At 59.6% G+C, this 136,016-nt stretch overlaps 4 protein-coding genes across 13 annotated transcripts in view; all 4 read left to right on the forward strand.

Annotated features, from left to right (window-relative positions):
* Positions 1 to 6,407: 6,407 nt before the first annotated feature.
* On the forward strand, positions 6,408 to 61,562 carry OSBPL5 (oxysterol binding protein like 5). 3 transcript variants are annotated; one of them, XM_048217416.2, is made up of 22 exons: positions 6,408 to 6,604; positions 37,508 to 37,661; positions 39,821 to 39,903; positions 44,942 to 45,022; positions 45,301 to 45,402; positions 46,390 to 46,593; positions 47,273 to 47,357; positions 49,075 to 49,246; positions 49,448 to 49,643; positions 50,683 to 50,867; positions 51,519 to 51,600; positions 52,926 to 53,024; positions 53,384 to 53,480; positions 54,201 to 54,299; positions 56,010 to 56,107; positions 56,578 to 56,667; positions 56,761 to 56,897; positions 57,300 to 57,485; positions 57,692 to 57,818; positions 58,828 to 58,987; positions 59,537 to 59,648; positions 60,572 to 61,562. In XM_048217416.2, the coding sequence occupies exons 1-22, from the start codon at positions 6,575 to 6,577 to the stop codon at positions 60,708 to 60,710; spliced, it is 2,718 nt and encodes a 905-aa protein (XP_048073373.1). In that variant the 5' UTR covers positions 6,408 to 6,574; the 3' UTR covers positions 60,711 to 61,562. The 3 variants fall into 3 exon arrangements, with proteins under 3 accessions (XP_048073373.1, XP_026338724.1, XP_057173195.1); XM_026482939.4 differs by lacking the exon at positions 6,408 to 6,604 and adding an exon at positions 10,030 to 10,152; XM_057317212.1 differs by lacking the exon at positions 6,408 to 6,604 and having other exon boundaries at positions 37,615 to 37,714.
* Positions 61,563 to 62,990: 1,428 nt separating this feature from the next.
* LOC113249837 (tumor necrosis factor receptor superfamily member 10A-like) lies at positions 62,991 to 85,545 on the forward strand. Of its 2 annotated transcripts, none has more exons than XM_048217413.2 (11): positions 62,991 to 63,999; positions 71,015 to 71,102; positions 72,327 to 72,455; positions 74,563 to 74,677; positions 75,881 to 75,960; positions 78,095 to 78,202; positions 78,589 to 78,627; positions 78,731 to 78,756; positions 80,131 to 80,334; positions 82,176 to 82,218; positions 83,128 to 85,545. In XM_048217413.2, the coding sequence occupies exons 1-11, from the start codon at positions 63,931 to 63,933 to the stop codon at positions 83,724 to 83,726; spliced, it is 1,500 nt and encodes a 499-aa protein (XP_048073370.1). In that variant the 5' UTR covers positions 62,991 to 63,930; the 3' UTR covers positions 83,727 to 85,545. The 2 variants fall into 2 exon arrangements, with proteins under 2 accessions (XP_048073370.1, XP_048073358.1); XM_048217401.2 differs by having other exon boundaries at positions 62,995 to 63,999; positions 80,038 to 80,334.
* A 2,818-nt stretch (positions 85,546 to 88,363) lies between these two features.
* LOC113249838 (tumor necrosis factor receptor superfamily member 10A-like) lies at positions 88,364 to 108,889 on the forward strand. Of its 4 annotated transcripts, none has more exons than XM_048217373.2 (11): positions 88,364 to 88,461; positions 95,305 to 95,392; positions 96,618 to 96,746; positions 98,852 to 98,966; positions 100,172 to 100,251; positions 102,537 to 102,644; positions 103,031 to 103,069; positions 103,173 to 103,198; positions 104,480 to 104,776; positions 106,618 to 106,660; positions 107,570 to 108,889. In XM_048217373.2, exons 1-11 carry the CDS (start codon positions 88,381 to 88,383, stop codon positions 107,866 to 107,868), a joined length of 1,305 nt encoding a protein of 434 aa, XP_048073330.1. In that variant the 5' UTR covers positions 88,364 to 88,380; the 3' UTR covers positions 107,869 to 108,889. The 4 variants fall into 4 exon arrangements, with proteins under 4 accessions (XP_048073330.1, XP_048073341.1, XP_048073336.1 ...); XM_048217384.2 differs by having other exon boundaries at positions 104,573 to 104,776; XM_048217379.2 differs by having other exon boundaries at positions 88,364 to 88,443.
* A 1,257-nt stretch (positions 108,890 to 110,146) lies between these two features.
* CARS1 (cysteinyl-tRNA synthetase 1) overlaps positions 110,147 to 136,016 on the forward strand; it is a 47,774-nt gene continuing 21,904 nt past the window's right edge. For 2 of the 4 annotated variants that reach the window (XM_057317213.1, XM_044378374.3), the window contains exons 1-8: positions 110,169 to 110,262; positions 119,422 to 119,670; positions 123,630 to 123,721; positions 124,408 to 124,496; positions 124,938 to 125,034; positions 125,410 to 125,508; positions 126,372 to 126,521; positions 135,643 to 135,783. In XM_057317213.1, the coding sequence (XP_057173196.1) occupies positions 110,238 to 110,262; positions 119,422 to 119,670; positions 123,630 to 123,721; positions 124,408 to 124,496; positions 124,938 to 125,034; positions 125,410 to 125,508; positions 126,372 to 126,521; positions 135,643 to 135,783 (942 nt within the window). In that variant the 5' untranslated portion in view covers positions 110,169 to 110,237. Of the gene's footprint in view, positions 110,263 to 119,421; positions 119,671 to 123,629; positions 123,722 to 124,407; positions 124,497 to 124,937; positions 125,035 to 125,409; positions 125,509 to 126,371; positions 126,522 to 135,642; positions 135,784 to 136,016 lie in introns of all 4 variants that reach the window. The other 2 variants (XM_026482937.4, XM_026482938.4) reach the window with 2 other exon arrangements.

The following is a 136,016-nucleotide window of genomic DNA, read 5'->3' on the forward strand; positions in this document are numbered from 1 at the left end:
AGGGCCAGATGGAGAACCCCTCAGGCCTGCGGTGACAGACGCCACTTCTCTCCCAGCCCAGACAAGGCTGTGGTCATTCCCGGGCTGGGCGCTCCCCCACTTCTAGGTTCACTTTCAGAGACTTCGAAGGCACCGACGTTCACGCTCGTGCCGCCCCTGCCCTGCTCTCTGTGGTCCCATGGGCAGCCATCTGCAGCCTGAGCACCCGCGGCACCCTTGTCCTGCTCTGGCCACACGGGGCTGTCACGGCAGCCTCGGCAGAGGACCTACGTCCAGAGGCACCCCTGTGTTCCGGGAGCCGTACGTTTGAGGGCTTGGGTCCCCTGGTCTGGGCCTGGTGATAAGACCCCAGAAAACTGGGAATGGAAGCCTCTGGCAAGGGCTGGGCTGATCCTGTGCACGCCGGGCGTCTCCAGAGCATTTGGAGGCTGGGCGCGTGTGTCTGTGCAGGCCAAGCCTGTCCGGTCCCCACTCACTTCTTCCTGATGTGCAGATGGTACTAACTTACTTTCAAATTGTTACTTATCACTTACGTATATACATTTTTTCATTGTTCCACTGACATGCTTTTTGAAGTGTAATCACATTCCGTAGAGTCCATCCTTCTCAGGGGGTAGCTTAAGAGCTTTGACAAACGTATGGACTTGTGTAACCACCACCACAACCGAGGTGAAGAGCCGTGCCGACAACCCCCAGGATCCCCTGGTATCTCCCCTTGTGCTCCGTCCATCCCCACCCCGAGCCCCTGGCGAAACCAATGTGTTTATTGTCCCCACGCTCGGCCTTTTCCAGAGCGTTGCAAGAATCACACCATACGTAGGTGTTCACGTCGGGCTTCGTCCACGGGGAGTGCATCTGAGATTCATCGTGTTGCTGAGCGTGTCTGTGGTTTGCTCCGTTGACGGTTGGCTGGTTTTCCACTGAAGGGACTTACGGCATTTTCTTGACCCCCCTCATGTTGAAGGACAGTCGGATGATTACGAATCAAGCTGCCGTAAGCATTTTCATGCAGGCTTTGTGTGGGCGTGGGTCTTTGTTTCACTTGGGTAAATATCCGGGAGTGGAACAGGTGGGTCCCATGGTCAGGGTATGTTTTCTTGTATATGGAACCACCAAACTGTCATCCCGGCCGCTGCACCACTTTGCCCTGCCCCCGGCAGCATGGGAGGGCTCCGCTGCTGCCCACCCCGGCCAGCTCTGGGGGTTCATCGCCTGCCCTGGCGGCCGTTCCAGCCATTCCAACGGGTGTGCGGTGCTCTCTCGTCGTGGTTTTTATCTGCAATTCCCTAGTGACCAAAGAAAGCTGCTCCATGGGCTTACTTGCCACAGGTAAACCTTCCTGGGTAAGACGGTCGCTCAGACGCTTTGCCCATTTTTTATTGGGTTGTTTGCTTTTCTTACCGAGTTTTGAGAATTCTTCGTATATTCTGAATACCAGTCTTTTATCAGATACGGGTTTTGCACACATGTCCTCTTAGCCTGTGGCTTGTCTTCTTGTTCTCGTAACAGTGTCTTTGAAAGAGGGGATGTTTTTAATTTTGGTGAAGTGCCAAGGTCTGATTTACCATTTTATTCTGCTACCGATTGTGCTTTTGGTATTAGAGCTAAGAAACCATGGCCCAACACAAAGTCGCAGAGATTTTCTCCTATGTTTTTCCTAGAAGTTTTATAGTTTTACATATCACATTTAGGTCTATGATCCATTAGGAGTTAATCTTTGGTTAAGGTGCAAGGTATGGACCAAGGCTTATGTATTTGTCCAAATATACGTATGTTTACTTTTGCATGTGGATAGCCAAGCGTTTCAACACCATTTGCTGGGAAGATTCTCTTTCCCCATTGAATTGCTTTGGTATCTTTGTCAGAAGTTGATTGACCATATATGTGCCCGTCTGTTCCTGTCCTATTGATCCCTGTGTCTGTTCTGCCAATACTGCACAAGACTGACTTCTTTAACTTTACAGTAAGTCTTAAAATCAGGCAGTGTGAGTTTTCCAATTTTATTTTATTTTTTCAAAACAGTTTTGGCTATTCTAGTTACTTTGATTTTCTATGCAAATTTTAGAATCAGCTTGTCACTTTCTTTTTTAAAGATTTTATTTATTTATTTGACAGAGAGAGAGACAGCCAGCAAGAAAGGGAACACAAGCAGGGGGAGTGGGAGAGGAAGAAGCAGGCTCCCAGCGGAAGAGCCCGATGTGGGGCTCGATCCCGGAACTCCGGGATCACGCCCTGAGCCGAAGGCAGACGCTCAATGACTGAGCCACCCAGGCGCCCCAGCTTGTCACTTTCTATACCAAAAAGTCCTGCGAGAACAAATTTGGATTGAGATTGCATTGCATCTATTGATCAGTTTGAGGAAAATTAACATCTTAACAGTATTGAGTTGTTCTAGTTCATGAACATGGTATGTCTCTCCATTTGTTTATGTCTTTTTAAAAAAGATTTATTTATTTATTTGAAAGAGACAGTGTGTGTGGGCACCCACATGTAGTGGGGGAGGGGCAGAGGGAGAGAATCTCAAGCAGACTTCCCGCTCAGTGCTGAGGCTGAAGGGGGGGGGGCTCAATCTCACGACCCTGAGATCACGACCTGAGCCAAAATCAAGGGTCAGAGGTTTAACTGACTGAGCCACTCAGGCACTCCCATTTGTCTTATTTGGTGTATTTTAATCAGTGTTTTGTATTTTCAGAAAATAGACTTTTTCATGTTTTGTTAGACTACATTTAAATGTTTCATGTACTTTGGTATACCAAGGGTTGATGGTGATTATGACAATCATGGTGGTAGTGGGGACGATGGTGGTGATGATGGTGGTGATGGTGATGATAGGTGATGGTGATGATAGTGATGATGATGGTGATGGTGATGATGGTGTGATGGTGATTATGGGGATGATGATGGTGTGATGGTGATGATGGTGGTGATGATGGTGATGGTGATGATGGTGGTGATGATGGTGTGATGGTGGTGATGGGGATGATGATGGTGTGATGGGGATGATGATGGTGTGATGGTGATGATGATGGTGTGATGGTGATGATGATGGTGTGATGGTGATTATAGTGATGATGATGGTGATGATGATGGTGTGATGGTGATTATAGTGATGATGATGGTGATGATGGTGATGGTGGTGATGGTGATGATGATGGTGATGGTGATGGTGTGATGGTGATGATGGGGATGATGATGGTGTGATGGTGATGATGGGGATGATGATGGTGTGATGGTGATGATGGGGATGATGATGGTGTGATGGTGATGATGGGGATGATGATGGTGTGATGGTGATGATGGGGATGATGATTGTGTGATGGGGATGATGGTGATGGTGATGGTGATGAAGTTGATGATAGTAGGAGAGGAGTGGGTAAGGGTGGCAAAGCCTGGATTCACAGCCTGTTCTGACTCCAAAGCCCAAGCTCGTTCCAGCATACCATACTGAAATCTTTATAATCCACCTTCCAGCATCCTCTATATCAGTGGTTTTCAACCTTTTAACCTTAGGATCCTCTGCATTAAAAAAAAAATTTATTGGGACCATAAGGAGCATTTGCTTCTGTAGATTAGTCTCTCAATGTTTACTCTAATTTTTAAAAAATATATTTATTCATTTAAGAATAACAATGACAAACCCATTCTGTTAACACAAATAATTCATTCTTTATGAAAACTATATTTTCCAAAATAAAAGTATTTAGTGGAAAGAGTGGCATTGTTTAACATTTTTTGAGAGTCTTTTTAATGTCTGGCTTAATGAAAGCCAGCTAGATTCTCACATCTGCTTCCATATTCCCTCTGTTGTAATATCACATGGTTGTAGCCTCCGGAAAACTGCCCTGTAAGTTGTAAGAGAATAAACGTGAGAAAGGAAAATAGCATCCTGGAAGTATAATAATCGCTTTCATGGGGCACCTGGGTGGCTCAGTCGGTGAAGCATCTGCCTTCAGCTCAGGTCATGATCCTGGGGTCCTGGGATCAAGCCCCATGTCGGGCTCCCTGCTCTTCGGGGAGCCTGCTTCTCCCTCTCCCTCTCCCTGCCGCTCCCTCTGCTTGTGCTCTCTTATTCTCTCTGTCAAATAAATAAATTAAATCTTTTTAAAAAATCATCACTTTCCTGTTTGGGGCCCCAGAAGGTCTCAGAGACCCCCAGGAGTGTTCCAAGTGCACACCTGGAGAACTTGCAGCTCTAGATCCTCCAAAGTGAGTGTAGACGATCCCAGTGGCGGGGGGTCCTGGTGTTTCTGCAGGGGCAGTAGAAGCGCCCCAGAGCTATGCATGCTCCAAAGGGACTGGCCATGTGACCTGTGTGATCTTCCCTCCTCACGTTCTCGGTTACCTTCCCGGAATGTAGCCGGGCTTCTCGCCTGCCTCTCAGTGGACGAGTTATGCCTATGAACCAAAACCCGGCCCTACAAGAGTCAGCTCGTGAGCCGGGTCCCGCTGAGGGGAGTGGCGAGTGAACCACCACCAGATCCAGACTGCGACGCTGCAAAGCCCCGCTGCCCGGGACAGGTTTCCACCTCCCAAGAAGAAAGGGCAGCACCTCTCAGGCACATACACCCAGCAGCCACTCTGCCCGCGGAGTCCCAAAGGCAGATCCCGCCTTGGACACTCTTCTTTTAGCGTTCATTGTCTGTGTATCAGCAGGCAGCAACCCAGGCCCTCCCTGGAGACGGAAGAGAGGATGTGCCAGATTCGCCGTGGTTCTCCCAAAGGCAGGCTGTAGACAGCCAGCGCTCGGCCCCAGGGTGGGCTTGCCGAAACCCGTGCCTTGGGACATTGGGTCACCCCCGGCGGAACAGTGCCCACCAGACAGAAAGGGCAGCCCCCAGAGAAGGCTCAGGTCTTCAGGGCTCCGGGGAAGGCCCTCCCTGCTCATTCTGTCTTCTCTATCACTGGGCAGGGAGGGCAGGGGACTGGCGTCCTGTCTGGATCGACTCTCGTCAATGGCTTCCAGGACCCTGAATCTGTGTCCTTACGTGAAGACTCAGAACAAAAGCATTGAGAACAGGAAAGAAGCCCAACGTGCCAAGGACCAGCCCAGCAACATGAGCGCAGCAGGCATTCGATGGTTTCCTGCTATAGTGGGGGGGGGGTGACATGTGTCCCCCAGAAAGACACGTCCGTGTCTGAGCCCCCAGGACCTGTGACTGTGACCTTCCTTGGACACAAGGTATAATTGCAGGTGTAGTTAAAGATTTCCGGATGAGATCATCTTGGCTGATCTTGGGGAGCCCTAACCCAACAACCGTTCTTGTAAGAGACGGAGAGGGAGATTTGAGATGCTGACACGGGAGCCGGGGGGAAGAAGGTTGTGGGCCGACGGAGGCAGCGGTCAGAGTGATGCGTCCACAGGAACTCCGAAGATTGCCGGCACCTGCTCCAGCTGCATCCCAGGCAGCAGGTGTCCCAGCTCAGCTGCAGGTGGGCCCGGCCGGAGCCCGCGGCGGCAGGTGAGCGAGCTGGCCCTGCCCCTCCAGGCATTGAGCCCCCTCAGCATTTCCCCAGGCACGCCACCCCACCTCGCAGCTGTGCCCGCCGTGGTCCTGCTCCCTTCTCCACGCTGAGCACTCCAGAGGATGCTGCAGGCACTGACCCCACGCGGGGGGCAGAGGACGCGTCTGCTGGCCCGGATTTCCACCTGCAAGAACTGACTCAGACGCACGAGGGGGTCCAGGCTCGGGCACATCAGCACATCTGCTGGCACTCGGCACCACGTGCCCCTGAAGAGCCCCTAACGTCATGCCAGCCTCCCCAGAGTCTGGCCCCGGGGGTGTGCCCTATAAACAGCACCTTCTCATCCACCCAGGTAGATCAGCAAGAGAGTGGGAAATTAGCATCAGGTGTTTGCCTGAATCCAGGCTCGGATGTGTCTCCCTGGAGGATGGGTCCGGGTGTAAGAGAGACAGAGACAGAGGAGAGAGGGGGAGGGCCCGTGTGAGTGCTACCCAGGCAGCAGGCCTGCGAGCCTGGGCGCAGTGGCAGGGCTCCCCCATCCAGCCTGCCAGAGGGAGGGAGGGAGATTCTGCCGTTTGACTTCCCAGGTTTCCCCGAGGAAACAGAACACAGCCCTTGCTCGGCCCGCACACCTGCTTGGTGACCCAGCTGGTGAAGACATCAGCGTACAGTGTCTCCGTGGGGAGAGGGAGGGCTGAGTCAGGGACACGGAGCCTCCCGGCTCCTCCCCAGGGCCCCACCTCCGGCTCTACCCTCCACAGGGGAGCTGAGGCTGCAGACACCAGTCCCACCCAGTCCCGCCCAGTCTGGAGGCGTGGAGAGGGAGAGCCTGCCTCCTGCCCCAGCCAGTGGGCGGGGCCTGACCTCTAGCCCTGCCTCCGCCCCGTTCCCAGCTGCCTGGCCGGAGCTGGTGGCCTTCCCTCCCTGCTTCGGGGAGAATGTGACCCCCACCTACCATCTACGGGGAGCAGGGGATGCAGTGGGGTCACATGTGGGAGATGGGACGTGGTGCCGGGCACAAGGTCATAGACGGATAAATGGCATGGTGGTTTTATGATTCACTGCTGTGTTCTGGAGACCACGCGGGCTCCAGACTCAACAGAGACGCCGCATGTGGGGCTACCTCAGCCCCAGGGCCCAGGTAAGGAAACAGACTAGGGAGTGAAGGGTCTCGCAGCGGAGACGCTTCCAGAGCTGTCCCTGACTGGCCAGCAAGTCCTGGAGGCCATGCCCCCAGTGGGACTAGCCCTTCGGGCAGCAGGGAGGGCCACTGGGCCCAGGCTCACCTCCCCGGGCCAAAACTCCAGCTTGCCCCAAGGCTGCCCAGAGTCATAGGATCAGGCCCCAGCCAGGAGTAGGGGATTCCACCCACACCCTTGCTACTTGGGCCTCAGTCTCCTCACCCGAGAAATGGGGAGAAATCATGCTGCAGATTCTGCTGGCTCTCCTCCCCTGTGGACCCCGGCCCACCAGCACCTGGCCCTGCAGAGGCCGAGCCCGGCGGCCTCTCCCTGCAGGCGCCGTCCCTGAAAGGGCCCAGGAGTGTTCCGTGGGGTCTGGCTGTCCCAGCCCTCACCAGGGGGTCAGCCAGGTGTAGCGGGAGGGGTGGGGGCTTGTGAGGGTTGCTCCCTGAACCTGACTGACTAGGCAACAGGGGGTAGAGGGTGGGAGTGAATCCTCACTCATTGTGAGAGCTTGGTGACTTAGGTCCCTGCCTTGTGCCTCAGTTTCCCCCATTTGGCAAACAGAGCCGATCACGACAGTGCCTGCCTCATAAGGTGGGTGGGTGGGTGGGTGGTTTAACTGAGTCAATGCGTCTAAAGCCCCTCAGCATGAGAAAGGGTGGGGGTCTGTCAAAGGAAGTCTTGGGGGGCTGAGCAATCCCCAAGGACCGGCCAACCACCCAGAACGAAGGCCTGACCGCTACAGGTAAACGTTTCTTCACTCCAGAGCAGGGATTCTGGGACCAGACTGCTCCCGTTCCGGGACACGGTGCTGTGTGGCGATGGGCGTCTAGCGGCGTCCCTGGCCTCCACCCACTAGCCGCCAGCAGTACCCCCCACCGGGTTGTGACAACCCAGGAGGTGCCCAGACATCACCAACGCTGCCCCAGGAGGGGAGGCTGGCATTGCATCAGGCTTAACCTTCAGTTCTACCCTCCTTGCCCAGGAGCGAAGTCCACATTCGCAAAGGCGCGTTTACAGATCTTGCTTCTCATGGGCAGGTCTCTCTGATCCTAAACTCAGAACAGAGTAGAAAGCCAGCTGCTGTTGTTCACAGACAGCGCCAGCCATTCCTTCCCCGGGGTTCAGCTCAGAAGTCTCTTCCCGCCCTGGGGATGCGTGCTGCTCGGGCAGGGGGAGAAGGGAAGCTACTGTCCCCATTTCTAGGTGAGGAAACCAAGGCAGAGCGTCTCAGGGCCTTGCCCACACCCCCCGCGGCTCCTGGGCAGCTAGCCCGCCCCGCTCTGCTCATCCCTGAGGGCCTCCGCGGTCTTGTTTTCTGCACTGACCACCTCCATTTGACAGGTGGGTAAGCTGAGCCCCAGAGGAACGGGTCACCTGCCCAGGGACTAGTTGCTTTCTAGACCATGCTGCATCCACAACCAGGCAAGAAACTGGAAGGGGGACTTTCTGGAAGAGTCCAGTGCTGTGTCCAGCGGGGTGGCACCCTCCTAGCTTGCTATATGGCCACCTGCTGATCCATCCCCGTGAGCCCGACTCTGCCCACTGACCCACCCTCCCTTTGTCATCTTGCGGGGGGGGGGCATCACACCCCCACCCCTGTATTTGGCCAGGTGTCCCTTTGACGTCTGCCCTCAGCAGTCTCATGTCGTGAAATCAAGCTGGCTTCATCGGTGACTGGAAACTTTCCCTGCGTTGGCCCCTGAGACCTCGGCCCCAGGGAGACCAACTTTGTTTTCTTCCTCAGTCCCCTGTGCACTGGCCCGGCAACCAGCAATTTGCTGGGCTCCCAGCCACTATACCTCAGCTTTGTGCAGAGGCTTCGGAGAGTGAAGTGTCCTCTCGGCAGGTATCCGTCAGCCCGAGCAGACCAGCAGACCGTCTCCAGAAGGGGGTGCCGCTTGCCGCAGGCTGCACAGCAGGGGGGCCACTATGGCCCTGAGCGTCTTGTTTGAGCAGTTCTGTATCGGAAGGCCTTGCAAGGTGACTGGGGTGGGAGCCGGCTTGTTCTGGCCACGAGCTCAGAGCAGGCCAAGGTGCCCCCTCAGCCCACGGCCCCTCTGATAACCCCCGGGGCTGGTGTTTCTGGGCCCCCCCCAGGGAGCCACCACCGGCTCTAGTGGCTGGGCATGGTGCTGGGGCTGGGGGAAGGGATTCGGGCCGGGCCTCCCACCTGGCTTGCTGGCCACAGAGCCAAGGTAGGCAGTGGTCTCCCCCAGTGCCCTCTCCGGTCCCAGAGCCTGAAGGGGGCCCCACAGGGCAGCCGTCCTGCCTGGTGGTCCTGCTGCATCCCCCTGACCCACGGGCGAAGCGGCTGCCCTTAGGGCACTCTTGGCCCAACACAGAATGAAAAGGCCCAGATGCACCTGGGGGCCAGAGCTTCAGGCGTGGGAAAGGAGGCTGGGGCTCGGCTGACAGTCCCATCCCTTGGAGGGAACAGACTGAGGGAAGGTTTCCATGTGGAAAAGGCTCTGTGCCCTTGCATGTCCTGCCTGGTCTGGGGACGCCTGGAAGGGGCCCAGTTCACCTCGTCTTGGCCTCCAGGGGACAGATGCTATCGGAAGGCCCTGGGCATCCTGAAGACCAAGGTCCAAGAGCACCTCAGCCTGGGGGGCCAGGGCTGGGGAGACCCTGGGGCCAGCGAGGAGCTCACAGCACTTTGGGGCCTACAGGTGAGGGGCTGGGGAAGACCCTCACCTCCTCAACTTCCACCTGCAGAATGAGTGTCTTTTCTATACAAGAGGGCTCCGGGGTCTAAAAAGGTCTCTGGGAGCAGAAGGGATGGGGGGACACAGAAGGAAGTCTGCAGGAGGTGGGTTCCCAGCAAGAGTCCCGAGAAGGAGGTGCTGTTACAAACATGGGCGTGGCCTAGGGTCCTGTTTAGCATACCCCACACCCTCCGGCAAAGGCAAAGGGCTCGGGTTTCTGGGGTTCCTCATGTTGTGGAGGTTTCTGTGCCTGGAAGAAAACTGATGACAGTTTCTGGGGCCCAGGAAGAGAGATGGGGCAGCCTGGACTCTGGCTAGGTGGGCTGGAGGCCTGGAGGCATCTGTGACCAGGCACTCTCTTGCACCCTGTAAATGGGAGGACCCTTCCAGGCGGCCCCCACCCTATCCCGCTCAGCACCCTCAGCCCTGCCCAGCGGCCTGACCTGTGGCAGCACACCAGACCAAGCCAGGGAGAAGGGGTGCAGAGGAAGCCTGGGGTCCCTGTGCCCAGCTCCAGCCCCGCGGATCCCGCCCGGGTTTTGTGGCCGCCGCCAAACCCTCCCCCTTCCCCCCTCCCCCCTACGGCCCCCTCCTTCCTCCTCCCTGCTCCTCCCTCGCGCCTTCCTCCTGCGCCCTCCCTCCTCCCCGCCCCCTCCTCTCCCGGATCCCTCCTCCCTCTGCCGCCGCTCCCTCCCAGGGCTCCGCGGTTGGATCAGTCCTCTGGCATTTCCTGCAGCCGGGCCGCGCCGCCAGCTGAGCCCCGCGCGCCCGGCCCGCCGGCACCGAGTCGCGGCACGGTAGGCGCAGGGGCGCGGCGAGCGGGGAGGGCCGGGAACCGCAGGGGAGGCGGCCTGGAGGGCCCGGGCAGGGGCCCGGCGGGGCCGCGGCCGAGAGGGCCTGGAGCGTCCGGCGGGCGGCCGGAGGCCGGAGGCCGGTTGCGAGGGTCGGGGAGCCCTGAACCGCGGCCCGCGGGGGGCCCGGGGACTGGGGCGCAGCCCGGCGCGCCCCGACAGCGGCCTGGCGGGGAGCCTCAGAGGCGCGGGGCCGGTCCCAGGCGCGGGCGGGCCGGGGCGCGGGTGGGGCCCGGGCGTGGGGAACGGCGCGCACAGCCCGCTTCCCGCTTGGTGGGGCCTCGAGGAGCGGGGCGTGGGGGCTTGGCCGTGCGCGCCCCCAGCCCGGCCGACCCTGGGTCAGGTCTGCATCCCGCGTCTGGCAGTCGCTGCCGTGGGCTCGTTCGGAGGGCGGTGGTGTCTGGGCCCAGAGAGTGGGAGGCTGCCTGGGCTGAGGGAGGACCCCAGCCTCACCCACCACCCACAGCCACATCTCTAGGCTCTGACACCCTAAAGATAGAGTCGTAGCAAGTGTTGGGGGGGCGGCAGATGTGAGTCTACGGGAGGGTCCTGTGCACCTGAGAATCCTCAGGAGGTAGGATGTTGGGGGGGGGCGCTGTCAGCCCCTGGGGGCCACTCACCAACCTGGTCTCCCCAGGGGCAGCCACTGCCCCTCCCCCCTTGTGGGCTGTCTGCTGTCAGAAGCCAGCTGGAGTTGGGGCTTGGAGTGTCTGGGGATGTGGACAGGTCCTCTGGGCCGTTGAGGTCAGCTTCTCTGCCCCCACACATCCTTGAGCTGAGCCAGACCAGGCCTTGCTGGATGGAGCAGCTGGTTTGGATTTCTGCCTTTTTGCCATCTTGGGATTTCATGAACTTGCTACTCTGTCTACACCAGAATTTAGGTATGTGTCTGCCGGTCTGCCTGAGCCCCTTCAAAATGCCTTTGACAGGCAGGCCTCTGTGATTGTCCCCAGGGACAGCCCCCAGGCCAGGGAAGGCTCCGGGTGTCACAGCAGGGACGTGGGCACAGCCTCTGGGTTAGATGTGTATGTCCTTGGATTGAGGTTCGCTGTGGGTCCAGGTCCCAGCGCGCAAACACCTGCCCTCAGCAAGAGCAGGCTGAGTCGTCTTTTGGCCGCGTTTTTACCCCAATTCCTTGGTTTTGCAGGGGCCTTGTGGCTCCTTGAACTTGACTGGCTGTGCGAGCAGCATGCAACTCAGGGGCATCTGACGCCCATCCTTCCGGCTCCAAGCCCCCGATGTGCAGATCCCATTGTCTACCGCACGTGTGCGGAGCAGGGCCACGGGTGCCAGGGAGCCAGGCATCTGGTGGGTCTGTCTGCTGTGTCTTACCAGGCTGTGTCTTACCAGGCTGTGTTTAGAAAAGGTGACGAAGCAGATGGGCCGGACGAGGGCCCTCTGACCCGCCTTGTCTTGGGTTGGGGGGGGGCTATACAGAGGCCTGGGCAGGGCGTCCTGGAAGCCAACGGAAAGCTCCTCCTTCCTGGGCCCCAGGGTGCGGAGTCGCGAGGAATCTGTTGTCTCCAAAGCTCTGCTTTTGGCTCTTGACAGAAGGCTGACTGCAGCCCTTCCCCCTTAGCATGGTGTTTACTATGCTGAGAATGTCCAGGATCGATGTCTGTCCTGCAATCTCTCTTCCCGGAAGCTTCCTGAGCCGGGAGAGTGACCTGACATGCTGCACTCGCTCGGGGAGGGCAGAAGCCCTCCGTGAGGAGCCGCTGGTTTGAAGACTGTTGTGTGTCTCCGGCGGCTGTGTTCTGGGGACTCGCGCTTTCTGCCGATTCTGTGGTTGAACCAGTGTGAGTGCGTGAGCACGCACACGCAGGTGGAGGGGTCTCACCCAAGGTGACAGAAGCACGCCCCGCCCCTTTCCCATTTGTTGTCCCAGCGACAGGTGTGCTGGCCACAGCTGAGAAACTGCAGACCCAGCTCCCAGTTGTAGGGATGAGGCCTGAACCCCAGGACGGGGGCTGCAGAGGGCCGAGCACAGGGTTGCACAGTGCGCAACAGGAGGACCCAGACATCCTGACATGAAAGGAACTGTCAGATGTGGTTCCCCCCGTGGGGTCCCTGGGTCGGGTGCCTGGCTGTTGGGAGTGGCAGGGTTGGGGTGGTACAGAAGGACAGTGCTGCGACTTCCCAGCGGTGGCCCTGCGCGCTGCCCCGGGAGGTCCTCGTGCTGCTCACGGCCGTCCTGAAGGAACAGGGTACTGCTCTGGAGGCCGGATTTGCCCGGTGACCGACCAAGCCTACAGGTCTGGGAAACAACTTACAGCCGCAGGATGAGCCCTCCGAGAGGTCGCACCGGCCTGGGCTGGATCAGAGACCCTCACGAGCTGGCGGCTCATCTGGGGCGATGTCTAAGCAGGCAGTGGATCTTCTGTAGGGCAGGGCAGTGGTGGTTGAATACAAGGAACTTGGACTTGGGAGCAAGTGGTTCCGAGCCAGGGCCCCAGGAGCGTGTGCGGGTGGCTGTGAATTTGGCTTCCGCTGGCCTGGCGTCTCTGCCTAGGGGAGTGGGCACTAGCCGTGTGGTCAGGACCCACCCGACGGAAAAGCAGGGCTCGGTCAGGGACTGGGGCTGGGGGCAGAACAATGGGTCCAGCCTTGAGTTCTTTGTCTGGCGAGGTAGCTGGGGAGTAAGCCGTCCAGCGCAAGGAATGTTGAGGGCCCAAGATGTGGGGCACCCCGCAAGAGCTTCAGGGATCCGTAGGGAGGGAATCCCTGCAGCCAGGAGCACAGATCCAGGAGATGCGGGGGCAGGGGGTGCACGATGATCCCTGGGAAGGGCCTTGGAGCCGTCCGGCCTGGCCCTGGGGAGGCCCAGGGCCACCAAAGAACTGGCAACGTTATCTAGGCCATCAGGCCAGGGAGAGACGGTCCCCACTGCTCAGGACAGGAGCTGGTTGGCTGGCTCTAGGGGCTCCAGGACCCTCAGGGGCCCTTTGTCTCACATCTCCAAGCCAGTGGTTCCCTTAGTCTCCGGAGGCCACCTGACGGCCTCTCTTCTGTCCTGGGCTCTCCTCCAGCAGCTCAGACCACACCAGCCACCCAGCAGGCTCCAGTCTCGCCCCTCCGGTCCCCCTCCAGCTGTCAGCCAGCATGATTTTTAAAATATAGATCACGTCACATAGCCTACCCACTTGGAGTCTTCCGTGATTCTCACTGATCTCCAAATAATTCCAGACTCCTTTCCGGGCCCCACGAGGCCCTGGACAGCCCGATCCCTGCCTGTCAGCTCCCCCCACCTCCGAGCTCCTGCACAGACATCCAGCCCCAGGCCCAGCATTTGTTAGTCTGGGGACTTTGCGTTCCCTGTACCCTCTGCCCTGGGTGCTAATGCAGCCCTCAACTCAAGTGTCACCGAGCCCCTCTGTCCCTGATGCGGTGCCCTTTGTTTTCTTAGCAACACTGACCCATGTCCGAATTGCCTCCGTCTGTGTTTGTTTCGTCGAATGACGAGACACGGAGAAGGCAGTCGGCCCAGAGCCAGGACCACGGAGAGTGCTGTTAGCACGTGTGGTCATCACGTACTTGTTGCCTGACTGTGTGCTCAGGGCCTAGCATGTAGTAGGTGCTTTGTGCTCCCGTGAAGCCGTAGGATTGCCCTTGTCTAGGGAAGCCACTGTCTTGAGCACGATGCCGGTCCCGCATCTCTGTCCCGTCCCGTTTTCCCCAGATGCGCTCACGTTCAAAAGGCCCTGCTTGCTGCCCTGCCCCAGGCGCCTGTCATTCCTGAATAATAAACGGGGAGCACACAGTGCTTACCTGGGAGGAGTACCTACTCCGGAGGTGGACTGACCTGCCCAGGCCCCCTCGGATCCTGACGGGGACGCAGGACTCGGGGAAGGTGCCCCACACCTGAACAGTGTCCACCCCGTGATGGGGAGTTCTTTGAGGCTTAATGAGACCGTGAGGGGGCATCTGGGAATACCCCATCCCACAGGTTACTTCCCTAAGGCCAGGCGAGTCTGGAAACCAGGCACAGGCCACGCTCTGCTGTGGAGACAGGCAGGTCCCCAGGAAGGCAGAGGGAGAAGAGGGAGCGGGGCCTCCGCAGGCCTGCGGGCAGGCAGGGTGGCGCCTTTGTCCCTCAGCCTCAGCCACCCTGGGAACAGTGGCTTGCGCACAGGACTCCTGCCGTGGCATCCTCCTGCTGCTTCCTGGGGTGAGTGGGCACCGGGAGGTCACTTAAAGGGCCAGCTGACGCTGAGGAGGAGGGACGGGACGTGGAGGGGCGCCCATGGGATTTCCCTGCCCTCCTAGAGGGCTGAATCTGTCAGAGGGCCGCACATCAGGTTTCCTGGGCCACGGCAGCCCGAGGGGACCAGGGAGCAGCAGGGCAGCTAAACGGGAAAGCCAGATCTACCTTATGGGACGGACCCCACCTCACTTGTCAGGAGGGCCCCCAGATCCAGAGCCCTTGGCCAGGGAACAGGCCGGGCTGCACTCAGACCTGAAGTCCCCGCGCTGTGGGATGAGAACTACCGCCAGGGGCCCGCGCTGCCCGGCAGAGCCCAGGGAAGAGCCCTTCTGCCGTTACTTACGGTGTCAGTGGAATGTGGGTTTCTGTGCCTCGGCTGTTTCGAGAGACCGCTCCTTCGCCGGGGAGTGGGGGTGGGTTTCAGTCTCTTCTCATTTGTACCCTGGAGGTGGGGAAGTCTTCGGGGATGCCCAGGGGTCTGGGGCTCTTGCCAGCATGGCCTCCCCAGGGCCTTGGGGTTGTGGGCTCCTCACCCCAACCCTGGGAGATGGGAGGGGCGCTGCCCCACACCTCCTGCTTGGACCCTAAAGAACAGAGTGGCTCTCTGAGGGTTGGGGGACTCTGTTTCCCCCTCTCTGCAATGGCCCCTGAACAAAGCCCTCTCGGGGGTCTCTGGGTTAGCAGCATAACCCTGTCCCGGGGAACCCTGGAGAGGGGGCATGGGGGACGGGAGCCCTGGATCCCTGTCCCCCCAACCTCGGAGCTGCTGCGTTGGGCTGAGCAGGGCGGTGAGATGGCTCAACAGCCTGGATTTGGAGCCACAGAGATGCTTGACCCAGGTCCCCAGTGCCCTGCATGGACCTGGGGTGTCAGGGTAGGGGTGAGGCTGAGCGGGGGTCTGAGTGGTGGATGATGTCAGGGCCCATGGTGGATTTGGAGGCCTGGCCAAGGAAGATATGGCTCAGGGATTCTTAACCCCAGGTGCTGGGGGAGGCAGTCTCTTTACCTCCTGGAACTGCCTTTGCCCGTCTGTAAATGTGGGCCACAGCAGCCCCGTGAGAAAGCAGGAGATGGTCTCCTACGTCTGTGTTGGGTAAGCGTCAGCCACACCTTGGTGGCTCTGGCCCAGCTGCTCATGGGCTAGGAACCAGTGTTGGTCAGTGTTGACACAAGGCCAGCTGCATGGTAGGACTGTGGGGGTGCTGGGGAGGGGAGGGGGAGCTGGGACTTCGCATTAAAGCCGAAAGCTGAAAGCTGAACCGTAGGTGTGGAGAGGTGGGAGGAGGTGGGACCTGTCACCTGCACCTCTCCACCTTGGCATATGCTGTTCCCCTGCCCAGAAAGCTCTTCCAGCCCTACAATGGACCAGATGTTTGGGAAAGCTCAGGCCTGGTCTGCCTCCTTCTCTGTGGAGCCCGTGGTCTTCGGGGTAACCTTGCAGGAGTCCACCTCACCCCCTCTGTCCTTTCCCTTCTTATGTGTCAGGCCTCCTGCTCCTGGCCTGACCCCCTCCGATCTGAGCCCCCGGCTCCCCCTTCCCACTCGCTAGGAAGATGTCATTTGTTTTTCCCTGGCCGGTCAGTGAGCTCCTGCTTCTGTTTGCTTGGTTTGGGTGTTTTGTTTTATGCAGAGACAGGGAGAGAGCTGGAGCCCGTTAAGCCGGACACCCCGGTCTGTAGACACCGTCTCTGCAGAATGTGCTCCGACTTGCCGCGGGGGCTCCGTGGGTGCCCACGCCTGCCGGTTAGGACATGGGCTCCGCGGTCCACACTGGCCGGGCGTCCCTGCCCCTCCTCTCATACGTCACCCGCCGAGGGGCCCTGGGCAAGCCCCAGGAGCTCCAGGCCTTGGTTTTCTCATCTGTGAAACAGGCATCACGGTGGTGAGAACCGTGTGGGAAGGGCAGCGCCGGCCCACCCTCCGCGGGTTCCGGCGTTGCCGAGCCGCTGGGCTCTTGGCACAGGGAGGGACCGACTCCTTATCGTCAATTAAAACTTTGATTAATGGCTAATGCTTGTGAAATGTTTAAACACAGGAACCACACAAAGGAATACAACCAACCCCCACTCGACCAGGTTGTCCTGTCTGTCTCTGTTTGCTCCGGGCTTCAGGCCTGGGAAGTGGAGCAGAGCGCGGGGCCCTGACAGCGCGCGGGGGCCCGCACCGGCCCTGCTCCCCGGAGGCTGTCCCGGCTGGCTGACCTGCCAGCGAGTTTTTCTGTTGTGACCATATATGGATGGGTCCACAAACAACTGCAGGCTTCTCTGGCTGGTGTCCCCTTCGCATCCGCTCCGAGTCCTCATCGTTCTGGCGTCGCAGAGAACTTGCAAAAACAGCCTCGTTTGCGCGGTCACGAGTGATGAGCCCCTGCGCGTCTTCCCTGCTTTGTACAAGGAAGGCACGGTTTAGTTCCATCCTCCCGTCGAGGGGCGTTCGGCCCGTTTCCGGTTTATCCACTTTATCCCAGGAGTGTGTTTTGTGTTTGGGTCTCACTGGGCGCGTAGGCGGGCGCTGCTCTGGGGCTCTGGCCCAAAGTGGGGTCTCGGGGTCTGAGGGTGCGCACCCGAGCAGCCCAGCTGGGTGTGGCCAGCGATGAGGGGCACGGGACGGCCACACCCCAGACCACGGTGTTCCCCTCTCTCCACAGTTGCCCTTCTGAAACCAAACGTGGCATTTCCTCCAGGCTGGATGTGGACAATGCCCCAGTGGGCCTTTCTCTGCGGCAGCTGGGGGCGGAGTCCTGTGGGGGGGGGCACCAGGGTCAGCCCTCCTGCCCTGCACTCTAGAACTCTGGGCCGGGGCGGGGGGGCGGGGGTGGGCTTCCAGGTTCCCTCCCCCTCTCTGTTATCCCACCAGATGGGGGCTGCCATCCGAGGAGGGGGAGGAGCTCAGCTGCCCACGGAGCTGGTGTTGTTAAAACAGCCCGGAGCACATGGGAGGAGGAGCGGGCAGTGTCCGGGGTGCCTGCGTGGGGCTGACTACGTGAGTTTCGTGAGTGGGGCCTCTACTCTGCAGAGCCCTGCCCAGAACCCCAAGTGCAGCAAAAAAGGGGGAAAGACATCTTTCAGGCAAAGGGGACGTGGGTCCATCACTCTGGTGCCGCCGGGCGGGTCCATCGGGCGCATTCCCCACGCAGGGCCACCACTGACAGATGCCGCGGGGCCCTGCCGGCCTGTCCTCCCCCCGCCTGCCAGAGGGCAGCCTGGGCCACGTGGGGGGGTGGTTTACGCTGCGATGGAACGAATGGCAGGAGGAAGACACGCAGGCAAATGACTGTCCTCCCAACCCGATCATTATTTTGAACTGTGTCTGCTTCTCAGTTTATTTTTAAATCTCGAAGGCGCGAGGAACACGCTGTTTATCTCCAGTGCGCTGCTCTCCCCAGCGTGGCCATCCGTCACTTCCCGGGCTGAGCGGAAGTGTCTCGCCTCGGCTGCCCCCGGCCGCCCGCCCGCAGGAGAAAGAGTAACCCGGCAGAGGGCACGGCTGCCCTCGGGGACCCACTCCTTCCCCGGAGGGGGCTTGCCCCGCTAGACAGCAGACCTTTGGACACATTCAGTGGAAATCTTTCCAAAATAGTTGCACCCACAGGATGCTTGGAAGCCTTTAGGTGTGAGAAATCATTTAACCCTTTCCCGCAACCATTCATTTTTACTAGGGATTAACATTTTTTGAAGGGTTTGAGATGAGCTCTCTCAAACCCTTTGGACACACCGATGCCATAAGCCCTACCAGCATCCCTGTTGGATAGACGGGCACGCCAGGACTCGGAGAGGCAAGAAAACCTGCCCGAGACCACCGGGCTGGGATGGGAACCGCCTCGCCACATGCCCCCCGCCCCTGACAACGCGGCCGGGACTGTCTGCCCCTCTGCTAAATGGCCCCAGATTCCTTTTCTTAACGCTTCTCGTTGGAGAGTTGTTGGTTATGTTATTTTCTTCTCTAAAAAGCTTGGTTCTGGGGCGCCTGGGTGGCACAGCGGTTAAGCGCCTGCCTTCGGCTCAGGGCGTGATCCCAGCGTTATGGGATCGAGCCCCACAACAGGCTCCTCTGCTGGGAGCCTGCTCTTCCTCTCCCACTCCCCCTGCTTGTGTTCCCTCTCTCGCTGGCTGTCTTTATCTCTGTCAAATAAATAAATAAAATCTTTAATAAAAAAAAAAAAAAAGCTTGGTTCTGCTTCTAGCCCGCTCTTGGCGAGGCAGCCAGATAAATAAGATTGTCAGAAACGCGTGCAGACCGCGAGTGAGTGCATGCTGCAAGACACCTGCGATTCGCCCGAGCGTCGTGAGCGAGCGCGAGACTGCAAACGGAGGTCCTGACTTTGAGAGGCTCTGTCCTTGTGCGTCCTTCGTTTTCGCCGGGGTCTAGCGGGGACCCTCACGGTCTCTAGCAGCAGCGAGCAGGTGTCCAGTGCTCACCCGGACACAGACCTTTGGTGTGGTGCACAGCCGTGTGCTCCGTTCAAGCTCGGGAGAGGCCCCGGGGCGGCCGTTCTCCAGTGTGAGGCCAGGGCTCAGGCCGTCCACGCCTTGCCCACCCCGCCAGCCAGGGAGCCCCAGAGCCCCGGGTCGCGCAGGAGCTTTGCGGCCAGATGCCGGCAGCTTCATGTGAATTGTGAGCGGGCAAGGGGACTGCAGAACAGAGTGTAGAAGGCGAACCTTTCCAGGCGGGCAGGACGTGAGCTTGGGCCCTACAGGTGCAGCGTGCCTGCTGGGTCTGGTTGGTCCAGGCGGGGCCCACCTGGGACTGGCATCCCGGCCGCCCCAGGTTCTGACCCGTGACAAGTATGGTGCTTGTCTGGGGAAGCTCACAGAGCCGATCGCCTGTGTGGTTTTCTGTATCTACGTTCTATTTTATGGCAGAAGAGGCCGCTCTGGCTGAGACCCCGGGAAACCGAGGCGGGGCCTGCTCGGGTGGAGGGAGCACGGGCGCCCGGCCAGCCTGGGACCCCACACTCTGAGCGGCTTCTGGGGGTTTTCAGTGGCTTAATCTGTCCGCCGCCGCCTGTGCTGTTACTTTAAAGCGTGGCCCTGTGATCCACTCACTTCTTTTTACATAAGCCAATTTGTATCTAAAAAGAACCTTCCAGTTGCTGCTGTGGTAGGAAGTCATCATTGCTTGTGATACAGAGCAGGGCTGCCCGGAGCCCGGAGCGGGGTGTCTGCGGCGGCAGCTCAGCGCCCCGGCCGCCCGGCCTCCCTGACTCAGAGGTCGGCAGGACAAAGACCAGACGCTCCTCCCTTGTCATGGTCAGGAGGCTGGAAAGGGAATGTAAAGAGAGGAACACCGTGCCCAGGACCAGCAAGGAGCAGGGCGGCCGCGGTCCCCGGCTTCCTCTGCTGTCTTCCCACGTTTCGGGGAGCGTAGGTGATGGGCATATTTGGAGTCTGGCTCTGGAGGCAGAGGGGGCCCTCGGTGGCCCCATTCCAGGGGCTTCCAGCAGCTGGTGGAGTGGGACAGACAGGCTGCCGCTTGGACCGCGGGAGGTGACCCCAGCCACGGGGCCGCGACGTTGCTGCGTTGCCTGGAGACCCCTTCCCCAGGAGACGGGCTGGCATCACGGGGTCGTGGGCCAGTTTTCTGCCGGGCGTATGCTGGGCCGGTGTCTCTGCAGCACAGGGCTGGGAGGCACTGCTCGCGGGGGGCAGGGCAAGAGGCTGATTTGTTCAGGTGCCAGACAGGGAGCAGGGAAGGTGGTTGTGTCCAAGCAGAGCTGCCCGCCATGTGGAGTGGTCACTCTCCTCCAGTCTGGATAGTGTCCAGAGATAGAGGGGCCTCGGCCTCGTCCTTGGGGTGGAGGAAGGGAGCACCCACTCCGCTTTGGTCCAGCTGTTCCTGCTCACAGCTTTGACCTTGAACTGAGGGCCTGTGTTCCGCCAGGGGCTGCTGTAACAAAGGACCACACACTGGGCGGGGGCCCAGAACCAGACAAGCTTAGTCTCTCCCAGTTCCGGAGCCAGGAGTCCAAAACCGAGATGTGGGCAGAGCCCTCTCCTTCTGGAGGCTCTAGGACAGGAAACTTCCTGCCTCGTCCAGCTTCTGAGGCTGCTGGGGTCCCTGGGCTGGTGGCCACGTGGCTCCAGCCTCCCTCCTGTCTCCACAGGGCCCCTTCTGTGTCTGTGTCCTGTTCTCATACAAGAGCCCAGTCATTGGATCGGGCCCACCCTCCCCGTGTGGCCTCGTCTTCACTTGGTCACATCTGCAAAGATCCTATTTCCAAAAATGGCCACAATCACGGGTCCCAGGGTTAGGATGTGGACGTATCTTTGGGGGGGGACACCATTCAACCCTCTGCACCCAGGATGGGGTGGCCAGAGCGGGCAGCAGCCAGGAGCTTGCTGCGACCCAGAGAAGGGAGAGTTAAGAGCTGGGCTCAGCTGACCAGGCTGGTGGAGAGGAGAGGGATGGTTCTGGAAACATGGAGGTGACATCACAGGTGTGGCCACACCATCTTCCCAGCAATCCTGGGTGTGACCCCAGGGGTTGCCTTGTTTTCCACACGAGAGGCAAGGAGCCTCTCGGGTGCCCAGAGCTGAGCTGGGGATGAACACGGGGTGTGACCGCTGAGGGGACACTCACCCCAAGAGGGAGGGGGTATGCACGTCCTTCAAAGAGAGCCTCCTCCAAACAGAAGAGGAGAAAACAGTGCAGTCTCCCCCAGGGCCCTGGACTGTGGGCCCTGGGAACAGCTCCTTGGTGCCCCTCTGCGGTGGGGGCTGTTTCGGACACGCACGCACACACACACTCCCGTAGTCCCGAAGCCCCTTCCTGCCCAGATCTGGACCACTAACACGGGGGCAGCTGTGCCTTCTGGGGAGGCCAGGCTAGCGGGGACATGGCGGCTGATTGGGTCCCTCCTGATTGGCGGAGGGTGTGTGTCCGCGTGCGGTGTGCGTGTCTGGGGAAGGGACGGTGAGCACTCAGGGTAGAGAAGGGAGTGTGGGGACCCTGCACGCTTGTGCACCAGCACCTGGCCCCCAGAGTGCACGGATAGTGTCCAAGGACCAGGCTGGCCCGCACCCTACGCTGTGGGCACCTGGCCAGGGCAGTGGCTGCCCGTGGACACGTCAGGTCAGGGAGAGGTGATGATCAGACAGGAAGGAAGAGAGAGGAGGGTGCCCTTGCCTCGGGGGCACTCCATCGTGTGCTGGGCAGGGGTGCTCGGTGGCCCTGATGACTTGCAGGGGGGCCGTTGGGAATCACACCTGCCCTGGGCAGCCCAGCGACCGTGTATTAGGGCCAGGGCCTCTGAAAGGGGCTAAGCTGAAGGCCTGGGGGGTCCTGCCGGTGGCTCTGCAGCAGAGGAGCAGGGGCGCTGGCTGGGCTGGGTTCCCAGCCGCTGGGAGTCCGTGCTCTTGGGGGGCTGCTGGCTACAGAGGGGCAGGCCACTGGGACGCTCAGCAGTGGCCTCTGCCTCCTCTTCCCCCTCGTGGTCCTGCGGGCTCAGGATCATCAGCACCTCTCCTGTCTCGGGGAGGGTAGGGGGCCTGCGCCCGGCTGGCTGTCACCTTTTCAGCAGAGATGCCTGGCTCCTTTTTAGTCTTTGAAACTCTGAGCCTTCCTGGGGGGGATGGGACTCGAATGTGCTCATTTCTTCTCTTGCTTTAAGCCTTTTAAGAAATTCTCCCTTTACGCCTTCAAGAGAAAGCTTTCAGCTTCTCCTTTTTCACTGTGTAGCTTGGAAAATGTCAGGCACACAGAAGCAGAGGGGACAGTGCCACGGAGGCCCCTCGGCACCCTGCTGCCGCTGACGCCAACCCCAGAGGCGGCTGTGTCTCGTCCACCTGAATGCGGTTTAAAATAGCCCTCTGTGCTCCCCCGTCCTCCCCCACTCCCATGTTGTCCTTCTTGTGCTACCTGCCTTTATCACCACCGTCAGGGAGGGAGGCGTCCGGAGGAGCCAGCCTGTGTCCTGGGAGGCGGGGGAGGGCGACGGGCCCCCAAGGCTCCCCTCCAGGTCTGCGCCCCATTCCCGGGACGGCCCGTGGCCATCCACACCTGGGGCGCTGTGTGCCAGCTCTGCAGAGCACAGGCAGTGGGGAAGGTTCTGGAGGTAGCGCCCCGATGACCCCTCGAGAGCTTGAGGAGCTGCCGGTGGGGTTGAGCCCACCCTCCCAGAAGACGCCCGGGGGTGGGGGGGCTCCAGGCGCTGTCTCCTCCCTCCGGAGCGGTGTGCTTCTGGGGCCAGGGTTCCCAGCCTCTGCCCCCTCTGGTGCCCCCCCCCTTGGCCACTCAGGCAGAAGAGAGGTCAGTGGTCTAGTCAGCCCAGTGTGGATACTGAGCGCCTAATGTATACACATCCGGGTGGGTTCGACCCCCAGGAAGCAGGCATTGGCACCTGCTACTTGGCCAGTGCTGGCCGGGCACCGGGCGCCCAACAGGCGGCACCCAGCCCCGGGCCCTCCCGCCCCCTCGGGCCCCCTGCCAGGCCTTCCCCTCCCGCGTCCCCCGCGTCCCCCCGTCCCCCGCAGGATACAGCGCCTCCACTTCTCCTTACTTATTTTCGGCCGGGCGATGGCTGCGCTGGGGGCGTTTTCCTACTGTAAAGCCGCACGCGCTCATCGCGGGGCCCGAGCAGATGGGGGAGGCCCCTGTCACACACGGGTTTACACACACACGGACGCGATAGTCCTTGTCACCGCGGCCCCGCCTGGCGCTGTGGCACGGCCTGCTCCTCACACCGGGCGCCTTCCGAGCCCCGGTTACAGACGCCGAGCCCGTGGCCCTTGTGTGGCCACGTTCAGGGTCCTCAGCACGACGCTCCCTCACTTGCCAGCACCCACCCGTGCGTGGCGCTTTCCCTCCGGAAATAACACCGCACAGCACGTCCCTACGCAGACACCGGGAGACGGGCTTTTATTCCGGATGGTAAATCTCCGGAAGTCGGATCGCTGGCTTAAAGGATTCGAGCACGTGGTGGTTTGCCTCACATTTACAAACCCCTTCCTCTCTCCCCCCGTCCGTCACCCGCCGTCCACTGCGCCTGCCTCTGAGCTGGGCCAGCGCTCAATCGCTGGGCTGACCTGCAGGGTGCAAGGTGGGGGGGGGGGTCCCCAAAGCACAGCGCTTCCCACTGACCAGCAGACCTCAATCTGTCACTGTGGGCCAGCCTGCGTCTGTGACGAGCCCCCCCCACCCCTGGGCAGCTCAAGGTCCAGGGCAGCGCCACACCAGGCCCTCTGGGGACACACAGTACGAGACACATCCAGCCTGAGGGCTGCAGCCGAGCACCCCTGCTCCCGCCTCTGTCAGGCTCAGCTGGGCCCTCAGGACCCCCGCCGCCCAGCCCCCGTCCCCGGGCAGGTGCCCAGGGCTCCGCAGCCAGGGCGACACCCGCCCCCCCCCCCCCCCCGTGCCCTTGGGACTGGGCGAGGCATGCACCTGGTCGCTCGTGGTGTTGGTGGGAAAGCCGCCTCTGCTGGGATCTGCGGTCTCTTCCCACTTCGGAGCTGGGAGGAAGACGTGAGCTCCTCAAGTCCAGGGGCCTGGATTTGCCGTGGGGAAACTGAAGCCTGGGGGTCGTGTGAGTGGGCAGATTCCCCAGGAGCCGGGCTGGGGCCTGAACCCTTGCTGGTGTCCCCCAGCCTCGCCCAGCCACTCGCGCTGTCCCCACCCTGGGGAGGTGTGACCTGTGTGTTCATCGCTGGGGATAGGGCGGGGGGACAGCTGTGCCACCAAGACCCCTCTGTCCTCCGCGGAGCCACATCTGAAATCCCAGTCCCTGCATGCTGAGCGTGGCGGGAAGGAGCGCGGGAGGCAGGTGAGTAAACAGAGGTGCTGCCTGCCCCACAGTGAGGGGGCTCCACGCGGCCTGACGCTCTTGTGGCCTGTGCTCCCTGTGCTGGGCGCTATTTCCCGAGCCCTGCAGGTGCCCCCAGGCTCATCCCACCTCCCGAAAAGAAGCCCGCCTGCTCCCAGGAACCCCGGGCACACGGCCGGTGCCCACCAGCAGCTGAGCAGTCCTGCCAAAGGGGCGTAGCCGAAAGCACGGTGGAAACGCAGTGTTGAAACACAGCCAGAGCCAGCCCGATGCCCTGTCCCCGGGGTCCAACCTCTGTGCCCGTGGGGGCCCCTGGCCTCCTCCCAGGCTGGATACTCTCCTTGCATCTTCTCTCACCCCTACTCTCAAGGGCCCCCAGGTCTGCTCCCAAGACCCCCTTTCCACCCTCCCACAGAGAGCACCCTGGCTCCCATCCCTCCATGAGCTCCAGCTGACTGTCCAGAGAGAAGTGACAGTCAGCTCTCTGGCTCCCGGGGCCGGGGCACTGGGGCTCATGGCCGGGGCCAGGCGGCGGGCGGTCTCTCTCGGGGAGGCCCGGTTCACAGGCGCGGCTGCAGCCAGGGACCATGTTTGGAGCGTATTTTCTAGCTGACGCCTGGATAGCTCTCGGCCCACCCAGAGCCTCCGGGTGCGCCCGTGGTTGGCACGACCTTCCTCCGGTGACACAGGGAAGGCGTGTGATGAACCAGCACCCATTCCAGAAGGTGCTGGGCCCCCTCCCTTCCCCAGCCTCGGTGTTCTCGTCAGTAAGATGTGCATGTTGCTCTCAGTACGCTGGGTGCTTGCTGGTTTGGGCAGGGTCTAAGGACTGCAGTCTGGGGTCAGCCGCCAGAAGCTGGCATCCAGCTGGCGCAGACCCCATGATGCACGGGCCCCGATGGACACGGCCGTTCCCAGCCGCGGGGTCCCGAGCTGGTCCTGGGTGGAGCCAGATCCGACCTGCCACGGCCAGGCCCGGCAGCCAGGGAACCGTGCTGGCTCACTGGGAGGTTCCATGGAGGGTGACCGCGAGCTGAGTGCTGCGGTGGGCCGCTGCCAGGCTGGAGGAGGGCGTGGGCAGCAGGGCGGCACCGCTGGCCCAGGCACCCGCACAGATGGCGGGACCGAAGGCACAGATTAGTGAAGCTCCCTGGCTCTGGGGGCCTGGTGCAGGAGCAGGCCAGCGTGGCAGAATGGCCAACGCCTTCCTGGGCTTGCTAGGGCTCCTGGTGGAGGGGCGGGGGGTGGGAGGGTCCAGGGCTTCATGCAGGGGATGGAGCCCCGAGGAGGTTAGTCAAGGGGGTGAGGGGCTAAAAGGTGGCTCTGCTGAGGGTGCTCAGGGGCAGTGAGAGGAACTGGTGGGTCATTGACCTAACCCAGGTGAGCGCGAGGGGGCCACACAGGCGGAAACAGAGGGGACGAGGGCCAGGTGGGGTTTCTACAAGCAAAAGGGAGCACTGCGAACCTGCCCATGCTGGTTGCATCATGGAGAGCCCCCTTCACCCTCATCCCAAAGTCTCCATGGGGCTGGTGACCCTGAAACTCTGCAGGGAGTTGAATGGTGATCCCCCCAAAGGATAGGTCATAGTCCTAACCCCAGAACCCGTGAATGTGACCTTACTTGGAATTTGGAACTTACAGATGGACCAAAGTCTTGGTATGAGGTCATCCTGGATTGTCTGGTGGACCCTAAATCCAGTGACTTTTAAGAGTTAGAAGAGGGGGTTTAAGACAGACACAGAAGGGAGGGACCACATGACCTCGGAGGCAGAGGCTGGAGAGACACGGCCGGCCGCATCCTAGGCATGCGTGGGGCCCCAGGCGCTGGAAGAGGCAGGAAGGACCCTCCCCCAGAGCCTCCAGGGAGAGCGGGGTCCTGCCCACACCTGGAGTCTGGACTGCGGCCTCCAGAACCGGGAGAGAATCTATGACTGCAGCCCAGCTGCCCAGCGTGTGTCGTCTGTCATGGCGGCCCAGGACACTCAGGCACCTGCTCGGGGGAGACTCGTTCTTTTCCGAAAGCCTTGAGACCCAGTGGAGCCGCCACCCCACGGGCCACCTCTACTGTCAGCGGCCGACGTGGGCCCGGGACTTGAGGCTTGCTGTGTGGCTTCTCCCCCCGGGGGGGGGGGCAGGCCCTGCAGGTGGAGCCCACTGGGCCTTCTGCTTCACCTCCACTGGCCATCGTTGGCGCTGGGGGGATGGCCGACATTCTGTCCCAGTTAGAAAGGAGAGCCTGGAGGGGTGGCCATGTGCTCACCCCACGGGGGGCCCTCCCACACACCGGATGACCCAGGAGTCTGACCCCATGTGGGGCCGGGGCACCCCTGGGAAGCTCCCCCTGAGCACCACCCCTGGCGCTGTGACAGGCTATCCCTCAACACCGAGCTGAGACTCTTCCGGACCGATGCAGGTGCCCAGGGCTGGGTTCCCTGGGGCGTCCCTGAAGGCGGGTGTAGATGGAGGGACCGCTGGCTGTCAGGATCCGACCTGGCGGGCAGGTGTCCGTAAAGCCCTTCCCGACCCAGAAGGACACGTTGTGACCCAGGGCCGGCCTCTGGTCGCTCTGGGTGTCATTTTTAGCTGTCACTTGCTGCTCCTGAGGTGCCTGGGGGTGCTTCGTGCCCTGGAACTTGTCATCTCCTAGAGTGAGCAGTGTGTCCGCGAACAGACTGGGATGTGGGGCTCAGAACGTTGGGGACCGCCGGGGGGGGTGGTTCTCAGCCCCGATGGCTGTGGGGGACCCAGCCTCGGGGCCCTGGCTCTCCAGGGGTCTGTGGACCCTTCTCCACGTCTCCGTGACTCTACGGACAGCTCACGGGCAGCAGGATTTGGGGCTGGATGGCGGCCGTTTCAACATCTGTAAAATGGTCTCCGCTGTGCCCACCGCGCTCCCAGAGAGAGGGTTGTGGGTCTTGGGTCACCCCTACTTGGGGTGAGCCAGGGTCCCACAGGGATGATGCTCCGTCGTGAAAATTAAGCTTTTTAAAGAAGACACAGTGCCCGTCACCTAAAGCTGCGGGTGCTGCGTTCCTGCACCGCGTCCTCCGACAGTCCCGCTGAGTGCTGGCCTTCAGGGCTGTATTGCTTTCGCGGGTGAGTGCGAGCCGCGTGAGTACAGGCCACGGTGTGTTTCTCCATCAGCCGGCGCGCGGCTGGGCTGCGACCACGCTTTGCCTGTCTCGAACACATGTGTTCATGTTGCCATCTGGACCTGTTTTTGTTTCTCTTGACTTTTTTGGGGACCCTCAGCATGGCCCCCCAGGTTTCATGGGTCAGGCTGTGACACTTGCCCAGCGGGAAGCCGGATGCCCTCATGCGGGCTGTGCGCTGGGCTGGGACGGTCGGCTCACGGGTCCAGCCGGGTCCAGGGAGCGAAGGGGGCTGGTGGCCGGGTCTGGGGGCCTGCGATCTTGGCCACCACATCCTGGAGATGTCAGGTCACCTTTCTGGACTGTCCCCTGCTGTGGCAGGATGGGAAGAGGGTGCTTGGCCCCGCCGGACTCGCAGGCCCACTTTCTGCGCCAAACACATGACTTCAGACAGAACCAGTTTCCCCACACGCCGCCACGCAGGGGCGGGGGGAAGCCAGGACTGTGGGCTGCCCACAGCCTGACTCGGGGTCACCGGCAGAAGGGCCTGGAAAGTAGGGCTGCCCCTCACACCCCAGCAGCTGCCTGCCCGGCCTGTCAGCGGGGGAGTAAGGCCTCATGCTGGAGGCTGAAGGGAAGGGGCCTGGGGCCATGCAAGACCCCATCGGCTTCGCCCAGGAGAAGTGCAGCCAGCTGCTCCCCCAATGAACACAAACCCGCGGGGCCAGGCTCGGCTGGACCCACTGCGTGCAGGACCTGGAGGTGAAGGTACGAAGGACGGCCATCCCCCCGGCAGGCTAGTGGGCTGACCTCTAGGGCCGGGAAGGCGGGGGGTACAACAAGGAGTCCGCAGGCGGCCCAGCGGACGTTCTGTCCCTGGACCTCCTGTTCTGGCTCTCAGGACCGTCCCAGCAGATGTGGGGGTGATGCCAGGGGCCCAGCATCACCTGCGATTTGGGGGCTTCCCCTAACCAGCCACGTGCCCTGCGCCAGTCAGCTTGTTCTCGGGACCTCAGTTACTGCATCTGTGGAATGGAGAGAAGACAGGAAAAGGGAGCATTTGGGGTCTTTTTTGCTTTCAAGACGTGGATCCTCCCAGCCCCTGGACAGAGTGGGAGGCAGAAGTGGGGGGATCGTGCCTGCTGCCCACCTGCTGACTCATTCAGCATCCGGTGCTGGTGAGGACACAGTGCAGGGGTGGCGTGCACACGTGGGTGGAGCTTCTGCTGTGTGAGAACGGGACCGGTCGGTGAGGAGTGAGTTTCCAGTTTATACAAGGATTCACCTCCCAATCCGGGGAAGCCAGGCCTCCCGGTCCCTGCATGCCGCTCACGTGGTGACCGAACCCCGAAACCCCGTACAAAACCCGTTTCCACCGCAGTGCTAGGCACGGATGAGCTTGAGCCCTTCCGGAAGCCCCACTGTGCGGGGGACCATGGGGCGGGGGGCTGGGCCGTGCTAGGGCAAACGGGAGTCTGGGGTCCATGTCCCGTCGCAGTCTGGATTCTCCTGGAGGAAACTGGGTGCTGCTCATTTCCAGGCGATCCTGAAGCAGGGGTTTCCTGCACGTTCTGCCATTGGCGGGAGTGGTCACGGCTCTGGCTGGCATTCTCACACGTAATGAGTCCTTGGTGGCCCCTGCTGAGGGGGGGGGACTCAGCTGGGCCGTGCAGATCCAGAGGCCGGGGAGGAAGGCGGGGGCGCTGCTCCTCTAAGTGAGGAGGTGGGCACACAGGCCCAGTCTTAAGGCTGGGAGAGCCTGGGAGTCATTCGCAGGAGCAGAGGGGGCGGCTCGGGGCTGCCGTTCTGCTCTGTCCAAGGCCGGGAGCTGCTCCCGCCGAGATCTGGAGCCTCGTTGCCGGTAGAGGAGAGACTGGGGGGTTGGTTAGGAAAAGAGGCTTCACCCGGACCTGGGGACCTACATGGCCGTGGTTTTGTGGAGTCCGAAGCCAGATGGGCGTTAAGGAGTGAGCAATAGAATTGTGTATCGAATGGGTGGCCATCGGACGTGTGTTCTCTCTGCGATGTATTTTAAATAGTTCTTGGTGTAAGTTCAATTATGTTGACCCAGACTTCTGATCACGCTTCTGTTCATATCAGCCCTCCCGGGGCCGGACCTCAGACAGCAAAGAGGCTCACGTGGGAGGAGGGAGCCGCAGCCGGAGAATGGGGAGCTGGGCAGGGGTCTGCAGGAATCCCACGGGGTTCCAAGGACATCCCGCCTGGACCGTGCCCGAGGCCGGTTCTGGGACGTGACTACAGCATGATTCCTACGCGGCGTCCACCAGCCCAGATTCCCCCGGGCCACAGGCAAACCCAGGGTCGCCGTGTGCGCGTCTGCCCAGCCACCTGGTCGCTCCAGCTCTGTCTGGAGCCCGGCCCTCAACCTCATGTCACCAGAGTTGTGGCTTCCCCGTGGACGGCTCCCTTCGAGGGGAGCCCGTGCTGGTTCCTGTGGGCCCTGGCGCCGAGGCTTCCCGGGGCCCACGGCACCCCTGTGCTCCTGAAACGCCAGGCTTACTCCGTTAGGGCTTAGTGTTACCCCCAGCAATAGTTCACGTGTGTTGGCAAGCAGTGCGCGAGCAGCTCTCCCAAGCCCTTTACGAGCCTTCTCTCAAGTGGGTAGCCTCGCCGTCACCCTGTGGATTGGTGCTGTTATCAGCCCGTTGCAGACGAGGAGACCAAGGCACCGGGAAGATGAGTGGCTGGTCTCCCCCGACTGCTGCATTTCTGTTCCCATGGTGGGGCTCCTGTTGGTGACGACAGCAGAAGAGCAAGCAGCATAGTGTCCAGGTGTATTGGTCAGGGTTCTCCCGTGTGTGTGTGTGTGTGTGTGTGTGTGTGTGTAGGCTGGTACACGCCCAGAGGATGGGGAGCTGGGAGCCCCCAGCAGCCCCCCGGTTGCTGGCTTGATGCCGTGCAGCAGGGGCCTGGGAGGACAGCGCCCATCCCAGGGGTCCAGGCCGCCCCTCTTTCTGACTGCGGAGGGCCCTGAGACCCAGCTGGGCTGGTGGACGTCGTGCAGTCATGAAGCTCCGGTTATGTCCCAGAACCAGCCTCAGCCACAGCCCAGGTGGGATTTATGTTGTAGGAAGACTGGACATCAGATTTCCACAGACCCCACATGCCCGGCAGCACAGGACCAGGGGCTATGAAAAGGGGGTCCTTCAAGACAGGGGGCACGTCTCCCTGAGCATGCCAGGGTGCCTCCCCCCCAGCGTCGAGCAGCTTGGGGCCAGGCAGGCTGGCATTTAAGACGACCCGTGAGGGAGCCATGTGAGTGAGGACACCTTTCTCGGGAGAGAGGGCGCAGAACCGTCCGGGCATCCCTGCAGGCCGCCCCGTCCTGAGACGCAGAGTGGAACCCAGCCGTCTGAGCAGGGAGGGCCCCCTGGGACGATCCCCTCCCTCGTCCTGAGGCTCAGCCTGCTAATTGAGTCCAGCGTGGGGGGCTGTGGAGGGGCCTGGGCCGGCTTCCCCTCTGCACAGGGAGATCCTTGACAGGGCTTCCACGAGGTGGGTCCCTGCCTGTGCCCGCTCCAATTGCTCAGCTGAGGGCTGATGCCCCCTCCCAGGGCCCCAGCAGGGTTTGGCCCCGGCCTTGGTTCCCCCCACCCTGCACACCCACCCCGCCACCCCTGCCCCATGTCCTTGTCCTTTCCGTTTGCTGGCTCCTCCAGGGAGGGGCCCACACACTTACCTACTGGCTGACCCCAGAGTCACCCGACAGGAGCAGCTGCAGAGGGTGGCGTGGGGGTGGGCAGTGGGACAGACCGAGGCGGAGGGGTCTGGAGGAGCGTGTAGGCTTGCCGGAGCCCCCAGGGCTCCCTTGAGCTCAGCCGTTGCCCGCCCCCCCCCCCCCCGCCCCCGACCATGGGCGCCCTGCCTCCTGCAGTCCCAGCCTCGGGGACAGTGAGGCGCACGTGAGCTTTGGCTCACGGCAGCCCGTGGCCCAGTTTGTCCAACTTTCTCATCAGAGCTGCCCGCCCACACTCCGGGCTCCAGCCCCGCAGTGAGGGAAGATGAGTAGGGCTGCAGACGGCGGTGTGCCCGGCATCGGCCATGTTTCTCCCTGTGGCAGCCGCCTAACTGCCTGTCCATCCGTGCGGCCAGCAGGGCAGCGGTGACCTGGGAGGGCGAGGATTCTAGACAGAGGACAGGCCCCCAGACAGGCGGTGAGCATCTCTCCTAGAAGGGGACGTGACGTCACTCTGGGGCCCAGACCCACCTCCCTGCTTCAGCAGTGGACACGGAGAATGAACCAGGGACCCCCGCAGACCTGGGTCTCCTAGCTGGGCTCCTGATGCCCCCTCTCCCGGCCACCTTCCCCACCACACCCCTGCCCCAGAGAGCAGTACCGCCAGGCTGCCATCCGCATCTGAAAATCAGTCCCCTTTCCGTCAGGACAGAGGGCAGGGTCAGGGAGAGACATGGTGGGGTCAGGCCTGTGGGGGACCACGTGGAGTCCTGCCAGGGGACTGGGGCTCCCCAGAACTGGGTGGGAACCGTGCAAGTGGGCGGTGCCCGGGCTGGCTGACCAGGGCACTCGGCATGCAGTTGGCCAGGTGTCGGTCAGGAGGCCAGGTGGGCGGGTGCCAGGGCCTGGCCCTATCCCCCAGCCACATGACCCAGCTGAGTCAGCCTGAGAACGCCCAGGCCAGCAAGCCACTTCCTGCCCTCTTCCCAGGGCTCAGCCACACTCCATGGCCCTATCTGGGAAGTATCTCTCCGGGGGAGGGCCCCCTTCTGTCACCACCCTCCCCCAGCCTGGCCCCTTCCCCTCCTTTCTGGCCCTGGGCTTGGCTCTCCAGAGTACAGACGGGACTCGGCTTGAAGCGGCACCACCAGAAAGGGCCTGGGAACGGTTCAGGCCACAGGGCCCTACAGTAGCCGTTTTCCCTCTGGGGGCCTTGGTTTCTGCGTCTTTAAAACAAGATGATGAGGTCCGCTCCCCCGCCCCCCGCCTCTTCCGTGCCATAAGCATCACATCCGGTGGGATGACACGTATGAAGGAGCCCAGGGGCGCCTTGAGGGTCATCGCACCACGGATGGACTGGAGACACCCCAGCTCCAGAGCCCCTTAGGGCCCAAACACCAGTCCAGACACGTCGGGGATGGGTGTTCGGGTGACCCCGAGGGACCGGCTTCCATGCCCGGAAATGCATGCCAGCATGCTCTGAAGAGGCTGCCGCTCCCGTGGGGGTGCTCACGTTGCCTAGTTTGAGCCCAAGTGGTCGGTGCCGCCTGGGGGCAGCAGCCCAGCACGCTTCTGGAAACTTCTGCTGGCGTCTGCTCTCAGGAAGGGCCGTCGTTGCTGGGCTCGACCATGTGGAGGCATCCATGGGGGGCTTTGGAGCAGGGTCCTCATGGTCATGAGCCTTGGGGCCTGCTGACCTGTCCACCGGCCGTGAGGCTGGAGAACCAAATGGCCGGCCTTATGTCGCTTCATCCCTGGGCTTCTCTGATCTCGGAGCGTTTTCCCCACAGCCTTCGACAAGCCCCTGGACTCACACAAAAGTGCAGGCACAGCCCCGTGAGTGGCGGTGGCCAGACCGCAGGCGCCTGCTTCTCCTGACCCCACCAGTGATGGAGAGGAAACCTCCATTTACAAACAGCGGCTTGGGGGCCACGTGGCTAGTGGAGGCCCGGAGCCAGCAGAGACTGGACACTTCTCCCCAGCTCTGCGTGGTGTCCAGACCTCTGTGCAGTGGGCGGAGGAATGTGGTCAGAATCGTGCCCCCACTTGTGCGCCTGCAGGGGGCATGGGAAGCGAGTCCATTCTGTTGGATTCTGCCAGATTTCTTCTCCGCCTCAGCCTTTCCCAGTGAGAGCCGAGGCTTGGCGAGTTTTGGCCCAGATAACCAGGCCGTGCGTCCCGCCTGTGGAGCCTGATAAGGCACCAGTGCCCTTTCTTTATAAGGATCCCATTATTTGGCCCGAAGGTGGGCGTCTGGGTGGTGGTGGAGGGGATGGTGCTCAGAGGCAGGAAACTGCCCAGGAGGCAGCTTGCAGTGGGGGGCAGGGCACTGTGCCGGCTCCTGGGGCGGGGGGGTGGGCTCCGTGCCCACTCCCCAGGCCCTGCGGTCGGCCAGTCGGCCTTGGCTCAGCATCAGAGAGCCTGTCACCTGGCAGGTGCCCAAACAAGTGTTTGAACTCAGGGATGCGGGGCTGGCCCAGGCCGGGGCAGAGTCTGACCTGTACCTGCCTGCTCTGGGCTGGCCCCACGGGGGACCCATGGCCCACAGATGGCGGGGCCTCTCATGCCCCAGGTGGGAGACCAGAGAGAGCGCCCCTGAGCTCGGGGCAGCTGCAGCCCAGGGCTGGGGAGCCTCCCAGCAGGCGGTGAGGGACGGCTGCCCACTGTGGGTGCAGCCCCAGGTGGAGGCGGCTCAGCGGGGGTCTGTTTCCTCATCTCTCCTTTCTTCCGCCCTCTCTCCCTCCCCTCGGGCTCCGGGGGGGTGGGGTGGGGAGGCTGCCCTGCCAGGGCCTGTGAGTCTTCAGCTTTCATGGTGAAGAGGTGCACCTGCCCAGCATGGGGTTGATGGCCCTCCTGGCTGGCAGCCTGGCAGCCTCCCCCACCCCCGCTCCTGCCAGCGTCCAGAGCACAGGGCTCGGTCCTCGGCTGCACCGGGCTCTCCAGTGCTCACACCACACCTGGCTTGGCGGCCAGGCGGGAACAGGAACCTCTCTGGGGCTGTGTGGGAAAGCCGCCCCAAACCAACCCTGGCCACCTCTCTGAGGACCCGCCCCTGACCTGCAGAAAAGGAGGAACGAGGCCCAGGGGCATTTGTTATGTGGATTTCGTCCACCCCAGGGACCTCCAGGGTCCCCAAGCCCTGAGCCACGCTGCGCGCCCCTGCTCCGGGCATGCATTGGATAGACAGTGACCAGGACAGACAGACTCTACCCCCTCTCCTAGAGTGTGTGTCCTATGGGGAAAGAGAGTTAGTGAGAAAGGATCACCAGGGAGAAGGTTCTGGAACTCCAGTGCTATGTGGAGAATTTGCCTGTGTGAGGTTTAAGAGGGGCCAACCCTCTGGGAAGTGACATTTAAGCTGAGTGTGGGAAGGACCCCCCCAGGCGGAGATGTGGGCGAGGGCATTCCAGGGAGGACGTTCCAGGGCAGAGGCCCTCGGGCTCGGGCTCTGCATTTTCCAGGGACAGAAAGGGGCCCGTGTAGCTGTGAGAGTGAGTGGGTGGAGGGGCGGGGTCATGGAGGGGCTGGAGGACAGGGTCGAGGAGGGGACTGAGTCTGGACCGTGTTCAGCCACTGGGGAGACGTGACCTGGATTTACTTTTGCTGTGGACAAAACGACATCCGCTCCCCAGCACCTCGCCCCGGCCTCGACCACAGCAGAGAGAAAGCGCCCAGTGTCCACAGCAGCCGGGGTGGGCGGTGGGAAGACCAAGGGAGGTATGAATTCAGCAGAGCCGTGTTAGACCCTGGAGCCCTACTGAGTGAGAGTGCTGCCCTCCCTGTCTGAGCAGGTCGGAGGCGGCTTGCGGGGGCCCAAGCAGTGGTGTGGGGCGTCAGGACGGAGGGGATGTCCGCTGGTGCACACCTACGCTGCATTCGGACCGGAGGGTGTCCGTGCCGGCAGTTGAGTCATTTGAATGTCACCTCTGATGGGTCTGATCGTTGGGCTGGTAGAGAGCAAGTGGGGAGGGAAGGAGGGATATCAGGCTCCTCAGCTGACTGGCTAGAAAGGTCATGGAGGAGGGAGGGAGGGAGGGGGGGGAGATGAGAGGTTGGGCAGACAGATGGTGGATAGACGGATAGCTGGGCAAATGGGCAGATGGATGGCTGGATGGATAAGTGATTGGATGTTTGGATGGATGGATGGATGTTTGGATGGATGGATGGATGGATGGTGTATGGATGGATGGATATAGGTGGATGGATGGATGGATGGATGGATGGATGGATGGATATGGGTGGATGGATGGATGGATGGATATAGGTGGATGGATGGATGGATGGATGGATGGATATAGGTGGATGGATGGATGGATGGTGTATGGATGGATATAGGTGGATGGATGGATGGATGGATGGATGGATGGATGGTGTATGGGCAAGTGAATGGATGGATAGATAGATGAGTGGATGATGGGGACGTTGGGTAGATGGATAGATAGGTAAGTGGGAGAATGGAAGGATAGGTAGGTGGATGGTGGGGAGGGAGGGAGGAGGGAGGGTGGTGTAGATGGGTAGGTGTCTGGGTGGATGAATAGATAGGTGGAGGGGAGGATGGGAGGGAGGAGAGAAGATGGTGTGGACGGGTGGATGGATGGGAGGGAGGGAGGGAGGGAGGGAGGGAGGGAGGTTGTAGTACATGGGTGGATGGAGGAGCTCACAGACTCGGGTCCCGCTGGCCGTTAGCAGTACGGGGAAAAGGCACTCGATAGGGTCTGAGAAGGCAGCCAGGATCCTCGTACTCTCTCCACTCTGCCCTGGGTGGGGCCGGGGCACTTGGGCCCGCTGGGGAGCCAAGCCAGCGCTGTGAGCTGGTCCCAGGCAATGCGGGCAAGACTTAACTCCTAGGAGAGGCGAGGCTGCAGGTGAGGGAGGCCTACCTGTGCCATCAGGCCTCATCGCTCTCCTGGAGGCCCTTCCAGGCCCTGCCTGACTCACCAGGCAGGCTGCAGGTGTCCGCTGACAGCACAGCTGGGCCGCCCAGACGCCCGCCCTGCTGGCCTAGCAGCAGGTTTGCTGGAAGCCAAGCCGAGGCTGTGGGAGTGCCGGCGGGAGCCGGGTTCTGCAGTCAGTCCCAGGTGGCTCCCGCATGGGCATTGCCGGTTAGTAGCTGTGTGACCTTGGGCCAAAATGCCAACCTCTCCGAAACCAGTTTCCCCATCTGTAAAACCACGAAGGTAACAAGTTTAGCCAGGTGACAAGGTTAGGAAGGGAGGGTCTGGAGGGACTGGGAGCCCCTCACTCTGACCCCAGGCAGGAGATGCAAAGGAGGGTCTGGGGCTGCCACAAATGCCCCTGAAGCCCTGCCCAGTCCACCTTCCCACCCTGTTACAGCCTGAAAGTCTCCGTGTGTTCCAGCCCTGCCCTGAAGGCCCAGGGCCTTGGGAGGAAATGGGGCTTTTGTCCTGGGCTTGGCAGGAAGCCATGGGCCCACCCAGGGAGGCGGCCCTCAGCCCCAGACCTGGAGGAGAGCCGGCTCAGTGGGCCTCTCCGGAGCAGGTCGTCAGGGAGTGGGCAGAACACAGGAGTAGGAGCGGGGGGGGGCCCCTCTCCGCCACCAGCCCCGCAGGCCGTGACCACAAGGCAAGGCCTTCAGCTCCCCGAGCAGCAATTTCCTCATCTTTAAAATGGGCCAACAGCGCTGGGGACTTACCGTCACCGGTCACCTGCTTGCACATCGGGCTGGGAGGGGGCAGGGGGATCAGGAGGAGGCCCAGGCCCGCTCAGGAGTGGTGGGCTGGGCGGCCCTGGGGCTGTTTCGGGCTGGGCCTGGGGCGGGAAGAAAGCTCGTTCAGGAAGGCCCGGGGCTTGGGCAGAGTGTGAATCAGGCACACCTGTGCTGTCTCTCTGAGTGAAGTTGTCAGGGCACCAGCAGCAGAGACCCCCGAGGAGGAGCCGAAGCAGAGGGAGGCAGACCGAGGGAGTGCGGGGGGTGGGGGCTGTCTCACGGCAGTGGCCTCAGGCGGGATGGGCGGGCCAGCTCCCCCTGGTGCTCTGGGCCTCCCGTCCCCTCTCTCGGGGCAGCCCTCGCCCCCCCCCCCCCCCGTGTGCATCAGTGACTGTCTCCCCACCTACAGCTCCGTCACCAGGGAGGGAAAGTCTGGTGGCCCAGCCTGGGTCAGTGCCACGTCTCAGGTCCACATGGCTGGGGCCGGGGTCCTACAGAGCCAATTTAGTGCTGGGCCTGGGGGCAGGGTGCTCCCACACCTGTGATGGGCCACGCTTTGGCAGGGCTGGTCTCAGCCTGGCTTGCGACACGGGCTGGTTCCCCGTCCTCCCTCGGGGGCCCTGGAAAGCCTGGGAGTGGTCTTCCTGGGCTGACCACCCCCTGCTGACCCGCAGCACCCCTGCCCAGGCCCTCCTCGTCTGTCTCTGAGACCTCCCAAGTGAGGGCCTGACTATAAGACAGGGTGACCCCTGCCACTGACCCCAGACCCCGGAAGTGCCTCTGCTCCCCTTGCCAGGGTGGGTGGGAGGATGCCCGCCAGCCCCTGGGGCCGCCCCTGCTCTCTGCGTGAGGTGTGACTTCATCTCTTCCTTCCTTCCAGAAGCCTCCCAGCACCCAGGCCATGAAGGAGGAGGCCTTTCTCCGCCGCCGCTTCTCGCTGTGTCCGCCCTCTTCCACCCCCCAGAAAGTCGACCCCCGGAAACTCAGCCGGAACCTGCTCTTCGGAGAAAATGAGCTCTGCCCCCTCAGCCCAGGTCAGCGCCGGCTCAGGTCCTCCCGGCTTCGTGGCCCAGCTCTGTGACCTGAGGCAGGTCTCTTCCCCTCTCTGTGCCCTCTCGCTAGGGCGGGCGACAGCCTTGCTCGGCTAACCGCCGCCCAGGTCCTAGTGCTGGGTAGTATGAACAAAGGGCCAGCAGGGCGCCAAAGCCGTTTTGGTGGTGGAGGTCGGCAGGGGACTCCCTTGCCCAGGCTCTGGGGGCAGCTCGTCTTTGGAGAGACAGTGTCGTGGGGCGGTCCCCAACGTAGCCTCCTGGGACAGGCAGCCTGAGTGCCGGCCCCAGTTCTGCCGGCTGGATGACCCTGGGCCAGCGACAGGACCTCTCGGGGCTCAGTTTCCTCATCTGTAAAATGGGGATATCAGTACCTCCTCTTAGCTGCAAGGGAGTCCCAGGCTCTGAGAGGGAGCAGTCCCGACTGGGGCTGTCATGCCACTGGTGGTTAAAGCACTGAGCCCACGGGGCACAAGGTCACCTGCACCTGCTGGTGCTCCCCGCCCCGTCACCCAGTTCCTCACGGCCTGCCCAACAGAGTCTAAGCCAAGTGCTCTCCGCGTGTCTGAGACTGCTGCTCCCAGAGAGGCCTGCCTTTCCTCCCGTCCTGGGAAACCTCACCTCCACCTGCCCGCCTGCCCCTCGCCCGCTGCCTGTCTTGGGAGGGAGGAGAGAGATGCCTGAGCCCTTCCCAGCTGCAGTGTCCGTCCTGCCCCTGGAGAGCCGGGAGAACCTCCCACCCAGAATCTCACAAGCAGATATGGAAACAGGCCGCATGACATGTTCCTTGTCAGGTGACACAGGCCAGGGGCATGGGATGCCTGGGGAAGTATATCCGACCTCTGTTCTCTGCTGCCGTGTCCTCTCAGGAGCAGGGGGAGGGAAAGGACAGGTCCCAGCTGGTGGCCGGTCTCAGGGTCTTTGGTCCCCAGAGTGGCCGGCCCACGCAGTGCAGGACCCAGCAGGCAGCGACCTTCTCCAGGTGGTGAGGAGGTGGGTGTGGACAGAGGAGACGAGCCAGTGCCTGCCTCCTGACTGCCACTGAGATGGAGCCACTCCTGTGGGGGCTCCAAGGGCCCCCGTCCTCCCAGGCCAGCAGGCAGCACCCACATGGAGGTGACAGTGCAGGACAAGCCCCCCAAGACAGCCCTTGAGTCAGGGGGGCCTGGAGGGAAGGGCACCCTGGAAGTGCAGAAACCGCCAGCTCACCGCATGCCCGGGCATTGGGTCGGGGTGCAGGGTGCTTTCTGGATGCAGAAATGGAGGCAGTAAGGGAGACTCCTGGCTGGGGCAGGGAGGCCGTGGCACCTGGAGTGTCCGCTGTTCTGGGCCCTTTCCTGCTCCAGGGGAACCTAGGCCCCCAAGGACAGAACCATTTCCTCAGGCTGCCACGCTGGCCTCTCCACAGAGCACAGCGCTCCATCCCCAGCCCCCCAGCCCTTTCCCAGGGCCCCAGGAAGTGGGTGTGCAGAGCCCCCACCGGGGCTCGTTCTGTGGGCGCCTGTCCTCACCACCCCACCCGGATGGTTCTCCCCCAGCACGGGGACCCAGCAGTAAGCTGGAGGGCATAGCTGTCGCCCCTCCTCTGAGCCCACCCCTCATCTTCCTGCCTGTAAACCCTGCTTTGGAAACCCTTTTCAAAATCGATGGAGCTAGGGAAGGATGACTGTTTCCCCCGGATTGAATGCAGACACCTTGAGCTTCCCTCCCTCTTCCTCAGCCAAGCTGGAAATGGACACCTGCCAGATTGGGGGACAGGGACCGTGTCCGGCCACCTCCCTCCAAGAGCCCAGTTGCCAGAGCATCAGGGCGAGAGGGGAGGCCAGGCGTGGTCCGGGCACCTTGAACCCACCATGTGCCTCGGAACCCAGACACCGCATTCTTCCTCGGAAAGCTGGGGGGGCTGGATGTGCGGCACCAGCACCCCGGGTGCCTGGGCTCCTCCTGCAGATCGTGGGAGCTGGGCCTCCACTCCCGGGCCCCACCCCGCAGGGACCCTGGCTGGTGGTGTTCGATCTCTCTGCTGGCTTCCTACCCTGCCTAGGCAGCCCGTGCCCACCCCTCACCGGCCGCACTCAGGGCGCCCAGCCGGAGGGGCTGGCCCACGCCACGCCCTGGTCCTCACTCCAGCCACTCTCTTTCAGGGAAGGACATGGAGCCCAATGGCCCATCGCTGCTGAGGGATGAAGGGCCCCCGACCCCAGGCTCTGCCACAAAGGGGCCACCGGTAAGAGTCTGGCCATGGGAGGACTGAGAGACAGGGAGTCTGCCCAGGGAACAATAGAAAGTAGCTTGGGGGGGGGGTGGCGTGGGAGCAGGGACACCGGGCCCAGCCTGCCACCCCCAGCCTATGTGAGCCAGAAGAGGCAGCTGTGAACCCCACATCTGGAGGCTGGGACGAGGGATGGAGTCAGAAACAAAGCTTGTTAGCTGGCTTGTTGGAGCCCCCTTCTTGGCATAACTCAGGCCGGGGAGGCTGGGGACTGGACAAGGGCCGTGGGCTGCTAGGCGGCATTCGGGGATAGAAAACACCGTAAGAGGGAGGCCTCCGAGCCCTTCCATTGTAGGGAAACCACTGAGGGATGAGCCTTCCCTCCCTCTGCCTTTGCCTTGCTGTTCCCTCCACAAGGTACGCCCCTCTGCTGGGGTGGGGGGGAGTTCTGGAAACGCACGCACACCCCCACCCCCACCCCCACCCCCTCCCCACCAGCCTCATGCTTCCCAGGCCAGCCCCTCTTGGCTCGGGCCTGGCTGTGCCCCTCCAGGCAGCACCTGGGTCCAGGAAGGGCGCTGAGGCCCCGGGCACTGCACGTGGGGTTTTAGGCACACCCTTCTGTCCCCAAGAGGGTCTTAGGCCGGGGCAGCCGGGGCCCCAGACACTGACAGAGGTTGGTGGCTCTGGGTTCTGGTGATGGGGCTGGGGAGCAGTGCAGACAGACCCCAGGTTTGCCCCCCGTCCAGCCACCTGCGGCGCCCCGGGTGACCTCGAGTGACTGCCTCACTCTTCTGGGACCTCATGTCCCCGTCCATCAAACGAGGGCTTGCTGTGGCTCTCGTGGTCTGTCCCTGTGTCTGCCCGGGCGAAGAGGAAACCAGAGTGGGGGGTCCGCCCCGCTGCGGAGCCTGCCGTTCCCTTCTCCCTTCCTGGGCCCCAGGGCTGCCAGCTGCTGGTCGGGCAGTCGGAGCACGTGCATTTACGTACTTATTTTTATTCAATTGAATTCATTTTCATCTTTCACTGCAGTAAAATATACATGCCCCAGATTTACCGACCTATCCAAGTCTCAGCCCACAGCTCAGGGGCACGAAGTACATTCACGGTGTTGTGCAGCCTTCCCCATCCGTAACCAGAACGTTTCATCTTCCCAAATGAAACTCCGTCCCCTGAGACACTGACCCCCATCCCTCCCCCGGTGCCCACCGTCCACTCTCTGTCCCCCTGAGACACTGACCCCCATCCCTCCCCCAGCACCCACCGTCCACTCTCCATCCCCCTGAGACACTGACCCCCGTCCCTCCCCTGGCCCCGGCGCCCGCCGTCCACTCTCTATCCCTGTGAATCTGGAGACTCTAGGGACCTCATGTGGATTAATCCTGCAGGATTTGTCCCTTTGTGTCTGGCCTGTTTCGCTCAGCATCACGTCCCCAGGTCCATCCACGCTGTGGCCGGTGTCAGCGTGTCCCGCCCTAAAAGACTGAGGAGTATTCGTTGCATGGACGGACCACGTTTGTTAATCTATCTGTCAGTTGGCACTGGGGTTATTTAGTTTTTCAAGGTACAAGCTTATGGCATAACAACACTGAAAACATCATTGTGTCCTTCTGCGACCCGATAAAACATACACACACTGTCAGAGACAACGTGACTTGGTTCAAACTTCAGATGCCGGTAATTAGGTCTGGGTGGCGCCCGAGCCGCACTCGGGCCGTGGGTGCGGGGGTGGGGGGTGCTCCCGAGAGCGCGGCCTCCTGCCCTCCTGGCGCATTCATCCTGGGGGGTAAGACAGCGCCAGACAGCACGAGTTCAGCCTGCCACACGTCAGTGCCTGGGGGGCGGTGGAGAAAGCTCCATGCACCCCCGATTCCTCAGGGCGACTTGGGGCTGCCTAGGGAGACGCAGCTTGGGAAAAGACACCAGCTAATGGAGATGGTGTGTTTTTTGTGCGGTGAAATGCAAATACCCTGAAACCAGCCATTGTATGTGCCCGGTTCAGGGGCATTCAGTGCGTTTGCCGTGCAAGCACACCTCCATCTAGTTCCCGAACATTCCCGTCCTCCGGCCAGAAACCCCACCGAGCCCTCCCCGCGCCCCCTTACCAGCCCCGCAGCTCTGACTCCCCCTCCTGTGTCCGTGGATTTGCTCGCTCTGCATGTTTCGTGGCGAAGGAATCATGCAGCGTGTGAGCTCCCTCCGCGGGCGTGATCTGAGCTTCACCCAAGTCGTGGCGTGTAGCCGAGCCCCGCTGCTCTTTGGGCCGAGTCCTATTCCGGGTGTGGACGGCACATGCCTGGCTGGTCCGTTCATCCGCTGGTAGGCATCTGGGCTATCTTCATTCTTCAGCTCCTGGGACCATGTTGGAGCCCCGAAGAGCGGGATTGCGGCCGGGTGGTCGCTCCAGAGTCCCGGGGACGTCTCAGGATTCTGTATTTAACTTTCTGAGGAACTGCCAGACCCTCCTCCACAGCATCTGCACTGTTTTATGACCCCACCGGCAATGAGAGAGGGCTCCCCTTCCTCACACCCACACCACACGTGGGTCTTCCGGGTTTTTGCTTGATCGCTGTTGTCATGGTCCCCATGGGTATGCAGTGGTGTCTCTCTGTGGTTCTGATTTGCGTGTCCCTAATGACTGACCATCTGTGCGTGTGCTTCTTGACCATTGTAGGACTCCTTTGGAGAAAAGTCTGTTCAGGTCTTCTGCCTGTCTTTAAATCGCATTGTCTTTGTTGTTGGGTTGTAAGAGCTCTTTGTATATGCTAGACCCCAGACCTTGTCAGATGTGCGATTGCAAATGCAGCTCCTGTTCTGTAGGTCGTTCTAAGCGGTTTCTTGAAGTCGCTTTCATAGGCTGCGCGTTTGTGGTCAGACTCTGGAGGTCCGAGCTCTGAGCCGTGTTACCGTGCCGTGTTACCGTGCCGAGTTACCTGCCGTGTTACCGTGCCGTGTTACCTGCCGTGTTACCTGCCATGTTACCGTGCCGTGTTACCTGCCGTGTTACCGTGCCGTGTTACCTGCCGTGTTACCTGCCATGTTACTGTGCCGTGTTACCTGCCGTGTTACCGTGCCGTGTTACCGTGCTGGGCCTTGATGTGCAGCAGTGAGCAGGAGAGCACAGAAGGCCCAGGGGGCCTGGGCAGGGTCCCGGGGTGGCCCTGAGGACAGAGGAGTCGGCGGGCAGGGCTGCAGTGACCGGAGCCCAAGTGGCTTTGTGGGGATGCAGGGCACCGAGGCTCCATCCCGCCCCCAGGCCCCGAGCCTGTGTCTCTTCCTCTGTTGCCTAAATCAAGCACAGCTGCATTCGGCTGCACCTGGAGGAGAGCTGGGCGGCTGGTTCACTCATTCATTCATTCATTCATTCATTCATTCAAGATGCTTACCAAGCTCCCCACTGCCATGCCCGGGGTGTGCTGGGACGTCAGGGCCCCTGGCGGGAGTTGCAGACGACAAACAAGACCGTCTGCGTGGCTGTCATCGCAAGAGGTGCCGGGCCGGCCAAGGGCAGGTGTGCGTCCACAGGGTCTGAGGCCGGCAGGAGGGGCACAGCCGTCTTCCTCCTGGGGAGTGGCTGGTGGGCCTTGAGGAGGGAGCAGGGGCTTCCCGGCAACAGGGAAGAGCTTTCCAGGCTGGGGGCACAGCCTGTGTGCAGGGGGCTGGGGCGCCGGGCATGAGAGGCCCAGCTCCCCAGGAGGACCCCTGGGAGCACCTTAGTGGGTCAGCTCCGGCCCCGAGACCTGCCGCCGGCCAGCGTCCGGCAGTGCAGGACCCAGCAGGCTTCATCTCGAACACTGCTTCTAGAGCAGAGTCCCTGCCGCACCCGTGTCCCTCCTGTGATCAACCCCAGTTCGGCCCCTCGTGAGCTGTGTGACCCCGGGCAGGTTCTGAGCCTCTCCGTGCCACAGTTTCCTCATCTGCAGGACGTGGAGAATGAGAACGAGCCCGGCTCTCGCAGCTGTGGGATTCGTGGGGGCCCCGCCTGTCCTTTCCACCCCCAGTGCCTGACACTGTGCCTGGCACACGGCGCGACCGGCCTGCTGGATGATGCAAGCCCCAGCCCTGCCGCTTCCTGGCTCGCAGGGAGTTGCTTGCCCTCTCCAGGCCTCAGTTTCCCAGTCAGTCGAACAGGACAGTGACTGGGCCCATGCCTCCAGCAGGCCAGGGGGCTCAGGGCCACCGGGTCTCTCTCCCTTGTCTGGTGGCTCAGGGCAGCGATGGCGAGAACACCCAGGCACTCGGCCCAGAGAGCAGAGCAGGGCAGGCCGACTCTTTCTGGAAGGGACCGGGAGTGAGTCTCTGAGGCTTCGTGGTCACCATGGCTCTGTCTCAAGTACTCGTGCTGCCGTCACAGAAAAAGCAGCCACGAATCATATGATTTTTACGTCTCACAAAATATTATTCTTTTGACTTTTTTTTCAACCACTTAAAAATGTGAAACTATTCCGAGTTCACAGGCTGTGCAGAAACAGGCAGAGGGCAGGATTTGGGCCATGTTCTGCCCTGCCCTGCCTCTAGCCCTTAGTCCTAGCTTCCTCTCCTGACTACCCTCACCATCCCCGGGCCTCGTCTCCCCATCTGTTAAAGGACCACGGCCCCTTCTAGCCCCAGACCCCTGATTGCTGCTCACGGCCCATGGAGCGCGTCCAGCGGGCCTGGGGGGCCAAGCCTCCTCCTCGGTGCACCTGCCTCCCCGCTGCCGTGGGCAGGCTCCGGAGGGTGCCCGGGCCTACGCTCAGCAGCTCCCAGGGTACCGGGGATGGGAGTCCGCACCGCACATGTGGCCCCCCGCCCAGAGGCTGGGCACAGGGCGATGGCTGGGTGGACGCTTCGGGGCACCTCTGAGCTCCCGCCCACATGCTGTCCTTGGCTACCCCGAGCCCTCCATCTCTGTACCCCCAACTCCCGGCTTTGCTGGTGAGCCGAACAGAGGGTGTCGCGCCGTGAGGGACAGGAGCACCTTTCTCGGACCTCAGGCCCACCTGGCCGCCCCCCAGCCCCCTGCAGCCCCAGACCGCATGCTGATGCCTGTTCTGCACCCCCCCCCCCACAGGCAGAGTACAGACTGTACAATGGGTCTGACAAGGAATGTGTGTCCCCAACAGCCAAGGTCACCAGGAAGGAAGCTCTCAAGGTGGGCACGGGCCCAAAAAGGGGACACAAGTTTGTCATGTGCTGGGGGAATGGGCCAGTGAGGTCACCATGCCCCCGCCTGCCAAAGGGAGGGGGCAGACCACGTCCTGGCCACCTCCCAGGCCCCCCCAATTCCTCTCCTCTCCTCTCCTCTCCCTGCCCCTGTCCTCGCCCCCCTCCCGGGCCGGACCATGGGGGCGCTGGCGGGTGGGAGGAGCTGAGGCGGGGGCCAGCCAGGGCCTTGTCCCTTGACCCGCCCGCTGGGTGCCCGGGGTCCAGGCCCAGAAGGAGAACTACCGGCAGGAGAAGAAGCGAGCCACAAGGCAGCTGTTCAGTGCCCTGACGGACCCCAGCGTGGTCATCATGGCTGACAGCCTCAAGGTAGGCGGGGCAGGCTGGTGTGGTGTCCCGGCCGTGGCCACCTCCACAGCCACTCAGGAGGCAGTTCGGCATGTTTGGGACTATGATCTGTGTCAGTCCTGCAGCGGCCCTAACATAGGACCACGGGCTGGGGGCTTCAAGATAGGAATCCCCTCCCTCCCAGTTCTGCAGCTCAGCACCTGAGATCAAGCTGGGGGCAGGGCCCCAGGCCCCCAGAGGCTCTAGAGGAGGACCCTCCCTGCTCCCCCAGCTTCTAGGGGCTCCAGGCTCCCCGGGCTGCTGGACGCACCCCTCCAGCCTCTGCCTTCCCGTGGCCCCTGTGTGTGTGTCCAAATGTCACCCCACTCAATGTGGCCCCATCTTCACCCCCTTAAATCTGCAGAGACCCCATATCCAGCTGAGGTGGGGGCCCTGGCCTGCAGATGGGGGTCCCAGGATGTGCGCGGAGCCCTGGGCTGGGGCAGAGAGGAGGGGAGGCTGCACTCTGGCTTCTCGGGTTGGGGTCAGAGGCCCGTGTTCAGACCTCACTGAGCCCCGGGGACTTGTCTCCACACCGTAGTGGTGGAGGGAGAGCTGCCGAATCCTGGGGTTGCCTCAGAGGGCCAACAGGACAGGCCTTTCCGCAGCTGGTCATCTGCCGAGGACCTGGGCCCTCGTGGCCGTCTGCCTGGGACCTGGGCTCCTTTTCTCCCCCCACAAAATTATGAATAAAAAGTGAGGTACGCAAGTGAGTGTTTCTTTGGAATGAGAAAAGAAATGACAAGTTCCACGAGTTACAGAGCTGACAACGGTCACTCTCTGGCTGGCTCCTCCCGGGACCCCAGGAGGGCCTCGACCCTGGCCTCGAAGCCTCCCTCTGTCGCTCTCACTTATGCTCTCCTCGTACAAGCTGGAGGAGGACTCTGCCCGCCGCCCAGCGCCGCCCCCCCAAACTGTCCAGGTGCCCCCGGGGTGTGGGCCTCCCCGACAGCGGCGCCCTCCCCGCAGATCCGGGGGACCCTGAAGAGCTGGACCAAACTGTGGTGTGTGCTGAAGCCGGGGGTGCTGCTCATCTACAAGACGCCCAAGGTGGGCCAGTGGGTGGGCACGGTCCTGCTGCACTGCTGCGAGCTCATCGAGCGGCCCTCCAAGAAGGACGGCTTCTGCTTCAAGCTCTTCCACCCGCTGGACCAGTCCGTCTGGGCCGTGAAGGTACGTGGTGGCGGGGCAGGAGTGGGGCCTGGCGGGACACCCCATGGGAGACAGGCACTGGGGGGCGGCCAGGAGGGGAATCTCCGGGTTCCCAATGGGCCCATCACCAGCCAGCGGCTGGGGGCCCTGGGGGGGCTCTCTGGGTGGCTGGGGATCAGATGTGGTCCCTGGCCCTCCAGGGGGAGTGCTCAGTGGGGCTGAGGAATGGGGCCGTGTGAGCAGCTGCTCCCAGCCCAGACTTCCCCGACCCAGCCTCCTAACTGGGAGCTGCCCAGCCCACGACCAACGGGGGTCAGGCTACCAGATGACATCCAGAATGTCCAGTTCCATTAGGATTTCAGACACACACCTAATAGTTCTTTTTTATATAAGTATGTCCCAATACTGCGTGGGCTATACTTCTGTACAAAGCTGTATTCTTGCTCTGAGATTTGAATTTGACTGGTTACCGTGAATGTGCGTGTGCTGAGTCTGGCCACCTCCAAACAGGGAGCTCAGAGCTGGAGAGCCGTGGACGGAGCCAGGCGCTCGTTCTCCTCTCTCGCTGCCGGCCGCCTGACCCCACCTGGGCGCCTGCGGCCGTGTGTGTGTCAGTGTGGGTGTGCATGAGGCCACGTGACCTGTGTGTCCAGCTGTCCCTGGGTGTCCCTCCCAGGTGACACCAGGTCTGTCTCCCCAGGGCCCCAAGGGCGAGAGTGTGGGTTCCATCACGCAGCCCCTCCCCAGCAGCTACCTGATCTTCAGGGCCGCCTCTGAGTCAGACGGTGAGTCCCCACCTGCCTTGCAGGGCTCCCCGGTGACCCCGCGCGACATGGGCACCCCGGCTAACTTGCACACCAGGTGCCCGTGGCCGCTGTTCAGGCCCTCCCACTGCCCCCCGAGAAGGAGGCGGCCAGATGCCAAGGGACAAGACTGGGCCCGGGCCAGGCAGGCCTGCCACTCGACTCGCTCGTACCTCCCCGAGCCTCAGTTTCCCCAAAGTAAAACGTGAACAATAGTGCCCAGCTCCCCAGTTGTTAGGACAATCCCATGACCCGATTTAAAGTCGCCGGATCACAGCTCCTGTGCACCAAGCGCTCGCTGGGCACCACTGAATGGGTTGGTTCTATCCTTACCATCCACGTGTAACGCGTGACAAAACGGGCACCCCCCCCACCTGCCGGCACGGAAGAGCCACGGCCTGGATGGGGATCCGAGTCTCCCCGACTCCCAGATGCAGCGCATGCTGTTGGAGCGCCCTCCGGTGGCTGCTCCGGGTAAATGCAGCTGCCTCCTTCCAGGCCTTCAGGGCCCAGAGCCCCCGGGGCTGGTGGCCCGCCTGCTGGTGCCACACCACCCCGTGGTAGACACATGCCACTTTCACACTCCGGAGGGACTGGTCACACTCTCACGGAGCCCGCAGTCTGGGGGGAGAGAAAAGCAGCTGTCAGACGAGGCCCATGGGGCTGAGGCATGAGCTGGGTCCCTGATGGACTGGGGGGCCATGAGCAGGAAGGAAGGGCCCACAGCCCCTGTGGGTATGAGGGTGGGCTTCCTGGAGGATGGGGAGAGGCCTTGGAATGGGCTTCAAAGGACGCAGAGCATTCAGGGTGTCTAGTCCTTCATGGCAACCACAAAGCATGCCCTGCTCTGCGGAGTCCTGCAGGGGCTGCTCCTGTCACCCCCTCCTCTGCCCCCACAAATGTTCAGCCCAGGCTGGGCCTGCAGCGAAACCCTCTAGAACTAGGGCCACCATCCCTGCAAACCCTTGCCTCCCCGTGCCAGGCCCCAGCCACGCTCCCCAGAAGAACACTTAATGGGGCAAATGCCCCTGTGAGTGGAAGGGCCATGTTAGTAATCACACCGGGACATCAGGGGGGCACCTTGGTGGACACGTGTCCCCACAGCTGCTAACACCCCCACCAAATGGAGGTGGTGCTGGTCGAACCCCCTGGCAGCCCTCACCAGGAACAGCAGGGATGGGAGGATTCGACCGACTCTGCCTCTGGGTCTGCCCACTGCCCTCCGGGTCCCTCCACTCTCCACCCTTTGGAGCTGCCTGTCTGAGGCCCTGGCCTGCCCTCCCTCCGGGACACCCCAGCCCACTCCCCAGCCTGCCATCCACCCTCTGGGCCTGTGCTCCAGGCCCGCGGGAGCCCCCTGTGCCCCCTGAGACCTGGTGGCAGGCAGTTCTCATGAGGTGGGGCCCTCCTCCCCAAATCCCTCGCAGAAGCTGCAGGTGTCTGGGTGGAATTCGGGCTCCGAGGCTCGCTAAGGTGTTACCTTGAGGGAGTGCCGTGAGCATCCCCGGAAGGGCATCTTCCTCCAGGCACGCGTCTCTCCCTGATCAGGGCTTGCCAGCTTAGGCCCCGTCCTTGTTCACGTCTGCGCACCACACACTGACGCCCGCGCACACCTAGGAGGAGGGGAAGGGACAGGGGTGTCTGGCAGAGGAGGGGCGCCCCCGGGCTTGGAGTGGGCTCACCCCGTGCTGCCCCACAGGCCGCTGCTGGCTGGACGCCCTGGAGCTGGCCCTGCGCTGCTCCAGCCTCCTGAGACTCAGCACGTGCAGGCAGGGCCGCGACGGGGAGCCCGGGTCCTCGCCGGACGCATCGCCCCCCTCGCTGTGTGGGCTGCCCGCTTCGGCTGCCATCCATGACCAGGACCTGTGCCCGTGAGCAGGGGTGCGGTGGGCAAGGGTTGGCCCCTCCCAGAAGCCCAGGTCTCCTGCCTGCCAGGGACCCCAGGACCTGGCTGTCACTGGGACTAACACGGGGGTGTCTCCTTGTATGTGGGCGGGGGGCCAAGCAACAAGGAGTCTGGCTCCTTCACTGCCCAGGGGTGGGGGCACCCACGACGCCATCTGCCCCTCCAGGCTGAACGGGTCCTCCCTGGAGAACGATGCTTTCTCAGACAAGTCGGAGAGAGAGAACGCAGAGGAGTCGGATAATGAGACCCAGGACCACAGTGGGAAGACCAACGAGAGCGGGAGCGCCCAGTCGGAGACCCTGGAGGGCCCCGTGCCAAGGGGGACCACGTACGTGGAGCAGGTCCACGAGGAGTTTGGGGAGGTGAGAGCCCGCCGCCCTGGAGAACCAGGTGTCGCCCTGTACTTCACCCACCTCCCCGAAGCGCTGGAGGCTACAGAGCCTGGCTGGCCCCCGGGGGGGGGGGGTGCTTGCAGCGCCCATGGGCTGGGGGAGCAGATGGGGACGGCCACAGCTTGGAGAGTGTGGGTGGGCTGTGAGGGCTTGGCTGAGAGTGTTGGGAAAACCCCTGGGGCAGTTCAGGCGGGCACTCCTGGCGTCCAGGTGAGGCCTTTAGAAGGCCAAGGGGTGGAGATAGAAGCCCCCGGGCCTACTGGGGGGAGCTGCTCTCGGGAGGCCTTGGTCCCAGGTAGCCATGGAGAAGGGCCAGGTGGGGGTTCAGGACACATGGGAGTTGGATGGACAGTTCAACTCTGACAGCACCGTGAGGCTGGCAGCTGGAGTAGGGACAGGACCGTGATGGGGGGAAATGATGCCCGCGAGGGTCCCTACAGAGGCTGAGCACAGACAAGGCTCGGCTCCACAGGGGAACCTGGGGAGGCCGGGCAGGAGACCTCAGGACAGGCAAGCCCACGCAGAGAGGCAGACAGCTTGTCAAAGGTAGCCCAGCAGGGTGGTGACAGATACTGATTTTTTCTCTGGGTGGCTACCGTCATGCCACAAACACAGACAGCTCTGAGTTCACATCCCACCTCGGCCGGCTGTGTGAACCTGGGCAAGTCAGCTGGCCCCTCTGTAAGGTGGGGTGCCCACAGTGCAGGTGCCCAGGGGCCATCGCAAGGAGTAAGTCTAGGGAGCAGGAAAGGGCGCACGGGCAGCCCGGACACTTCCCACCTCCTGGGCCCGAATCCAGCTCCAGCCCTCCTCCAGGAGCGGCCTAGGCCCATACGTGCCCCTCTGGCCAGGGGTCAGACAGGGCAAGACAGGCGTCTGGGCCACGGGGGCCAGGCCACAGAAGGGCGCCTCCTCCAGCCAGAGTCAGCCGCCGCTATCCCCCCCACCTCCGGCGGCTCCCAGCGGCAGCATGGAGCTGGGGGACCGACCGCAGCCCCTCTGCCAGCAGCTGGGCCAAGCGTCCCAGGTGGAGACCGTGTCGGAAGAGAACAAAAGTCTGATGTGGGTCCTGCTGAAGCAGCTGCGGCCAGGCATGGACCTGTCCCGCGTGGTGCTGCCCACGTTCATCCTTGAGCCCCGCTCCTTCCTCGACAAGCTCTCTGACTACTACTACCACGCCGACCTGCTGTCCAGGTGAGCGAGCAGGGGTGCCCCTTGCACCCATGTGCACCCACAGACCCCAGCCTCCCTCGGCCCCTGCCCCCCCCCCCCGCACGGATGTTTCTGGAGGGGCCCCAGGGCCTCAGGCTAAGCTCAGTCCACGGTCCTGCCGGCTCAGCCTCCTAGTGGGCCCAGTCTGCAAGACCAGTCCCAGGAGGAGCTGGTCGAGAGGCAGGAGGGGGGGCAGCTGCGTGTCAGGTCAGGGCCCCCAGCCATCAAAGGTGAGTACAGGGCAGCCCCCAGCACTTTCTAGTGTCCTGAGTTCTGGGCCCTGACCTCAGTGCCCTCAAGCTGTACCTGCAGGCCATAGAGGCTGGAGAGAGAGCTGTAGGCTCAGGAGCCCGCACAGAGGAGCTGGGTAAGGGTAGGAACTCTCAGAGGCCTTCCTGGAGGCAGAGGCACCCTGCCAGGCCTGAGCCAGCAAAGCCCGGTGTGTCCCAGCACTCTGGTTAGATGGAAAACCTGGGTCCCTATGGGAGGGGGAGAAACTCCCCACTGACCTGGGGCTGGGCAGGACAGGAGGCGCCCAGGTGACCAGTGGGTGGAGGGCGGAATGGAAGGCGGACTGGGAAGAAGGTGGCCGGGGACCGGCCTGGAGTGAGGGGTTCTCCTGTGCTGTCCCAGGGCTGCTCTGGAAGGGGACGCCTATAGCCGCATCAAGCTGGTGCTGCAGTGGTACCTGTCCGGTTTCTACAAGAAACCCAAGGTAAGAGGGGAGGCCCAGCACGTCGTCACCCCCCTGCCCAGCCCCGTATCTCCCTGCCCCTCGGAGAGCCTGGGGCCACCCCGACCCCACATGGCCTGGAAGGACCCTGATGGTCCCCGCTGTGGCCCCCGGTCCTCAGAGATGGGGGCAGCACCCTGACCGACCACCCAGGGACCCGCTAGCCAGGCCAGGCCCACAGGGGTGGTCCTGGTTCCCTGCAGGGCCCAAGGGGGACCTCCACACCTCTGAGAAACAGCGACCACACACCGTGGTGCTAGGAAAGGGGCTCTCAACCCTGCACCTCGAGGGGCCCCTGGGACCTGTGGTTTTCATGGTGTGGCTAGTAGTTATAGAAACCTTTTTGAGAACCTACAACTCAGGCTCTGCTGAGCAGAGGGTGCTGGGGGGTGGCTAGTGACAGGAGCAGCCTGCAGCCCCGCCCCTTCCCTGGCTGCCGTGGCGCCCTGGGGTTCCATGGAGCACAAGTGTGAAAGCATCATTCTGTTTCCACTTCACTGTGCACATGGGGAACTGAGGTCCAGGTGTGCGTGGGGGTGGGCAGGCGAGCGAGGGGCCCAGAGTCACATGGCAGGTCTGAGTGCAGATGTGGTTTACCAGGGCGGCCGCAGGCGTCCCTCCCAGGGCATCTGCAGGCACCGATCGATCGCTCATGGAGTCCCGTCTCCGGGGGAAACGCATGCGTACGTGCACGCGCGTGTGCACACACACACACAGCTGGACATGACACGTCTGGCGGGTGGCATGAAGGGGCGGCCAGCTGCTTCCAACCAGATTGGGGGGTCTGAGCCCCAGGAGGAGGGCTCTCCTGGATGAGAGCTTGCTCGCCCTGCAATGGGGATGAACTTGGGCCATTTGGGGATCAGAAAGGTGGTGAGCAGGGCTGAAGGGGAGGCAGGAAGGCGGAGAGCAGACCTGCGGGATTTGGGATTTTATCAAATGGGCAGTAGAAGCCACTGGGGGCCTTAAACGGGTTGTGCACCAGGTCTGTGCAAAGTCCAGGGACAGCACGACCTGGGGAGGGTCTCGGGTCCTCCTGGGAGCCAAGAACCGGATGGGACATCTCATAGACTGCCCCCCAGAATGTGAACCATGGGCAAAGCATGTTCTCCCCAGAGTACAAGTGAGGTGCGGCCCCCCGGTGCTGGTGGCAAACGAGGCCCTCCCATCTAGAGACCACCTCCCTGTGGGTACCTGGGGGTGTGGGCTATGGCAGCCCCCCACATTGCCCCTCGGTCCACACCCCATCCCGCATGGGTCCGTGGCCCACCCGGTTCCTCACATGAGCTTTCCTTTTGTTGTTGCAGGGGATCAAGAAGCCCTACAACCCCGTCCTGGGGGAGACCTTCCGCTGCTGCTGGCCCCACCCCCAGACCAACAGCCACACTTTCTACATAGCAGAGCAGGCAAGGCCCCCGCCGCCCCCCGGCTGGATGCCAGGCTCCGCGGCGGGCAGTCTGAGCCCTGTGCACGTTGTGGGTGGTCCCCCATCCGCCCATCGGGATTCCCCCAGGAGAGGCAGGCACAGCACTGCTACCGCAGCAAGTGTCTCCTCGGGGGGGCGGGGGGCCATGCCTCCCGTTCCCCAGGGTGCTCTGCAGACACCGCCACCAGGCCCACGACTCAGTGTCTGCCTCCCTGGGCAGCAGGCGTGAGAGTGGGAAGGGCCGGAGGGACATGGTAGGGCGGGGGGGGGGGGGGCTTCTCACCAGGGAGCCGGACCCCCGTCTCCCCGGGCCAGTCCAGAGCGCCTCTCTGCCCGCAGGTGTCCCACCACCCTCCCGTGTCCGCCTTCCACGTCAGCAACCGCAGGGACGGCTTCTGCGTTAGCGGCAGCATCACCGCCAAGTCCCGGTTTTACGGTGAGGGGGGGCTCCCCGGGCTCTCCTGGGGCCTGGGGGAGATGCGGGGAGGACTGGGCCCCACAATTCGCCATGCAGTGGCGGGTTTATTTCCCTCCCCACCTCTCCGGGTCAGGGACCCGGAGTCAGGCAGAGCCGGGGGCCCCCACCCCTGAGCCGCAGTGGGCACCACTTGTGGGCAAGAACCTGCGTGAACAGGCACCGTCTGGAGCTGCGCTGCCCAGTGCGGCGCCACGAGCCACGCATGGCTCTTTAGATGGATCAAAAGGCAGGAAAATAAGACACCGCTGCTCTGTTGGCCGGCCACATCACATGTGCTGCGTGGCCATATGCGGTTAGTGGTCCCTGTGTCAGCACAGAGTGGAACAGTTCCATGGCCACAGAAGTTCCACGGGGGGTGTACCCCCTCTGGGGGGGTGACAATCAGAGGGGGTTTGCATGCAGCCGCCAGCCTGAGAAGCCCTCCCCGGGAGATGGGCCATGTGTGCCCTAGGCCGGGGGTGGGGGGGCGGCTTTCCCAGAATCTGAGTCTCGGGGAGGTGAAGTCACCCACAGGTTAGGTGGGAGGCCCAGCTGCCCCACAGTCACCCAGCTGGAGGGACCAGGGACGCTTTGCACCTGCTGCTAGAAGGGAGCTCAGACTGCGTGACTTAGGGGGTGGGCCCCCAGGTCCTGAAGGGTCCGTGTCCACTCACTGGTCCCACCGGCCCATCTCTGCAGGGAACTCGCTGTCAGCTCTGCTGGATGGCAGGGCCACGCTCACCTTCCTGAACCGGGCAGAGGACTATACCCTCACCATGCCCTACGCCCACTGCAAAGGTGAGAGGCCCCCCCGCCCCCCAGGAGGGCAGAGCCCCGGCTGGTGCCCTCAGCGGGACGTTGAGGGTTCCCCCTGGCTCTCTGATGACATTCTAGCCTGGAACGGAACTCGCCGCAGGTTGTCTAGCAAAATGTTTTCACCCGAGGGGCCCACTTCCTGTCACAGATTGCAAGGTAGATCCGCTTAAGAGTGGTTTTGTCATTGTTTCTAGAACTTTCCAGTAAAAGAAAGATAAGCACCTTTTTTTTTTTTAAAGATTAAAATGGATCCTGAGTTTACAGATTTCCAATCCGATTCAAAGTGTCGGGTGTCTGGTAGCTGAACCGCCTCCCACACCCCCACCCCTGCCTCGGGAAAGCCCCTTTGTAAACAATACCGCTCTGGGCTGTGGTTACTCTCCCTAACCCACTTCACACACACCAGAGTGACACTAACTAGCCCTCCCCCCAAGAGAGCCACGGCTGAAAACAGCCCCGGTTTCCTTTTGGGGACTGCTTCGTCCTGAGCATGCCCCACTGGGATTTGTAAAGTCAGCAGGAGTGATTCCCCTCCACTGTCACACCACCAGGCAGACACCCGCTTCCCTTGCGTTGCATTTTCCTTTTGCTCCCTAGCAATTGCTTTTGTAATTTCATTTCATAGATAATTATGGAAATGCAGTATTTACCTGGATCCAAAGGTCGAAACCACAAAAGCAGGTGTAGTCAGAGAAGGCTGGCATCTCTCTCTCTCTCTCTCTCTCTCTCTCTCTCTCTCTCTCGGGATCCGCCCCCAGTGGAGAGTCAGGCATACCCCCTGCCCCCCAGCCGCCTCTCCCACTCACGGCTCCCAGGGCAAGCCGCACGCAGGAGCACGGGGCTGCCATCCTGCGCACTGGCGGGATTTGGGGGCGTTCCCAGCCCTTCTGAGGTTTCCCTTGGCTTGTCTTTTTCTTTTCATTTTATCCCACACGTCCAAGTGTTTTATGATATACACAGCTCTTCTCTTTAATTAGATTAAGTCCTCCGCATGGCAAGAAACAGAAGACTCGTTCTTTCTTTCATTAATTAAAAAATATATGTATTGGGGCACCTGGGTGGCTCAGTCGGTTAAGCGTCTGCCTTTAGCTCAGGTCACGATCCTGGGGTCCTGGGATCAAGCTCCATGTTGGGCTCCCTGCTCAGCGGGGAGCCTGCTTCTCCTTCTGCCTGCAGCTCCCCCGGCTTGTGTGCTCTCGCTCGCTCGCTCTCTAATAAATAGATGAGTGTACTCTTTTATACACACACACACAGAGTGTACGTATTAGTTTAAACAAACAGGCTGGGCCGGTCCTGGGCCCAGCAGTGAGTGGGGAAGACAGAGGAGCCCATATTGGGCCCGACCTGCAGAGCAAATGACAAAGGGTGATGAGCGTCTCATGGGGGCGGTGGGGCCCCTGGGAGCCTGGAAAGGGTGTCCGGGAGGAAGGAACCCACTAAGGGCGGGACATTCCCTGGACAGAGCAACTCTGAGGAGTAGAGGTCCTGGGGGCAGAGATCCCATCCCCTGGTGGCAGAGGGTCACTGAGGAACCAGGTGTGGCCCTGCCCCCCACCAGCTCCTCTCCATCCCAGAGACTCTGCCCCCGGGGGCTCCTGTGCCTCCCCCAGGGTCCGACACTGGCCCCCTCGGTGGGTCAGCGTTGCTGGGTGGGGACGCGGTGCCAGGACTGAGCAGGGGACCGTGTTTCAGGGATCCTGTATGGCTCTATGACCATGGAGCTGGGCGGTAGAGTGACCATCGAGTGTGAGAAGACCAACTTCCAAGCGGAGCTGGAATTCAAGCTCAAGGTAGTGCTGGCTGCAGCACCCTCAGCCACCGGAAGCCTTGAGGGGAGTAGGCTCGGGCCAAGGAGGAGCCCCCTCCGCACCCCAGGGATGGTTTCCGGAGCAGATGCACTCAGGAGGGGGCAGCTCTTGGCATCTCCGTAGCATAGCCAGGGCCCAGAGAGAGGAAGGGGCTCCTGTAGGCCACACAGCGGAGCCAGGACAGGCCCAGACCCCTTCCCCGCCATGGGGCGCACAAGCCCCCGGTAGGACCCCAGTAGGCCTCCTGCATCCTTGAGCTCAAGCTGAGGCATTGGGCGACTGTGGCAACCTCCAGCTTTGGGTCCCATCCTAGCTGGGCTCCCACGTCCCGGGGGCTGAGAGCTGGCACCCTTGTGAGAAAGGGGCCTCCTCCTCCCTGGCTCACTGAGGGCCGTCAGAGTCCTGGGGAGGCTGCTGCCCCCTTACCAGCCCATCTTGGGGTGTCCCCACAGCCTTTCTTCGGGGGCAGCACCAGCATCAACCAGATCTCGGGGAAGATCACATCAGGAGAGGAGGTCCTGGCGCGTCTCACTGGGCACTGGGTAAGAGGCTGCCATCCGGGACAGGCGGGCCCACGGGCACGGGGACAGACGCGGGGCCAACACCTCTGACCCTGCCTGGGTCGTCTGGGGCAGGACCGAGAAGTGTTCATCAAGGAGGAGGGCCGAGGAAGCACGGAGCTCTTCTGGAACCCGAGCAGGGAGGTCCGCGGGCAGAGGCTGAAGCGGCACACCGTGCTGTTAGAGGAGCAGACGGAGCTGGAGTCGGAGAGGTGAGGCCTGCCGGTGCCCGTGGGACCCCCAGACCCAGGCCTGGCGTGGCTGGGCAGGGTTTCCACGTGGCGAGCGTGTCCCGGGATGTCCCTGGCAGGGAGGGGGGACCAGAGGGGACCCCCTATGACAGCCGACGTGTCCCGCTGGGGCAGCTGACGGAGGAGTGAGGCCTGGGGTCTCCACAGGGAGTACCCTGCCCACGGCAAGTATGAGTTCAGGGTCGGAGAGAACCCCCTCACGGTAAATCACTAGCGCTCTAAGACACACAGGTTCCCCAAGAGATAGTGAGCTCCCTGTCCCTAGAGGCAACCAAGTGGAGGTTGCTCTCTAAGCCTCCCATTCCAGGGCCCAGGAGTGGGACCATCCAGGTCACCCACTCAGAGCATGTGCCCCGCTCCCAGGCTCTGGCAGCACGTCTCCAGGGCCATTGGCGAGGGTGACCAGCACAAGGCCACACAGGAGAAGTTTTCACTGGAGGAGGCACAGCGGCAGCGGACCCGCGAGCGCCAGCAGAACCTCATGCCCTGGAAACCACAGCTGTTCCAGCTGGACCCCACCACCCAGGAGTGGCGTTACCGGCATGAGGAGTGAGTGCAGCAGGGGGTGGGCCGACTGCCCCCAGGGGGGCTCCTCCCCTGGAGGGGTGATTGGCGGGGAGGTTCCTGTAGGGGCTCCACTGGCCGGCCCCTGCAGTAGGTCCTCTCTGGGGGCTCTGGCCATGGCTGGGCCGAGAGGGGGCCACCTCCCCACAAGGGCCACTGCCCTGCCAACGGATGTCCTCTGAACCCTCCAGCCGTAGCCCCTGGGACCCTCTGAAGGACATCGCCCAGTTTGAGCAAGACGGGGTCTTGCACACCGTGCGGCGGGAGACCATGGCCCACCAGACCACCTTCCTGGGCAGCCCGGGGCCTAGGCACCAGGTCAGCCCCTCCCGGGTCCCTACCTGGGCTCGACCTCAGCAGCAGGAGGGGACTGTCAGGCTGTAGGTGTGGCTGCCTCCCCCACCCTCACGCTTCCTGCCTGCCCCTCCCCCTTTGATTCCCCCCCACTCACCCCCTCCCAGCGGGGCCTCCTCTGGTTCCCCTCATCCCCTGTCCTGCCCTGCCCAGCATGGCACCCGAGGTGCCTGGATTTGCAAGAGGCTGCGTGCACGGGGCGCCATGAAGGGGTGCGCTTTGCAGGGGGGCTGTGTGCACAGGGCATCCGGGGTGCGGGATGCCGTGCAGGGGTGTGCTGGCTCCTAGCCCTCTGCTCCCTGGAGCCGCCCTCCGTGACGCGAAGAGCACCCCATGCCAGTCTGCAGAGGAAGAAGCTGAGGCTCAGGGAGCTGGGGGCTTGCTCAGGCAGGAGAAGGAGGAGCCCACATTTGCAGGGATGCTGAGGAGAGGCAGGGAGGGAAAGTGGGGAGGCTCCAGGAGGCCTGTGCGAGGTCTCCTGAGACAGACCAGGGTGCAGCTTGTGAGGAAGCCTGGAGTGTCCCCCCCGGTGCCACGTGGGCAGAGGCCACCAGGGGACAGCCCCAAACCCCCGCGCATCGCAGGTTCTGTGTGCCCGCAGCTCCCTCCCCTGCACACGGCCAGAGGCCCGCCATCACACCCCCTCCCAGGTGCCCACCCGGATACCCCCCCAGGTCCCCCTCAGCCTCTCCAGTCAGCCACCCCTCAGCCACTCCTGTACTCTGGGGAATTACCAGAGGTCAGCCAATCCCGGAGGTCCCGCTGGAGTGGTCCCCTAGGCACTGGGGGCGGCCTAGTGGTCAGCTCACAGAGTGGGCCGGGACCAGCTGTCACGGCCCCCGAGTCAGAACCATCCACAGCCTCGTCCTCTAGAGCCACCCTGTCCTCGAGGCTGGCACATCCCTGTCCCCACGGGCACAGCTGCGGTGGCCCTGGGTGTGCCCCCAGCTGCAGTGGTTCCATCTCTCTCCAGGGCCCTGGCCCAGACCGGCGGCACCGCAAGGCCAGCGACCAGCCCTCTGGCCACAGCCAGGTCACCGAAAGCAGCTCCACACCCGAGTCCTGCCCAGAGCTCTCAGATGAGGAGGACGAGGATGAGGACGAGGAGGAGGAGGATGGTGACTTTATTCCCGGTGAGCCCCCCGGGCCGGCTACTCTGCAGGGTGGGGAAGAGTCAGAGAAGCGCCTTCCCTGGGCAGGTGTGTGGCCCACCTTGACCATCCTCCCAGGGTCCTCCAGCTGGCCTCCCTGAGCCCAGGGGCAGACCAGGTCCCCAGCCCTGCACTCAGAGGGTGCGGCGCCCCCTTTGCCTGGCAGGGGCAGTGTGAGGGGCAGGGCCAGACAGTACCTGTCTGTGTATGACCCTCTGATTTTGCCTCCCATTGCCCTTACGGGCATGCCTGCTGCTCCCGGACTTTGTCCCCGTCTCTATAGTGTGTGAACTGCGCCTTGCCATTTCTGTCTCCCAGGGCTTATTAGAGGCCAGCTGAGCTTGGGGGTTCCCTCCATGCCTGCCCCTAGACTTCCCGTGTTATTAGCTTCACCTGAAGGCTCGCGAGAGGTGGGGCAGGGGCCCGAGCCAGGCGCAACGCCGGGACCCCGCATGCCAGCTCCCTGGACATGCCAGCTCGTCTGATTCTCTCTCCATCCCCTGTCCTCTGGGTCCCGTGACTGGTGGCCAGATGTCCCAGGCAGCGAGAGCCCGTGCCCTCGGTGTGGGAAGGAGGCACGGCGACTGCAGGCACTTCACGAGGCCATCCTGTCAATTCGGGAGGCCCAGCAGGAGCTGCACAGGTAAGCCTCGCTTGAGGCCGGGGCACCACGGAGGCCAGGGAGGCCATGCTTCTGGAATGTCATTCAGAGCTAGAACCCGGAGGGTCTGCAGAGGGTCTGGTGGCATGAGGACAGGAGGAAGGCGCCCAGCTCTGCCCTGGGCAGGCCAGATGGGGGGAGGGGGGAGTTGGGGGTGCCACGCTGTAGAGGGTCCTGCTTGAACGGGATGAGCCGGTGGTGGTTGGGAGCTCCTGAGCTCTGTGCAAGAACACGGTGGCCAAAGGCCCGGAAGTCCAGGCATGGGCTGGAGGAGCCACGGGTGAGTCAAAGTGAGTCAGCCCCCTGGTACCACGGAGGAGGCTGGCCGTGAAGCAGAGAGCCGGAGGAGCCAGACGCTTCAGCAGACACACAGTGCTACCAGAATCCAGGGTGAGGGTACGAGTGTCCTGGGTGGCCGTAAGATAGTTCACAGATGGGGGTCCGGAGGCCGACGCCCAAGATGCAGGCGTGGGCAGGGCCGGATTCTCCCAAGGCCTCTTCTCCTTGGGTGTGTGGACAGCCGTGCTCTCCCTGGGTCCTCATGGGGTCGTCCACCCGTGCGTGTCTGTGTCCTGATCCCCTCTCCAAGGACCCCGGTCGCACTAGATTAGAGCCCACTCCCATGACCTCGTTTTAACTGAATCGCTTCATGAAAGATCCCGTCTCCAAATAGAGTCACATCTGAGGTACTGGGGGTCAGGACGCCAACATGGGCCTTTTGGGGCTCAGCCCGTTGTAGCAAGAGTAGAAAAGAGGCTGCAAGAGGCCCAGCTACCCCAGCCGTGAACCCCTTTCCCTGGAATCTGTTCCGTGAGGCCCCTGCATGAGCTGTCCATTGAAGGTAGGGATGCATGCCCTGTGTGGGCCCAGCCTGGCTCAGCCGCCGTCCTCCCCTGTCCTTGCAGGCACCTCTCGGCCATGCTGAGCTCCACGGCCAGGGCCAGGCAGGTGCCGGCGCCAGGCCTCCTGCAGAGCCCCCGCTCCTGGTTCCTGCTCTGCGTGTTCCTGGCGTGTCAGCTGCTCATTAACTACGTCCTCAAATAAGACCCTTAGGGGGCAGCTTGGGCATCGCCTGCAGACCTCAGCCAGCCCCTGCCCTCCCTCCCAGGCACCTAGCACTTTCAGCCAGTTCGAGGGGAGGCAGAGAGAGCCGGCAAGCATGGCCACTGTGGACAGAGGGGCCCACGGCGGCAGGAGGACAGCAGGAGGGACCTGGAGGGCCACACAGGCTCCTCTAGGGGAGGTGCTGACCTTCCCTGTGGGACCCTCCACCCAGAGCCGGCCTTAATGCTAAAGCCAAATGCAGCTTTCCTCATGCCTCATGCCCCCAGGGCAACTTGCCCGCTCATTACCAGTCCAGCATCCACTTATCCTGAGGGAGTGACGGAGGTGCGGGTGGACAGCCTGCCGAGGCTTTGCACGGTCATTCCCCAGCAGGGGTGAGCAGGCAGCGTTGGCGGGGCAAGCCAGGAGTCCCAGAGGTTCCAGAGCCGCCTCCATCCTGACATACCGGGCTGTCCTTCCTGACAGCCTGCCCACACTGCCCGAGTCGCGCTGAGACGGGCCTCCCTCAGACTCTGGGGCAGATGGAGCTGCTCTGGAGAGAGCATTTGGATTTTATTCTGCCGCTGTGCTGTGTGGGCGGGACCCTCACCATACATACCAGTGGAACCCACCCCACCTCTCAAAGCCCGGGCGTGGCAAGGGGAGCACGCACACCTGGGCGCAGGTGTGCTTGCGTGGGCAGGGGCGGCAGGGGCGGCTTCCCGAGCCCCGGCATTCCCTGGGGCAGGGAAGCCCAGGTTTGCCACCTTGCTGGGACTGATGCACGGTCTTCCCATTTTACACTTTTTTAATAAACGCAATTGCAATATTTTAGGCAGGCTGCAAGCAGCATCTGGCGTCTTGCCTCTGTTTGTGTCAAGTGCCGCCGTGTGTGTGCGTGTGTGTACGTGTGTGCGCACATGTGAGCACCTGCACATGTCCATGCAGATACATACAGAGCCTTCAACCATGTGGGGGAGGCACCATCGGGGCCCACCGTCCCATTTTCCAGATTTTGCGTCCATGTTCTTATCCCCCCCTGCCCCCTCGCAACGTGGGGACGTGTCTGTGCTCCATGCCTTGAAATAAATAGGCACACACGCTTGGGTTGTCTTCCTGGGGGACTTCTGGAAACTTCCCAGGGAGAGATGGGATGCCAGCAGGGGGCTTTCAGGAGGGGCCCAAGGCCTTGAGGACAGAGAGGAGGGATCCAGGGGAGGACAGGAGGGCAGCATGCAGGCACCCCCTCCCTCCGGGCCTCTCCGGCTCAGCCCCCGGCCTCCATGACAGGGTGGGGCACAGACTGGGCAGAGGAAGAGACAGGTGGGTGCTGCCCCTCCAGGTCCTGTGCCTGCCTTGGGCACACAGGACTCCAGTCTGGTGGTGCCCCCAGACTGGCTTTGGACCCCCGTGTAGAGGCTACCCACTGTTGGAGAATGGGTGCCCTCGAGGTCGTAGCTTTGCGCGTCTTGATAGCAGGGCTGGTTGCTCTGGAGAGGAAACTCGGGGCCACCTCCTCTCAGGGATCCACCCACGTGTGGCCTAACTCACCAGCTCCAGCACCGCGCCCCACGGCAGCCTCAGAATCCCTTCCAGAATTATGTTTATGCCCTTGGTATGCCAAAAGTTATTCTAACTCAACAAGGAAAAGAAGGATGGGTGGGCATCACCCCACGGGAACAGCTGGTCCAATGCCCAGATGGGTGGTTTCAAGGGCGTCACGCAGCACTCGGACATAGTACAAACCTGGACGTGACTTCTGGGTCCTCTGGGTTAATGCTTGGGTATACAGACACCGTGGTGATACTCTAGGGTGATGTAGGTGTCCAGGGCTGTGCCTCCCATCCCCCTACGCAGGACTGCCCTTCCTGGCCCCCTTGAAATGTGCCTGGCTTGGCTCCCAGGCCATCGGTGCCAGCCTCGGCTGGGAGGGTGGCAGCGTGGGAGTGCAGGGTGCCCCAGAGGACAATGAGCCTCTGGCCCGCCCTGCCCCCCACGAATCCTAGGGCAGCAGGGAGATGCAGTTCCCCAGTAACTGGGTGATGGTCACCACACGGTGACTTCTCATCTCTTTGGATGAATCTTGCAACTTCTAGGAGCAAGAACTTTCAGTAGAAGCCGGCGGGTCCGGGCAGGACTGGGAGCCACCCCAACAACCAGCAAGTATGGGGGCAGCAGGCCTCTGCCGGCTCCCTCCTGGAGTGTGGGGTCCTTGGCCTGGATGGCATCGTAGGGTCAGGGGATCGCAGGGCGGGGAGGGGGGCCAGGTGGTGAGTCCAGGGGCCTGGGTAGGCATGACTGTTGCCATCCACTCAGCAGGTCCTCTGACCTCTGACCCCTGCTGAGCCCTCAGCAGCAAGTGTTCCCATACCTCTTCCACAGATGAGGAAGCCAGGCTGCAGACATTCGAGACACCCCAATACTCATGAGACGGTCGCTCCCCATTCCTCCAGTCCTATCCCCTCACTCTGCCCGCGCCCCCCACACTTGCCACGGGTCCTGGAAAATACCCATCAACGTTCTGTCCCGTTTGTGTCGGCGAGATGCCCCCTCGACTCCGGAGACAGGACCCACAGCCTGCAGGACTGCGGGACGGTTGCATGCGTTGGGGTTTTTTTTCTTCATGACTTTGCTTTTACTGTGGTCAAACAACCTAACCGAATTTTCCGTCTGGCCCGGCGCCGAGGGCACGTGCGGTACCTTGTCGCACACCCATCCCCGCGCTCCGACGGCAGAACTCTCCGTCTTCCCGAACTGAAGCGCAGTCCCCAGCAACCACTAGCCGCCCCCTCCCCACGACGTGGCCGGGCTCCCTACTCGCTCGCCCGCCCACGTGTGCGCTCCTGCTCTCAAATGAAGGAAGAAGAGAGAGCCCGGCGGGAGCGGGGGGCGGACGGGCGCCGCTGAGCAAGGACCCGGATGAGGTGGCCGCCCCCTTCCAGGATCGGGAGCTCTGGCTCCGAGCCCTCGGCCGGCGCTTGGAGATGACGTTGCCCTTTACGTCATTGCACGGCCTTTTAAGGAGCGAATGGCCGTCGGGGTCCCACCGCGGTGCACCGCCCCTTGGGCCGAGAGCTCTGGGGGAATTCCTGCCCGGCTCCGCCCTCCACGGGTCAACCCTGCCAAGGCCCACGATTACAGGAGCAAAAATAGGCGGAGCCGGAACCTATAAATACGGGCTTCTGACGGCGCTCTCCGCTGTTTCCAGACGGCGGCGGCCATGGGCGTTTTGTGGCGAGCCCTGTGCGGCCTGTGCCTGTGCGCCCTGCCGCTGATTCGCGGAGCCGCGGTGAGTGTGCAGGGCGGCGGGGAGAGGCCTGGGGAGGTGGACCATTGGGGAGGCCGCCGGGGAGGGGCACGGAGAGGCCGGGGAGGGTCCGGAGCGCCCGGGAAGGCACAAGGAGCGGCTGGGGAGGGGCACGGTACTCGGGTGGAGCGGTCAGGAAGGCCCCTGGAAGGTCGTAGAAGGGTTGGGGGACGGAGGGATTACGGGAAAAGGTTGGGGAGCACTGGAGGGGGAGCAGGATAGGGTGGGGGCGGGGTAGGGTGGGGGCGGCGGGGTGGCCGGGGCGCGTGGAGCGGTCCCCGAGACGCTGCAGGCCCGGGCATGCCGGCAGCGGGCAGGGAAGGGATCCGGACGTCCGCGAGGGGCCCGGGAGGGGTCGGGCAGGCAGTGCAGGCCGCGCGCGTTCCCTCGGTCGCGCACGGAGCCAGGTCTTTGCTGGGCCTTAGGTCCTTCTGCCCGGGACGTGAGTCATCGCTGTCGAGTACGCGGCCAGCCAGCGCTCGGAGTTCACGGTGGCTCCAGACTCGCGAGCGAGTTTGCGAGTCTCCGGCCGGGCTTCGGTGATTCGGACTTTCCTTGGAGCTGCAGGAGCGCGCACAGACCGGGAAATGGCGCGGGAAGGCTGCGGGGAGGGCTGCGGGAAGGGGAGGGAGGCTACGCGAATTTTCGGAGGAACTCCTTCTTGGATTTGCTAGGAATCACCTTGGCTGTATTTTCAGCTCCCCCCGCCCCTGCCCGCCCCGCGTTCACGCAGAAATGGTTTCGTGCAGAGATTGTTTCATTACATTAGGGCAAATGATAGTATTTGATCACGTTTCCGAAAAGCTCAAGCAGAGAATCAGATTGCGCTGACGCGGAGTGTTAGCGTCAAACCACAGTGTGCAAGTGTGAGTTTCACTGCTCCTGGAGCGCGCTCAAAGTCGGGCTGGGGGCTCCAGGCTGCGTCCTCCTCCTTCTGCCTGTAAAGGACAGGAGGCCCAGGCTCTCCACACCCAGCGATTTGCTGACTTTCCTGGAGGCCAGGTTGGCTATGGCGTTGCTGTTTTTCTCCCCTGAAAAGGACGTCTTTTCTGCTTTTAGTACTTTTTTTTTTTAAGATTTTATTTATTTATGTGACAGAGAGACAGCCAGAGAGAGAGGGAACACAAGCAGGGGGAGTGGGAGAGGAAGAAGCAGGCTCCCAGCGGAGGAGCCCCATGTGGGACTCAATCCCGGAACGCCGGGATCACGCCCTGAGCCAAAGGCAGACGCTTAACGCCTGCGCTACCCAGGCGCCCTGTTTTTAGTACTTTTATTTTCATTTACTTATTTTTCTTTTATTTCAATTCAATTAATTGACACTGGTGTATTATTAGTTTCAGAGGGAGAGTTCGTGATTCATCAGTTGCATATAACACCCCCTGCTCATTACATCAGGTGTCCCCCTTAATGCCCATGCCCCAGTCACCCCAGCCCCCCACCCCCTCCCCTCCAGCAACCCTCAGTTTGTTTCCTAGAGTTAAGAGTCTCTCATGATTGGTCTCCCTCTCTGATTTCATTTTATTTTATCTTTCCCTCTCTTCCCCTATGAGCCTCTATTTTGTTTCTTAAATTCCACATAGGAGTGAGATCATATGGTCATGGTCTTTCTGATTGACTTATTTCACTGAGCATAATACCCACTGGTTCCATCCATGTCCTTGCAAATGGTAAGATTTCCTTTTTTGATGGCTGCGTGATATTCCGTTGTATAAATACCACATCTTCTCTATTCATTTATCTGTCGATGGACATCTGGGCTCTTTCCATAGTTTGGCTAGCGTGGACATTGCTGCTATAAACATTGAGGGCAGGGGTCCCTTTGGATCACTACATTTGTATCTTTGGGGTAAATAGTAGTCCAATTGCTGGGTCCTAGGGTAGCTCTATTTTTAAGTTTTTGAGGAATCTCCATACTGTTATTTAATTTTTAAAAAGATTTTATTTATTTACTTATTTATTTATTTTTAAAGATTTTATTTATCTGAGAGAGAGAGAGCGTGAGCAGGGGAGGAGTAGAGAGAGTGGGAGAAGCTGAGCAGGGAGCCCTCTGCGACACTGGATCCCCGCACTCCAGGATCACAACCCAGCCAGAGGCAGATGCTTGAGCTGCTGAGCCACCCGGACACTCCTTGATTTCTTTGACAGAGAGAGAGAGCAGAGCAGGGGGAAAGAATTCAAGCAGATTCTGCGACCTGACTGCATAGCCCATCACAGGGCTCGATCTCACGACCCTGAGGTCACGATCTGAGCCAGAACCAAGTCGGATGCTTAACCGACTGAGTCCCCCAGCGCCGCTGATTTAGTGCTTGTGAATAGTGGTCAGGTTGTCTATTGAGGTTGGTTGTGGCATTCCTGTGTTCAGTCCAGTCTTGGTGTTTTAGTACCTAACACCTTCTTAGAAGTGCCCTCCCCCCGGGGGCTGCCTGCTTCTGCCCACGTATTTGCCAGGTGTACATAAGCACATTGTTCCAGAGCAAGTTCAGAATGAGATCTGCCAGGGCCGATGGCTTGTCATTTTCTCTGCCGTTGTCACGTTTTCACCTGCCACTCTGGCAGCTCCCGCTTCCTGGATGGGGGAGCCTCTTGTGCCCTGTAGTCAAGCATGTCTGGTGATGTCTGCGAGAACACCTTGCCATGCTGAAAAACTTGATCCAGAGAGACTTTTCTTTCTTTTTCTCCTTTTTTACTGTGAATTGCATTATTGTTTGTGGCTAACCTTGCACCGTGTACATACACCACGTCTTCCTCATCTGTTCCTCTATCATCTGTGGACTGTGGCTGCTTCCATGTCTCGGCTGTTGTAGACAGTGCTGCTGGGAACGCGGAGGTGCTTGTGTCTCTTCAACTTGGGGAGGTTAAGACTCAGACGTTGAGTTGCGGGGTCGTAGGGCAGTTCTACTTCTAGTTTCCTTAGGAACGTCCATACTGTTTCCCAGAGGAGCTGCCCTAATCTACCTGTATTCCCACCCACAGCGCGGGAGGGTTCCTCCCAACACTTGCTGTGCCTTGTCTCTTTGATCCCAGCCATTGCGACAGGTGTCAGGTAGTATCTCATTGTGGTTTGAATTGCATTTCCTGATGCCGAGCGATGTTGAGCTTCTTTCCCCGGGCTTGATGACATCTGTGTCTTCTTTGGAAAAATGTCTACTCGGGTCCGCTGCCCGTGTTGTGACCTGGTTGTTTGTTTTTTGTTATCGAGTCGCGTGAGTTCTTTGTCTGTTGTGGATGTTAAGCCCTTGCTGGGTATATCGATGGCAAGTAGCTTCTCCCTCGCGGTCGATTGCCACTGCATTTCGACGATGGTTTCCTTCGCTGTGCAGAAGCAGAGAGCCTTTTATTCCGGGAACCTTGGTCCTGCATCAACTTGTGTTGCTTGGTGCTTATTCAGGGGCCGTAGTGCCATCAGCTCCTCGTCATACATGCTGAAGCTTTAGGGCGGGGAGCCCTTGGAATCTGCACCTTCCGGACATAGTCTGCCAGCCTCTCTGGGAGGGAGCAGGGCAAATGCCTCTCTTCTCCTCCTGTGGCTGCGTTATAGCCGCTGGGCTCAGGGTTCTCGGGGCCCCTTGCAGGACCTTTTCAGAGCAGGCAGGTAGTGGGTGACTCCTCCACGGTCCCTCCCAGGACCTTGCACTGTGTGAGGCTGGGGTTGCCGGGAGGGAGGTGCTCACTTCAGATCCGTGGCGTGTTCTTGTTCACTCAAGTGTTAGCTCCTTGTAGGCTCTCCAGGGCTTCCCCGCTCTAGTCTGGGGGTCCGCCAATGCTGGATGGTTGTGGCTGCCACGTGGCATTGCAGTTCCTTAGGGATTTCTTGGCACAGGAGTGAAGGGGCTGTGGAGGGGACTTGGAGCCTGAGGGGCTGCTGGCAGGAGCCTGAGGGGAGCGCGGAGAGCAGGGGGACCCCTGGGTGGGGTGAGCCCCGTGGGGGTGGGGGCCTTGCTGCTGGTAGGTGGGCCACTGGTGGGAACATGGGGAACCCTCAGTCATCTGCAAGGGAGGTGCCTCCTGGAGGAGGTGAGTCGGGTCTTGTGTCTGGTGTAAAATTATGAAGGCCCCTAAAACTCAGGTCCTGAGGTGAATCGTATTTTCACGTGGTCTTTTTGAAGAAGGAAAAATCCATGCCAAAACAATCCGTGCTGAAATGGACACATTTCAGATAAAGACAGAATGGGACCCTGTGCTTGGCCTGAGCCTGACCACCCGCTTCACGTCCTGGTATCCCCCTCCGATGCCAGAAAACCTTACTCTCGGGAGCTGGCAGCCGTCTGCTGATTCAGTTTTTTAAAGTATTGCATCATGTAGTTTCATCATGGTTGCTGAGTTTGGGGTTTGGGGGGGCTTACGTTTTGCCCCACCCTTGTCCTGGGCCTGGGTGGTCAAGGCACATAGGAAGGGCCCCCAGCATGCCACCAGCAGTACAGCTGAGACCACCCACCCTCCCAGCCCTGCTGTCCTTCTCCGGGGGGGGGGGGCACGGGGGGGGGGGGAACACACCATGTTCTGGCTTGCCTAGGGCTGGGTACTGGGCAGAACCCAGGGTGGAGTTGGGGAGACAGAGGGGGTGGGGCGGGGGTGGGGCGGAGGCAGGTGAGCCTGACTAGGGAGTGGCTGGGGGCAGGACATGACTTTTTTACTGTTCTTTGCCACTTGGAGAGTCCCCTTGCTGAGCCTGTGAGCCTCCGTCAGACAGAAGGAAATGGCTTCCAGGATGTTCTTGATAGGCTGAATTCCAGAAAGGAAAGCCGCTTTCCTCTTGTTTTGAGATTTCGTTTTTCTTTTTTAGAAGGTTTTTAACTTTTCCGGTTTCATTTCCACTTTTGCACTTTTGAAGTTAGCAAGATAGTCCCGATAGTTGTGCAACAGTGTCAGTGGGCTGCATGCCGCCGTATTGTACACTTACAAATGGTTTCTCTTGAGTGCTGTGCATGTCAGTCCGATAAAAAGGAAAAACGGTACCCTCAAAATACCAAAAACAGCCAACAACAAACTCCCACAAACTAAAATAGCACAGGCTAAGAGCACTAGTAGTGACCCTGCACACCTCTGGGGGCGGGGGGTGTCTGCACTCCACGTTCAGAACCATGGCAAACATGGAAGCAGGTGTTGTCCTTGGTCCCCAGACTCCCTTCAAGTCACCTGCTGTCCCTCCCCTGTCCTCAGGCCGAGTTGTTCTCAGTCTGTCTTCTCTTCCATGATCTTCACATGCTTGGAGAATGCTGACCTATCTTTTGGTAGAATGTTTCTCAGTTTGGGTCTATGAGCTGGCTTTTTGTGAATCAATTGAGGTTCGGCATTTTTGGCAAAAATACCATAGAGTTGACTTTGTGTGCTTCCAACTGCACCATCTCAGAAGACACCTGACCCAGGACATGGGTTTGTTCCTTCACTGGCGACGCTGACTTTGGTGAGAGTTCCGGTGGTGGTTGCCAGGTGTCTTCAGAGGAAAGTTAGTATTTTCTCCCTCCGTAACTAGCAGATATCTTGAGGGGAGTTGCCTTTGAAACTATGTAAATATTCTGTTTTCCCAGCAGCTTTCATTCAGGTGTGTGCACTCATCGATAGATTGTTGCCTGAAACAGTTGAAACTGTGGGGTCCGCAGGGAGTTTTCTTCCTTAAGCCCATCTAAATATGTTTTTGTAACTTTTTGTTTTGCCCAGGTTAAGTAAGATGTAACCTAAACCAATAAAAACTAAAAATGGAATCTCATCAGTTTTCATGGGAAGGGAAGAAAAGGCATGTGGAGACGAGGAATAAAGGAAGCAAAAGCCAGAAAAGAAGGAAAATGGAATCAGAGAGAAAATGGGATATTAAAACACAACATAAGATTGCAGAAGTCAACCAAAATACTTGGGGGTTGGTCCGGCACCTGCGAATAGGTGGAACTCATTTCCGAATGATCGGTTTTATGTAGAAGGGAAAATCTGGTGAGGTGGCGTTTTCAGAGCTCTGCCTGAAAGGAAGTAGCATGGCCGCGTGGGGAGCGGACGGGGCGAAGGTGGATGGCAGGCTCTTCTGGTCTGGAGATAGCGGGAGTGGCATCAGCACAGTCCCTCAAGCGAGTCCTGCCATTCTGCGCATGCCAGGAGCTGCAGCGAGTAGCCGCTTCGTGGTTACAGACGAATGTTATTGAGTGGGCAGGTGCAGAGCAGAATTCAGCCAACGGCGGGGGTGCTCGGTGGTACCCCAGCGGTCATGCAATCGCTCCATGCAGCCGAGCAGCCTCAAAATACAAACAGCAGAAACTGACGTGATCGGTGAAATCTACAAACCCACCGACTTGGTAGGAGGTGCTACTCTCCCTCAAACCCAATAGAGGAGCAGAAAACAATCAGGAAGGATGTGAACAATTAGGACCCCATCCAGAGCGGGCTTTAGTGTGTGTGCACCCAGGTCGCAGGTGCACGCACTCAGATCCCCCCTCCAGCCAGCAGGAGACGTGCTTTCTTGACACGTGTGTAGCTGCTGAACAGATGAGCGAAAACAAACACAGATCTCGGGGCGCCTGGGTGGCTCAGTCCTTTCAGCGTCCAACTCCGGTCACGATCTCTGAGTCGTGGGCTCCGAACCCCTTGTCGGTCTCCCCACTCAGCGGGGAGACTGCTTGGGATTCTTTCTCTCCCCCCCGCCCCCCGCACTTTCTCTGAAATAAATAAATCTTTCCAAAAAAGCAGTATCAGTCCCGAAGGATTCCGTGCAGGCCGGGCCAGTAGGTTAGACAGCAACAATAGGAACAGTGGACCTGCCCACATGTGTTGGGAAACGAAAGAACATTTCCCCAGAGTAACATGCTCCAGATACGAAGTCCAAAAGCACAGAGATGCCATAGGAAGTTCCCAACATGCGCTCGCCCAACAAAGCTCACCCCCCGCCCCCCCCGCCGTGAGGTGGCAGGTGGCTGCCCGCCTATCGGCCGACACGCATCCAGTTAGAGGCCGTGTGCGGCTCCGTGTGCAGCAGGCTTCTCTTGATGACCCCCACCTCCTTTTCTGCTCGAAGGTGCCCCTGCCGGGTGCTGACCCCAACTGCGGCCCGGAGGAATACAAGCCTGACGGTCTCGGCCTGTGCTGCAGGAAGTGCCCGGCCGGTGAGTCCCAGGGTGTCTTCTAGAGCCTCGCGGGCCGGCCCTCCTCAGCTGGCGAAGGGAAGCTGTGGGTGCTTGGAGCAGAGCTAGAGGCTGGCGCTGGAGGCTGGGTGGGGAGACCCCCGCTGGTCAGGTGGGTGGACCTCTCCTTGGCAGCCAGCCACCCCCTCTGGGCCCCCACTGTGGGGGACTCTCGTGGGAACAGGGCCGTGGGCTTGTTTTGTTGGGAGCGGTGCCTTCAGGAAGATGGAGGACAACGTGGGGGTGCACGGCCAGGCCGGATACTCCTAGCTGCCCTCCCGCTGGGGTGACCGAGGAAGGGGGTGCCTAGCGGGGCGGGGACGACCACTGTCCTCAGGCACAGCGTGTCCACGGAGCCTTATTCCCCTGTCTGACGATGATCTGAGTGAGCCCCACAGGGCAGGTGGGGGCCGCAGCCTCAAGCGCCTGCTCTGCCCCCCGGCCACGCCACCTCACCTCCTCTACACTCTCAGACAGGTGTGCCCACACTATCAGTGAGAGTGCTTCGCGGATCTCCTCTTTGCGGGGGCCAACCCCATACCACTACCCATCAGCACCCGCGTCCCCCACCCCTCGCCCACTCTCCTCCAGTGCAGGGCTCCCGTTCCGGGCACCGAACGTCCACACCTGGACCACTCAACCCACACGCTCGCCCCACACCTGTATATACAGCAGGCGTGTGTGCGTCCACACCTGTGCACACCTGCACACGCACACAGCTCACGTGGGCACGAGTTACGTGCTTCTGCTGGAAACCTTGTGAATTCAGCCTGTGTGCAAAATGCGGGTCGAGACAGGCTCCTCGCAGCAAGGTGTGATTGGCTCAGCTAGAGCATTTGCACGAGGCAGCCCACCCCTGGGGGGTCCTCTGGGACTGGTCAGAGACCTCTGTCTCTGGACCTCCAGTGTGCCCTGTAGATGAACCGGAAGCTGTCCAGCCCACCCCGGGGAGCTGGGGTGAACACACAGACGTTGTCGGGCTCTCGGGGGGCTCCCGTGTGTGTGCTCAAAACCATCCGCTGACGTGCGTTCCAGGAGTGGTTGAACACCGCGGACACCACGTCCCCAGGGGCTGTGTGGCCAAGCATCAGCCCAGAACATTCCAGGGAGATAGTGGAGAGGGCTGGTCCCCAAGTAGAAGCCTCCGGGGTGGGGTCGGGTCTGTTCTGGGCCCCCACCTCACCTCTGTGTCCCCCCCCTTCACAGGCTTTCATGTCAGCAGACACTGCGGTGTAAACCATGGCATGCCAATATGTGACCCATGCGAACCCGGAAGTTTCCTCACGTACTCAAACGGGGAGACCAGCTGCCAGCCGTGTGCTAAGTGTCGGGAGGGTAAGTGCGCTACAGTCCGGCACAGTGGGATCCTTGGATTTGAACACATAGCCCCCTTCGCCTCAGCTATCGGCATTGCCCCAGAAGGAGTTATGCACAAGGACAGAGCTGCCAGAGTGCCAGTCACGAGGCGTTCGAACCATGATGATGTGCGCCTGTGGTTGAAGTACCAGGCTACCCAGAGTCAGGACTGTAGATGCTGTGTGCAAGAATGATCTCCAGAAGTTTGTCTCCGTGTCTGTGTGTGGGCCACAGAGGGTTTGAAAGATGGAATTGTTTTAAAAAGTACCATTTCTATTAGCAAAGACAAACTAAGATACTTTGAGGTGAATGTAGCAAAGGGTGTATAAAATGTTTATGTGAACAAACAACATGTAAGAAGCCCTGCATATGCAGAGAAATACAAGCTTATATGTGAGAAGACGCTACGGTCTGAGGATGTCAGTTCTCCGTGAAAGGATTCGTAGATTCAGTGCATTCCCAGGAAAAGTCCCAACAGGACCTACCGACTCATCGTGCTGTATAGTTTAAATACACAGTTTTTATTTAAAATAAAAAGTAGCCGCAACAGGTTTTTCATGAAATCGGATGAGCTGACAGTTGTCCAAACACTCAGGGAAGGAAAGAGCGCACCGTCTCTCCCCGGTGTAATGAGTCAGTGCAGAGAGACAGAGGGACGGCGTGATGTTTAGGTGTGGGTGGACGGCTGGGCCAGTGGAACAGAGTGGACAGCCCGTGAAAGGTCACGTGTGGCCCGGTGACCGAGCCCTCCACAGGAGCAGGGGCGGCATCTCCAGCACAGACCGCCGGCCGCCGATAGAGCCGGTGCCCGTGCAGGACGCAGGCCGGAAGCTCCCGCCATGCACACAAGTCCATTCCCAGATGCACCCCAGGCCGTATGTGAAAAGTCGGGCTATAAGAGCAAAACATAAAGAGTGTTCATGTCCTCGAGGCAGCGGAAAAAACGTCCTACGGGGGTCTGAAAAGTCATAAACCATACAAATGAGGTGGGTACGTGTGACTGCATTCAATCGACCGACTTCTGTTCATCGTAAGACACCCACGCTTGGAAATTAAGCCATGAAGTGAGAGAACATACTTATGATACAACTCACCCACGTTCACATCCAGAACCAGCAAATCAATAAGGAGTGTGAAAACACACTTGACTTACGTGGAGGGACAGATGCACCCAAGAAGATGGGACATACCCAGCCAGGAAACGTGTAGAAAGCTTGGAGTAGGTGGACAGACGTACTGTCCTAGCAGACGGACAGCGTTCTGGCGTGGGGGCCGAGGGGAGCGAGGACTCACCCCCAGGCACGCGTAGGAGTGCGTCCACTCTGGAAACAGTCTTGGCAGAGTTGGTGAAGTTGAAGATGGGCCAAAACCTCTGCCCGCCCTCCCCGTGTCCTGATCCGGACTCGGCCAGTCCCTTGCCCGTGTGTGCTGAGAGCTGGGGAAGGGTCTGCAGTAACGTACAGCCAGCAGCAACCCCGAGGTCCACTGATGGAGAGTTGGGTCCCCGGAGGAGCACGCTGTGGGACCCGGCCCAGTGTGGGGTTCGCGGCGTGAATCGGCCCGAGTTGTGTCTTGCCCAGCGCGTCCAGTCTCAGGAAGAGCGAGAAAGTAGTGACGGGCTGTGGAGTGCTGAACCCGGGCTGTGGGTGGGACGTGGTCCCCAGAGGGGCGTGTGGTCCTCTCTTGTTATCCTCTGTATCTGGAATGTTGTTGCTGGTCTCGAGCCCGGAGGAAGGGCTCTGGGGGTGGTCATCAGCACGGCCATGGTGGATATTGCTGGCCTGAGGAGGGGTCCCTCTGTCTGCCCTTCTGTCTCTGAGGTTTTACTCACTTGGCATCCCTGGCGATGCTGTGCTCTTCTCTGTGGGGAAACAAGGTGAACGGGACCAAAGGGGTGGTTTCTTAGCAGGTGGCCCTGGGCCCTCACCAGAATTCAGGTGTGAGGTCTGGCTATTGGCTCCTCTTCGCCCCTGTTTAGAAGGCCGTGGAGGGGGAGGACAGTTCCCATGCAAGGTGCTTGGCGCAGTCTGGTATGGGCGGGGACGGTCCATTCCCCCGGCGCTGACCCTCAGCCCTCTCCTTTCAGACCAGGAGATGGTGGCTGCGTGCACGCGGACCAGCAACCAGCAATGTCAGTGCAAGACCGGGAGCTTCTACTGCGACTCCCCAGACTGCACGGAGAGTTGCTACCGGTGTCGAAGGTGCTGGGGGCTTGGGTGTGGGCTCCCCCCCGCCGTATTCACAGTACCAGACCCTAAGTCCCCAGCAGTGGTGGAGACGGTCCAAACACGGGCAGCGATGAGTCCCTGAGGGGCAGAGGGCGTGGGAGGGGTCCGGTCTCCGGAGCAGAGGCCCAGGGAGGGGAGGAGGCTAGCCAGCGAAGGTTCCGGGGGAAGTGAGGTCGAGGCAGGTGGAACGGCAGCAGAGCGGCACGGCCACAGCATCGTGAGCCTCCTGTGGCTCCGTGACAGGGCCACAACGGGGCGGTGTGAAAACCAACAGAGGTGTGTTCTCTCACAGTTCTGGAGACCGGCAGTCTGAATCCAGGTGTCAGCGGGGCCGTGCTCCCTCCGCAGACTCTAGGGGAGGACCCTGCCTCGCCTCTTCCAGCCTCTGATGTTGCCGGCACTCCTCGGGGCTCCTTGGCTTATCCTCCATGTCTGCCTCTGTCTTTTCGAGGTCATCTTCGCGTGTGTGTGTGTCTCTGTCTTCCCGTGGCCTCCTCTCTGTCTCATACACACTTCCCTCTTATAAGGACAGCGGTCTAGGATGAAGGCCCACCGTAGTCTGGTGTGAGCTCCTCCGTCATGAGAGCATCTCTGCACACACCCTTCTGAGGTTCCGGGTGGGCACGGGTTTTCGGAGGACCTTCTGGGGACGCTGACGGTGGCAGAGGCACGTTGAAGAAATAGCTCATGTTTGTGAGGCACGTTGTAAACTGATAGGACTCAGACTGTGCTGAACGGTAGTTTCCTGTAGCTGCAGGTGCAAAGTAGGGACTGCTTTCAAGTCCAGTTCGATCAAGGCTCTGGCTACTCTGCATTCGCTTGCATGTCCCCTCTTCCATGCGCTTCACCTTTGGGTAACTTCTTTCTCGATGGAGATCGAGGTGCAGCTACCGCAGGCCAGTCCTCACAGCCACATACAGCGCTACCCAGAAACAGAGAGGCTTCCCCCACCCGCCCTCCCCGTGTGTCACAGAGCCTGGGACAGAGCTTTACTCTTCAGTGAGCCACTTTGGGCCAGACAGTCGGGGAGATGCCAGGCAGTGACGGCCTGAAGGCTGGCAGGCCATCGTGGGAGCTGGGGCTCCTCCTAACCCCTGACCTGCGGGTGGTGAGAGGAATGTTTGGGGCTGCGTCCAGGCAGGGGGGATAATGCTCCGGGTTTCCTCCGTCTTCCAGATGTTCTGGCGCTACCCTTCGGCCCTGCAATGCCACAAGTGATACAGTCTGTGACACAGAGCCTGGTCCAGAGGCCCCAGGTAAGAGACGGATGCCCTGTCTTCCATCCAGGTCCACAGACCTTTCCCGTGAAGGTGAGGTGTTGAGGCTTTGCAGGCCTGGGTGCCCTTAAAACTTGCAGGAATAGACAGGGGGCTGGATTTGGGTCATGGGCCACGGTTCACAGACCTCTGAATCCTTGGTGACACGCTGAGGCTCCTGTCCTTGGCACGCGCCGGGCCGCGTGGCTGACAGGGCAGCTCCCTGCTGGCGTCCTGCCTGGCGTCCAGCGCCCCGCGGAGCGGGTGGGGGGGGTGGAGTGGCTGGCTTCCGTGAGGCCTGTGGTTTTCTCCCGGTGAGTGAGCACCTCTTCCGTCTCTCCTTTCACGGGATCCCTAAGGCCAGGCCGGGTCCGTGCCTTGAGGGGCGCTCCGCTGGGTCCCAAGACTTTGAGGCAGGTGCAAGCCCGGAGCAGAAGTGAGCCCCAAGGCTTTGGGCCTCTTGTGCCGAGTGTCCTTGCGAGACGCATGCCTGTTATAAGCTGACTCGTAGGCGGGTTTCTTTCTCAGATTTGACAGTTAGAGCGGACCCCTGAGCAATGTGGTGCGAGGGGCTCCGATTCTCTGCGGGGTCCAAAATCCACAGGGAGCCTTTGATTCCCCCAAGAGTTGAACGACTAGCAGGCTCCTGGTGAGTGACATCTCCATGGCCACACGGACGGTTGATCAACCCCTTTGTCGTATGTGGATTGTGTCACATATACCGAAAGTGGTATTGAGGAGATCGCAAGGAGGTGCAGACGCGGTGATGGTACCGTACTGTATTTACGGGAAAACTCCGCACGTGCGTGGACCCTCGTAGTCGAAGCCTACGTTGTCCTGAGGGGTTGGCTGTATGCCTAGAGGGTGGCGGTGACTTACAGAATTTCGGTACAGTCTCTTTGTGTTGCGAGTGTCTCCTCGGGGGGGCAGGGGGGCTGCCTTCTTAAGTGTCGCTCAGGAGTGTTGGAGGACACGCCCTTCGTGTTCATGGGGTCCCTTCACCGCTGCGTCCCGTGCGGTTGCTGCTCGTGTGTCCTGTGTGAGAAATCTTTCCTCACCTCGAGGGATTCTGTATGGTTTTACCTTTCGGATTTTGTTCTACAATGAACCGGCAAGGTGTGGGGTAGGAGCTCAGGGCTCGCGGTGTCTTTCCTGTCTGCACATACTCGTGAACCAGGATTGTGTTTTGCAAAGACATTCCCTTCCAGCTGCAGCCAGTGTCCGTTGGTTGGAAAGCGAGCATCTCTGTGTGAGGCTGTCGTCCTGTCCCGTCTTGGGCCGCGTCCACCTTTCCAGCGGGCCCTGACGTCTGAGGCACAGGCTCCCCTCACTCTTCCCCCAGATCGTCCGGCTGCTGTGGGACGTTGGGGGTCCTTTTATGCTGCAGCGTTGGCTTGTTGATTTCCACACAGTAGATTTTGAGTCGTGTCACTTGCACTTTTAAAGGATATTTGAACAGCAGAGGTTGAAGAACCCATTAGGAAGGGCCTCATCTGCGCATGAAGGAAGTCTGCATGAGACAGTGGCATCACGTGAACGATTTGCCCCATGGTCCGACCCACCCAGCCCCGGCTGCCGACGCCCATGACATCAGGGCGCTGACCATCCAGGCTCTAATGGGCCTGCCCTGCCTCCTGCGTCCGTGTGTCCATATGTGCTGTCCCTGCCGTGATGTCACCACGGTGCGGCCAGACGCCCGAGTGGTTATAGCAGATGTTCCCCCGGGTGGACCTGCCCAGTCGCTCGGGCCCCCATGGGTGGGCCTTGCTGCAGTCGGGAGTGGCCAGCCTCTGCCTGCTGCTGCTGCAGGTGCAAATCCCAGGCCCCGTCCTGGGAAACCAGGCCCTCCAGCCGCTGTCCTGGGCGTGCGGACCTCCTGCTGCTTCCAGCCACCTGAGCAGAATCCCACGTCCTCTCAGTCCGGGGTCCTCGTCTGCGACGCAGGAAGCCTGAGCCTCTGCTGCCTCCCTCTAGGGACGGTCACGATGATGACCAGCGGGAGACGGGGCTTGGGGCCCGGAGTGACCGCCGTGCTGCCATCCCTCCCGGAGCGGGGATTTTCTGTCGCCCGTCACTTAAGTGAGAAAAGCGTGCCTGCCCCTGCCCCACCGTTCTCTGTTATGTCTCCTTCCAGGAGAGAAGAAATCCCAGTATGTGTCCGGCTACATCGTCGCCGTCGTCATCGCCGTTCTCCTTTTCCTCATCATTTACTGCTGTAAAGGGCAACGGAAATTAGCGCCAGGTCCGTCCTGGGAAGGCAGCGTAGCAACCGCCTCAGGAGATCCGGTGGGGAGGCCTGGGGGTGGGGGGTCCCCGATGGGGCTTTTGAGATTAAAACACAGCTGTGTTCATTGTCTCAGTCTCCTGTCTGAGCTCGGGGTCTGCCGCCTGCTCCGGACTCATAGGTCTTAAGACCCGCATCTCTGGTCAGCTGGCTGGAGACACCGTGTCCGGGGTGCTGGAGGCCAAGGGGCAGGAGAGACTGGCGCTGTGTCATCGTGGGGGTGCCCGGAGGGAGGCAGGGCTACTGGGTGTGGGGAGAACACCGAAGAAGCTCAGCCCCTGTGCTCACCCCCTGTGCTCCCTCCTGTCCTTACCTCCTGTGCTCACCTGTTGTGCTCCTCGCAGGTGTGTGGCCTCACCAGTGGCTGGTCCACTTCTGGAAAGGTAAGGTGGCTTTTTCATATGTACACAGCAGTTTCTCGCCTCACAGAAGTCATTGTCCCCACTGACACCGGTTCTGTTCCTTTCTCTTCTTGTTGGTCTTCAGGACGGGCAGAAGGACCAGGCAGCACTGTACGTATTGCCGTGCGGTTTCCCTAACGGGCGTGGCGGGCCGTGGCCGCAGCCGAGTCCCAGAAGACATCCCGGGGGTGGGTGCGCGGGAGCCCCTGCGCTTCAGCCCCGTGTGCTCCCGCCTTACTGGAGCCCTAGAATGTGCTGGAAGAAGGCTTACGTTCTGCCGGTCGGGGCCAGAGTGGAAAGCGAGGCACAGCGGGGCAGAGGGCTCCGCGCGAGCGTCCCGGGCTGCATAAGCAGGGCAGGGCGTGCTGGGGACCGTGAAGCAGTAGAGCGTGTAGCCCCCAGCTCTGCGGGCCGGAGTCTGGCATCAGCCGCGCGGGGTGGCTCTTTCAGAGGCTGTGGGGAGGGCCCTTCCTGCCTCTTCAGTCAGGCTGGAAACCCCGGTTGATCTAGGGCTGAGCGTCTGTGTCTCCGCGTCAGCCTCCCGGAGGACGCTGCCCACTGGCGCGGGCTCACGGTGGTGCAGCGTGAGCTCCTGCGGTCAGGCCCTGCTAGCGGGCACAGAGCTCAGGGCGTGGAGCGGCAGGCACGACACGCGGGTGCTGCGGTTGGGTCCCCGACCACGGCCGTAAAGCACGTGGCACCACGGAGCCAGTCAGATGAATCGTTCCCGTCACGGGGGGGTGTCCAGAAGTGCTCCCACCACAGTGTAGACTTAAGTGCAGTAGCGTTCTTTCTCACACCCTACTTAAAAGATTCTCTACTGCCGGGGCTCCTGGGTGGTCTGACTCTGGATCTCAGCTCAGGTCTTGATCTCGGGGTCGTGAGTTCAAGCCCCAGGTTGAGCTCCATGCTGGGCACAGGCTGTACTTGGCAAGCGGGACACTTTATTGCTAATGAGTGCTCCCCGTCATCTGAGGTCCCAGCACGTTGCACAGGTCACGCACAAATACAGTCCTCACGAATCAGTTACGCACTGGGCAGGTAATACCAGAAGGTGACCTGGAGACAGAGCGAGCAGATGCCGTGGGGAAGATGGCGCCCCCGGCCCGCTCAAGGCAGGGTCGCCACAGACCCTCCACCTGTGGGGAAGCGGTAGAACGCGGTCTGCCTGTGTCTTTGGGGGGCCACTTTCAGCCCCCCACAGGATTGGGTTGGGGGTCTTGGGACTCCCCCCCAGGAGTTGGTGGCAGAGTGGGGAGCTCACCCCATTCGCTGTTCTCCAAAATTTCCCATTTTCTGTCTCCCTATGAGGCACGCGTGTTTCTCCCAAGCAGTGGCTCGGGGGTACGCGGGCTTCGTGCCCGAGAGACACGACCTTGTCCTTTACCACAGATTTGCTATCAACACCCTGAGTCGCTGCTGTCCTCGAATCCTGAGAGGGATGGGCCAGCCCCTGACTTAGAAACGTCCTTGTCGTGTCACCAGCTGGAGGAGGACGGAGCCACTTTGCAGCCCGAGCCCGGCCAGCCGGGCCCCTCAGAGGAGGCGGAGGAGGGTGCCGCGCTGCAGCAGATGGTGGTCGGGGCGAGCCCCATGGCCGCAGAGCAGGCGCTGTGTTCTGTGGCTCCGGCTGCCCCTGGGCCGCAGGACCAGCCCGCGGCGTCCCCGTCCCTCAGGGCCCTGGAGCAGGTACGTGACCCGTCTGGGTGGGCGCGGGGAACGGCAGCTTCTTGCTTATTGAGCACCTGCCGTGTGCAGACGCCGTGTTCAGTGCGGACGGGCGTGCTTTCGCACAAGTCCTGTATGCGTGTCCCGGGGCGGCTTCCACAGCGGGCTATGTGCTGTCTCCACGTCCTGGAGGCTGCAAGTCCAGGGACAAGGTGTCGGCTGGGCTTCTGTTGAGGCTGTGAGGGCCATCGGGGCCAGGCCTCTCCCTCGGCTGCTGCTGGCGTCTGGCCGTCTTCGGGGCTTTGTGGAGTGTGGAACCGTCACCCCGGCCTCCGTGTCCGTCTTCACGGGGCATCTCCCTGTGTGTCAGTCCATATCCTGATTTCCCCTTTTCCTGAGGACACCAGTCCCGATGGAGTGAGGCTGACCCTCACGACCTCGTCCTAACTCCTTGTCCACCAAGGCCCTGTTTCCAACCATAGTCACGTGCAGAGGTGGGGACTTCAGCGTCCGGGGTTACAATTCTGCACATAGGAGCCCCAGTGCACCTGCTGTCCGAACGGGCTGTGACACCGAGGTGGGCACAGAGGCCCAGAGAGCGTCCTTGTCCAGGTCCCGTGGCTGCGAAGCAGCGGGACCGAGGAGGCCGGACACCACAGCCTCCCGAGTGCGTGGCGGTCTCACATCGGCCAGCACCTCCATGTGCCAGCCGCGGCCTCTGCCTAGCAGGGGCGTCGGGGGGAATGGCGAGTGCACACATCACCCTGGATGGACCGAGCGGGCTGGGCTCGTTCTGGGGGGAGCCACGGTCCCCATCCTCTGTGGTGGGGCAGCGGGCGCTGTCCTGCGTGTGCCCCCTGAATAGGGTTTGACGAGAGCCGACTCCTGCTGCGTGGTCTGGGGAGTAGGGCTCTTCGGGACGAGGGGAGAGCGTGTGCATCAGAGGGACAGAGTCAGGGTTTGGGAAAGGACAAGGCCCCGTGTCTGAATCCTAAAGGCAGGGCATGGGGGAGGATTTGAGGGACAGGGTCCCATGGAAGAGATGGGGGCTCCTGTGGTGCATGTCATGGCCCCCGTGCTCCCCTGGTGTGGGCGTGGAGGTTGCAAACTCTCCTTTGGAGACTGGGTTCCTGGGCCGAGTGCCCGTAGGCATCACTGCACGGAGAGCCCCCGACTTTCTTCAGCTTCCCCGCCGGCTCAGAGTCGAGTCCGTAGAGAAGTTAGGACCCTTGCCATCTCAGCGGGAGGCCCGCAGTGGCCCTGTCGGTCTGTGCCCCGAGAGCACCTCCGTTCTTAGCCTATTTTACGGCTGCGCAGCCCCTGCCACCACGGGGAGGCACGTGCGGGTGTGAGGCCGAGCTGGGGTCTGGAGGCGCGGGCCTCGTGCCCGCAGTGGGCGGCCTGACGCTGACGGGGAGCCTGACGTTACGCAGGGGGCAAGCGGGCGTTGGAGCTGCTGCTCACGGGCCGTCTGCATTGGCATTGGCCTCCGCTAGGAGACCGTCCTGATGCCCATCTAGTGTTCCTTGGTGCGTCTGTGTGGACAGGTGTGCTCTCTGTTCGTAGTACCTGGAGCACAGTGGGTCACCCCAGGTGACACAGTCAGCGGGCACCTGCCCGCCCACCCGAGCAGGGGCTCCTGTGCTGCCTCCACGTCCTGGGCGTGTCCTGGGGGAGCGTAACCCGGGGGACACACGTGGGCTGTGAGCTCTCGGCCACCCGTGGTGGACTCCCTGAAGGCCTTCTTCCCCGCGCGGAGCCTCCCCTGCCCCCACCCTGCTGCCGCCTCAAACCAGACTGTGGTTCTGTTTCCGCCACACGGTTCTTCCTTCTCCTGCAATGCTCTTTTCTTCTCTCCACAGGAGTATGAAACTAACTATTTTGTGAAAGATTCGTCCAATGAAGGTACGGAATCTGAATCAGTCATTTGTAGGGACCGTTAAGGCTTCGTCTCGTTGGCCTGAGTGCCAAGTCCTGGTGTCCTTGGTTCTGAGAGGGAGACACCTGCCTGCACAAGGCCGCAGGGCCGTCTGTCCGCCTGACGTGCACTTTCTCGCACTCAGGGGTGACACTAGGGGAACAGCATTTGTCCAACAGTTTTGTGGGGTTCACAGACCTGGAGTACCGCTTTGATTGGAGGGTGCGTTCGTGTTTTTAAGGAGAAATAATTGGGGTAGGAATACTCGTTCCAACCCTCGACGGGTAGGCCCCCTCTTGGCTAGGACGCTGTGTCTTGCTGGCGTTCTTGGAGGATTCTCGAGACCTGCTACGTGACAGGTGCTTTTTGGTTTCTCATCTTCGCTCCCAGCTCTGCAAGACCACCTGCTGGACAGGTTTAAGAACATGGCATTCTGAAACCCCGAGAGGTTACAAAACTTGCCCCAGGTCTCAGATCCTGACCATGGTCCCCAGCCAACGCCAGGGGGCCTTCTCAGTCCTGAGGTGTCTTACAGCCTCTCTCTGGGTCAAGGGACAGAAGAAGGGCAGGTGACCCGCAGTGGACTGCAGATCCCATGCAGCTCCCCACTTTTCTGCATCCTTGGCTCCTTCTCCCAGACTCGAGCAATGAGCCACAGGCAGGGCAGGAGCCGTGGCCCCACTCAGTCTCCCCGCCCCGGGACCCGAGTTCTGGGACATCAGCGGGTTTCGCACAGGACCCCCCACCTCCTGGGTGTGGTGTACTGGCCGGTGCCCAGGCCCAGGGGAAGCTGGAGACACCTGCGACCGCACCCCTGGGGAGCAGCGATAACAGGTGCCACAGGCGGTCCTCCCAGAACTGTCAACAGCCCTCCTCTTTGTTTTTACTTTCTTCAGGCAGGATCTACTATGGATTTGAAGAACGGATTTCCGATAAAGACTGGAAAACATTTATGAGGCTTGTCGGCCTGGAAGACATTGATATTGAGAAATGCGAACGTGAAAACCGTAACGATGTGACGGAGCAGCATCACCAGATGCTCCTGAGGTGGAGAACCCAGCTGGGCCGGGGAGCGTCTGTGTTTAAACTGTTCGCCGCCCTCCATAAGATGCAGCTGCATATGCATTTGGAAAATATCATAAACGGGTTACTTGCGGAAGGCATCCTGGGCAGACGTGGGGACACCTCAGATTACACTTCTGGCTTGGGGTTACGCCCCCCTCCTGGTTCCTGCTGTGTGTGTTCCTGTCGTGTCCCTTTGGGGGCCACGAGGGCATCGCCTGCAGACCTCGGCCAGCCCCCGACCTCCTGCCCAGGCACCACCACTTTCAGCCAGCCCAGGGGAGGCAGAGAGAGCCGGCAAGCATGGCAACTGTGGACAGAGGGGACCACGGCGCAGGAGGACAGGAGGAGGGACCTGGAGGGCCACACACGCATCCTGAGGCACAGGGCTGTCCTTCCTGACAGCCTGCCCACGCTGCCCGAGTCGCACTGAGACGGGCCTCCCTCAGACTCTGGGGCAGATGGAGCTGCTCCGGAGAGAGCATTTGGATTTTATTCTGCCTCTGTGCTGTGTGGAGAATGGGTGCCCTCGAGGTCGTAGCTTTGCGCATCTTGATAGCAGGGCTGGTTGCTCTGGAGAGGAAACTCGGGGCCACCTCCTCTCAGGGATCCACCCACGTGTGGCCTGACTCACCAGCTCCAGCACCGCGCCCCACGGCAGCCTCAGAATCCCTTCCAGAATTATGTTTATGCCCTTGGTATGCCAAAAGTTATTCTAACTCAACAAGGAAAAGAAGGATGGGTGGGCATCACCCCACGGGAACAGCTGGTCCAATGCCCAGATGGGTGGTTTCAAGGGCGTCACGCAGCACTCGGACATAGTACAAACCTGGACGTGACTTCTGGGTCCTCTGGGTTAATGCTTGGGTATACAGACACCGTGGTGATACTCTAGGGTGATGTAGGTGTCCAGGGCTGTGCCTCCCATCCCCCTACGCAGGACTGCCCTTCCTGGCCCCCTTGAAATGTGCCTGGCTTGGCTCCCAGGCCATCGGTGCCAGCCTCGGCTGGGAGGGTGGCAGCGTGGGAGTGCAGGGTGCCCCAGAGGACAATGAGCCTCTGGCCCGCCCTGCCCCCCACGAATCCTAGGGCAGCAGGGAGATGCAGTTCCCCAGTAACTGGGTGATGGTCACCACACGGTGACTTCTCATCTCTTTGGATGAATCTTGCAACTTCTAGGAGCAAGAACTTTCAGTAGAAGCCGGCGGGTCCGGGCAGGACTGGGAGCCACCCCAACAACCAGCAAGTATGGGGGCAGCAGGCCTCTGCCGGCTCCCTCCTGGAGTGTGGGGTCCTTGGCCTGGACGGTATCATAGTAGGGTCGGGATCGTGGGGCAGGGAGGGGGGCCAGGTGGTGAGTCCAGGGGCCTGGGTAGGCATGACTGTTGCCATCCACTCAGCAGGTCCTCTGACCTCTGACCCCTGCTGAGCCCTCAGCAGCAAGTGTTCCCATCCCTCTCCCACAGATGAGGAAGCCAGGCTGCAGACGTTCGAGACACCCCAATACTCATGAGACGGTCGCTCCCCATTCCTCCAGTCCTATTCCCTCACTCTGCCTGCGCCCCCCACACTTGCTCTGGGTCCTGGAAAATACCAATTTTTTGTCTCTCTGGATTAGTCTATTTGGGACATTTTCTATAAATGGAATCATACAACAGGTGGCCTTCTGGTCTGGGTTCATTCTGGGGATGTTTTCAGGTGCCCCCGTGTTGTGGCAGGACTGTGCTTCCTCCCTTTTGTTAGAAGTGGTGGGGGTGGGAAGTAAAATATCCCCTAAACTCAGAAGGCACTTTGAGACCAGAAATCCGAGCTGGCCACCCCACACAGTTTATTCAGTTTGCTCAGGGTGGAGGGGGGTCGAGCAGACGACGGCCTCGCTGAACACGACGGAGGCCAAAGACAGGTCAGTGTCGTCCATACTGCTGCACCCTCTTGTGTGTGTGTAGAGTGTTGGGTACCACATTTTACTCCCTCATGTCGCCTGTGACGGACGTTGGGGCTGTAACCCCTTCTCGGCTGTTGTGAATAGTGATGCTGCGAACATCCGTGTACAAACTCGGGTGTGGGTGCACGTGTTCACTGTGATACATCCATTGTTCATCGACATAAACCCTCCCTCTGGCTCTAAGTCCTTCTACCCTATGTGCTGTCACACCTCTTCTGACTATGACTTGTCAAAAAGTGTGAAAACCAAAAAAACCCCAAGTCCTGTGCTGGATGATATGTTGGAACATAAAACACTTTCTATTTGAGGTTGTTTTTTTCTTTCTCAAGAGATGAGGGACGTTGTTTTGAATCTGCAAAGTCAGTTGGAACCTGAATTCAAGCTGAGCGGCAACAGGGCTGCCAGACACAGCACGGGCAGGTTACGCTCAGGTCGGCAACGCAGAAATTGTGGTTGTCTAGGGACACACACCCTGAACTGGGCGTCACCATGACGTGGGGAGCCTGAAGGACTCCAAAAAGTCTGGTTTTTGCTCCTTTTCCTGCTTGTGTTCTTGCTGGACCTAACCCCCCACTTTACACATGTCTCATAGTGCAAATAGTGTCTGTCCTCCCTGTAAGGACGAGGAGCTCGTGATTTCTTTGGCATCTTGGAGCACAACGGACACATTCCAGACCACCAGCGCTAGACATCTTGACACCGAGACCCCTGGGCCCCAAGCAATCATTGTTTTATGAAGGACACCTGGGCCCTTGTCCTTTTTCTAAGGGGTTCCTGAGAAGACATGTACACCAGACCATAATCCTTGATAAAAACCCCAGACCCTGGGGCACCTGGGTGGCTCAGTCCGTTGAGCGTCTGCATTCTGCTCAGGTCATGATCTCAGGGTCCTGGGATCCAGTCCCACATCGAGCTCCCTGCTCAGCGGGGAGTCTGCTTCACCCCCTCTCTTTGCCTGCTGCTCACCCTGCTTGTGCGTGCTCTCTCCGTCCTATTTATAAAACAAAACCCAGCCCCTGAGCAAAGAAGAGCTGCTCCTTTCCTTTCTGGATCTCCCAGACACTGTCTGTACCTGCCCTCTCTCCATACCTTCAGTAAATTCTGCTCACCTTCTGCTGGCTCACATTTGATTTCTATCCTGCACAGGTGCCCGGGACCCACTGGGCTGGTCCTTAGGGACTCGCTGTGGGTTTTCTGACCGGCCTGCCTGCATTAACAAATGTGACTCCCAAGTGGGAAGCATCCAGATCAGTCCCCTTCTGTCTGCTCTGACGAGCAAGTGTTCCTGGATGCCGGTGGTCTGCAGCTCAGACCATGCGTAATTCTTTTAAAAGAATCATGCTGTTGTACACCTGAAGCGAATATGAAACTGTATGTTAACTATACTGGATTTAAAATAAAATTAAATGACAAAAGCTGGGGAAAGGTGAGGTGTCCTTTTGCCTTCCTCCCACTCTGCTGCAGCTTGCCCTACATTAACCTTTCAGAGGAAGCAACTCCCCCTTCCCCTGGGGTTGAGAGTTTTCCAGACCAGACTCAGTGACACCTGTAGTCTTTCCATTGTTTCCCTTCTGATTCTGCCCAGGGAATGGAGCCTCTGAGCAATGAAAAGTTTTATCTTGCCTGTTTCATTTGAGGCCAGGCCTGCGCTGCTGGGAGTGCTCCGCCCTAGCTTCCTGTTGTGTCTGGGAAAGTCCCCTCCTGGTCCACACTGCCCTAGCCCCAGGAGGCCTGGGTCCCCACCAGCCCTGCCGCCTGCTCCTCCAGCGCAGCCCCCTCCCGCCCAGCCCAGCTCACCTGAGCAGGAGAGAGCACCCCCAAAGGGAGCAGTGCTGGCGGCTTCCCTTGTGGGTGTGATGGCCCCACTGTGCAGAGCTCCTCCTGCCTCTGAGATTGTGGGATAAGATGGTCAAGCCCATCAGGCTTCTGACCAGAATTTATTAGTTCTAAAGGGTTGTCGTTTGTGTAATGGCATCTCTACTGTATTCTGTGGTAAGATGATGACATCCCTGAACGGAGGTTTGCTTCTTCTTTCCAATTTGGATACCTTTTCTTTTTTCTCTTGCCCATCACTCTGGCTGATGCCTGGCCTTTTAAGCAGTTAGGGGGTAGCGCTTTTGATGTCTCCACAGACACAGGATGGAGTCTGTATTCTAGGAAGAAACCTTATTCATCAGGACACAGAGAAATGCTAACTCATGTTGCGGAAGGACTTGAAAGTAGTAAAATTCTCTTTTCTCAGTTTGACTGAGCGCCAAGGGAGCCCTGAGGCCTTGTACCTAGATAGCAGACTGGGAGCCTGACCCCACTTCCCGAAACTGGTGCTCAGGAGAAGGTCTGTTTTTCTCCCTTCCGCTCTCAAGGCTGGGTGTGCAAAGGTAGTAAGGGACCCAGGGGCTCCGCAGGGGGGACAGGGAGGGGCCTCGAGATCACGCTCTCCAGAAATTGCCGGAATGCTGAGGAAGGGAACCAGAGTTAACGGAGCATAACCAGACCACCCCGCTTGTCTCAAAACTCAGACCAGATTTTCAAAGGAGACGTGACATTGCTTTTACTGTGGTCAAACAACCTAACCGAATTTTCCGTCTGGCCCGGCGCCTAGGGCACGTGCGGTACCTTGTCGCACACCCATCCCCGCGCTCCGACGGCAGAACTCTCCGTCTTCCCGAACTGAAGCGCAGTCCCCAGCAACCACTAGCCGCCCCCTCCCCACGACGTGGCCGGGCTCCCTGCTCGCTCGCCCGCCCACGTGTGCGCTCCTGCTCTCAAATGAAGGAAGAAGAGAGAGCCCGGCGGGAGCGGGGGGCGGACGGGCGCCGCTGAGCAAGGACCCGGATGAGGTGGCCGCCCCCTTCCAGGATCGGGAGCTCTGGCTCCGAGCCCACGGCCGGCGCTTGGAGATGACGTTGCCCTTTACGTCATTGCACGGCCTTTTAAGGAGAGAATGGGCGTCGCCCGCTGCGCCGCGCCGGCCACTGACGGCTAGCCTGGCCCCGTGGCGGCAAATTACGGCTGGGCTCCGCCCTCCACACGTGTTGGGTCCCGCCTCTCCGGAATCGGGGGTGGGGGTGGGGGTGGGGCACGCTCCCATAAATAGAGCCACGCCTGAACCCGCCCTCAGCTGTTCCAGTCTGCGGCAGCGATGGGATGGTTGCGGAAGTGCCTCTGGTGTCTGTGCGCCCTGTCGCTGATTCGCGGAGCCCCGGTGAGCAGTGGAGCCGCGGTGAGCAGTGCGGGGCGGCGAGGAGAGGCCTGGGGAGGTGGACGGCTGCTGAGACCGCCGGGGAGGCTCACGAAGCTGCCGGGAAAGCGCACGGAGCTGCCGGGAAGGCTCACGGAGTAGCGGGGGAGGGGCACGGCGCGGCCGGGGAAGCGCGTGGAGCGGCCGGGAAAGCGCACGGTGCTCGTGTGGAGCGGTCAGGAAGGCCCCCGGACGGTCGCGGAAGGGTGGGGGGGGGGTAATACGGGCAAAGATTGGGGGCGGTGGAGGGGGAGCAGGGTAGGGTGGGGGCGGGGTAGGGTAGGGGCGCCGGAGGCGGCGGGGCGGCCGGGGCGCTTAGACCGGTCCCGGAGACGCTGCAGGCCCGGGCATGCCGGCAGCGGGCAGGGAAGGGATCCGGACGTCCGCGAGGGGCCCGGGAGGGGTCGGGCAGGCAGTGCAGGCCGCGCGCGTTCCCTCGGTCGCGCACGGAGCCAGGTCTTTGCTGGGCGCCAGGCTCTTAGGTCCTTCTGCCCGGGGCATGAGTCATCGCTGTCGAGTACGCGGCCAGCCAGCGCTCGGAGTTCACGGTGGCTCCAGACTCGCCAGCGAGTTTGCGAGTCTCCGGCCGGGCTTCAGTGATTCGGACTTTCCGCGGAGCTGCAGGAGCGCGCACAGGCCTGGAAATGGCGCGGGAAGGTTGCGGGGACGGGAGGGAGGCTACGCGAATTTTCGGAGGAACTCCTTGGATTTGCTAGGAATCACCTTGGCTGTATTTTCAGCTCCCCCCGCCCCTGCTCGCCCCGCGTTCACGCAGAAATGGTTTCGTGCAGAGATTGTTTCATTACATTGGGGCAAATGATAGTATTTGATCACGTTTCTGAAAAGCCAAGCAGAGAATCAGATTGGGCTGACACGGAGTGTTAGCGTCAAACCACAGTTTGCAAGTGTGAGTTTCACTGCTCCCGGAGCGCGCTCCTCCTCTTTCTGCCTGTAAAGGACAGGAGGCCTAGGCTCTCCACACCCAGCGATTTGCTGACTTTCCTGGAGGCCACGTTGGCTATGGCGTTGCTGTTTTTCTCCCCTGAAAAGGACGTCTTTTCTGCTTTTAGTACTTTTATTTTCATTTACTTATTTTTTATTTTTTAAGTTTTATTTAAATTCAATTAATTGACACTGGTGTATTATTAGTTTCAGAGGGAGAGTTCGTGATTCATCAGTTGCATATAACATCCCCTGCTCATTACATCAGGTGTCCCCCTTAATGTCCATGCCCCAGTCACCCCAGCCCCCCACCCCCTCCCCTCCAGCAACCCTCAGTTTGTTTCCTAGAGTTAAGAGTCTCTCATGATTGGTCTCCCTCTCTGATTTCATTTTATTTTATCTTTCCCTCTCTTCCCCTATGAGCCTCTATTTTGTTTCTTAAATTCCACATAGGAGTGAGATCATATGGTCATGGTCTTTCTGATTGACTTATTTCACTGAGCATAATACCCACTGGTTCCATCCATGTCCTTGCAAATGGTAAGATTTCCTTTTTTGATGGCTGCGTGATATTCCGTTGTATAAATACCACATCTTCTCTATTCATTTATCTGTCGATGGACATCTGGGCTCTTTCCATAGTTTGGCTAGCGTGGACATTGCTGCTATAAACATTGAGGGCAGGGGTCCCTTTGGATCACTACATTTGTATCTTTGGGGTAAATAGTAGTCCAATTGCTGGGTCCTAGGGTAGCTCTATTTTTAAGTTTTTGAGGAATCTCCATACTGTTATTTAATTTTTAGAAAGATTTTATTTATTTATTTATTTATTTATTTATTTATTTATTTTAAAAGATTTTATTTATCTGAGAGAGAGAGAGCGTGAGCAGGGGAGGAGTAGAGAGAGTGGGAGAAGCTGAGCAGGGAGCCCTCTGCGACACTGGATCCCCGCACTCCAGGATCACAACCCAGCCAGAGGCAGATGCTTGAGCTGCTGAGCCACCCGGACACTCCTTGATTTCTTTGACAGAGAGAGAGAGCAGAGCAGGGGGAAAGAATTCAAGCAGATTCTGCGACCTGACTGCATAGCCCATCACAGGGCTCGATCTCATGACCCTGAGGTCACGATCTGAGCCAGAACCAAGTCGGATGCTTAACCGACTGAGTCCCCCAGCGCTGCTGATTTAGTGCTTGTGAATAGTGGTCAGGTTGTCTATTGAGGTTGGTTGTGGCATTCCTGGGTTCAGTCCAGTCTTGGTGTTTTAGTACCTAACACCTTCTTAGAAGTGCCCTCCCCCTGGGGGCTGCCTGCTTCTGCCCACGTATTTGCCAGGTGTACATAAGCACATTGTTCCAGAGCAAGTTCAGAATGAGATCTGCCAGGGCCGATGGCTTGTCATTTTCTCTGTCGTTGTCGTTTTCACCTGCCACTCTGGCAGCTCCCAGCTTCCTGGATGGGGGAGCCTCTTGTGCCCTGTAGTCAAGCATGTCTGGTGATGTCTGCGAGAACACCTTGCCATGCTGAAAAACTTGATCCAGAGAGACTTTTCTTTCTTTTTCTCCTTTTTTACTGTGAATTGCATTATTGTTTGTGGCTAACCTTGCACCGTGTACATACACCACGTCTTCCTCATCTGTTCCTCTATCATCTGTGGACTGTGGCTGCTTCCATGTCTCGGCTGTTGTAGACAGTGCTGCTGGGAACGCGGAGGTGCTTGTGTCTCTTCAACTTGGGGAGGTTAAGACTCAGACGTTGAGTTGCGGGGTCGTAGGGCAGTTCTACTTTTAGTTTCCTTAGGAACGTCCATACTGTTTCCCAGAGGAGCTGCCCTAATCTACCTGTATTCCCACCCACAGCGCGGGAGGGTTCCTCCCAACACTTGCTGTGCCTTGTCTCTTTGATCCCAGCCATTGCGACAGGTGTCAGGTAGTATCTCATTGTGGTTTGAATTGCATTTCCTGATGCCGAGCGATGTTGAGCTTCTTTCCCCGGGCTTGATGACATCTGTGTCTTCTTTGGAAAAATGTCTACTCGGGTCCGCTGCCCGTGTTGTGACCTGGTTGTTTGTTTTTTGTTATCGAGTCGCGTGAGTTCTTTGTCTGTTGTGGATGTTAAGCCCTTGCTGGGTATATCGATGGCAAGTAGCTTCTCCCTCGCGGTCGATTGCCACTGCATTTCGACGATGGTTTCCTTCGCTGTGCAGAAGCAGAGAGCCTTTTATTCCGGGAACCTTGGTCCTGCATCAACTTGTGTTGCTTGGTGCTTATTCAGGGGCCATAGTGCCATCAGCTCCTCGTCATACATGCTGAAGCTTTAGGGCGGGGAGCCCTTGGAATCTGCACCTTCCGGACATAGTCTGCCAGCCTCTCTGGGAGGGAGCAGGGCAAATGCCTCTCTTCTCCTCCTGTGGCTGCGTTATAGCCGCTGGGCTCAGGGTTCTCGGGGCCCCTTGCAGGACCTTTTCAGAGCAGGCAGGTAGTGGGTGACTCCTCCACGGTCCCTCCCAGGACCTTGCACTGTGTGAGGCTGGGGTTGCCGGGAGGGAGGTGCTCACTTCAGATCCGTGGCGTGTTCTTGTTCACTCAAGTGTTAGCTCCTTGTAGGCTCTCCAGGGCTTCCCCGCTCGAGTCTGGGGGTCCGCCAATGCTGGATGGTTGTGGCTGCCACGTGGCATTGCAGTTCCTTAGGGATTTCTTGGCACAGGAGTGAAGGGGCTGTGGAGGGGACTTGGAGCCTGAGGGGCTGCTGGCAGGAGCCTGAGGGGAGCGCGGAGAGCAGGGGGACCCCTGGGTGGGGTGAGCCCCGTGGGGGTGGGGGCCTTGCTGCTGGTAGGTGGGCCACTGGTGGGAACATGGGGAACCCTCAGTCATCTGCAAGGGAGGTGCCTCCTGGAGGAGGTGAGTCGGGTCTTGTGTCTGGTGTAAAATTATGAAGGCCCCTAAAACTCAGGTCCTGAGGTGAATCGTATTTTCACGTGGTCTTTTTGAAGAAGGAAAAATCCATGCCAAAACAATCCGTGCTGAAATGGACACATTTCAGATAAAGACAGAATGGGACCCTGTGCTTGGCCTGAGCCTGACCACCCGCTTCACGTCCTGGTATCCCCCTCCGATGCCAGAAAACCTTACTCTCGGGAGCTGGCAGCCGTCTGCTGATTCAGTTTTTTAAAGTATTGCATCATGTAGTTTCATCATGGTTGCTGAGTTTGGGGTTTGGGGGGGCTTACGTTTTGCCCCACCCTTGTCCTGGGCCTGGGTGGTCAAGGCACATAGGAAGGGCCCCCAGCATGCCACCAGCAGTACAGCTGAGACCACCCACCCTCCCAGCCCTGCTGTCCTTCTCCGGGGGGGGGGGGGGCACGGGGGGGGGGGAACACACCATGTTCTGGCTTGCCTAGGGCTGGGTACTGGGCAGAACCCAGGGTGGAGTTGGGGAGACAGAGGGGGTGGGGCGGGGGTGGGGCGGAGGCAGGTGAGCCTGACTAGGGAGTGGCTGGGGGCAGGACATGACTTTTTTACTGTTCTTTGCCACTTGGAGAGTCCCCTTGCTGAGCCTGTGAGCCTCCGTCAGACAGAAGGAAATGGCTTCCAGGATGTTCTTGATAGGCTGAATTCCAGAAAGGAAAGCCGCTTTCCTCTTGTTTTGAGATTTCGTTTTTCTTTTTTAGAAGGTTTTTAACTTTTCCGGTTTCATTTCCACTTTTGCACTTTTGAAGTTAGCAAGATAGTCCCGATGGTTGTGCAACAGTGTCAGTGGGCTGCATGCCGCCGTATTGTACACTTACAAATGGTTTCTCTTGAGTGCTGTGCATGTCAGTCCGATAAAAAGGAAAAACGGTACCCTCAAAATACCAAAAACAGCCAACAACAAACTCCCACAAACTAAAATAGCACAGGCTAAGAGCACTAGTAGTGACCCTGCACACCTCTGGGGGCGGGGGGTGTCTGCACTCCACGTTCAGAACCATGGCAAACATGGAAGCAGGTGTTGTCCTTGGTCCCCAGACTCCCTTCAAGTCACCTGCTGTCCCTCCCCTGTCCTCAGGCCGAGTTGTTCTCAGTCTGTCTTCTCTTCCATGATCTTCACATGCTTGGAGAGTGCTGACCTATCTTTTGGTAGAATGTTTCTCAGTTTGGGTCTATGAGCTGGCTTTTTGTGAATCAATTGAGGTTCGGCATTTTTGGCAAAAATACCATAGAGTTGACTTTGTGTGCTTCCAACTGCACCATCTCAGAAGACACCTGACCCAGGACATGGGTTTGTTCCTTCACTGGCGACGCTGACTTTGGTGAGAGTTCCGGTGGTGGTTGCCAGGTGTCTTCAGAGGAAAGTTAGTATTTTCTCCCTCCGTAACTAGCAGATATCTTGAGGGGAGTTGCCTTTGAAACTATGTAAATATTCTGTTTTCCCAGCAGCTTTCATTCAGGTGTGTGCACTCATCGATAGATTGTTGCCTGAAACAGTTGAAACTGTGGGGTCCGCAGGGAGTTTTCTTCCTTAAGCCCATCTAAATATGTTTTTGTAACTTTTTGTTTTGCCCAGGTTAAGTAAGATGTAACCTAAACCAATAAAAACTAAAAATGGAATCTCATCAGTTTTCATGGGAAGGGAAGAAAAGGCATGTGGAGACGAGGAATAAAGGAAGCAAAAGCCAGAAAAGAAGGAAAATGGAATCAGAGAGAAAATGGGATATTAAAACACAACATAAGATTGCAGAAGTCAACCAAAATACTTGGGGGTTGGTCCGGCACCTGCGAATAGGTGGAACTCATTTCCGAATGATCGGTTTTATGTAGAAGGGAAAATCTGGTGAGGTGGCGTTTTCAGAGCTCTGCCTGAAAGGAAGTAGCATGGCCGCGTGGGGAGCGGACGGGGCGAAGGTGGATGGCAGGCTCTTCTGGTCTGGAGATAGCGGGAGTGGCATCAGCACAGTCCCTCAAGCGAGTCCTGCCATTCTGCGCATGCCAGGAGCTGCAGCGAGTAGCCGCTTCGTGGTTACAGACGAATGTTATTGAGTGGGCAGGTGCAGAGCAGAATTCAGCCAACGGCGGGGGTGCTCGGTGGTACCCCAGCGGTCATGCAATCGCTCCATGCAGCCGAGCAGCCTCAAAATACAAACAGCAGAAACTGACGTGATCGGTGAAATCTACAAACCCACCGACTTGGTAGGAGGTGCTACTCTCCCTCAAACCCAGTAGAGGAGCAGAAAACAATCAGGAAGGATGTGAACAATTAGGACCCCATCCAGAGCGGGCTTTAGTGTGTGTGCACCCAGGTCGCAGGTGCACGCACTCAGATCCCCCCTCCAGCCAGCAGGAGACGTGCTTTCTTGACACGTGTGTAGCTGCTGAACAGATGAGCGAAAACAAACACAGATCTCGGGGCGCCTGGGTGGCTCAGTCCTTTCAGCGTCCAACTCCGGTCACGATCTCCGAGTCGTGGGTTCCGAACCCCTTGTCGGTCTCCCCACTCAGCGGGGAGACTGCTTGGGATTCTTTCTCTCCCCCCCCGCCCCCCGCACTTTCTCTGAAATAAATAAATCTTTCCAAAAAAGCAGTATCAGTCCCGAAGGATTCCGTGCAGGCCGGGCCAGTAGGTTAGACAGCAACAATAGGAACAGTGGACCTGCCCACATGTGTTGGGAAACGAAAGAACATTTCCCCAGAGTAACATGCTCCAGATACGAAGTCCAAAAGCACAGAGATGCCATAGGAAGTTCCCAACATGCGCTCGCCCAACAAAGCTCACCCCCCGCCCCCCCCGCCGTGAGGTGGCAGGTGGCTGCCCGCCTATCGGCCGACACGCATCCAGTTAGAGGCCGTGTGCGGCTCCGTGTGCAGCAGGCTTCTCTTGATGACCCCCACCTCCTTTTCTGCTCGAAGGTGCCCCTGCCGGGTGCTGACCCCAACTGCGGCCCGGAGGAATACAAGCCTGACGGTCTCGGCCTGTGCTGCAGGAAGTGCCCGGCCGGTGAGTCCCAGGGTGTCTTCTAGAGCCTCGCGGGCCGGCCCTCCTCAGCTGGCGAAGGGAAGCTGTGGGTGCTTGGAGCAGAGCTAGAGGCTGGCGCTGGAGGCTGGGTGGGGAGACCCCCGCTGGTCAGGTGGGTGGACCTCTCCTTGGCAGCCAGCCACCCCCTCTGGGCCCCCACTGTGGGGGACTCTCGTGGGAACAGGGCCGTGGGCTTGTTTTGTTGGGAGCGGTGCCTTCAGGAAGATGGAGGACAACGTGGGGGTGCACGGCCAGGCCGGATACTCCTAGCTGCCCTCCCGCTGGGGTGACCGAGGAAGGGGGTGCCTAGCGGGGCGGGGACGACCACTGTCCTCAGGCACAGCGTGTCCACGGAGCCTTATTCCCCTGTCTGACGATGATCTGAGTGAGCCCCACAGGGCAGGTGGGGGCCGCAGCCTCAAGCGCCTGCTCTGCCCCCCGGCCACGCCACCTCACCTCCTCTACACTCTCAGACAGGTGTGCCCACACTATCAGTGAGAGTGCTTCGCGGATCTCCTCTTTGCGGGGGCCAACCCCATACCACTACCCATCAGCACCCGCGTCCCCCACCCCTCGCCCACTCTCCTCCAGTGCAGGGCTCCCGTTCCGGGCACCGAACGTCCACACCTGGACCACTCAACCCACACGCTCGCCCCACACCTGTATATACAGCAGGCGTGTGTGCGTCCACACCTGTGCACACCTGCACACGCACACAGCTCACGTGGGCACGAGTTACGTGCTTCTGCTGGAAACCTTGTGAATTCAGCCTGTGTGCAAAATGCGGGTCGAGACAGGCTCCTCGCAGCAAGGTGTGATTGGCTCAGCTAGAGCATTTGCACGAGGCAGCCCACCCCTGGGGGGTCCTCTGGGACTGGTCAGAGACCTCTGTCTCTGGACCTCCAGTGTGCCCTGTAGATGAACCGGAAGCTGTCCAGCCCGCCCCGGGGAGCTGGGGTGAACACACAGATGCTGTCAGGCTCTCGGGGGGCTCACGTGTGTGTGCTCAAAACCATCCGCTGACGTGCGTTCCAGGAGTGGTTGAACACCGCGGGCACCACGTCCCCAGGGGCTGTGTGGCCAAGCGTCAGCCCAGAACATTCCAGGGAGATAGTGGAGAGGGCTGGTCCCCAAGTAGAAGCCTCCGGGGTGGGGTCGGGTCTGTTCTGGGCCCCCACCTCACCTCTGTGTCCCCCCCCCTTCACAGGCTTTCATGTCAGCAGACACTGTAGTGTAATCCGTGGCATGCCGATATGTGACCCGTGCGAACCCGGAAGCTTCCTCACGTACCCAAACGGGGAGACCAGCTGCCAGCCGTGCGCTAAGTGTCGGGAGGGTAAGTGCGCTACAGTCCGGCGCAGTGGGATCCTTGGATTTGAACACATAGCCCCCTTCGCCTCAGCTATCGGCATTGCCCCAGAAGGAGTTATGCATAAGGACAGAGCTGCCAGAGTGCCAGTCACGAGGCGTTCGAACCATGATGACGTGCGCCTGTGGTTGAAGTACCAGGCTACCCAGAGTCAGGACTGTAGATGCTGTGTGCAAGAATGATCTCCAGAAGTTTGTCTCTGTGTCTGTGTGTGGGCCACAGAGGGTTTGAAAGATGGAATTGTTTTAAAAAGTACCATTTCTATTAGCAAAGACAAACTAAGATACTATGAGGTGAATGTAGCAAAGGGTGTATAAAATGTTTATATGAACAAACAACATTTAAGAAGCTCTGCATATGCAGAGAAATACAAGCTTATATGTGAGAAGACGCTACGGTCTGAGGATGTCAGTTCTCCATGAAAGGATTCGTAGATTCAGTGCATTCCCAGGAAAAGTCCCAACAGGACCTACCGACTCATCGTGCTGTATAGTTTAAATACACAGTTTTTATTTAAAATAAAAAGTAGCCGCAACAGGTTTTTCATGAAATCAGATGAGCTGACAGTTGTCCAAACACTCAGGGAAGGAAAGAGCGCACCGTCTCTCCCCGGTGTAATGAGTCAGTGCAGAGAGACAGAGGGACGGCGTGATGTTTAGGTGTGGGTGGACGGCTGGGCCAGTGGAACAGAGCGGACAGCCGTGAAAGGTCATGTGTGGCCCGGTGACCGAGCCCTCCACAGGAGCAGGGGCGGCATCTCCAGCACAGACCGCCGGCCGCCGATAGAGCCGGTGCCTGTGCAGGACGCAGGCCGGAAGCTCCCGCCATGCACACAAGTCCATTCCCAGATGCACCCCAGGCCGTATGTGAAAAGTCGGGCTATAAGAGCAAAACATAAAGAGTGTTCATGTCCTCGAGGCAGCGGAAAAACGTCCTACGGAGGTCTGAAAAGTCATAAACCATACAAATGAGGTGCGTACGTGTGACTGCGTTCAATCGACCGACTTCTGTTCATCGTAAGACACCCACGCTTGGAAATTAAGCCATGAAGTGAGAGAACATACTTATGATACAACTCACCCACGTTCACATCCGGAACCAGCAAATCAATAAGGAGTGTGAAAACACACTTGACTTACGTGGAGGGACAGATGCACCCAAGAAGATGGGACATACCCAGCCAGGAAACGTGTAGAAAGCTTGGAGTAGGTGGACAGACGTACTGTCCTAGCAGACGGACAGCGTTCTGGCGTGGGGGCCGAGGGGAGCGAGGACTCACCCCCAGGCACGCGTAGGAGTGCGTCCACTCTGGAAACAGTCTTGGCAGAGTTGGTGAAGTTGAAGATGGGCCAAAACCTCTGCCCGCCCTCCCCGTGTCCTGATCCGGACTCGGCCAGTCCCTTGCCCGTGTGTGCTGAGAGCTGGGGAAGGGTCTGCAGTAACGTACAGCCAGCAGCAACCCCGAGGTCCACTGAAGGAGAGTTGGGTCCCCGGAGGAGCACGCTGTGGGACCCGGCCCAGTGTGGGGTTCGCGGCGTGAATCGGCCCGAGCTGTGTCTTGCCCAGCGCGTCCGGTCTCAGGAAGAGCGAGAAAGTAGTGACGGGCTGTGGAGTGCTGAACCCGGGCTGTGGGTGGGACGTGGTCCCCAGAGGGGCGTGTGGTCCTCTCTTGTTATCCTCTGTATCTGGAATGTTGTTGCTGGTCTCAAGCCCGGAGGAAGGGCTCTGGGGGTGGTCATCAGCACGGCCATGGTGGATATTGCTGGACTGAGGAGGGGTCCCTCTGTCTGCCCTTCTGTCTCTGAGGTTTTACTCACTTGGCATCCCTGGCGATGCTGTGCTCTTCTCTGTGGGGAAACAAGGTGAACGGGACCAAAGGGGTGGTTTCTTAGCAGGTGGCCCTGGGCCCTCACCAGAATTCAGGTGTGAGGTCTGGCTATTGGCTCCTCTTCGCCCCTGTTTAGAAGGCCGTGGAGGGGGAGGACAGTTCCCATGCAAGGTGCTTGGCGCAGTCTGGTATGGGCGGGGACGGTCCATTCCCCCGGCGCTGACCCTCAGCCCTCTCCTTTCAGACCAGGAGATGGTGGCTGCGTGCACGCGGACCAGCAACCAGCAATGTCAGTGCAAGACCGGGAGCTTCTACTGCGACTCCCCAGACTGCACGGAGAGTTGCTACCGGTGTCGAAGGTGCTGGGGGCTTGGGTGTGGGCTCCCCCCCGCCGTATTCACAGTACCAGACCCTAAGTCCCCAGCAGTGGTGGAGACGGTCCAAACACACGGGCAGCGATGAGTCCCTGAGGGGCAGAGGGCGTGGGAGGGGTCCGGTCTCCGGAGCAGAGGCCCAGGGAGGGGAGGAGGCTAGCCAGCGAAGGTTCCGGGGGAAGTGAGGTCGAGGCAGGTGGAACGGCAGCAGAGCGGCACGGCCACAGCATCGTGAGCCTCCTGTGGCTCCGTGACAGGGCCACAACGGGGCGGTGTGAAAACCAACAGAGGTGTGTTCTCTCACAGTTCTGGAGACCGGCAGTCTGAATCCAGGTGTCAGCGGGGCCGTGCTCCCTCCGCAGACTCTAGGGGAGGACCCTGCCTCGCCTCTTCCAGCCTCTGATGTTGCCGGCACTCCTCGGGGCTCCTTGGCTTATCCTCCATGTCTGCCTCTGTCTTTTCGAGGTCATCTTCGCGTGTGTGTGTGTCTCTGTCTTCCCGTGGCCTCCTCTCTGTCTCATACACACTTCCCTCTTGTAAGGACAGCGGTCTAGGATGAAGGCCCACCGTAGTCTGGTGTGAGCTCCTCCGTCATGAGAGCATCTCTGCACACACCCTTCTGAGGTTCCGGGTGGGCACAGGTTTTCGGAGGACCTTCTGGGGACGCTGACGGTGGCAGAGGCATGTTGAAGAAATAGCTCATGTTTGTGAGGCACGTTGTAAACTGATAGGACTCAGACTGTGCTGAACGGTAGTCTCCTGTAGCTGCAGGTGCAAAGTAGGGACTGCTTTCAAGTCCAGTTCGATCAAGGCTCTGGCTACTCTGCATTCGCTTGCATGTCCCCTCTTCCATGCGCTTCACCTTTGGGTAACTTCTTTCTCGATGGAGATCGAGGTGCAGCTGCCGCAGGCCAGTCCTCACAGCCACATACAGCGCTACCCAGAAACAGAGAGGCTTCCCCCACCCACCCTCCCCGTGTGTCACAGAGCCTGGGACAGAGCTTTACTCTTCAGTGAGCCACTTTGGGCCAGACAGTCGGGGAGATGCCAGGCAGTGACGGCCTGAAGGCTGGCAGGCCATCGTGGGAGCTGGGGCTCCTCCTAACCCCTGACCTGCGGGTGGTGAGAGGAATGTTTGGGGCTGCGTCCAGGCAGGGGGGATAATGCTCCGGGTTTCCTCCGTCTTCCAGATGTTCTGGCGCTACCCTTCGGCCCTGCAATGCCACAAGTGATACAGTCTGTGACACAGAGCCTGGTCCAGAGGCCCCAGGTAAGAGACGGATGCCCTGTCTTCCATCCAGGTCCACAGACCTTTCCCGTGAAGGTGAGGTGTTGAGGCTTTGCAGGCCTGGGTGCCCTTAAAACTTGCAGGAATAGACAGGGGGCTGGATTTGGGTCATGGGCCACGGTTCACAGACCTCTGAATCCTTGGTGACACGCTGAGGCTCCTGTCCTTGGCACGCGCCGGGCCGCGTGGCCGACAGGGCAGCTCCCTGCTGGCGTCCTGCCTTGCGTCCAGCGCCCCGCGGAGCGGGTGGGGGGGTGGAGTGGCTGGCTTCCGTGAGGCCTGCGGTTTTCTCCCGGTGAGTGAGCACCTCTTCCGTCTCTCCTTTCACGGGATCCCTAAGGCCAGGCCGGGTCCGTGCCTTGAGGGGCGCTCCGCTGGGTCCCAAGACTTTGAGGCAGGTGCAAGCCCGGAGCAGAAGTGAGCCCCAAGGCTTTGGGCCTCTTGTGCCGAGTGTCCTTGCGAGACGCATGCCTGTTATAAGCTGACTCGTAGGCGGGTTTCTTTCTCAGATTTGACAGTTAGAGCGGACCCCTGAGCAATGTGGTGCGAGGGGCTCCGATTCTCTGCGGGGTCCAAAATCCACAGGGAGCCTTTGATTCCCCCAAGAGTTGAACGACTAGCAGGCTCCTGGTGAGTGACATCTCCATGGCCACACGGACGGTTGATCAACCCCTTTGTCGTATGTGGATTGTGTCACATATACCGAAAGTGGTATTGAGGAGATCGCAAGGAGGTGCAGACGCGGTGATGGTACCGTACTGTATTTACGGGAAAACTCCGCACGTGCGTGGACCCTCGTAGTCGAAGCCTGCGTTGTCCTGAGGGGTTGGCTGTATGCCTAGAGGGTGGCGGTGACTTACAGAATTTCGGTACAGTCTCTTTGTGTTGCGAGTGTCTCCTCGGGGGGGCGGGGGGGCTGCCTTCTTAAGTGTCGCTCAGGAGTGTTGGAGGACACGCCCTTCGTGTTCATGGGGTCCCTTTACGCTGCGTCCCGTGCGGTTGGACTGACGCTCAGGGGTGTTGGAGGACACGCCCTTCGTGTTCATGGGGTCCCTTTACGCTGCGTCCCGTGCGGTTGGGCTGACGCTCAGGGGTGTTGGAGGACACGCCCTTCGTGTTCATGGGGTCCCTTCACCGCTGCGTCCCGTGCGGTTGCTGCTCGTGTGTCCTGTGTGAGAAATCTTTCCTCACCTCGAGGGATTCTGTATGGTTTTACCTTTCGGATTTTGTTCTACAATGAACCGGCAAGGTGTGGGGTAGGAGCTCAGGGCTCGCGGTGTCTTTCCTGTCTGCACATACTCGTGAACCAGGATTGTGTTTTGCAAAGACATTCCCTTCCAGCTGCAGCCAGTGTCCGTTGGTTGGAAAGCGAGCATCTCTGTGTGAGGCTGTCGTCCTGTCCCGTCTTGGGCCGCGTCCACCTTTCCAGCGGGCCCTGACGTCTGAGGCACAGGCTCCCCTCACTCTTCCCCCAGATCGTCCGGCTGCTGTGGGACGTTGGGGGTCCTTTTATGCTGCAGCGTTGGCTTGTTGATTTCCACACAGTAGATTTTGAGTCGTGTCACTTGCACTTTTAAAGGATATTTGAACAGCAGAGGTTGAAGAACCCATTAGGAAGGGCCTCATCTGCGCATGAAGGAAGTCTGCATGAGACAGTGGCATCACGTGAACGATTTGCCCCATGGTCCGACCCACCCAGCCCCGGCTGCCGACGCCCATGACATCAGGGCGCTGACCATCCAGGCTCTAATGGGCCTGCCCTGCCTCCTGCGTCCGTGTGTCCATATGTGCTGTCCCTGCCGTGATGTCACCACGGTGCGGCCAGACGCCCGAGTGGTTATAGCAGATGTTCCCCCGGGTGGACCTGCCCAGTCGCTCGGGCCCCCATGGGTGGGCCTTGCTGCAGTCGGGAGTGGCCAGCCTCTGCCTGCTGCTGCTGCAGGTGCAAATCCCAGGCCCCGTCCTGGGAAACCAGGCCCTCCAGCCGCTGTCCTGGGCGTGCGGACCTCCTGCTGCTTCCAGCCACCTGAGCAGAATCCCACGTCCTCTCAGTCCGGGGTCCTCGTCTGCGACGCAGGAAGCCTGAGCCTCTGCTGCCTCCCTCTAGGGACGGTCACGATGATGACCAGCGGGAGACGGGGCTTGGGGCCCGGAGTGACCGCCGTGCTGCCATCCCTCCCGGAGCGGGGATTTTCTGTCGCCCGTCACTTAAGTGAGAAAAGCGTGCCTGCCCCTGCCCCACCGTTCTCTGTTATGTCTCCTTCCAGGAGAGAAGAAATCCCAGTATGTGTCCGGCTACATCGTCGCCGTCGTCATCGCCGTTCTCCTTTTCCTCATCATTTACTGCTGTAAAGGGCAACGGAAATTAGCGCCAGGTCCGTCCTGGGAAGGCAGCGTAGCAACCGCCTCAGGAGATCCGGTGGGGAGGCCTGGGGGTGGGGGGTCCCCGATGGGGCTTTTGAGATTAAAACACAGCTGTGTTCATTGTCTCAGTCTCCTGTCTGAGCTCGGGGTCTGCCGCCTGCTCCGGACTCATAGGTCTTAAGACGCGCATCTCTGGTCAGCTGGCTGGAGACACCGTGTCCCGGGTGCTGGAGGCCAAGGGGCAGGAGAGACTGGCGCTGTGTCATCGTGGGGGTGCCCGGAGGGAGGCAGGGCTACTGGGTGTGGGGAGAACACCGAAGAAGCTCAGCCCCTGTGCTCACCCCCTGTGCTCCCTCCTGTCCTTACCTCCTGTGCTCACCTGTTGTGCTCCTCGCAGGTGTGTGGCCTCACCAGTGGCTGGTCCACTTCTGGAAAGGTAAGGTGGCTTTTTCATATGTACACAGCAGTTTCTCGCCTCACAGAAGTCATTGTCCCCACTGACACCGGTTCTGTTCCTTTCTCTTCTTGTTGGTCTTCAGGACGGGCAGAAGGACCAGGCAGCACTGTACGTATTGCCGTGCGGTTTCCCTAACGGGCGTGGCGGGCCGTGGCCGCAGCCGAGTCCCAGAAGACATCCCGGGGGTGGGTGCGCGGGAGCCCCTGCGCTTCAGCCCCGTGTGCTCCCGCCTTACTGGAGCCCTAGAATGTGCTGGAAGAAGGCTTACGTTCTGCCGGTCGGGGCCAGAGTGGAAAGCGAGGCACAGCGGGGCAGAGGGCTCCGCGCGAGCGTCCCGGGCTGCATAAGCAGGGCAGGGCGTGCTGGGGACCGTGAAGCAGTAGAGCGTGTAGCCCCCAGCTCTGCGGGCCGGAGTCTGGCATCAGCCGCGCGGGGTGGCCCTTTCAGAGGCTGTGGGGAGGGCCCTTCCTGCCTCTTCAGTCAGGCTGGAAACCCCGGTTGATCTAGGGCTGAGCGTCTATGTCTCCGCGTCAGCCTCCCGGAGGACGCTGCCCACTGACGCGGGCTCACGGTGGTGCAGCGTGAGCTCCTGCGGTCAGGCCCTGCTAGCGGGCACAGAGCTCAGGGCGTGGAGCGGCAGGCACGACACGCGGGTGCTGCGGTTGGGTCCCCGACCACGGCCGTAAAGCACGTGGCACCACGGAGCCAGTCAGATGAATCGTTCCCGTCACGGGGGGGTGTCCAGAAGTGCTCCCACCACAGTGTAGACTTAAGTGCAGTAGCGTTCTTTCTCACACCCTACTTAAAAGATTCTCTACTGCCGGGGCTCCTGGGTGGTCTGACTCTGGATCTCAGCTCAGGTCTTGATCTCGGGGTCGTGAGTTCAAGCCCCAGGTTGAGCTCCATGCTGGGCACAGGCTGTACTTGGCAAGCGGGACACTTTATTGCTAATGAGTGCTCCCCGTCATCTGAGGTCCCAGCACGTTGCACAGGTCACGCACAAATACAGTCCTCACGAATCAGTTACGCACTGGGCAGGTAATACCAGAAGGTGACCTGGAGACAGAGCGAGCAGATGCCGTGGGGAAGATGGCGCCCCCGGCCCGCTCAAGGCAGGGTCGCCACAGACCCTCCACCTGTGGGGAAGCGGTAGAACGCGGTCTGCCTGTGTCTTTGGGGGGCCACTTTCAGCCCCCCACAGGATTGGGTTGGGGGTCTTGGGACTCCCCCCCAGGAGTTGGTGGCAGAGTGGGGAGCTCACCCCATTCGCTGTTCTCCAAAATTTCCCATTTTCTGTCTCCCTATGAGGCACACGTGTTTCTCCCAAGCAGTGGCTCGGGGGTACGCGGGCTTCGTGCCCGAGAGACACGACCTTGTCCTTTACCACAGATTTGCTATCAACACCCTGAGTCGCTGCTGTCCTCGAATCCTGAGAGGGATGGGCCAGCCCCTGACTTAGAAACGTCCTTGTCGTGTCACCAGCTGGAGGAGGACGGAGCCACTTTGCAGCCCGAGCCCGGCCAGCCGGGCCCCTCAGAGGAGGCGGAGGAGGGTGCCGCGCTGCAGCAGATGGTGGTCGGGGCGAGCCCCGTGGCCGCAGAGCAGGCGCTGTGTTCTGTGGCTCCGGCTGCCCCTGGGCCGCAGGACCAGCCCGCGGCGTCCCCGTCCCTCAGGGCCCTGGAGCAGGTACGTGACCCGTCTGGGTGGGCGCGGGGAACGGCAGCTTCTTGCTTATTGAGCACCTGCCGTGTGCAGACGCCGTGTTCAGTGTGGACGGGCGTGCTTTCGCACAAGTCCTGTATGCGTGTCCCGGGGCGGCTTCCACAGCGGGCTATGTGCTGTCTCCACGTCCTGGAGGCTGCAAGTCCAGGGACAAGGTGTCGGCTGGGCTTCTGCTGAGGCTGCGAGGGCCATCGGGGCCAGGCCTCTCCCTCGGCTGCTGCTGGCGTCTGGCCGTCTTCGGGGCTTTGTGGAGTGTGGAACCGTCACCCCGACCTCCGTGTCCGTCTTCACGGGGCATCTCCCTGTGTGTCAGTCCATATCCTGATTTTCCCTTTTCCTGAGGACACCAGTCCCGATGGAGTGAGGCTGACCCTCACGACCTCGTCCTAACTCCTTGTCCACCAAGGCCCTGTTTCCAACCATAGTCACGTGCAGAGGTGGGGACTTCAGCGTCCGGGGTTACAATTCTGCACATAGGAGCCCCAGTGCACCTGCTGTCCGAACGGGCTGTGACACCGAGGTGGGCACAGAGGCCCAGAGAGCGTCCTTGTCCAGGTCCCGTGGCTGCGAAGCAGCGGGACCGAGGAGGCCGGACACCACAGCCTCCCGAGTGCGTGGCGGTCTCACATCGGCCAGCACCTCCATGTGCCAGCCGCGGCCTCTGCCTAGCAGGGGCGTCGGGGGGAATGGCGAGTGCACACATCACCCTGGATGGACCGAGCGGGCTGGGCTCGTTCTGGGGGGAGCCACGGTCCCCATCCTCTGTGGTGGGGCAGCGGGCGCTGTCCTGCGTGTGCCCCCTGAATAGGGTTTGACGAGAGCCGACTCCTGCTGCGTGGTCTGGGGAGTAGGGCTCTTCGGGACGAGGGGAGAGCATGTGCATCAGAGGGACAGAGTCAGGGTTTGGGAAAGGACAAGGCCCCGTGTCTGAATCCTAAAGGCAGGGCATGGGGGAGGATTTGAGGGACAGGGTCCCATGGAAGAGATGGGGGCTCCTGTGGTGCATGTCATGGCCCCCGTGCTCCCCTGGTGTGGGCGTGGAGGTTGCAAACTCTCCTTTGGAGACTGGGTTCCTGGGCCGAGTGCCCGTAGGCATCACTGCACGGAGAGCCCCCGACTTTCTTCAGCTTCCCCGCCGGCTCAGAGTCGAGTCCGTAGAGAAGTTAGGACCCTTGCCATCTCAGCGGGAGGCCCGCAGTGGCCCTGTCGGTCTGTGCCCCGAGAGCACCTCCGTTCTTAGCCTATTTTACGGCTGCGCAGCCCCTGCCACCACGGGGAGGCACGTGCGGGTGTGAGGCCGAGCTGGGGTCTGGAGGCGCGGGCCTCGTGCCCGCAGTGGGCGGCCTGACGCTGACGGGGAGCCTGACGTTACGCAGGGGGCAAGCGGGCGTTGGAGCTGCTGCTCACGGGCCGTCTGCATTGGCATTGGCCTCCGCTAGGAGACCGTCCTGATGCCCATCTAGTGTTCCTTGGTGCGTCTGTGTGGACAGGTGTGCTCTCTGTTCGTAGTACCTGGAGCACAGTGGGTCACCCCAGGTGACACAGTCAGCGGGCACCTGCCCGCCCACCCGAGCAGGGGCTCCTGTGCTGCCTCCACGTCCTGGGCGTGTCCTGGGGGAGCGTAACCCGGGGGACACACGTGGGCTGTGAGCTCTCGGCCACCCGTGGTGGACTCCCTGAAGGCCTTCTTCCCCGCGCGGAGCCTCCCCTGCCCCCACCCTGCTGCCGCCTCAAACCAGACTGTGGTTCTGTTTCCGCCACACGGTTCTTCCTTCTCCTGCAATGCTCTTTTCTTCTCTCCACAGGAGTATGAAACTAACTATTTTGTGAAAGATTCGTCCAATGAAGGTACGGAATCTGAATCAGTCGTTTGTAGGGACCGTTAAGGCTTCGTCTCGTTGGCCTGAGTGCCAAGTCCTGGTGTCCTTGGTTCTGAGAGGGAGACACCTGCCTGCACAAGGCCGCAGGGCCGTCTGTCCGCCTGACGTGCACTTTCTCGCACTCAGGGGTGACACTAGGGGAACAGCATTTGTCCAACAGTTTTGTGGGGTTCACAGACCTGGAGTACCGCTTTGATTGGAGGGTGCGTTCGTGTTTTTAAGGAGAAATAATTGGGGTAGGAATACTCGTTCCAACCCTCGACGGGTAGGCCCCCTCTTGGCTAGGACGCTGTGTCTTGCTGGCGTTCTTGGAGGATTCTCGAGACCTGCTACGTGACAGGTGCTTTTTGGTTTCTCATCTTCGCTCCCAGCTCTGCAAGACCACCTGCTGGACAGGTTTAAGAACATGGCATTCTGAAACCCCGAGAGGTTACAAAACTTGCCCCAGGTCTCAGATCCTGACCATGGTCCCCAGCCAACGCCAGGGGGCCTTCTCAGTCCTGAGGTGTCTTACAGCCTCTCTCTGGGTCAAGGGACAGAAGAAGGGCAGGTGACCCGCAGTGGACTGCAGATCCCATGCAGCTCCCCACTTTTCTGCATCCTTGGCTCCTTCTCCCAGACTCGAGCAATGAGCCACAGGCAGGGCAGGAGCCGTGGCCCCACTCAGTCTCCCCGCCCCGGGACCCGAGTTCTGGGACATCAGCGGGTTTCGCACAGGACCCCCCACCTCCTGGGTGTGGTGTACTGGCCGGTGCCCAGGCCCAGGGGAAGCTGGAGACACCTGCGACCGCACCCCTGGGGAGCAGCGATAACAGGTGCCACAGGCGGTCCTCCCAGAACTGTCAACAGCCCTCCTCTTTGTTTTTACTTTCTTCAGGCAGGATCTACTATGGATTTGAAGAACGGATTTCCGATAAAGACTGGAAAACATTTATGAGGCTTGTCGGCCTGGAAGACATTGATATTGAGAAATGCGAACGTGAAAACCGTAACGATGTGACGGAGCAGCATCACCAGATGCTCCTGAGGTGGAGAACCCAGCTGGGCCGGGGAGCGTCTGTGTTTAAACTGTTCGCCGCCCTCCATAAGATGCAGCTGCATATGCATTTGGAAAATATCATAAACGGGTTACTTGCGGAAGGCATCCTGGGCAGACGTGGGGACACCTCAGATTAGATCTGGCTCAGGGTTAGGCCTCTAAGTGGGATCCTGAATGGAAGTGATCTGACCTCCTTTCCCAATTTATACCTTACTGGAAACTTCTTGAATTCCTGATATAGCTGGAGAAAGTGTGCAATGGGGAGATCAGTTCTATGTGCCAGGGAGAGTGGTTCCTGCCAGGACAAGATTAATTGTGGGGACTGTCTGTGGCCAAGGTGGCAGAGGTGGGCGGGATCTAAGTGGAATCTAGGAGTCTGAGCTGGTTGGGCACTGTGCTGGCTCCCCTCACATTCTCCAGCCCTTTCCCCAGCCACTGAGGCTGGACTTTGGCTTTTTTCCTTGGTCACGTCCTAGATCTCAGAGATCTGGGATGTCCCCATGACCTAGAACACGGCAGATGTGTTACTAAGGTTCTCCTAAATAAGTAGGTCACTAAATAACTCAGTGACCTGCAAGCAACCCCTGTTATAATATCTGTTGTATATGTTTCATTTTTTATTTTTAAGTGTAGTTAACATTGTTAGTTTTAGGTACAGAACTTAATGATTTAATATTATGCTGTATTTATCACAAGTATAGATTCCAGTTATATTATTGCATTTTTTTCTGTATTGTTTTCTTTGTATTTATTTTTTTTCGAGAGAAGGAGGGAGGGAGGGAAAGAGAACAATTGGGCGGAGGGTCAGGGGGAGAAGCAGACTCTGCTGAGCAGGGAGCCTGATGTGAAGTTTGAGCCCAGGACCCAAGCCGAAGGCAGTGCTCAACCAAATGAGCCACCCAGGTGCTCCTGTATTTATAGTTTTTTTGAAGGTTTCTTTAATTTAGCTTAGAGTGTGTGTGAGCAGGGGGAGGGCCGGAAGGAGAGCGAGAGGCAATCCTAAGCCAACTCCCTGCCCAGTGCAGATCTTGACCCTGGGCTCCATCTCACAACCCCAACATTGACTTGAGCTGAAATCAAGAGCCAGGTGCTTAAGCAACTGAGCCAGTGAGGAAGCCCTCTAATTAAGTTTTACCTAATAAAATTTATATTTTTAAACAGTGTTTCCTTTTCTTTCTGATGGTTACACAACCTGGGTGTGAATCCTTGGCAGGGGCTTCATGCACAGAGGAAGACATGGACCCCAAGGTATAATTTGCCCGAGTGAGGGGCTCTGGACTGAGGATCAGAGGCTGGAGAAGCCTCTTCTGGTTTGTGGTATACCCCAGGGTGTCTGTGTCTGGAAATGGCGGTGCTGTCCTCCCACTCCCTGCCTCAGAGTGTGAGCTCCACTGTGCCCTCCTCACCCCACACATCGCCAGTCCTTGGAGTTACGATGCGTGGAATTGCCTGCTGCTTCCCATCCAGCACCAAGCCTCTTCAACTCCCAGTTAAAGTAAATGCCAAACCCAATCCGTCAGCTCAGAGGTGGGTCGCACCCACTCCCTCGTAGCCCCCACATCCGTCCCAGGGTTTGCTGCTTCCTGGGGCTCTCCCGAGACTCTGTGCTCACCCCGCTCATGCAGGCCGGCGTTTACTCTCCTCTAGCCGACTGAAAGACTTAAGCGTTGCTTTCCTCTGGGTCTCCTCTGTCTGTTCTGCCACCACTCAGGATTCTGAGAGTTCTAAAGCAGAAATCCAGCCCTGCCCGGTCCTGTTGGAACACTTCAGCGAGCCCATGCCATTCTGTATTTGTTTATTTGTATTTATTTTTCATTTTTTCATGCCATTCTTGACTCTGCTTACAAGATGCTTCAAGAAGGTGGAGCCTTCAGGCCCCATCTCTTGCCAGGGCTGCTCCAGCACGTCCTGCACTAACATGAAGTTCAGTGTCCGGCTTTCTGCCGGCCTCATCTGCTGGACAGTACCGTCCCTGGCATGCACTTCCCACCCATCCCCAATCCCATCTTCTTTGCCTCCTTCCACCTAGTCCTCCGTCCAGGCCAGCCCATTCCTGTCTCTGGGCGGCTCGGTCTGACCGGCAGGCGGGGGCCTAGGCCGGGCCTGGCCTGGGGCTGGGCTAGGTCTTGTCCCCGCGCCCCTTGGTGCAATGCTCACTTAAACAGGCATGCGTGAGCTCTGTCTTTGATGCCTGTCTCCCACACACACCACACACGCCCACACCGGCACCGCGCCCCGCGCCCCGCGCCCGGGCGGGCCCTGGGTCTCCTAGCTTGGGACAAGGAACTTGTGACCCCCCGGGTTGGTCCAGGAAGCTGCGCGCGGAGCACTGAAAACTACAACTCCCAGCACGCACCGAGGCGGGGGAGTCCCGAGTCCGCGGTGGTTGCCTGGCGACCGGGCGTGTCCCGGAAGTCTGGCTGGGCGCTGGGCGGGACTTCCGGGGCGGTGGTTGCATCAGATTCTTGGAAGCTGGCACCGCGTCCGCTGGTTTGGAATTTCTAAGATGTCAGGTTCCTCTGGGGAGCAGGGTGAGTGCTCGCCGCAGGGCAGGTGGGACGACCCCGGGCCTGGGTGTTCGGCGGCTCCCCGGGGCGGGCATAAAATGACCCCGGGCCTGGGGGGCGGTTGGTCTCCGCGCCGGGCGAGCGATGACCCTGGTCCTGGGGGTTCGGCGGGTTCCCGGGGCGGCCTGGCGGGCGTTGACCCACCCCGGGACCCCCGGCCTGGGCCTGCGCTGCCCACGCCTCGCCGGGACGCCACTCGGCTCCGGGCGGTGCCGCGGCCACCCCCTCCTCAGCCTCCTTGGGCTCTGCCGGGGTCCTCTGCCGCCCCGCCCCGGGGCGCTACCCCGCGTTTCCCTTAGCTGGTTCCTGGGCGGGACCTCGCCCCCTCCTGACCCCAGCTGTACTCTGGGACAGGCGGTGCCCCGGGTTGTTTCAGTTGGCGTCCAGCCTGGCAGCAAGCCGGGGGTGGGCGGAAGAAGCCGGGGTACGCAGACACACACATGAAAGGCTTCGGGTTTTACGAAGGCTTTCATCTGGGGCTCTACAGACAGTGGCCATTGGGCTCTGCTTGGTCAGAGCGTTATTACCGCACTTTACTGCCTGCCGCCTGGGAGGTTCCGGGAGCAGCTCTGCCCACCTGGGGCTCTGATGTCACCAGCGCGTGGACCAGCGGGTCCGCAGGCAGGCCTGGGAAGAGCAGTGGATCTTTTCCCACAGTCCCGCAAGCAGGCAAGACCAGAGATTGTCACCGGGATTCCTAAGTCTGGAGCAAACTTTGCATTGCAGAAATTGAGGAGGGTTTTTCTGCTCTTGGCTGGTGAACATGACCTTCGAGTGTGTCGGCCTGCCCATACTTCAGGCTGTGTGTGTCCTCTCTGCTCCTGAGTGTTCTGGGCTTCCAAGTGGGGAGCTCTGACCACTTGGGGAACCCTGTGATGTGGGAGGCACCCTCATGACGGGCTGCCGTCCCACACCAGCACCCACATCCAGGCTCGCTGTACCTCACCCGACAGGTGTGCCAGGATTCCAGCACTATCCCCACCTGCCTTAGGGCCAGGTGGCCCTGAGAAGTCCACCCAGACTCCAGTAAAACAGCAGCATGTTCACAGCCCTGACTCCAGAGCCGGTGTGGTCGGCCTGGGCTCCCAGCTCTGCCCCTTTCTCACGGCACAGAGGGATCGAGCATGCCACCTCAGAGGATGTGGACCCTTAGGGGGTCATCCCTTGGAAAGGATTTAGAGCAGCACCTGGCACAGGACAGATGCTGTGTGTCTGGGTTGAGACCTGGAGCTTGTTTCTCTGTTCTTTTTTTTTTTTTTTAATGCAAATATGGTTTTGCTTCATTTGTGAACAAAAATGACATGTTGGTTGTTTCTTTTGATTTTTTTAGAAGGTCAGGTTTTTAGAGCCTTCGTAAGAGTTGGCCTGTTTTTGGAGATTGATCTATAGATTGGAATTAAGCCCGCGGGATGTCTGGACAGCTGATACATTTTTTTTTTTTTTTTTTTTTTTTAGTCCTGTACCTTAGGGCAGTACTTCCCAGCCAGTGCTTGGGCCCAGGGCACAGCGTGCCTGCTCGTCCTTTACTGCTCGCCCCCCCCCCCCACCTGTCCCTAGGCTTCCTCCAAGGTTGAGAACCTGTGATAATCCCCTGAGGAACCAGGAAATGAAAGCAAATAGGAAAGGCTGTGTGTGTGGATACTAGAGTTGTGGACATGCTTGGTTTCCAGTTTCTGAAAATTTTTTATTCCGAAGGTTGGATTAGTCAAAAGTGACTATCTCCCCAGGCTTTTTTTTTTTTTTTTTAAGATTTTATTTATTTATTTGAGAGATAGTGAGCAAGAGAGAGAGAGTGAGTGCACATGAGCCAGGAAAGGGGCAGAAAAGCAGACTCTCTGCTGAGCAGGGAGCCCAACATGGAGCTCCATTCCAGGACTCCAATCCCAGGACTTGGGATCATGACCTGAGCTGAGGCAGACGCTCAACCCAACCGACTGAGCCACCCAGGTGCCCTCCCCAGGCTTTGCAAGGAGGTCCTCATTTAGAATATTCTTCCCATTTCAGCTCTTTCTTAAGTAGATTCAGAACGGCTGGTTCCCTGTGATGACACCGGGTTTGCAGCTTCCCCTTTGCTGCTCAAAGGCGAGCGTCCCATTGCAGGTTCCGCTTGCTTTAGAAAGACAGGTCTCATCCCTGAGGACGCCTAGGTGTATGGAGCGCCTCTCAGAGGCCTTGCCCTGCAGGGTCCAGGCAGTCTTTGGTGGCTTTGTGTCAGACTTGCCGTTTAACTCTCCGTGCCGTGTAAGTCAGAGGGTCTTTGTCACCATCGTATAGCTGGCGCTTTTCTCAGCGTGTCTCTTCCAGGCAGTGGTCTGAATACATCTGTGTGGCCTTTCATCCTGAGAATAACCCTTGTGCTTGGTACTGCTCTTATCTGCTTGTCTAGGCGAGAATCCTGCTGCTCTGAGAAGTTGTGTGATTTGTGCAGGGTCACACAGCTCGCCAGAGGCCGCGCCTGGCTTCCAGCCCTGCCAGTTTGACCGCAGCGGAGCTCTTAGCCACCATCGTGCACTGCCTTTGCTGATAATCTGAATGATTCCGTGCAGAAGAACAGCTAGGGCCCCCAGTCCAGAGTGTGTGTGAGGGCACACAAGATAAAGCCAATACGTGTTGCTGTGTGTCCCGAAGAAAACTGAAGCATACGTACTTACAGAATACAAATATTTGCTTATCTATGAACTCATGTTTCCATGTTTCCGAGTATTTACTTTTATTTGAGAGTCGTAAGAGATGGTGCCCTTGGGGTAGAGATTAAGCCATTTCAGTGTCGCGGTGACGCTGGTGCCGTCCAGCTGCCCTCTCATTAGCGGCAGACTGCGATTCTCATGAGAGGTCTGTGAAAGACATGAAAGAATGAAAATCCAGGGGAGAGCATCCTATCTTCTGTTTCAGTGGAGAAGTGTCACTGAGCAGTTCCCAAAGATTTACTTAGATAGTTCCTGTTTCCTCGCAGAATATACATTGAGCACCTGCTTTACTCGGCGGTGCTGGGTGCCGGAGGTCTGACCACACACGAGGGCGATCGCCCAGCTGCTCCTGGGCTGGCCGTCCAGCAGGGAGGCGGGTTACAGCAGTGAAGGGCCAGACCATAGGACGGGTCAGTGTCGGGGTGGGCTGGAACAGAGGGCCTCCCGCCTCGGTCCTGTCCCAGAGCATGCACTGCTTGGTGGGCCGAGAACTGTGAGGTTGTTGAGTCCGGGCTCTGGGACTACACGCTGACAGAACCTCGGCGGCTCCTTCTCTGCTGCGCATCCCACTGGCAGGATGGGAGTGTGGGGAGCCACAGAGGCGGCTCCACCGGGCCAGACCTGCAAGTAGCAGCAGTGGGCACTGGTCTGCTGGCCAGGCCCAGAGCCCAGAGATGGAGGACTGGGGCCAGGGAGCCCCCAGCACTCTGCTCCTGAGGAAGGGAGGGGTCGGCCATATCCCAACAGGGGTGGAGGCTGAGCCCTGAGGAAGAAAGAGGAGTGGGTGTTCCTGGCAGAGAGCACTGCTTTCCCGCAAGTTCCTGAGGCCAGGGGGCAGAGGAGGGCTGGAGATAGGTCGCAGGGCTGGGTCTGCAAGGGCCTTGAGCACGTCTTGGTGTTTAGGTCTTTGGGTTTTGGAAAGGTCACCTGCCCCTCCCCCACACGCAGGTGGAGCAGGACGACAGTGGCAGCAGTGGCAGCGATGGCATGAGAGGCGGGCAGGCTCGGGCACCAGGGCTGCTGCTGGGGGTGGGTGATGCGGGGGTAAGAGACAAGCACCCAAGCTTTAGCTCCGTAGGGGACGATGGACATGCCACTCCCTGGGACCTGTGCCTAGGTCTGGGGGGCAAGGCACGATGCCTAGGGACACCCATGGATGAGTGGTACCCGCCTTGAGAGGCTGGTGCTCAGGAGAGGTGGGCAGAGGAGGCATCAGGAGCCCTTGGCCTGTGGGAGGACACCCTGGGCTCTGGGCGAGGGTGGCATTCCCCCAGGTGGTGGAGAGCGGGGGGGCACACGCCTCTCTGCTCTCTGATATTCTATGTGGAGAAGGGATACATTCGGGAAGCCCTGTCCAGTCCCCTTTCTGAGAGCCACTTGGGTAGCTGATCATCCCTTTCAGGAAACGGTATGGGCGGGGCCAGGAGGAGGGGCTGCAGGAGGGCCACGAGGGGAGCCAGAGGAGTGTTTGCAGGAGGGGCGCGGTTTGTAGGGCTGGGTGCGTGGAGCCCTGCAGGGTAAGGCCCAGAGTGGTCTTTAGCCATGTATGCAGTGCCTGGGAATGGGTGAGGGGTGCTGACCCCCCTGAGCCCAGGCTGGTCTTCGAAACACAGACAGACCTGGCCTGGGAGCTTATGAGGAAGGCAAGCCTGCTGTGAGGGGTCTGCCCTCAGAGCAGGCTGCCTGGGGCTCTTAGCACAGGGCCCCCCGGGAGCTGGTGTAGGTACCCACTGCGGGCCCACCTCACCCCCCCAGGTTCTGATTCTGTGGGGCTCCAGTGGGCCCGGCAGGTGCACTGGGCCTGGAGCAGAGGAGGAAGACAGTAGCAGGTTGAAATGCTGGCAACAAGGGACCAAGGAGAAGGAGAGGTGATGCGCTCAGTTCCGGCAGGACCGCGGTTCATTTCATGTGGGTTTTGGTTCGATAGCTGTGCTGAGAGATTGCCTGGTTTTTTGTTTGTGTGATCTTGGGAAATGTTTTATAAGGGCTTCGGCTGTTTAAATTGGAGAAACCGGATACCGGTCAGTCTCATAGTGACGTCCCATGATCAGTAGGTGTCCCTCCCTCGGTGCGTGTCTGAGTGGCACTGCCATGTGCCCTGCTGGCAGGCATCCCCTCCACACGGACGCGGAGCGGGCGTCTGGCGTGTGCAGCAGTGCCTGCCACCGCCTCAGCGAGGGCCACCGCCACACGTGAGGCTCCTCACCACCGGCCCGTCGTATCTCACACCGGGGCTGATAGCCAGACCGCAGTCTGGCCAAAACCCATGACCACTTCACAGCTGACCTCGTTTCTGTTGGTTTCCTCAAGACACGCTTCAGGGCAGCCTGCGGTGAGCTCAGTGACTGTCTGTGTCCCGCAGCCTGGAAGCCTCTCATCTCGCCGTGCTCCCTGGGCACCGCACCTGCCCATCCCGAGAAGATCCTTCTTGTGATGGCCTAGGCTGCTCCGGACGGTAGATTTTCAATGTGTGTGTGGTCTCTGGATGAACTCTCTCGGGCCATTTTAATAATAACACAGGGGCAAGTGTAATAAGTGGCAAGCCGACTGGGGGCTGGCTGTGTGCCAGGCGGTAGTTTAAATGTTTGCAAGTATAATTTCACTGAGACGCAGCAGCTTTTATGAGGTGTGTGTTGTTCTGAGCCTGTTTTATGGAGGTGGAGAGGAGACCCGGAGCCCCAGCACTGAGCCCCAGAGCCGAGGCCCCGGCGCAGAACCCCGGCATAGAGTCCCAGGACCGGACCCCAGCACTGAGCCCGAGCGCCAAGGCCCTGGTGCCGGAACCCGGCGCAGAGCCCCGGCGCCGGGCCCCCGGCACAGAACCCCAGCACAGAGCCCCAGGACCGGACCCCAGCACCGGGCCCCAGCGCTGCCACGGCACGGTGCCTCACGCAGCCACTGCCCTGCAGCAGGGGTTCTCTAAGTCCCTCACCAGTGCTTTAAAGCCAGCGTGGTGGGTAGGACGTTTGACCTGTTGTTCTTGTTTTAAAAATAGCATATGCTTATTGGAAGACACGTGGAAAAAAAAGAGGGACATAATACCAATCAGCAGCAAGCCCGCTCCTCAGGGCTGGCCGCTGTCGGCGTGCAGCACGGCCCGGGCGGTCTGCTTTGTTCACCAGAACACATTCTGAGCGAGAGGAGTGTGTCCCTGTCTGCTTGCTCTGGGGGTGAGGGGTGGGCGCAGGTAGCTGCATCGGACACGGGAGAGGGGTGCGGAGGGTCGGCGCGGGAAGGACGGCGGACCTCAGGAGACCGGCCCGGCCCCGGCTCTGCCCGCATCACTGGCACGTTCTCCCCTTGATCTTCCTGGACTTAATTTTCTTCACTGTGAGAGGAGTGTGCCAGCAGCCACCTGACCGGCCACTGAGCTGTCGGGGGCGCGTTGCCAGGTGAAGTAGAAGGCCCCTGGGAGGAAGGCACTATGCAGAAAATGTTCAAGAAGCCTGATACGTACTTAGAGTTAGGCTCCCGGAGCTCTCAGGCAGGCACGGCCTCCCTTCCCCCTGGATTTCACCTCCAGCCCGACTCCCCCCTGGGGCTGTGAGGCTGGGTCACAAGGGCAGGCCCCTCTATAGGAGAGTGGGAGGCGCAGACGCCCCTGGAACTTTCTTCCTGGTCTCAGACAGAATCTGAGCAACAGGGACGTGGGGCCTAGGGACGTGGGGCCACTCCCCAAGAGCCCTCGGGCTGGGTCCTCAGAGCTACCTGCTGGTGGTGGGGCAGGGGGAGGTTCCGGGTCTCTCTTTGCCTCCTTTGACAATTCCAAGAGTGGATGTGGAAAGTGGCTTGTTCTCCTTGTAGGTCCAGAGTGAACGAAAGCAGCGCCCCCTGTGGGTGCGCACCTCTGGGCCGCAGGGCTCTGGCTGGGCAAGCCTTTGTTCACAGCTGCTTTAGATTCAGCCCGGCGGAAGTCTGGTTGCTGCCGTGTGCTGGCGTGGACGGGTGCGTTGCGTCCTGGGAGGGTGCCTCTGAGGCCCTGACACCGTGGGTGACCCCCAGCCCCTCACAGGCAGGGCTCCCATTCTGCTTGCTCACCCATTCACGCAGCAAATGTGGTGAGTGTCTAGAATGTTCCGAGCTTAGTTTTAGATGCTGAAGGTATATGCTGAGTGAATAAAGTGGGGTGTGGGGCAGACCTAAAGAAGTGGCGTGAGGACAAAGAGAAAGCAGGAAGGGGGTCCAGGCTCTGGTTGGAACAGCATCCAGGGAGACCTGATGGAAAGATGACACCCAACAGAGCCCTGAGTAAGGGCGGGAGCCCGGCCGTGTCTGGAGGAACATTCCAGGCAGGCAGGGGACGGTGGGATGAGCGACCCCGAGAAGAACAGGCTGTGCTCTTGTGGAGTGAGCAGGGGCTGAAGTTGGAGGGGGGTCCCTGTGAGGTGGGGGCGGTCTGGAGGATGAGGAGGGGTGATGTGTCTTTCAGCAGGCCACTCTGGCCTCTGTGTTGGGCCAGCCGGGCTGCCTGTGGGGGAGCCTGCATCCCAGAGATGATGGGCCAGGCCCCTGTGTGGCAGCCGTGGTGACTAGGGCTGCATTCTGGACGTGTGTGCAGGTGGGGTTCCTGGCCTATCCAGCAGCTTGGCTGTGCGTATTCCTGAGGGTTGTTCGTGAGGGGCAGGACCCCAGTCGAGACAGAATGGTGTGGCTGCGGGAGTGGGTGGCCTATCAGATGGGGTCAGGTGAGCCAGAGCCCTCCTGGGGGTGTGCGGGAGAAGCAAGCACGTGGGCTTTGGGGAAAGCCTGTGTTTTAAGCACAGCATTCATTTGAGGGCTCAAGGAGGACTTTTCCCCTGGGTGCCCTCCCTTTCCTATGCATGAAGAGCTTGGGGGTTCAGGACATCCCCGAGAAGCAGGCCATGTTGCATACCAGCCACTTGGAAGATGCTGCGGGCTTTCATCCTTCTGCCGGTTCATTCCACCTCATCCTCGCTGACGGCACTGTGTCCGGGAAGTCTGCGGTGGGCCCAGCCTGCGGTGGAAGCAAGTGCAGAAAGGCCTTTGTGTACGCAGGCTCCCCACACACGTGCTCTGCTGTCTGCTCTCAGGACTTGGATGGGTGCTTGGGTGATTTTCCTGCCCCTGTGCCAGGCAGCCACACAGGAACGGGGACGATGAGGGCAAGAGAAGGTGGAGTGTGGCCGTGTAGGGCCACGTCCCCTCCCTGTCTGGAGCTGTCCTTGCTGCGGGTCAGGCACGGTGACCCAGTGACCTTGTGGTGTTGGGCAGCTAGCTCAGAAGGGCAGGTGCGCCTGGCAAAGAGGGGGGGCGGGGTCGTACTTTCCCACTCTACGTGGGTCCCGGGCCAAGAGCGTGTCTGTGGAATTGAATGAGCATTGGTCCTTTTTCCATGGTTTGCTCAGAAAATTAAGGGAAAAAAACGAACGAGGATAACCAAGGCTTAGGTGCAGCTCAGTCAGACTCACGGGCTGGGGTACCAGGCTCCTTCCCGAAACCAAAGGGTCTTTGGCTTAGTGCCCCAGCCTGGCGCCTGCCTCCCTGTTTCGGGGTGGGTCTACATCTGTGCCCCTCCTGCTCAGGTTGGGGCAGCTTCTGGCCCTGAGCCCCCCAAACCAGAGACAGACACAACTGCACATTAGTTAGTGTGGTAAGAACAGGTTTTACCCCGTGACTGATACCGGGGACGTGAAGTGGGGGGCAGTTGATGGCTCCCAGGAGAGAAGGGGGTGGGAGGGTGAGCAGAGCTCACTACCGCGGAGGAGGTGGAAAATCACCAAGGGCTGGTGAGTGTCAAGGCCGTTCCAGCCAGCTGTGCCTGCTGGCTGGTAGGGTTCTGTCCTCCCACAGAGGCGGGAGAGGGGGCCCATCCTTCCTGATGATTCCATGTCAGAGGCGTGGCCTGCCGGTCGCTGAGAGTCCCCTCTGGGTTGGAGGAGGTGTGTACTCACAAATGCTAGTCCTCTCAGTGATTGCTCAAAGGAGGGCGGGCAGGGCCTGCCGGCAGGTGTTCTGAGCGGCCATGATCCTCCCAGAAACACGGCCTTCAGCTGCTGGACACCATGCCAGTGCAGGGGTTCGGCCGAGCGTTCTGCGTCCTCACCCACCCTCGGCTCCCGCAGGGACCGGGAGGTGTGCTGCTGCAGAGAAGGGGCTGTGGGCCTGGGGGGTTGCTTTCCTCCCCTCCCTTGCTAGCCGAGGTAGAGTTCACAGAAGGTGAAGTTCGCTGTTGCAGTCGTTCAGAGTGCACGCCCTCCTTGCGCCCTCCCGGTGCTGTGTAGCCAGCACCATCGTCCCGTTCCAGAACGGTCCCGTGACTCGAAACCCTGCTCATCACTCCCCGGGGCCCCGCACCAGCCCCGGCGGCCACCGGTCTGCTTCTGACGTGCTGTACCCAGCGAAGCCCTGCGTGCGTCTGGACTCGGCCTGAAGCCGCCGGGCCCCTGACTGATGCTGTGTGCCTCTGTCTTTGCAGCTCCCGCCTACAGCTCCATCCTGAGCATTAGTGACGAGGCGGCCAGGGTGCAGGCCCTGAACGAGCACCTCAGCACGCGTAGCTATGTCCGGGGGTACTCACTGTCCCAGGCAGACGTGGACGTGTTCAGGCAGCTCTCGGCCCCTCCCGCTGACACGCGCCTCTTCCACGTGGCTCGGTGGTTCAGGCACATAGAAGCGATCCTGGGTGGCCCCTGCGGCAGAGGCGAGCCCTGTGGGCGCCAAGCAAGTGAGTAGCAGTGAGTTCCCCAGCTGGTAGCACCTCTCCCGTGGGCAGCCACCCCCAAGGTCAGGGCCCCGAAGGTGTGCGGTGCTGGTTGGCAGCAGGGGCCCAGTGGAGCCCGCAGGGCTGCTCCCGGCACCGCATGCAAGCAAGTGGTCTGGCAGGGCGACCAGTGCTCCCTGGGTGGAGGTTAGGACAGACTGCCAAGGAGTCAGCCCTCACGGATCAGGCCTGCCTGGGGCCGCTGTAGCAGAGCTGCCCAGGGCCGTGGTGCAGAGCCATGGCGAGAGCATGCGCCCGGGGGGTCTGGCGGGGTCCTGGGCACAGACTCCAGCCTGGTGTTCTCAGCTAATTGCTGGCCTGGCTGCAATTTGATTGGCTGCTTCTTTATTCTTTCCATGCATTGTGGTGTGTGTGTCCGCCAGATTTAGAATGGTGACATCCTAAAGCAATGTTAATTGACATTGAAGTATCTGAAAATCAGAACAAAGTCATTTCTCAGCTTTGAGCTTTAGCTCCAGCCTGGGGGTGCTGGCGTGTCTGTGACAGTGTGACACCGGTTATTTGAGGGGTCCTTCTGGAAGGTCTTAGGGGCTCAGGCCCTGTGTGGTTTCTCTCCTGTGATGAGCCCCTGGGTACCTCATTCCATAATCTCCTGAAGCCCTCGAGCAGCTCAGCTTGGGCACTCACGTGGCTTCGTGGGAGGGGTAGGCTGCATGCTGTCTCTGCTGTCCTCGCCGGGCTGGGCAGCCTCCTGGGGGCTTTTCCAGACTCCTTCAGGTGAGGCGGTGGGAGCATCGCCCAGCGCCTGCACTGCTGTTATGGGCTGGGCTGGGTCCCGTGCTGTAACAGGCGGAGGTGGGGGCGTTGGTTCTCCCCGAGTGGGGTGTGATTTGGTTTTCTGGATAATCCTTTCCCAGCGCATGGTGGGAGCTTCGTGCGTGCATTGTCTCCTCCATGGGCATCTAGTACGGTGACCCTGCTGATGTCCGTGGTATCAGGTGCCACGTTGTCCCCCTGGGTCCCAGCTCCCAAGACACAGCCTCCAGGGGTGGAGGTAAGGGGGCATCTGGGGCTCCCAGCCTTGGCAGCGGCCTGGCTCCTGCTCCGTCCAGGACCTTGTTGGGAGAACGAGCAGGTGCCTTTTAGCCGTGCAGAGGAAGGCCACTCGAGGCAGTGTGCTGCCTTGTGCATTGATGAGGCTAGGCTGGCTTGGAGGCAGGGGAGAGATGCACCCTGGGGGGCACCCATAGCGTTTCCTGACTCCTTCCATCTCTAAGTCCCCTTGTGTTCCCGGGCCAAGGCAGTGGGTGGCCTCCGAGCAGGGCTGGTCGCAGAACCGTCTCCCGCATTCCTGGGAGGACAGGAGCCGAGCACCTGCAGTGCCCCCTTGATGCTGCTGGAATTGAGTGCTGCTCCGTCTCAGGGCTCTGACGTCCTATCCTGGGCGCGAGCGCCACCTCTCCCAGTCCCCCAGTCCCCGGCACCCTGTCCCTACTCCCTCCAAGTCCATCCTACCAGCGCCTGTGACAGCTTGTCACTGCTCCCTCCCTGTGGCTGTGGGCCTCAAACCCCGAGGCATGCTCTCAGGCACAGAAAGTGGGGCGTGGGCGGCCCCTGTTCCTCCTGCCTCCTCCCAGTCCCATCAGTCTTCCCCCACGGCCCGGGCACAGAGGGACCATTCCGCCAGGGCCTTGCCTGCTGTGTCTGTGTTTGGAGTGCTGCCCCTCCTGCCAGGGGCTCTCTTTGCCACTGCGGCTCCCAGCCCCCAGGTAGGAAGCTCAGGGTCCTTGGCTATAGGAGCGGCACAGTGTGGCACCGGTCTCTGCCCATGGTCCACACCCCTGTGTCCTGGGGGAATGTTTCTCCTCCCTCGGTGGCGGGATGGGCATAGCGCCCATAAGTGGCATGTGCATTTCTTTTGGGTCAGGGGTTGGTATCTGCGCAGTGGCCCTGTGCCCGGGACAGGGCCTGGAGGGGGACTGGGTATGTGTTGGATGAATGGATACGTGTTCATTAGTTCAAGCAGAAACTGAAACAAAGAATTAATGCACGGGGTGGCGACTGCCGCGGCAGAGGCGCGAGTGAAGCGCGGAGAGACTCGGCTTAGCCTCGTGGAGCTGTAGAGCGTCGCAGGTGGGCTGCTGTCCTGAGTGAGCCGTGTTCATGCACGGGCACGTCGCAGTTGATAGTGTAAGGGAACGCTAGAGAAAAATGTCCTCATTAAGTCAGGGGTCCTTGGGTGATATCTGCCAGATTCCCTCGAACCTACCACCAGCTGTGTGACAGCGGTGGCCCTTTGGGGGGTGGCCAGGCTCCCCAGGCTCCACCTCCGGCTGCGTCCTACCGCCCTCTGTCTTCTTGGAGGGGCCTTCTGTGCTGTGAGCCCCGAGCCTTCCCACTGTGCAGGACGAGCGCGGCTGGTCCTCTGGCTCACATCAGTGTGTGTGGCAGCTTTGGCCGATGGCCCCGCTTAGCCCAGATGGCGTGTTGGCTCTGTTTTGGGAGTTATGGGGTCTGAGTGAGAGAGCAGACGTGTGGTGGCATGCACGGCAGACGGAGCCGCACTGAGTCCCAGACTGAGAGTTTCCTTCAGGGGCATTTGCGGCACTTAAAGTGAACCTGTAAGGCGTGCACCTGACTTCGGTGATAAGCAGCGCTGTTTCGTTGAGCGCGTGGGCTTTCCGACGCCCCCGAGTCTGTGGCCGCCTCGGTTTGCTGGCGATCACCCAGAGTCAGGAGCTCCTGTGGAGCGCGGACGGCCTCTTCCCCTGTCTGCCTGCTCCCCTCCCCACCTGCGCACGTGCTCATGCAGACACACGCGCGGCAGCTGCCTTCCTCCTCCTCTCTCCTCCACCTGTCTCTTAAGTCAGCCTCTGTATAGCTGATGCGACACCTTGGACAAATGGCCAAGCTCAGGACTGACTTCTCCGTGACTCCTAGCAGGAAGCAGCGAGTGGGGCTCTGGGCGGGGGGGGTCTCAGTAGGCCATCCAGCACAAGAGAGAATCTTTGCAGTTGCAGAGGTGGGGAGTGGACAGGAGAGCTGCAAGACGCCTGCTTGGGATGATGGGACGGGTAGTGCGGAGGCTTCCATAGGCCCATCCTGTGCGCTGTGAGCGAGGGCTAGGAGGGACAGGTGGGCTCTAGGCGCAGGATGCTAGATGCCCAGGGTGGAGCTGCGCCCCCCCTTGGGCTCTCAGGGCACAGGCCGCATAAGTACCGCTCTCTGTCCAGCTGGAAGCATGGGCCTGGGACACATGGAGCAGCAGGGGCAGCCCCCGAGATAGCGCTGGGGAGGGGACCGGGTCCTGGAAGGCAGCGAGGGACAGAGCCACCCCACACTGTTCCAGAGTTGGTCAAGCACCTGTGTGGAGCTAGAAGCCAGAAGTGTCCGGTCCCAGTTGAGTCGGAGTGACCCGCGCGTTGTGGGGGGTGGGGACCAGAATTGAGGGGAAGCTGGCCACTCGCTTGCCCCCATCTGATGGAGATGGGGCTGGGCTGGAGCCTGTTCTTACTGAGTTTCTGGGGCCATGGGCTGGTTGTGGCTTGGCCAGTCCTGTAGTGCTCTGGAAAGTGGCCCGTGTCCCACAAAGCCTCCACAAAGGGTAGGGCACCCGCACTTACACGCTGCATTGGAGTCTGGCAGTGCAGGGCCTGTGCCCCCTCCTGGCCCGCCAGCCATGTCCACCACGGTGCCCGTAAGCGGCCGAGAGGGCTTGGGTTTGGGGAGCAGGGGATGCAGTGGGTGTGACCACATCTCACGGGTGTTCCCAAGCCGTGCTGCGGTCCACTGCCACGCAGACTGTGAGCAGAGCAAAATAGACACACCATTGCCTTTGACGTGGGTGATGCTGACGGAGACCCGCACCGCTTAGCCCCGTGTCACGATTCGTTGAGAAAACGTTGGTTGTAAAGACCAGGTGTCTGGGTGCAGCGTGACTTGCGTTCTCTCCGCCTTGGCAGGTAAAGGCCGGCGGGAGCAGCCTCAGTGGTCTCCTCCGGCTGGGTCTCCTCCATGCAAGCTCCGTCTCTACAACAGCCTCACCCGGAGTAAGGTAAGGGGGAGTGCGGCGGGGTGCAGGGGGCGCTGAGGGGGGCGAACGCGCCCTTCCGGAGCCGCGAGCTGGTGTCCGATGGCGAGCTCTGCAGCGATTGGTCCAGGCAGGAATGGAGATGTCTCCATGCTCGCTAGGCACTCTGCATGTGGCCCCTGGGGGAGGGCAGAGCTGTCCCCTGACAGCGGGGAAGCCTGCCTGTGGGCTTGTGGGCCTGGAGCGCCCCCAGCACGCATCCCTCAGAGCCAGGCCAAGTGCTGGCCTGCTTTTGGAGAGGACACATGGTGGCAGCAGTTGTCACAGCGCACGCTGAGCAGACGGGCACAGCGGGGGACCCGGTTGGCGTGGTTGGGAGCCGACCAGGTTTTGAGAAGAAGGCAGGATTGGATCCCAGTTGAATGGCGTTTGCTTGGTGTGTTCTGCTCAGCGTGGCCCGTGGCTCCAGCTGTGGACTGATTGGAATTCCATCAGTGAGCACATTGGCAGACCGGGAGATGGGGGTCTTGGGGATTCCATCCGGAGTAACTGAGTTCCTCCGCCCCTGACGCCTGTGACTTTGTCAATAGAGCGACATTGCTCTAGTTGGATTTTGAGTAAACAAGCCACGCTGTTTGTTGCTGGTCTGGGCAGCCTGTACAGCGTCTCTCACGTGCCTGGTGATTGTCTTTCTTTCATCCTTAACAAAGGACGTGTTTATACCTCAGCATGGGAAAAAGGTGACGTGGTACTGCTGTGGGCCTACCGTCTACGACGCATCTCACATGGGGCACGCCAGGTAGGAGCGCTGCCGGGCGCCCAGCGTGGGCCGGGGGTCCCACAGGGAGCATCGCGGCCTCTCAGGGATCTCCGCTCTGCCAGAGAGGTCTGAGATCTGAAAGGAAAATCCGTCCTGGACTTTTCCTTCCTGTTTTTGAGATGAACATTTTCATTCCATCAGTAATCTGTGCTGATGATGGAGAAGCTGTAGAACGCGCACGGGCCGCGAGCTCGCTGCCCTGCAGCCCCGTGGCCGGCGTCGTTTTGGCCCGCGTGCCTTGGTTTCCCCACCCCGCGTCTCTGGTGGGAGCCCAGGTGCGGAGCTGGCCGGGCCCCACGGTGCTCCCGGCCCCAGGTTGGGGCAGCAGCCGGCCGGGGGCAGGCCCGCGGAAGGCTTCCCCTGGCTCTCGGCGGGCCGGGGAGTGTGGCGGCGGCGGCACAGGCGTGTCCCGTGCTCTAGGTCCTATATCTCCTTCGACATCCTGCGGAGGGTGCTGCGCGACTACTTCGGCTACGACGTCTTCTACTGCATGAACATCACAGACGTGGACGACAAGGTACGGCTCCCGCATGTCGTCAGTAGAGCGGGTGACAGGGAGGAGGCGGTGCTCGTAGATGAAGTAAGGTGGGCTTCGGCCAGCTCAGGTCTCGACCTGATACGCACGGTGCGAAGCCCCTCGGTGTGGGAGCATCGCGGTATATACACATGACATCCTGTATTCAGACGTGTAGATGCCGTGAGAGACCCGCACGCCCGTGGTGCTTCATGGCGGCACGGCCTGCGGTCGTGCGTGCTCTCATGTGTGGTGCGACGTACGGAGGGCCGGGAGGGGGCAGCTCGTTTCCTCAAGACCAGCACGGTCACAGGAGCAGCCTCGGCGTGGGCCTGCTGCGTGGGGGCACGAGCCCCAGGTTCCGTCTCCTCTTTCCAGATCATCAGGAGGGCCCGGCAGAACTACTTATTTGAGCAGTACCGGGAGAAGCAGCCGCCGGCAGCCCAGCTCCTGGACGATGTTCACGCCGCCCTGAAGGTGGGCCCCTCGCTGTCTGCTCCTTGACTCCTGACTGCCCCTAGAGCGGCGGCCGTCCTTGGTGGGCTTCACAGCGTGCACACAACTAAAGCCAGCTCCGTCGGGCCCCGGAGTTCTGACCGATGTGGTCCCCTGGCCGCCAGGAAGAGTGGCCAGGAGAGACACACCTGGACGGGGCTGTGCCTGCCGTGATGGGAGAGTGTCAGTGTCCGTCACGGTGGCACTGACGTACGCTTGCTCTGAAAATGCTCTGAACGGGCCTGCGGGCTCTTCCGTGTGGAGGTCTCAGCCACGCGGCACTTCCCAGGGCGACGCAGGCGCTGGGCCGAGCCGCTTGCATTGGGGGTACTGGAAATCTTCAAACCTTGAAGAAATTAGTTCTTTCCAATTTAATACTTTGTTTTGAATGACAGTGCTGTGAATTACTGTATTACTGGAGTGAGGTTAGAGTAAGTCATTCTGTTCTCTGTCCTAGGAATCGCTGTTTCAGTAGCTGCCGTAGTGATTACTGGTGTGCTTATGTTTTCTGTCTCTAGAAGAAACGCTAGGAATGGAATTAGAGCTTAGCAGTCTAAGGCCGACCAGGGGCGGGCCCCAGGTGATGCCCCCGTGACCCCGAGCACAGCATATGACATCAGAGAACCAGGCGGCGGGGGGGGCGGCGTGAGGAGCGGGCCTTGAGGGTCTGTCCGCTCCTGCTGGCCTTGCCTCTCCGTCGGGGAAACTGGGCCCCCTCCCTTAGGGACGCAGACTTCTTTCTTGCACGCGCAGTGGGAGGAGCCCGCGTCTCCAGCGAGGGGCCCTGGGGAGCGTGGGGCGGTACTGAGCCACGTCTGATGGGTCTGCCCTTTCCTGTCTTGCAGCTGTTTTCAGTCAAGTTACGTGAGACCACGGACCCCGACAAAAAGCAGATGCTGGAACGCATTCAGCACGCGGTGAAGCTGGCCGCAGAGCCTCTGGAGAGGGCTATGCAGAGCGACCTCCCGGCAGTGGTGGCCGACGGCTGTGAGGAGGTGAGGGCTCTGCGTACCTGCCACAGCCACACCGTGGCGCTAGGGTGGCTCGCTGCTCGCAGGTTCAAGCCCGAGCTTCAGCGCCGGGGGCTGCGCGGAGGGGGTGGCCAGTGCCCTCCCGCCCCGCACCTGCCGCCTACCCCCACACCGTGTCCTCGCAGGACTGAGGGCCCATTGGAATGTGTGTGGCAGGTCATTCCAGAGTTTTCCAGCCGACTCTCCGGTGTTTGTCGGTGGCGCACCCGCGCAGAGAGCAGAGTGAGGTTGAGGTGGCACCGGGCTGTGGGGCCCCGTGGGCCGGCTCTCTGCCCCCGGGAAAAGTTCTCCCTCAGACGGGACGAGGGTACAGGGTGCCGGGGGCCTGGCTCTCTGCCAGCCTTTCCCGTGGGAGAGGCCGTCTGTCCCCTGGAGGCGGCCCTGGCCACGGTGGCCCTTCTCCTTCACGCCAGCGCCCTCTGCTGGCCACCCTCTTCACCACTCAGGAATCCAGAAACTCCGGAAAAGACGTGGCCAGGGCTGTCTGTCCATCCGGAGGCGGTGGAAGAGATGCTCCCAGAGCCCAGCCTGGCTCAGGCTTCCCTTTCCCTTTCCTCCTCACTGAGTTTAGATTGCCAGCTTGTTCTGAGCTTAATGAGAAGGAGTCTGGCATACACGGGCTTGGGGACGTGCACGTTCGCTCAGCGTGTCTGAGTGGGGCCTCCGCATTGCAGCTGGCCTTCCTTCAGTGGGTGTCCTGGGCCCAGCTGTTTCTCCCTCTCCTCGGATGGCAGTCATGTTCCCTTGTTACCAACAGTGCCAGTGTGCATTTTTTCTTAAGTGTTCCACTAATGCCCTTTCCTTTAAAAAGTATAGTAGAGTATACAGTTTGTAAAATTTACCATGTTAACCATTTTTAGGTGCACAGCTCAGGGCACTAAGCACATTCACGTTATTGTGCAGCCGTCCCCACCATTCGTCTCCAGGACTTTCCATCTTCTCAAACAGAGACTCTGTCCCCCTGAGACACCGTCCCCATCCCTCCCCCGGCACCCACTGTCCACTCTGCCTCCGTGAATCCGGGGACTCCAGGGACCACAAGCAGGGGAATCCTGTGGTGTCTGTCCTTTCATGACTGGTATCTTTCCCTCAGTACGATGTCCTCCAGGTTGTGGCAGGTGTGGTCCTCATGTTCTTTCTTCCTCAGACGAGGTAGTGCTGGCAGACGCATGTAGTGCATTCTTGAGCCGGGCTCTGACAGACAGTTGTGTTGTTTCCACCTTTGGGCTGTAATGACTAACGCAGTTGCGAGTGGGGACGTGCAGATACCCGCTCCAGTCCCTACGCTGGGTTCGTCTGTGCAGAGACTGTCAGAGTGGAAGTGCTGGCGGTGTGGCCGGTGGATTTTCAGGAGCCAGAGGAAGTGCCGTGCTGTTTTCCACAGCAGCACGATTGCAGTTGTCCGCATGCCTGCCGCACGGTTGTGTCTGTTGTTCCCGACGAGTGTGAGGCTGTATCCCGTTGTGGTTTTGGTGTGCATTTCCCTGCTCTGTGCATGAGCTGTGAGTTACATTCTGTCCATCTCTGGGTACGCATTTGCAGGAGTTTCTTGAGGCTGTAAACCTGGGGTGCCGGGCTGTGCGGTGTGTACCTGGGTAATCTGGGTAATTCTCCAGTCCCCAGGGCCACCCACGCATCCAGCGAATCTCCGGAAGGGTACATGGTGCTCGGCCTGTAGTTTTCCTCAGATCTGCAGGGTCTCGGGGATGCAGCCGGGGGGAGACTCCACGCACAGGGGACACGCAGCACACTCTCCCCCACCAGAAAACACGCGGCTGCCTGTGGGAGAGGTGTGTGCGCGGGGAGCCCGTCGGACCCTCGGTGCCCGGGGCTGCCTCGGGCGCAGCCACAGCGCCAACTCCAGAGAGAGCCGGTGGACTTTCCTCGTAAGCCACCCGTCTGCACGGACGCCACCGGGGGGAGGGGGGCGGCCTGGGGGTCCCGGGCGCTCAGTGGGGCCCGCGGTACAGTAGCGCTTTCCTGAGCGTGTGCACAAGCGGCTGCTGCAGACACGTTCCCAGTGTCGCATGAACGTGGGTGCCCACAGGCACTGCAGGTTGTCCGGTTCTTTCCTGTCGTCAGCGGGACACAAACTAGTGTGTAATGCCGTCATTACAGCGGCTTGAATTCGCTTCTCTCCCATCTCTCACGAGGTGCTCTCGTCTGAGCCCTCGTCTTCTGCCCCATTTTCCACCAAGCTGTCTTTTCCTTACGGGTTTGTAGGCATTCTTACTCCTGGATGCTCGTCCTTTGTCATTTTAGTGCGTTGCACTTTGTCCCAATCTCCTGGGTTTTTTTGTTTCACTTCCTTTAATAATGGTCTATTTTACTGCAGTCAAATGTATCAGCTCCTTGTTTTCAGACTTCGCATTTTTGTGTTCTGTGTCCGCTCTGCGTCTGGGTCTGTCGGTTCTCTTCTGTTGGTCACACCGCCCACCCTGGGCGAGCGTCACTCCGCTGTCTGAGGGAATACGTCCAGGCCTGTTGGTCCTACTGTTGTTCTTTGGGTATGTTTTGAATTCTCAGCTTGTCCGGTCCCAGGGGAGACACTGTCAGGATTTTAAACACTGTGTGGAAGCATCGTCGAGACCAGATGGTCCACTCCATTCACTCTCTGTGTTTCATCTGTTTTCTCTAAAGACCTGGTTTCTAGAGCAGTGTTCTAGGTTCACAGCAAGATTGAGAGGAAGGTACAGAGATTGCCGCTGTGCCCCGTCCCTCCTGCTGCAGCCTCCCCCACTCTCAGTGGCCTCCCCACCTGGCCCGTTGGTTACAATGGATGAAACTGCACGGACACAGCGTCCTCACCCAGAGCCCATGGTTGACCTTGGGTCCTCTCTTGGGGGTACGTTCTGTGGGTGTAGACAGATGTGTCATGATATCTCCCTACCCCTACCGTCTCATGCAGAGTAGTCTCCCAGCCCTAAGCATCCTTTGTGCTCTGCCTGTTCATCCCTCCCTCCCCGCAGCCCCCAGAGACCACCGATTTTTTGCTGCCTCCATGGTTTTCCCTTTCCAGAATGTGACAGAGTTGGAATCCTATAGTATGGGGCCTTCTCAAGTTGGCTTTTGTCACTAAATATACATTTTAGGGTCTTCCATGTCTTCTCATGGCTTGATAGCTCCTTTCCCTTCAGTTCTAGGTAATACTCCATCATCTGGGGGGACCGCAGCTCACTCATTGTTCCATGTGCTGAAGTGCGTCTTTGTTGCTTCCAAGTTCAGGCAGTTGTGAAGAAGCTGCTGGGATCATCCTTGTGCAGGTTTTCGTGTGGACAGAAGTTTTTGGCTCCTTTGGGTAAATGCCAAGGAGCATGACTGCTGGGTCATATAGTAAGAGTATGTGTCGTTTTGTAAGAAACCACGCACCGTCTTCCAGAGCAGCCGCACCGTGTTGCATTCTCCCCGGCAGTGATGGGCGTTCCTTTGGTTGTGGGTTTCCCCGGCGTCAGGTGTTTTGTCGGTGTTTGTATTTGGGCCATCCTGACAGATGTGTGGTGCTGTCTTACAGTTGTGGTTTGCGCTTCCCGCAGACACTGGGGGTGGAGCATCTGCTCATGTGCCTCTCTGCTGTCTGTGTGTCTTGGGTGTGCTGCCTGTTCAGGTCATTGGCCCATTTTTTATCAGGTGGTTTGTTTTCTTACTGTTGAGTTTGTATTTTTTGGACAATGGTCCTTGATCAGATATGTCTTTGGCAAGTGTTTTCTCCCAGTCTGTAGCTCGTCTTGTTTTCTTGAATCTTTCCCAGAGCAAAAATTTTTAATTTTGATGAAGTCCAGCACGCCACCTCTTCCTCTTGTGCATCGTGCTGTCCACATTGTAGCGGAGAAGCCGTCGGCACACATGAGCTCACGGAGGTTTGCTCCTAGGTGATCTTCTAGTTTTCTAGTTTTGCATTTCACTCTTAGGTCTGTGATCCACTTTGAGTCATGCTCCGGAAGGTGAAGACATCGGGTCTGGATGCATTGTTCTGCACGTGGACGTCCAGTTGTTCTGGCACCTCTTGTTGACAGAGCCTATTTGTTTTCTCTACTGAGTGGTCTCTGTTCGTCTGTCACGGACCGGGGGCTCTGTTTGTGTGGGTCTGTTTCTGGGCTCTCTCTTCTGTGCCCTTGATCTGTTTGTCTTTTCTTTTGCCAACACCACACTGTCCTGATGACTAGTTTTGTAGGACGCCTTGAAGTCAGTGTCAGTCCTCCAACTTTGTTCTTCTGCAGTATCGAGTTGGCTCTTTTGGGTCTCTGCCTTCATAGAAACTGAGAATCCACTTGTTGACGTCACTGGAATACTGTGCTGGGATTTCGACTGGGATTGCCCTGGATCCACGGATCACGTTGGGAAGAACTGACATCTTGACAATGTTGAGTCTCCTGTTTGTGAAAATGAAATAGCTTTCCGTTGACTTAGTTCTTCCTTGATTTCTTTCATCAGAGTTTTGTAGTTTTTCTCATGTAGATCTTGCACATGTTTTATTAGATTTATACCTAAGGGTTTCATCTTGGGGCGTGCTCGTGTAAATGTTTCTTGGTCAGATTCCCCTTGTTATCTGTTGGCATACGGTCTTACATCTTCCTGCCCAGTGAGTATGCCTTTCGTTTCCTTTTCTTGTCTTACTGCATGAGCAAGCACGTCCAGTGTGAGGTGGGAAAGGGGTGGCTAGAGGGAACGTCCTTGCCTCGTTCGGGGTCTTAATGGGAAAAAGCTAGTTTCTCACCATGAAGCATGATGTTAGCTGTAGGACTTCTATAGATATTCTTTATCAAGTTGAGGAAGTTCACCTCTATTCCTAGTTTACTGAGAGTTTTTATCACGAACGGGTATTGGATTTTGTCATGTGCTCTTTTTTGCATCTATGTGATTATGGCATTTTATTTTTTTAGTCTGTTGATGTAATGATTTACATTAATTGATTTTATACTGTTGAACCAGCCTCGCATACCTGTGATAAATCCCTCTTGGCCATGGTATATAATTCTTTTCGGACTTTTGTGGATTTAATTTGCCAGTATATTGTTAAGGATTTTTGCATCTATGTTAATGAGAGATATTGGTCTGTAGTTTTCTGTTCTTGTAATGGCTCTAATGTTTTTGTTTTTGGTATTAGGGTAATGCTGTCCTCCTAGAATGAGTTGGTAGTCCCTCTGCTTCTGTCTTCTGAAAAACTAAAAAAACTAATTTATTCCTTAAATGTTTGGTAAAATTCACCAGTGAACCCCTCTGGGCCAGGTGATTTCTGTTTTGGAAAGTTATAAATGATTGTTTAAATATCTTTAATAGCTCCTGGGCTTGTTCAGACTGTTTGTATTATCTTGCGTGAGTTTTGGTACCTTGTGTCTTTCAAGGAATTGGTCCGTTAATCCAGGTTAGCATACTTGGGGGCACAAAGTTATGTGTAGTATTTGTTTATTATGATTTAAGTTCCGTGAGGTCTGTAGTGATGTCCCTCTTTCGTTTTGGGTATTAGTATTTTGGCCTCTCTCCTTTTTCTTAGGTAGCCTGGCTAGAGGCTCAACAATTTTATTCATTTTCTCAAAGAACCAGTTACTGGTTTTGTTGATTTTTCTCTATTGATTTTTTGTTTTCTGCTTTAATTTTTATTATTTCTTTTCTTCCATTTTGGATTTAACTTGTTCTTATTTTTCTAGTTTCTTAAGGTGGAAGCTTAGATGATTGATTTTAGACCTTTTTTCTAATCTTTGCACCCAATGTTACAGACTTCTTCTAAGCACTGCTTTTCCTGCATCTCACAAATTTGTTTTCATTTTCATTTAGTTCAGAAATTCTTAATTTTTTCTCAAGGCACCTGCTTTGACCCGTTTATTCTTTGGAAGCATGTTGTTTGATGTCCATGCATTGTAGGGACTCTCCAGTTCTCTCTCTTACTGATTTCTAGTTCAGTTCCACGGTGGTCCAAGAGCAGACACAATGTATGATTTCTGTTCTTTTGAATTTGTTCAGGCGTGTTGTATGGCCCAGCCTGTGGTCTGCGTTGGTGAACATTCCATGTGAGCTTGAGAAGAATGTGTGTTCTGCCGCTGTTGGACCAGGTGGTCTATAGATGTCCATCAGACCCAGCTGACTGAGGGTGCAGTTGGGGTCAACTGTGTCCTTACTGATCTCCTGCCTGCTGGGTCTGGCCACGCCCGAGGGAAGGGTATTGAAGCCCCCAACTACCTTCACGGATTCATCTGTTTCTCCTTACAGTTCTGTTCGCTTTTGTCTCGTGTAGTTTGATGCCCTGCTGTTGAGCCCATGCACTGGAAGCACCGCCGTCTTGGAGAACTGACCCCTTTGTTCCGCCAAGCTCTTCTTTATCCCTGATGACTCTTCTCACTTTGAAGTCTGCTCTGTGTGAAACCAGCTACTCCTGCTTTATTTCGATTCGTGATAGCATGGTACATTTGTCTCTGTCCATCTACTTTTAATCTATACGTTTGATCTGCCTGACTCTTTGATTTGGTGCATTTAGACCACTGACATTCCCAGTGGCACGGAGACAGCTGGATTCCTAACCTCTGTGTGTATTGTTCTCTATTTACCGCCCGTGTTCCTTGTTCCCGTTTACATCTTCCACTCCATTTCTGTCTTTGGTGGTTTGGATTGAGCATTTCACATGGTTCCACTTTCTCTCCTCTTATGGCACATCAGTTATACTTTTGGAGTTTTTTTTTAGCATTTGTTCTAGAGTTTGCAATATACACTCACAGCGAATTTCAGTCCACTTTCAAAGATGCTTTACTGCGTGGTCCTGGGGTGCTTCACAATAACAGAGGGATCTAGTCCTGCTTCCTGTCCTCATGTTGTTGCTGTTGTTCGTCTTACCTGTCTGTAAACTCAGGGCGGGGGGGCTGTGTGTGAATAAGGTGTGTGTATAAGTATGCAGATTGATCCGTTCCTCCTATTAACCGTTTTGAACAAACTGTTACCTGTTAGATCGATGAAGAAAAACTAGAAGTTTTGGGGCGCCTGGGTCGCTCAGCCGGGTGATCATCTGACTCTTGGTTTCAGCTCAGGTCATGGTCTCAAGGTCATGAGCTCGAGCCCCGCAATGGGCTCCACGCTCAGCAGGGAGTCTGCTTGAGGTTCTGTCTCTCTCCCTCTGCCCCTCCACATTCACATTCACACATACTCTCTCTCCCTCTCTCAATACATAAATACTTTCTTTAAAAAAGGAAAAACAAAAGTTTTCATTTTACTTTTGCGTCTTCTTTCCAATGCTCTCCCTCACTGTGCAGACCCAAGTTGCTGACCTCTATTGTTTTTGTTCTCTCTAAAGGACTTCTTTTCACATACCTTGCAAAGCAGGCCTACTGGCAACAAGTTCCGTCAATTTTTGTTTGCCTGAGAGCCTTTGTTTCCCTTTGCTTTTGAAGGATAAGCTTGCAGGGTCCAGAGTTCTAGGGTGGCGAGTGTTTCCTCTCGACACTGAAGCATCCCCTACGTCTGTTGCTGATAAGCTTTGTGAGGACGGATCGGGTGCAGTTCTAATCTTGTTCCCCTATGGGCAAGGTGCTTGTCCTCGGACTCCTTTTGGGATTTTCTGCAGCTTGCCTGTGGATTGTCTGGGTGTCCTGTCCTGCCCGAGGTTCCCTGAGCTTCCTGTGTCTCTGGTTCAGGGTCTTCTGGGAGCGGGGGGCTCTCATTCAGTGGGGTTCATATGCCTCTCTGCTCCTTCCTCCTCCTGTCCCTCTATTGTCCCCACGAGCACCTGTTATTCTTTTGTGCTTATGTCGTGGTCCTTGGCCATTCTGCTGAGTTTCTTTCGGTGTCTGAACGCGGGCCGTCCGCTGGGTCTCGTTGGGTCCCTGAGGAGGTGGGCCGTCTGCTTTCCCATTTGGGAGGTTTCTCTTCAGCTGACCTCAGGCTCCGAGATTCTTCTGTCAGCTGCGTCCACGCTATGGATGACCCCATTGAAGACGTTCTTCATTTCCGTCCCAGTGTCGTCGATCTCTGGCGTCTCTTTCCTGTTTTCTTAGGACTTCTGTCTGCTCACCTTGCCCGTCTGTTCTTGCCCGCGGTCGGCCTGATGCAGTGTGGCCCCGAGCGGGCTCATCCTGGTTGTTCCAGACCCCTGGGCTGAGAGCCGCGGGGTCCCTGCCGCATCTGGCTCTGCCGCTGCTCTGCGCCTTCAGATTGTTCTTTGCCTTGTTGTTTATTCTCAGTAGCCAGATGTGAGGTACTGAGCAGAAGGGTGTGCGGTGGCCAGGCTTGGGGGTGGCCCGCGTGCCGTGTGTGGGACTCAGTCTTCAGGGTGTCACGCCTCTGGACTGAGCGTCCTTGAGGGTCCCCCACGCCGCTCACCAGCCCAGAAGCAGTTAGCAGGGCTGTTCTACCTGGGGGCTGTTGGTGGCAATGCCCTAGCTGCCCCTTCCCTGTCAGCGTCGTGCGTACAAATGTACCCACGCGCATGTCCTCACTGTGTCTTCCACATCCACTTTCCCTGCACTCTCTCCCTCTGCCCCTTCTTTGACCTCTCGCCCCCGCAGGTGGGCCACAGACTGCCTGCCTGTCCTCACGTCCCTCACTACTCCGGTGCACATGCTGGAAACCCCGGGTTCCTCCAGAGCCAGACCTCAGGGTCCCCCCAGCCTGCAAGGCTCAGGCCGCGGCCGTGACACATCATATCACAGGTGGACATTTCTCCGAGGTGACACGGGTGCTGCGGTGACAGGACAGGTCCGTACCAGCACTGCACTGTTGTGGTGCGTGACATGGGGCTGGCATCTTCGCTGGATGGCCCCTGACTATCGGGGCGCCATGGCCTTGACACCTCCCTCTGGGAGGGCGCTCCACCCCTCACCTGACGCATCTCCAGCGTCCTGGCCATGGACGCCCTGCTGCACACTGGCAGCAGCGAGCTCTCTGAACGTGCCTGGCAGCCTCCCATCCACGGTCCGGTGTTCGTTTCAGTGCTGAGCCGCTCACAGGCGCGTCGTGGTCTCGCGGGGACGGCAGCCCCTTGGGGAGCAGGGCTCTGCGTCGCACACCTTGAGTTCGAGGCTGCAATTAACGCAGACCGATGACACGAGGATGGTCCTGTTAAAACGCGAACACACGTGTGGACGTTCGCTTTCCTTCTCCTCAGGCGCTGTTGGCAGAAGCGAAGGACTTGCTCTCTGACTGGCTGGACTGCGCCCTCGGCAGTGAGGTCACTGACAATTCTATCTTCTCCCAACTGCCCAAGTTCTGGGAAGAGGAATTCCACAGAGACATGGAGGCCCTGAACGTAAGTGCGGCCGCCGAGCCTGTGCTTGCTCTCTGTGCCCCGGCGCCCGAACGGCCTCACACCGGCCAGGCCGTCTTCCTAATCGCACGCCGAGTGCAGTTAAGTGAGAGCCGAGGGCACGGGGGCTTCTCGGCCAGCCCTTAGCACTGCTGCTTCTGCTGCTTTCCTGGGGCGCGCTCGTCTGAGGCCAGCGTTTCAGGCGGAAGAACTGGGACCTTCTCTGGCCATCCACA

Source organism: Ursus arctos, unplaced genomic scaffold, assembly GCF_023065955.2.
Source record: "Ursus arctos isolate Adak ecotype North America unplaced genomic scaffold, UrsArc2.0 scaffold_23, whole genome shotgun sequence".
NCBI lineage: Eukaryota > Metazoa > Chordata > Mammalia > Carnivora > Ursidae > Ursus > Ursus arctos.

Bases quoted from the DNA above. Each gene is read 5' to 3' on its own strand.
- OSBPL5 (XM_048217416.2), top strand. From the start codon at position 6,575: ATGTGGGGCTACCTCAGCCCCAGGGCCCAG. The intron at 49,247-49,447 runs GTGAGCAGGGGT...CTGCCCCTCCAG, and splicing joins CATGACCAGGACCTGTGCCC to GCTGAACGGGTCCTCCCTGG. The intron at 56,898-57,299 runs GTGAGGCCTGCC...CCCCGCTCCCAG, and splicing joins ACGGAGCTGGAGTCGGAGAG to GCTCTGGCAGCACGTCTCCA.
- LOC113249837 (XM_048217401.2), top strand. From the start codon at position 63,931: ATGGGCGTTTTGTGGCGAGCCCTGTGCGGCCTGTGCCTGTGCGCCCTG. The intron at 64,000-71,014 runs GTGAGTGTGCAG...TTCTGCTCGAAG, and splicing joins CGCTGATTCGCGGAGCCGCG to GTGCCCCTGCCGGGTGCTGA. The intron at 80,335-82,175 runs GTACGTGACCCG...TTCTCTCCACAG, and splicing joins CCCTCAGGGCCCTGGAGCAG to GAGTATGAAACTAACTATTT.
- LOC113249838 (XM_048217373.2), top strand. From the start codon at position 88,381: ATGGGATGGTTGCGGAAGTGCCTCTGGTGTCTGTGCGCCCTGTCGCTG. The intron at 96,747-98,851 runs GTAAGTGCGCTA...CTCTCCTTTCAG, and splicing joins GTGCGCTAAGTGTCGGGAGG to ACCAGGAGATGGTGGCTGCG. The intron at 100,252-102,536 runs GTAAGAGACGGA...GTCTCCTTCCAG, and splicing joins GCCTGGTCCAGAGGCCCCAG to GAGAGAAGAAATCCCAGTAT.